This window comes from Pan paniscus, chromosome 21 (assembly GCF_029289425.2).
Source record: "Pan paniscus chromosome 21, NHGRI_mPanPan1-v2.0_pri, whole genome shotgun sequence".
Taxonomy (NCBI): Eukaryota; Metazoa; Chordata; class Mammalia; order Primates; family Hominidae; genus Pan; species Pan paniscus.
In genome coordinates this window covers 6456699-6600877 of record NC_073270.2, presented here as the reverse complement: position 1 = coordinate 6600877, position 144179 = coordinate 6456699, and the positions used below count along the sequence as shown (strand labels likewise).

The 144179-nt window shown below is 42.8% G+C and overlaps 1 protein-coding gene and 2 pseudogenes across 6 annotated transcripts; 1 reads left to right on the top strand and 2 right to left on the bottom strand.

Annotated features, from left to right (window-relative positions):
• The first annotated feature begins 59367 nt into the window (after positions 1 to 59367).
• Positions 59368 to 126083, top strand: GPCPD1 (glycerophosphocholine phosphodiesterase 1). 6 transcript variants are annotated; one of them, XM_034947611.3, is made up of 21 exons: positions 59421 to 59638; positions 65152 to 65210; positions 66032 to 66108; positions 71665 to 71761; positions 77081 to 77165; positions 84240 to 84315; positions 86198 to 86239; positions 90043 to 90166; positions 91563 to 91794; positions 94183 to 94345; positions 94616 to 94748; positions 96192 to 96246; positions 99979 to 100071; positions 102954 to 103031; positions 103742 to 103781; positions 105437 to 105498; positions 108975 to 109040; positions 110431 to 110567; positions 111693 to 111828; positions 112406 to 112566; positions 122673 to 126083. In XM_034947611.3, the coding sequence occupies exons 3-21, from the start codon at positions 66060 to 66062 to the stop codon at positions 122860 to 122862; spliced, it is 2019 nt and encodes a 672-aa protein (XP_034803502.2). In that variant the 5' UTR covers positions 59421 to 59638; positions 65152 to 65210; positions 66032 to 66059; the 3' UTR covers positions 122863 to 126083. The 6 variants fall into 6 exon arrangements, with proteins under 6 accessions (XP_034803501.2, XP_034803502.2, XP_034803504.1 ...); XM_055104843.2 differs by lacking the exon at positions 59421 to 59638 and adding an exon at positions 59783 to 60833 and having other exon boundaries at positions 65130 to 65210; XM_063600999.1 differs by lacking the exon at positions 59421 to 59638 and adding an exon at positions 62483 to 64941.
• Positions 120205 to 122335, bottom strand: LOC103786579 (eukaryotic translation initiation factor 4E-like; annotated as a pseudogene).
• Positions 126084 to 128507: 2424 nt separating the features above from the next.
• On the bottom strand, positions 128508 to 138612 carry LOC129394864 (small ribosomal subunit protein uS13-like; annotated as a pseudogene).
• Positions 138613 to 144179: the final 5567 nt, after the last annotated feature.

Sequence of the window (144179 nt, the reverse complement as noted above, 5' to 3'; positions counted from 1 at the left end):
AGCACTTTGAGAGGCCAAGGCAGGCAGATCACCTGAGGTCAGGAGTTTGAGACCAGCCTGGCCCACATGGCGAAACCCCGTCTCTAAAATACGAAAATTAGCCAGGCATGGTGGTATATGCTTATAATTCCAGCTACTCAGGAGGCTGAGTGGGGAGAATCTCTTGGACCCAGGAGGTGGAGGTTGCAGTGAGCTGAGATCGCACCACTGCACTCCAGCCTGGGTCATAGAGCAAGACTCCGTCTCAAAACACCACCACCACCACCACCACCATCTGGGCTGGAGAAATGTAAAGGGGACATATCCAAGCAGTTGGTGGAATCTCTCTCTTCTGTTTCATGGTGAGGCAGGGATTCCCAGAAGAGCATGAGCCCTGTTTGTCTGGATGCCTCTGCTCCCATCAGGGCCCTCTACAGACAGACAGCTCTGGTCACCCTTGTGTTGTAAACAGATCGCCAAGGCCCCTGGTCTCCAGCCCTCCCTCCCTCCTTCACAGGCCCCACCTCAGCATTTGAACTTCATCTGGAACTTTTGCCTGAGCCCCAGATTCTCATGGCTCTCATTTGCTGTCTTGCTGCAGACACTGAAGGAGCTGAGCACAAACTTCCCTTTATTTTCGTTTTCTTTTTTTTTTTTTGAGATGGAGTCTCGCTCGGTTGCCCAGGCTGGAGTGCAGTGGCGCGATCTCGGCTCACTGCAAGCTCCACCTTCTGGGTTCATGCCATTCTCCTGCCTCAGCCTCCCAAGCAGCTGGGACTACAGGCGCCTGCCACCACGCCCGGCTAATTTTTTTGTATTTTTAGTAGAGACGGGGTTTCACTGTGTTAGCCAGGATGGTCTCGATCTCCTGACCTCGTGATCCACCCGCCTCGGCCTCCCAAAGTGCTGGGATTACAGGCATGAGCCACCGTGCCCAGCAACTTTCCATTATTTTCAAAGGGGACATCATACTGAGTTTCTGAGGTTGTTAGAAAAATAGATGATTTGTGCCACTAAAGTTAAAGATGGGGGCATTTTTTTTAGTGGACAAAAAAGTAATAAATTTTAGGAGCATTGTTTCACTCTCAAACATCATTATAATCATGCAGAAGGAAAGAAAATTAATCACTTACGGTTCCATTACCACCTGTTTTCACATTTTTAATGACAGTCAGCAAAAGTGGTAGGTTTAAAAGAACAATTATCAATTTCTTCTCACCTCGATTTTCTGCTAGTGAATTTCACTGTTGCGTCTTGAGTGCTTCTGTTGCAACACATGTGTGTTCATTTCTGCCTATACATGTGGCCTCTCTCTAGCTATTAAGCCACCCACAGTTTAATTCATGTGTATCATCCGTTCATTAGGGAGTGCAAGGCAGAGGGGTTTTGAAAACTATTTTCATTCAATCTAGTGCGTGTGGAAAAAAAGAAAATTCTATTTTCTCTAATTGCATTTTCTACCATGCTCTTTGAATCCCCCTTCCCATCCCTCAGTGATATCTACAATAGATGCTACTGGAGCCTTAACAATACAGCTCTCAAATTCACACCAACTTCTTCTTGTTTTTTTGTTTTTTGAGACCGAGTCTCACTCTGTCACTCAGGCTAGAGTGCAGTGGTGTGATCTTGGCTAACTGCAACCCCTGCACTCCAGCCTGGGTGACAGGGCGAGACTCTGTCTCAAAAAAAAAGTTAGACTCTTCCTCTCCGAGAGCTGGAAATCTATGTTCCAGGATTCTCCCTGTTCCCCACCTCGCCCAGGTGCCCTTTCCAGCCTAGTTCTCCACTATTGGCATTCATGAGGAGAAGAGGCTCTGACCTCCTCCTTGACTGCCCTCCTGGGAGGATTCTCTCAGGCTGGGCTCTGCAGCTGGAGGCCCCCATAGAGGCGGTGGGCTCCGCTGAGATGGTGAGTGCCATTCTTTCGGAATGCCACATGACTTCATGTGGGCCCTTTCTACTCCTGAGGTCATCCCTCAGGCAAAGGCAGTCAGGTCTCCCCTCAGCCTCTACCAGCCTCTGTACTCTAGCCTTTCTCCGGGGGAAGCTTCTCTTTGCTGGACACCACCTGGGCAGCCCTAGGTATCCACCCGCCACTCCACTTTATGCTCCTTCATAAGGAGGCGTGGGACCCTTGATGCACTCTTCCTGCCCTCAGGCAAAGGGAAAGCCCTCATCCTTTCCTTGTGGGGCATGCTTATCCACAACAGGCTGCTTCATCAGGCCTCCCCTTTTCACAGTTTTTTATTCAAGAAGTACTGCCAGCCTCTGGCTTTATGAGCACTTCCAAAGTCCAGGGATATGTGTCAACTCTCCCAAAATCCCTGAATGTGTGAATATTCAAAACTGAGTCCCTGATAGCCTCCCCAAACCTGCTCCTCCTGCAGTCATCCTACCACAGCTAGTGGCAATCTCATCCTTCCAGATGCTCAAAACCCATGGAGTGATCCTCAGCTGGTCTCTCTTCCCCATGCCCTATTTCCAATGTGAGAGCAAATCCATCAGCACCACCTTCAAGATACATCCAGAATCCAACCTCTTGTCATCGCCTTCACAGCTATCATCTCTCACCTGAATTATTGTAATATCCTCCCAACACATCTCTCTGCTTCCAGTCTGCTCGCTGTATCAGTTATCCAATGCCATATTATCCTTACTGAATATCCTTATTGGATATTATGGAGTACATTTCATAAGAAACAGCCACAAAACCTCAGTGGCCTGCAATACTAATGCCTCTGGGGTTAACTGGGGACCAGCTAATGGCTCACGCCCATGTCTGGGGATCAGCTGGTTGAGTTGACTGAGGCTATTCAGCTCTGCTCTGTGTGTTTCTCATCCTCCAGCGGGCTCGCCTGGGCAGGTTCTCGGGACGATGGCAGAGGCACAAGTCAGCAAGTGGAAACCTGCAAGGCTCCTTGAAGCCTTGGCTTGGAACTGCTGTGCCATCACTTCTGTCTCATTATATGGGCCAAAGCAAGTCATATGGTCAAGCCCAAAGTCAGAGTAGAAGGTCTTTACCAAGTACATGGCTGAAATAAAATCAAGTGGTAGGAAAGTGCATGTTGCCTTTTGTTGGGTGGAGCTGCAATGTGACAGCAAAGCATGTAGATGAGGGGAGGGATGAAGACTGGGACTTTCAACACAATCAGCTTCCCACATCCCTGCCCTGTCCAGCCTCCCATATAGCACTTCACTGCTTATAACTCTCCCAACTATAAAACTCTTGGAAGAAAATTTAGGGAGAAAGCTTTATAACATTGGATTTGGCAATAATTTCTTAGATATCATGCCAAAAGTACAGGCAACAAAAGTAAAAATAGATAAATTAGGTTACACCAAAATTTGAAATTTCTGTGCCTCAAAAGACACTATCAAAAGACTGAAGAGGTAGCCTACAGAATGGGAGAAAATATTTGAAATTATATATGTAATAAAGGGTTGATATGCAAGCCATATGAAGGATTCCTACGACAACAAAACAAACAACCCAAGTAAACATGGGCAAATAAACATTTCTCCAAAGAAGACATACGAATGGCCAACAAGCACATGAAAAGATGCTCAACATCACTAATCACCAGGGAAATGCAAATTGAAACCACAGTGAGATACCAGCGCTCCTTTCTGGAGGCTCTATGAGGAGAAGCTGTTTCTTTACTCATTCAGGCTATTGGCAGAATTCAGTCCCTTTCGGCTGTAGAACTGAGGTCCCCTTGCTGGCTGTGAGTGAGGGCTGTTCCCTGCTTCTAGAGGCTGTCCCTTGGCTTATGGCCCCCTTCCTCTAATTCAAAGCCAACAATGGTAGGCAAGTCCCTTTCATGCTTTGAACCTCCCCTAGAGTCAGGATTTTGCCATGGTGCCCAGGCTGGTCCTGAACTCTTGGGCTCAAGCAATCTGCCCATCTCAGCCTCCCAAAATTTCTTTTCTACTTTTAAGGGCCCATGTAACTACGTTAGACCTGTCCAGACAGTCCAGGATAATTTCCTAACCCAAAAGTCCATAAATTTAATTGCATTTGCAAAGTCCCCTTTACTATGTAATGTAGCTTGCGCAGGTCTAAAACCAAGGATTAGGGAATTGACATCTTCAGGAGGATTGTTACTCTCCCTACCACTATGACCCCAGGTGAGAGCGTCAGAAGAACTGCCCAGCTGAGTCCAACCCAAAGACTGACCCACAGAGACACCAGCAAATAAGATGAGTGGTTTGCTATTGCAGCAATAATGTACAGGCACATCATGACCACAATAATCTCTGATCACAAACAGCCAAAGGAAAATGCCCTTGGAATATGTACTCAAAATGCAAAGGAGTCACTCAAACCTTGAAAGCTCTCAGAGACAAAGTTCTTGGGGCTCACTCAGAAACCTGATCCAATCTTCTTGCTGTTAAACGTTCCTCAAAATGAGAAATGGGTAATAAATCTTGGAAGGACAATGGATTCTCCAAATTAATTATCAGTAAAATGTAGAGGTTGGACTCAAAAGACCATTAAATGTCTACCTATGCTCCATGCTTTTCTGATTATCTCACACCCAGCAGCATGTTGAAAATTGGTTGTGGTGGCCGGGCGCGGTGGCTCAAGTCTGTAATCCCAGCACTTTGGGAGGCCGAGAAGGGCGGATCACAAGGTCAGGAGATCAAGACCATCCCGGCTAATAGGGTGAAACCCTGTCTCTACTAAAAATACAAAAAAAATTAGCTGGGCGTGGTGGCTGGCGCCTGTAGTCCCAACTACTCGGGAGGCTGAGGCAGGAGAATGGCGTGAACCCGGGAGACGGAGCTTGCAGTGAGCCGAGATCACGCCACTGCACTCCAGCCTGGGTGACAGAGCAAGATTCCGTCTCAAAAAAAAGAAGAAAATTGGCTGTGGTGCCAGATGGGTCTCTTCAGGTCTGCCATTTGTCCTGCAAGAGGGTGGACACATTTCACATTATACAACATTGGTTGAGAAAAAGTCTTCATTGTGAAAAGGTGAGTTCTACAAGACCAGGATAGCAAGACAAAGTCACGCGTGGTCTTCAGCCTCTCATCAAATCAAGGACCAATCTGCCATAGCCAAGACAGCTGCTGGACACACAGTAGGCCCATTCCAGTGAAAGGACAGCACCCAAGCTCCAGTGCCTATTGGCCTGGGATACTTGGCCAGTGGGGAAATGCAACAGCCCAGGGACTAGAAGGTCCCCAACTGCCCCAGCCGTAAGGCTCCTGATATTCCTAGACAACTCCATTTTATAGCTGACTTCCCAGATCCGAACCACTTGGTACCAGTCCATGCAATCCTTCGTTGACAAGGGCACTTTCTCATTCTTGCTTTTTATTGGGGAGGGGGTGGGGGGAATGGAGACTTGCTCTGTTGCCAGGCTGGAATGCAGTGGCATGATCTCGGCTCACTGCAACCTCCGCCTCCCGGGTTCAAGCGATTCTCCTGCCTCAGCCTCCTGAGTAGCTGGGACTATAGGTGCCCACCACCACGCCCAGCTAATTTTTGTATTTTTAGTAGAGATGGGGTTTCACCATGTTGGCCAGGATGGTCTTGATCGTCTTGACCTTGTGATCCGCCCACCTCGGCCTCCCAAAGTGCTGGGATTACAGGCGTGAGCCACTACACCCGGCCCTCATTCTTGCTGTATAAGAAGAAAGACCACAGTAGGGAAGGGAGTTACTCCACTGGAATAGCACTCACACCATAGCCATAGATGTCCTGGTCCTGACATATCTTCTTTGGGATTATGAGAGAAGGTGGGACTGCGTGGGATTATAAGAGGACGTGGTGACAGTCAAGCTCTTTGTGGAAGGGCAGAGCTACACTGCACAAGGATAAGGGGTGGAGTGAGGATGGAGGGTGTTAGCTGCCCTGCACACTGGTAGGAAGGGTTTACAGCTCTGTAGAGATAGAGCCTCCGAATGGGATGGCTGCATGTATGCAAATGGTTTGGGGCCCTAGGTATTACGCAGAGGCCTTGACAAACAGGCTCCACCTAAACTTGAGGGGAGAAGACACTGGAGCTGGGTAGTAAAACTCTACCTCTTCCAGTGGATCAGAAGGCAAGACATCTGGACTGAGTAAGCCCTGGGTGCTGGCATAATCCTAAATAATTGCAGAGGAACCTCTTCACCAGAAAAATGGGGTTGAATTTATCTACCACTAAAGTCAATAGAGGCTGAACCAGATTTAATTTTATTTAGGAATATACAGAAAAGTGACGGGCGGGCATGGCGGCTCACACCTATAATCTCAGCTCTTTGAGAGGCAGAGGCAGGAGGATTGCTTGAGCCCAGCAGTTCAAGACCAGCCTAGGCAACATAGTGAGACCTTGTCTCTACAAAAAAATGAAAAAGTTAGTCCAGTGTGGTGGTGCACACCTGTAATCTCAGCTACTCAGGAGGCTGAGGTGGGAGGATCACTTGACCCTGGGAAATTGAGGCTGTAGTGAGCCGTGATCACATCACACCACCGCACTCCAGCCTGGGTAACAGAGCAAGACCCCATCTCAAAACAAAAAGAAAAGGGCCCGGGCACGGTGGCTCAAGCTTGTAATCCCAGCACTTTGGGAGGCCGAGGCAGGCAAATTACCCGAGGTCAAGAGTTCAAGACCAGCCTGGTCCACATGGTGAAACCACATCTCTACTAAAAATATATTTTAAAAAATCAGCCAGGTGTGGTGGCGGGCACCTGAAATCCCAGCTACCCGGGAGGCTGAGGCAGAAGAATTGCTTGAACCTGGTAGGCGGAGGTTGTAGTTAGCTGAGATCCCACCACTGCACTCCAGCTTGGGTGATAGAGCGAGACTTTGTCTCCAAAAAAAAAAAAAACAAAGAAAAAAGTGACAGTTCTTAAGTTTGATTCTCACAGAAAAAATTCATACAGATTCATATATATGAGCATAAAATCATATTAATAAAGGGCTATTATATATAAGATGTAATATCCAAAAGAAAGGACAAGTAAAGGTTGTTTACGTACTGAAATAGTGAGAGAAATCATTGACAATGACAGGGTCCTTATATCCCCTCAGATCTTACCAGAAAGGCTGATGCTTCTTACTCTGCTTTGTTTTTGGTTTTTCGGGGTTTGTTTTTGAGACAGGATCTTGCTCTGTCACCCAGGCTAGAGTAATCATGATTAGACAGCATAATCATAGCTCACTGCAGCCTCAACTTCCTGGACTCAAGTAATCCTCCCACCTCAGCCTCCCAAAATCCTGGGATTACAGGTGTGAGCCACTATACCCAGCCTGCTTTATTTTTTTATTTTTTATTCTTGAGATGAATTTTGTTCTTTTTGCCCAGGCTGGAGTGCAGCGGCATGATCTCGGCTTACTGCAACCTCTGCCTCCCGGGTTCAAGCAATTCTCCTCCTGCTTCATTTTTATTATATTTTTTATTTTAAAAATTATTAACTTACAAAAGAGAGAGAGAGAGAGAGAGAGACGAGGTCTCATTATGTTGCCCAGGCTGGTCTCAAACTCCTGGCCTCAAGCGATCCTCCTGCCCTGGCCTCCCAAAGTACTGGGATTATAGGTGTGAGCCACCGTGCCCAGTCTAGGCTGCTTTCTTAAAAGCCTCACTTAGTAGATCTTAGAGACTTTGCAAAGAAACATACTTCAGTAGTCTGTCATGTTGGAAATTGAAAGTCAACTTAAGCATCATGTCCAAAATTGCAAAAACCATCATTTGCCAAGCAATTTGTTTTTGTTTTTGTTTTTTTGAGACAGAGCTTCAGTCTTGTTGCTAAGGCTGGAGCGTAGTGGCACAATCTTGGCTCACTACAACCTCCACCTCCCAGGTGCAAGTGATTCTCGTGCCTCAGCCTCTGGAGTAGCTGGGATTACAGGATGCCAAGCAATTTGTTTTGAACAGTTGCCTTGCCTATGAAAGGCAGCCAGTAGAAGGTAACATTGTATTGTAGCAATGTAAACACAGACTATCTTCTTATAAACACATGCCCTAAAGACCATGAGCCGCTCATTCAACCTTGGGAGTCAGCAATTGCATGTGGATGTAATGATTGGAAGTTTTCAGATAGGAAAAAACCACAAGGTGTGTCTTTTCAGGGTGAACTAGGGAGATTAATGGTTACATTAATATCCAACTATTAGACATATTTACTGCTGCAGGAGAACCATCTCCTTACACCATAGCTTGGCCTCATGATAGTGGAGAAAATCACCTGCATATATAAATATGAAATGTGACTGACTATAATGGGGCTATAATGTTGAAGATTTTTAATGATCAGTCAAGGTCAATGGATTACAAGCTTTTGAAGTGTCTAAAGTTTGTCCCAGCCGACGATTATCTGGATAGAGAGGGACTTAGAGGAGTGTCTTAGTCTGCTTTGGCTGTCATAGTAAAATACCACAGACTGGGTGGCTGAAGCAACAGAAATGTATTTTCTCACAGTTCTGGAGGCTGAAAACCTAAGATCAGGATAACAGCAAGGTCAGGGTGTGGTGAGGGCTCTCTTCCTGGCTGGCAGATGGCTGCCTTCTAGCTGTGTGCCCACATGGCCTTTCCTCAGTGCACGCATGTGGAGAGACAGCAATCTCTCTCTTTTCCTCTTTCTGTAAGGCCACCAGTCCTACGCCTCCACCCTTTTGGCCTCACTTAACCTTAGCATGAAACAATAGCAACCTACAGCAAGAGAGGTGTGGAATCTGCAGCTCAGAGCAAGGAGGGCTGGAATATTCAAAGGAGGCTTGATTATGTATTTATTTATTTACTTACTTTAGAGGCAGAATCTCATTCTGTCACCCAGACTGGAGTCCAGTGGCACGATCATAGCTCACTGTAGCCTCAAACTCCTGGGCTCAAGCCATTCTCCCACCTTAGCCTCCTGAGTGGCTGGGACCACACGCACACGTGACCATGCCAGGCTAATTTTTTTTTTTTTTTTTTTTTTAGACAGAGTCTCACTGTGTCCCCCAGGCTGGAGTGCAGTGGCGTGACTTCAGCTCACTGCAACCTCTGCCTCCTGGGTTCAAGCAATTCTCCTGCCTCAGCCTCCCGAGTATCTGGGATTACATGTGCCTGCCACCACGCCCAGCTAATTTTTGTATTTTTAGTAGAGACGGGGTTTCACCATGTTGGCCAGGCTGGTCTCGAACTCCTGACCTTGTGATCCACACTCAGCCTCCCAAAGTGCTGGGATTACAGGCATGAGCCACTGTACACGGCCATTTTTTTTATTTGTATGGATTTAGGAGGCACAAGTGCAGATTTCTTACATGCACATACTGCATTGTGGTAAACCTAAGCTTTTAGTGTACCCATCACCCAAATAGTGAACATTGTACCCACTAGATTTTTTTTTTTTTACATTACAGGTGTGAGCCTCCACGCCTGGCCAGTAATTTTTTTTTTTTTTTTTTTTTTTAAGAGACAGGGCCGGGCACGGTTGCTCACATCTGTAATCCCAGCACTTTGGGAGGCCGAGGCAGGCAGATCCCGAGGTCAGGAGATCGAGACCATCCTGACTAACACGGTAAAACCCCATCTCTACTAAAAAAATTAGCCAGGCGTGGTGGCAGGCGCCTGTAGTCCCAGCTACTTGAGAGGCTGAGGCAGGAGAATGGCTTGAACCCAGGAGGCGGAGCTTGCAGTGAGCCGAGATCGTGCCACTGCACTCCAGCCTGGGTGACAGAGCGAGACTCCATCTCAAAAAAAAAAAAAAAAAAAAGAGACAGAGTCTCGCTCTGTCTCCCAGGCTGAAGTGCAGTGGTGCAATCATAGCTCACTGCAACCTGGAACGCCTGGGCTCAAGTAATTCTCCTGCCTTAGCCTCTCAAGTCGCTAGGAATACAGGCATGTGCCACCACACCCAGCTAATTTTTACTTTTATTTTTGTAGAGATGAGGTCTCATTGTGTTGCCCAGGCTGGTCTGAAAACTCCTGGGCTCAAGTAATCCTCCCACCCTGGCCTCTCAAAGTGCTGGAATTACAGGTGTGAGCCACTGCACTCAGCCTACAATAAGTAATTTTTCAAACCTCATTCCCCTCCCACTCTCCCGCCTTTCAGAGTCTCCAATGTCTACTATTTCATTCTGAATGTCCATGTGTACGCATTGTTTAGTTCCCACTTATAAGTAAGAACAGGCAGTATTTGACTTTCTGTTTATGAGTTATCTCCCTTAGGATAGTAGCCTTCCATTCCATCCATTTTGCTGCAGATAATATGATTTTATTCTTTTTTATGGCTGAGTCGTATTTCATGGTGTGTGTGTGCGTGTATGTATACACTACATTTTCTTTATTCAATCATCCATTGATGGACACTTAGGTTGATTCTGCATCTTTGCTATTGTGAATAAATAGTGCTTCAATAAACATATGAGTGCAAGTATCTTTAGTATATAATGATGTCTTTCCCTTTGGGTATGTATGCAGTAGGGGGATTGCCAGGTCGAATGGTAGTTCTTTGAGAAATCTTCAGAGAAGACTTTTTTTTTTTTGAGATGGAGTCTTGCTCTGTTGCCCAGGCTAGAGTGCAGTGGCACCATCTCGGCTCACTGCAACCTCTGCCTCTGGACTTAAGCAATTCTCATGTGTCAGCCTCCTGAGTTGCTGGATTACAGGCACGCACCACCACGCCGGGCTAATTTTTGTATTTTTAGTAGAGATGGGGTTTCACCATGTTGGCCAGGCTGGTCTTGAACTCCTGGCCTCAAGTGATCCACCCATCTCCACCTCCCCAAGTGCTGGGATTATAGGTGTGAGCCACCACTCCCTGCCCAAGAAAGACTTCCTAAAGTCAGGACTATCTTGGGACAATAAAGCTTAATTGTAATTTTCCTAAAGCAGGAATACAGTCAAGTAAATCCCTTGTTCATTGGCTTCCCATTGCTCTTCAGAGAAATGCCCAGACTTTTTACCACTGTCTCCTGACCGTCCATTCCAGTGCTCTGCCTCATCTATTGCCAGGCTCTAATGCAATCCTACTGAGCTTCTTCCAGTCCCAAGGAGCTGCTTTCACCTTCAGGCATGTGCCTACATTGTTTTCTCTGCCTGGAACACTTATCCAACCAATACCTCACACTTCATCCCTCCACCCTCAGTTTGGGCCTGCTAGCTGATCCTATCCTTGAGGTCTCAATGCAAAGAATGCTTCCTCCAGAAACACATAACCTTATAACCTTCCACCAGGGCTGGTTATGTGTACTTTCTTTTTTTTTTTCTTTTTTTTTTTGAGACAGAGTCTCACTCTGCCACTCATGCTGGAGTGCAGTGGCGCCATCTCAGCTCACTGCAAGCTCCGCCTCCCAGGTTCAAGCGATTCTCCTGCCTCAGCCTCCCAAGTAGCTGGGATAACAGGCATGCGCCACCATGCCGGGCTAATTTTATATTTTTAGTAGAGACGGGGTTTCTCCATGTTGGTCAGGCTGGTCTTAAACTCCCAACCTCAGGTGATCCGCCTGCCTCGGCCTCCCAAAGTGCTGGGATTACAGGTGTGAGCCACCGCACCTGGCCACGTGTACTTTTTATGCTCACTATCCACCATGGTAGTGAGAATAGTATCATAACCTCCCACACACCCATCCCCTGGCTTCATTTGGTGATAGAAATCATCAAATATTCCATCTGTGAGCTGAGATGGTGCCACTGCACTCCAGCGTGGGGTCCACACTCATATCTACAAGTGAATCTCTAACCACAAACTCACTACGGCTGACATTGTTTCCCTCGAAGCGAACTCACCCAAACGCATTGACAGACAGCCCAGATGTACCACTGATATGGTCTGACCTCATTGTAGGGCTCTTCAAGAGCTGGAGAACTGACAGTGTGCTGTTCTTAAAGGGAAAGAAGGGCAAGGATCTATGGCACCTCCAGGGGGAAGCTCTGGGCCCCACCCCAGCGCAGGCTTTGAGGGCATCTCAGGAAGTTTATAACAGGCTGCAAGAAATGTTTGTGCACGTGCAGTCTATGTCCCTGTGAGGCACACTGTACCAAAAGCTGGATCTAAGTTTAGGTCGTTTCTGAGATCTTCCCCCCTTTCAAGATCCTCTAAAAATAGCTTCTCTCTTACTTAGGAAATCTGTCTTGCTGTGGAACATAAATATGCTGATTTGAGTCCAACAGAAAGAAGCGTTACTGCCTGAGAGAAAAACCAGGGCTCTTAGTGAGGGACATGGGTGGGTAAGGAACTATCTGAAATTATTTTCCTTGTCCTTTAGAATGTATGCAGTGGCCCCCACCTCCCCCACCCCCAACCCTGGCAAGGTTCTACACTAAAAATGCAGTGGAGGGGGACTTCACCGCTGAAATTTGGTGAATCTAGGAGGGAGATACGGGCAGCGTTCCAAGGCCTGCTTTGCAACACAGAATGTCAGTGAGAGAAATGCTGAAAAACAGAGAAGAGGAAGGGTTGATATTTCCATGTTGGCAGTTGATCACATTCAGTCTTGTTCAGTGAAGCCGCTTCAGGGCTGTTGCCATGGGAACCAGACGTGATTCAGTAGTTTGTTGAATGCAGCTTCCATGGGCTGAAGTTCTGAAGCTGTATCAGGGTTTCCCCCTCTTGTCAGGTGTTTTGAAGCTGCCAGAGTATTTTCTTCCAATACATGTTTTTGCTTTTTTTTTAATTTTTAATTTTTTTTTCTTTAACAATACAGATGGAGTTTCTCTATGTAGCCTAGGCTGGTCTTGAACTCCTGGGTCCAAACAATCCTCCCGCCTCAGCCTCCTAATTTTTAATGTTTATTTTGTGTAGAGACAGGATCTCACTACGGTGCCCAGGCTGGCCCAAAACTCCTCTGCTCAAGTGATGCTCCCACTTTATATGCCCAAAGTGTTGAGATTACAGGCACGAGTCCCTGTGCTTGACCCCAATACATGTGTTTTTATTTGTATTTTGTAATGTTGTCCTGTTTTAAAATATTTAATTTTACATTTTTGAGACAGGGTCTTGCTTTGTCTCCCAGGCTGGAGTGCAGTAGCATGAACATAGCTCACTGCAGCCTCCACCTCCTGGGCTCAAGTGATCCTCCCGCCTCAGCCTCCCAAGTAACTGGGACCACAGGTGTGTGCCACCACCCCTGGATAATTTTTTTAATAATTTTTTTTTGAGACAGAATCTTGCTTTGTTGCCCAGGCTGGAGTGCAGTGGCACATCTCTGCTCACTGCAACCTCCACCTCCCAGGTTCAAATGATTCTTGTGCCTCAGCCTCCCGAGTAGCTGGGACTACAGGTGTGCACCTGTATTTTTTTTGTATCTTTAGTAGAGATGGGATTTCGCCACATTGGCTGGGCTGGTCTCAAACTCCTGGCCTCAAGTGATCCACCTGCCTTGGCTTCCCAAAGGGCTAGGATTATAGTTGTGAGCTTAAATAATATTTGCAGAGACAAGATCTCACTATGTTGCCTAGGCTGGTCTCAAACTCCTGAGCTCAAGCAGACCTCCTGCCTCAGCCTCCCAAAGTGCTGGGTTTACAGGTGTGACCCACCATGCCAGGCCACAAGTGTTTTTAATTTCACTATCTATGAACACACAAAACAGCTGAAATAAAATGGCTAAATGCATGAGCCTAATATTTGTAGGATTTTAATTATTTTGTCAGGAATGAACTAATTTGGCACATTTCCCAGAAGGAGCCTGTGCTTGTAAATTGCATGTGGGTGCATGCTGAATTCTGCATCCCAATGTAAAAGACGGAGATCACCAAGGTCAGCCCTGATTTGCAGCCTTTGCTCTTTCCTGTCCGTGCTGGTTCAGGAAAACATTCATCATCGTGGTGACTTCCTTGTAACCTTTCCAAGTTCTTCACGTTCCTCATTTGTTCAGACTGGACAGTTCTCTGGTGAGAGTCTGGCCAGACATCTTGTCTCTTTAACCACCCAATGAGGTGTATCACCACCGGTTTCCTCCTTGCCTTCAGCCCTCTTAGTTGCTCACAAGACACACGTGGATAGGCAGCTGATACTTACAAACTCTGATCTGGGATTCTTTCCAGAAAGGCCTACAGCGGTCAGTGTGTAGAAATCAGCATACATTGAACAGGAAGCGATGAGGTGGGGGCTGTAGCAGTGGCCTCTGAAAGGACTGAGTTGAGATCCAGGATTGGCCTCTCAGTGACTTGTTTCCTTTTCCATGACTGCTTCCAGATTCCTGGGATGTGCTGCCCAGATTCCTCCTCGGGCTGGAAGGATTTCTTCTCTCAGCCGCTGGAAGTGTTGTCAGCTGATGGCTGATTGCCTCTCCAGGAACTACCCTCCTCTAAAAAAAGGGCCATCCACCCCACTCCAGGCTTTGCTTCCTTCCTGGGCATCCCACAGACCATACCTGGTTTGTGGAGGGGATGGGAGAAAGGCCTGGCCCCCTCACTCCCGCCCACCTTGCTCCAATGCAGGGACGTCTGAAGGGTCACCTGGCTGGCTGCAGCCCTTACTCTGCCTCGCAGCCCAGCTTCTCCCTGTGCCCCCTCTTGCTATCTGGCCTTCCCTTCCACAGGTGCAGGTCTTAAGGACACCCCCTAATAAACCTGCACATGAATGCTCTTCTCAGAATCAGCTCCTGGGATACAAACCTGCAACAACTCTGAACTTCCCAAAGGAAGTTCCTCCCTATTTATGGAGTGCAATTTTGGAGTGATTTATTCCATACTCAGCCTCAGGTTTAAGGCATTAGGAAAAGCCAGCCTCTCCTCCTTCCCTGGGCCACAATTATTTCTGAATCAGGGCAGTGAGACAATGAGAAGCCGGCTGAAGCCTTTCAAAAGAGTAGCTTTCCGGTAGGGCGCGGTGGCTCACGCCTGTAATCCCAGCACTTTGGGAGGTCATGGTGGGCGGATCACGAGCTCAGGAGATCGAGACCATCCTGGCTAACACGGTGAAACCCCGTCACTACTAAAAATACAAAAAAATTAGCCGGGCGTGGTGGCGGGCACCTGTAGTCCCAGCTACTCGGGAGGCTGAGGCAGGAGAATGGCGTGAACCCGGGAGGCAGAGCTTGCAGTGAGCCGAGATCGCGCCACTGCACTCCAGCCTGGGCGACAGTGCAAGACTCTTTCAAAAAACAAACAAACAAAAAAGTAGCTTTCCTAATTTTCCAAAAGATCCACCAGAAGAGAAGTTTCTACATCATTGGATGTGAATGAGGAACGTGCATGGAGCCTTTGATGAGGAAAGACGCTTGCTGAGATCACAGCTGACCTGGGAAGGAGAAGGCGAGAAATAATCACAAGATTTGACCTACTGGCTCACACTACACCTGCCCAGCCGCATCGGAAGACAGCCTTCCCCTGGATTTCCCAATCTGTAAGCCAATATGTTTACTCTTAGGCTAGTTGACTTCAAGTTCCCCATCTGTAAAATGGCATTAATGATACTGCAGCCTACCTTATGGGGATAAACCATCAATGCATTCAGCACATAGAAAGTGCTCCACAAATGTTACTGATTTTTTTTTTTTAAGACAGGGTCTTGCTCTGTTGTCCAGAATGAAGTGCAGAGTGTTGTCCAGGCTGGAGTGCAGTGGCGAGATCATAGCTCACTGCAGCCTCAACCTCCCAGGCTCAAGTGATCCTCCTGCCTCAGCCTCCTGAATGAGTAGCTAGGACTATAGGTGTGTGCCACTAAGCCTGGCTAATTATTTGTAGAAATGAGGTTTCACTATTTTGCCCAGGCTGGTCTTGAACTCCTGGGCTCAAACAAACCTCTGGCCTCAGCCTCCCAAAGTGTTGGGATTACAGGCATGAGCCACTGCACCTGGCCTGTTCCTGATTCTTATGGTTTTCAAAACCCATGGCTAATTTACATGATGAAAGACAGTGTGTTTTCTTTAAGCATGGGTTCCTTGAAAGTACAAAGGTCTTTTTCTTTGACAATTGATACTTTCCTTCAGCCTGTACTTTGAAGTTTGATCCAGAGCTGAGATTTTCAAACAGTTTTAAAGCAATGACCTGTTATTATTTATTACTATTGTTATTATTATTTTGAGACGGGTCTTGCTCTGTCACCCAGGCTGGAGTGCGGTGATGCAATTATGTCTCACTGCAGCCCCAGACTCCTGGCCTCAAGTAATTCTCCCACCTCGCCTCCTGAGTAGCTGGGACTCCTGGCACGTGCCCCCATGCCCATGCCTGGCTAATTTTTAAAATTCTTGTAGAGACAGCATCTTGCTATGTTGCCCAGTCTGATCTCAAACTCCTAGCCTCAAGCAATCCTCCTGCCTCGGCCTCCCGAAGTGAGCAGTGCCATTTTAAAAAATTGAAATCCTGGCCGGGCACAGTGGCTCATGCCTGTAATCCCAGTCCTTTGGGAGGCCGAGGTGGGTGGATCACAAGGTCAAGATATCAAGACCATCCTGGCCAACATGCTGAAACCCCATCTCTACTAAAAATACAAAAATTAGCCAGGCATGGTGGTGTGCACCTGTAGTCCCAGCTACTCGGGAGGCTGAGGCAGGAGAATCACGTGAACCCAGAAGGCAGAGGTTGCCGTGAGCCAAGATCGCACCACTGCACTCCAGCCGGGCAATAGAGTGAGATTCTGTCTCAAAAAAAAAAAAAAATTTGAAATCCTGTGTAGAAACCATAGCTATGATATACATAGTAATAATTTTTAAAAACGTATAAAGCACTTACCAGGTACCATGCTTAGCATTTTACTTACAGATTCTGTGTGTACACTTGCGTTATATATGAGTCACTGAAACCTCCCAACAACCCCATGAGGTAAGCACTATTATTATCTCTATTGTAGTTCTTAGGGAGCCTCTCCCTCTGCACTCACAAGAGTGCAGAGGATCTCATGTGGAATTTGATGACTATGACTCTCTATTTACTCTGAATAATGGATACTTTGAATCAGCTTTGGGTCACAAGACTTTTGTTAAAAAGCAGGAAATAGAATATATGTAGGACAAATAGCCCAAAGTAATAACTACACACACACACACACACACACACACACACACACACACACACACACACAATATTCATTTCAGAGCTTTAGCTGGGTCTTTGTGTAGCTGACAGCAGTTGTTGAGAGGTGCAGCAGCTCAGTCACAGACCTCTTTCATATTCCAAACAGGCTTGAGAAGACACAACTGGAAAGGGGAAAGGGGAAGGCAAATTAAGAAAAGGAATTAATATTGCCTTATACAGAAATGTGAAGGCCAGGCACAGTGGCTCATGCCTGTAATCCCAGCACTTTGGGAGGCTGAGGCGGGTGGATCACGAGGTCAGGAGATCGAGACCATCCTGGCTAACACGGTGAAACCCCATCTCTACTAAAAAATACAAAAAAAATTAGCCGGGCATGGTGGCGGGCACCTGTAGTCCCAGCTACTTGGGAGGCTGAGGCAGGAGAATGGCGTGAACCCAGGAGGCAGAGCTTGCAGTGAGCCAAGATCACGCCACTGCACTCCAGCCTCATGACAGAGCGAGACTCCGTCTCAAAAAAAAAAAAAAGAAATGTGAAATTGAATATTCATAGGGGAACAGAAACTGTGCAAATTATAGGGGGTGTTTGGAAAACATTTTACTTCCTCCATTTGCCCTTAGACCTCACTGAGAATTTATGTTTGTCTTTATGTGTGTGTGTTTGTGTGTATATGATCCTTCGGTTCCCTGGTGGGCAACTAAGAAATTAAGAGTCGTGCCTGAGCACAGTGGCTCACACCTGTAATCCCAGCACTTTGGGAGGCTGAGGCAAGTGGATCACCTGAGGTCAGGAGTTCGAGACCAGCCTGGCCAACATGGCGAAGCCCTGTCTCTACCAAAAATATAAAAAATTAGCCAGGCATGGTGGCACACGCCTGTAATCCCAGTTACTAGGGGAGGCTGAGGCAGGAGAATTGCTTGAACTGGGGAGGCAGAGGTTGCAGTGAGCCGAGATTGTGCCACTGCACTCCAGCCTGGGCAACAAAGCTAGACTCTGTCTCAAAAAAAGAAATTAAGAGTTGTATCTGCAACTACACTGGTAGGAAGATTTGGAGTTAGGGCATCCACGTCCACACTGGACTCTTTGATGAGATTAGGAATGCCAAGACTTCGAGAACTGTCCTGACCCCCTTGCCCCAAGGCATTACTCCAGACCTAGTAAATCAGTTTCAGGACCATGTCCTCTGCTCAGGGAGGGACATAGACAAGGACCCAAAACTAAGTCCTGTGGGCAGGGGCTGGGGTTTTGAATGGGCTATAGAGCTATGCATGGCAGTCAAAGAGGATGTTCGACAGGAAGTAGGAAGTGAGTTGGTGGGGGAAGATTTAGAAACTGAAGTGTGCCAACAAGAAAACCCAGTGAAGATTTGAACTTTTCAGATTTTCCTTTTTTTTTTTTTTTTTTTTTTTTGAGACAAAGTCTCCATCTGTCACTCAAGCTGGAGTGCAGTGGTACCATCTCGGCTCACTGCAACCTCCACTCCCAGGGTCAAGCAATTCTCCAGGCTCAGCCTCCTGAGTAGCTGGAATTACAGGCATGCACCACGATGCCCAGCTAAGTTTTGTATTTTTAGTAGAGATGGGGTTTCACCATGTTGGCCAGGCTGGTCTCAAACTCCTGACCTCAAGTGATCCGCCCACCTTGGCCTCTCAAAGTGTTGGGATTATAGGTGTGAGCCAACATGCCCAGCCAGATTTTCCCCTTAACAAGAGGAAACTTCTTACATAGCCTAATTTTTATATACTTTACTCATATATTTCATACGTAGTTTGAGATTACCGCAACCATTTAATGAAATCTGATACACTCACATACCTTGTGAATCATGGAGATTTGGGGGGATGGGACATGGGAGACAGGCTGAAAAATGGTGTGGCAGTCCAAGGCAAAGAAGTGAGAGACAGGCCTCTCAGGCCTAGGGAACTGGTGGGATCCAGGATGTGGATGTCAAACAATCCTTCAGTGCCCTACATATAATTCAAAGTGCTGTGCTTCAGGAATCCAGAAAACTGACTATTGAGTTATAAGCATAATTGGGCCAGACACAGTGGCTCTCGCCTGTAATCCCAGCACTTTGGGAGGCTGAGACAGGGGGATCACCCGAGGTCAGGGGTTCGAGACCAAACTGGCCAACATGGTGAAACCCCGTCTCTACTAAAAATACAAAAGTTAGCTGGGCATGGTGGCGCATGCCTGTAGTCCCAGGTTCTTGGGAGGCTGAGGCAGGAGAATTGCTTGAACCTGGGAGGTAGAGGTTACAGTGAACTGGGATTGTGCCACTACACTGCAGCCTGGGTGACAAAGTGAGTCTCTGTCTCAAAAAAAAAAAAAAATTGGAAAGTTTATTTTGCAAAGGTTAAGGACCTACCAGTAACACAGCCTCAGGAGGTCCTAATGACATATGCCCAAGGTGGTCAGGGTACAGCTTGGCTTTATATATTTTAGGGAGACATGAGACAACAATCAATACATTTAAGATGTACATTTGTTCGGTCTGGAAAGGTAGAACCACTCAAAGCAGGGGCTTCCAGGTCTTAGGTAGATAAGATGCAAACGGTTGCATTATTTTGAGTCCCTGATCAGCCTTTCGCTGATTTACATATGAGAGCAGGGTAGAGGAATAGTCACTTATGCCTTAGCCTGGCTCAGTGAATCTGCATTTTTCCATAAACAGTAGGGCAATTAGATACACATTTGTCTCAGGTGAGCAGAGGGATGACTTTGATTTCTGGCCTTTGTCCCACACCTGTGAAGATAGCTTTCGATTTACATTGCCAGGGTGAAATCCAACAGAACTATTTTAGAGTAAAGATCTTGAGGCTCACAGGGAATTTCTTTGTGGGCAAACTGCAAGGGAGGTATGTAGCTTTTTTTTTTTTTTTTTTTTAATCTTTGTAGCTATCTTATTTAGGAATAAAATGGGAGGCAGGTTTGCCTGACGCAGTTCCCAGGTTGACTTTTCCCTTTGGCTTAGTTACTTTGGCGTCACGAGATTTAGTTTCCTTTCGCATACCCAGGTCCATAACATCCAAGTGCATTTTTTGGTAGGGGTTGCTGCATGGCAGGATGTCAAGGTGGCAAGAGAGAAGCGTGGTGTGGGACGAGAAAGAAGGGGCTCCAGCTCAAGACGCCAGCAGCCAGTAGTGTCACTTCAGCCTCTTGGTGCCTCAGATTTATCTTCTTTACCATGAAAGGGTTGCAGATTTCACCATTAGAGATTCATTTTTGTATCCTAATGTCTTTCCTCCGGCTAAAATACACATACCAGCCAGGTGTGGTGACTCATGCCTGTAATCCCAACATTTTGGGAGGCCGAGGTAGGTGGATCACTTGAGGTCAGGAGTTTGAGACCAGCCTGGCCAACATGGTGAAACCCCATCTCTACTAAATATACAAAAATTAGCTGGGCATGGTGGTAGGCGCCTGTAATCCCAGCTACTCGGGAGGCTGAGGCAGGAGAATCGCTTGAACCTGGGAGGCAGAGGTTACAGTGAACCGAGATTGTGCCACTGCGCTCCCTCCTGGGCAACAGAGTGAGACTCCGTCTCAAAAATAATAATAACAATAATAATAATATTAATATTAAAGCAAAGCCAGGTGTGATGACTCAGGCCTGTAATCCCAGCACTTTGGGAGGCCGAGACGGGGTTCAAAACCAGCCTGGCCGACATGGTGAAACCCCATCTCCACTAAACATACAAAAATGAGCCGGGCATGGTGGTGTGCACCTGTAATCCCAGCTACTTGGAGGCTGAAGCACAAGAATCACTTGAACCCAGGAGGCAGAGGTTGCAGTGAGCTGAGATTGCACCACTGAACTCCAGCCTGGGTGACAGAGGGAGACTCCATCTCAATAATAATAATAATAATCATAAGGCAAAAAGAAAGGTCTAATCATTAGGTATTTATGCTAAAGTGAACTTATTCAAGAACAGGCTTGGATGGAGGAGAAAAGATAATTGGAAGGGATGTGGTGTAGACCTCTAAGGTGGAGGATGAGCACAGAAAGGGGAGGTGGCACAGACCAACGTAAATGTTTGGTGAGAACTAATCACCTGAGTGGAGGAAAAATAAAGAGATTTGACAGTGTCACCTTTTCAAGAGAATAAGGAAGTAGAATCTATATACATGTCACAGCAGTAAGAGTTGAAATTTACTAAATGTTTTTCTATTGATAAACAGTTGCTACAAAAGCACCCTTGGGTTTCTTCCTGGGTTGTGGTGTGAGTCAAATATACTTCAGAGTGGAAAAACTAATTTCTTTATTCCTTTTTTCCTTTTCTCTCTTTCTTTTTATTTCTTTTTCTTTTCTTTTCTTTTCTTTTTTTTTTTTTGAGACAGGGTCTCGCTCTGTTACCCAGGCTAGAGTGCAGTGGCGTGTTCTCAGTTCACTGCAACCTCAACCTCCCAGGCTCAAGCAATCCTCCCACCTCTGCCTCCTAAGTAGCCACCATGCCAGGCTAATTTTATCTCATTTTTTTCTTGCAGAGACAAGGTCTCACTATGTTGCGCAGGCTGGTCTCCAACCCCTGGACTTAAGCAATCTTCCTGCCTTAGTCTCCCAAAGTGTCAGGATTACAGACGTGAGCCTCCATGCCTGGCCTAATTTCTTTCTTTCAGTTTTTCTCCCTAAAATATATAGTTGTTGTTCCTTTTCTTTTCTTTTCTTTTTGAGATGGAGTCTTGCTCTGTCGCCCAGGCTGGAGTGCAGTGGCGTGATCTCAGCTCACTGCAACCTCCGCCTCCCAGGTTCAAGCGATTCTCCTGCCTCAGCCTCCCGAGTAGCTGGGATTACAGGCGCACGCCACCATGTCAGGCTAATTTTTGTATTTTTAGTAGAGATGGGGTTTCACCATGTTGGTCAGGCTGGTCTTGAACTCCTGACCTCGTGATCCACCTGCCTCGGCCTCCCAAAGTGCTAGGATTACAGGCCCACGCGTGAGCCACCACGGCCTCATTTTCTAATATAGGCATTCATTAAGAATGTAGGAGCCGGGTGCGGTGGCTCATGCCTGTAATCCCAGCACACTGGGACTCCGAGAAGGGTGGATCACCTGAGGCCAGAAGTTCAAGACCAGCCTGGTCAACATGGTGAAACCCCGTCTCTACTAAATATACAAAAATTAGCTGGGCGTGGTGGCGGGCACCTGTAATCCCAGCTACTCAGGAAGCTGAGGCAGGAGACTCGCTTGAACCCGGGAGGCAGAGGTTGCAATGAGCCAAGATCACACCATTGTGCTCCAGCCTGAGCAACAACAGTGAAACTTTGTCGCAAAAAAAAAAAAAAAAAAAGAACATAGGAAAGTTCTACTCTGTTTTATCAAAACTCCAAAACAAAAAAATTGGTCAATGATTTTTTAAAACAAAATTTTCAGGCCAGGTACAGTGGCCCAGGCCTGTTCAAGACCAGCCTGAGAAACATGGTGAAATCCTGTCTCTGCAAAAAATAAAAAAAATAGCTAGACATGGTGGTGCAGGTCTATAATCCCAGCTACTTGGGAGGCTGAGGCAGGAGAATCACTTGAACCCAGGCTGTCAAGGCTTCAGTGAACCTGGATGGCACCACTGCATTCCAGCCTGGGCAACAGAGCGAGACCCTGTCTCGAAAACAACAACAACAAAAAAGTTGAATTAGAAGTCATAGGTTTTCGGCTGGGTACAGTGGCTCATGCCTGTAATCCCAGCATTTTGGGAGGCTGAGGTGGGTGGATCACAAGGTCAGGAGTTCCAGACCAGCCTGGCCAATATGGTAAAACCCTGTCTCTACTAAAAATACAAAAATTAGCTGGGCATGGTGGTGCGTGCCTGTAGTCCCAGCTGCTTGGGAGGCTGAGGTAGGAAAATTGCTCGAACCCGGGAGGTGGAGGTTACAGTGAGCTGAGATAGCACCACTGCACTCCAGCTTGGGTGACAGAACAAGACTGCATCTCAAAGAAAATAATAATAACAATAATAATAATAGTAATAATAGAAGTCATAGGTTTTTGTTGGTTTGTTTTTGTTTTTAGACAAGAACTTACTTTGTTGCCCAGGTTGGAGTGCAGAGGTGCCATCTCAGCTCGCTGCAACTTCTGCCTCCTGGGTTCAAGCAATTCTCGTGCCTCAGCCTCCCGAGTACCTGGAATTACAGGCGCATGCCACCACACCCGGCTACTTTTTATATTTTTGGTTGAGATGGGCTTTCACCATGTTGGCCAGGCTGGCCTCAAACTCCTGGCCTCAAGTCATCTGCCCACCTTGGCCTCCCAAAGTGCTAGGATTACAGACATGAGCCACTGCATCCAGCCTAGATTTTTTTCTTTTTTAAGTGAGAATGTTGCAGGAGGTGACCCCTCAGGTCTCTTCCAGCTCTGAGATGTTTTGTTTTGTTTTGTGTCTTGCTTTACTTTCTGAAAGTGACAGTGTTTGAAGGAGGCCCATGCCTGTGGGACCGAATTAAACAGAGCTCAGAGCTGGCCAATCTGTCTGACTCATTGAGAACAGAAGCACACACCCTGTTAGCATTTGTTGAGCAATGAAGACAGAGTTGCGTCTTGTGTCTCTTGTCTCATAGCATTTCTTAAGTTCTTTCAGAATTTCACCAGACACTGAATTTGAGATAGAGCTGACGTCGTTTTTTTTCTTTTTTTTTTTTTTGAGATGGAGTTTCGCTCTTGTTGCCCAGGCTGGAGTGCAGTGGCGCCATGTCGGCACACTGCAACCTCCTCATCCCGGCCGGGTTCAAGCAATTCTCCTGCCTCAGCTTCCCAAGTAGCTGGGATTACAGGCACCCGCCACCACACCCAGCTAATTTTTTGTATTTTTAGTAGAGACGGGGTTTCACCATGTTGGCCAGGATGGTCTCAAACTCTTGACCTCAGGTGATCCACCCGCCTTGGTCTCCCAAAGTGCTGGGATTACAGCATGAGCCACTGCACCTGGCCAGAGCTGGTGTAATTTTCTACATAGAAGTTAAACTGGGTAACTCAGTTCAGAGCCCAGTACGAACAACCCCTTTAGAAGCAGCCAATCTGGAGGCAATATAGGTCATAAAAAAAAGAAAAATAGAAGCAGCCAAGAAAATGGCCTTAGCAGCTACAGCATGCTTGGACAGTTTAGGGAAATCTCTTCGCCCAGTCATATGATTCTTATGGTTAAAACAACGACAGCAACAAAAATATTTCTCTTGATATTCTTTTAAAAGTTTTCATTGAGTCCTGAATAGAGACTGTATTAAAGTGGCATGAGAAAATGCAAAAGCATTTCAGCTCTACCTCAAGCTTTCTTCCTTATAGAAACAAATATAAACAAACAACTAACCACATTTCCTCCTCAACGTTTCCTCAGGGACAGATGAGCCTGGGAATTTTGCCCTTTATGGTATCTAGTGACTCACTTTTCTTTTTTTTTGAGATGGAGTCTCGCTCTGTTGCCCAGGCTGGAGTGCAGTGGCGTGATCTCTGCTCACTACAAGCTCCACCTCCCGGGTTCACGCCATTCTCCTGCCTCAGCCTCCCGAGTGGCTGGGACTACAGGTGCCCACCACCATGCCCAGCTAATTTTTGTATTTTTAGTAGAGATGGGGTTTCACCATCTTGGCCAGGCTGGTCTTGAACTCCTGACCTTGTGATCCACCCACCTCAGCCTCTGGACATGCTGGGATTACAGGTGTGTGCCGTCGCACCCAGCTGCACTTAATTTTTAATTTAACTTTATTATTTTTTTGAGACAGGGTCTCAGTCTGTCACCCAGTCTGGAGTGCAGTTGCATAATCACGGTTCGCTCGACTTCCTGGGCTTAGGTGATCCCCCCACCTCTGCGTCTTGAGTAGCTGGGACTACAGGTGCATGCCACCACACCTGGCTAATTTTTCTATTTTTGTAGAGATGGGGTTTCATCATGTTGCCCAGGCTGGTCTCAAACTTCTGGGCTCAAGCAATCTGCCCACCTTGCCTTCCCAAAGTGCTGGATTACAAGTGTCAGGCACTGTGCCCGGCCTCCAACATTTATAAAAGTCATAAATCACCTTTGTTGAGTTATAGATCTAGAAATTTTAGCTCACAAAGGAGCCTATATTCTTTGTGGTATCAAGTGACTCACTTTATTTTTCTTTTATTTATTTTTTATTTTTTGAGATGGAGTTTCACTCTTGTTGCCCAGGCTGGGGCTGGAGTGCAGTGGCGCCATGTCGGCTCACTGCAACCTCCTCATCCCGGGCTCAAGCGATTCTCCTGCCTCAGCCTCCCAGCTACTCGGGAGGCTAAGCAGGAGAATCGCTTGAACCCAAGAAGTGGAGGTTGCAGTGAGCTGAGATCATGCCATTGCACTCCAGCCTGGGCAACAAGAGCGAAACTCCGTTTCAAAAAAAAAAATTAGCTGGGCATAGTGGCAAGTGCCTGTAATCCCAGCTACTAGGGAGGCTGAGTCAGGAGACTTGCTTGAACCTGGGAGGCAGAGGTTGCAGTGAGCCGAGATTGTGCCACTGAACTCCAGCCTGTGCGACAGAGCGAGACTTCGTCTCAAAAAATAAAATAAAATAAAATAAAAATGCTGGAAAGCAGGAGCTTCAGTAAGTTTAATTCTCCGAAAACTTGCTGGTGATTTGTATGCCACACTTAGTGATTTATTAACAAAACAGAAGAGAAGCTGTTCAAGTTGTTAGAAGAGAATTCAAATTCCTGAGTAGGTTTTACCCAAATAAGTGACAACTTCAATCACATAATTATTGGGAGATCTGTTGTCAGCTCCGTGCATATGATCTAAGTTTTGACCTTAGAAACAAAAGGGAGAAGTTGTACTTTACAGGGTATGTTTTCTACATGTGGATAGTGTCAATGAAAAAAAATTTGAAAGTGCTGGAGCCCATTCTGGAGTTTCATGCATGCACTCATATAGCATTTGAGTTGAGTTCAAACCCTTTTTCACTCTACCAAGGTCCATCTCATGGGACTTTGGTCTTAGAGGAGGAATAAAAAGAGAACAACAATGAGCTCTAATATAAAACACAGGAAATGAGACTCGTGAGAAAGTTATTCTCGTCTTTACGTGTTCGGTTGAATGCCGCTGTGTCATGTAGGGCCAAGATTGCAGCAAAACAGGATCTGGGTCATTACACACTTTCCACTGAAGGGGGTCTCAAGAGTATCCTCATTTTGGGTTTGAGATGCCAATTCACCTTATCAGTATTTACTTTTTAAAAACTAGTTGGGTTTTTTTGAGATAGAGTCTCACTCTGTCACACAGGCTGGAGTGCAGTGGCACAATCTTGGCTCACTGCAGCCTCAACTTCCCAGGCTCAAGTGATCCTCCCACCTCAGCCTCCCAAGTAGCTGGGACTATAGGTGTGTACCCCCATGCCCAGTTAGCCTTTCAATTTTTAGATATGGGTGGAATTGGGTATGACTGGTCATATCCAGCAGGATGCCCAGTTAGGAGAGAAGCAGTTTGTTGTTTATGTGGTGTTTGATTTGTCTAAAATCTAACGAGTTCCTAAAAAGTCTTTCTGTTTCCTCATTTGTGGAAAAATTGGGTTGGCATTATGACTGTGGGAATAACTGTGAGGATTGAGGGGAAGAAGGAGCTAAAAAGAGAATAAGGGAAACAAAGAAGCGTACTTCAGATAGGATGGTCAGAAAGTCTGCTTTAGTGGACAATAATTAAGCTAAGGCCCAGAGGAAGAGACAAAGCTAGCATGGGAAGAGTAGGGGAAGAGCTTCTAGGATGAAGGAACAGTATAGCAAAGACCTCTAGGCTGGACAGGACTGGCATTGTGTGCCAAAGACAGAGTGGCATGAAGTGAGCTTGAGCTTGGGAGGATGGGTAGAAGCCAGGTCCTGTAGCAGTTTAGAGAACACTACAGGTTTATTTTTATTTATTTATTTATTTTGAGATGGAGTCTTGCTCTGTCATCCAGGCTGGAGTGCAGTGGCGCGATCTCAACTCACCCCAACCTCTGCCTCCTGGGTTCAAGCGATTCTCCTGCCTCAGCCTCCCAAGTAGCTGGGATTACAGGTGCCTGCCACTACGCCGGGCTAATTTTTGTATTTTTAGTAGAGACAGGTTTCGCCATGTTGGCCAGGCTGGTCTCCAACTCCTGACCTCAGGTGATTGGCCTGCCTTGGCCTCCCAGAGTGCTGGGATTACAGGTGTAAGCCACTGTGCCAGGCCTAAGTTTATATTTAGTTCTAAGTGTAGTGGGAATCCAATGAAGGATGTTGCATAGACTGTGAGTGATCTGATTTTTATTTTTTAAGATAGACCTATTTTCTGGGTAGAGAATGGGTTGGATAGGGCAAGGAGATGGGGTGGTAATGGAGGTGGACAAGTTTGAAATGGCTTTGGATACAGAATGAACAAGACTTGTGATGAATTGGATGTAGAGAGTGAGGAGAAAAAATGAATCCAGATATAATGGAATTTCCTACTAGTGTGGTTAAATAGGAGGTGGTGCTACCTACAAGACAAGTAAGGCCTACTGTGGGAGAACAAGTTTGGGAAGGGAGGAACCAAGGCGATACATTGTGCTGTCTATGAATTTCCTGGTTGGAATATTAAGAAGGCAGGTGAATGATAACAGTCTGAAGTTCCAGGAAGAGATCAGGGCTGGAGATATAAATGTTGATAATGCTGGTATCAAGATGGCATTAAAGCCATGGGATTGGATAAAATCATTCAGAAAGAGAACAGAAGAGCTCCAGTAGTGCAGTTGCTTAATGTGCAGTACTTATATGACAGAAAGCACAGAAAGAGCAGAGATGTGGCTGGGTGTGGCGGCTCACGCCTGTAATCCCAGTATTTTGGGAGACCAAGGCGAGTGGATCACCTGAAGTCAGGATTCCGAGACCAGCCTAGCCAATGTGGTGAAACCCCATCTCTACTAAAATACCAAAACTAGCGGGGAGTGGCGGCACACGCCTGTAATCCCAGCTACTTGGGAGGCAGGATAGTGCAGAGGTTGCGTGAGCCGAGACCCTGCCATTGCACTCCAGCCTGACTCCACCTCAAAAAAAAAAGGAAAGAAAAAGAGAAGAGACGCAATGATTAAGATTCTCAGCTTTATTATTATTATTCTCTTTTTATTAAAAAGTAGAGATGGGAGCCATGCGCGGTGGTTCACACCTGTAATCCCAGCACTTTGGGAGGCTAAGGCAGACAGATCACTTGAGGTCAGGGGTTGGAGACCAGGCTAGTCAACATGGCGAAACTTCATCTTTATTAAAATGCAAAAATTAGCCAGCCACGGTGGCAGGCATCTGTAATCCCAGCTGCTCAGGAGGCTGAGGCAGGAGAATCTCTTGAACCCGGGAGGCGGAGGTTGCAGTGAGCTGAGATCATGCCACTGCACTCTAGCCTGGGTGACAGAGTGAAACTCCCTCTCAAAAAAATGAATAAATAAATAAAAGTTGAGATGGGGGTCTCACTATACTACTGTCCAGTCTGGTCTTGAACTCCTGGCTTCAAGTGATTTTCCCACCTCAACCTCCCAAAGTTCTGAGATTACATGCATGAGCCACTGTGCCTGACCAGGATCCTTAACATTTAGAGGTTGGATAATGGAGGAAGACCTTAAATAGATGGCCAGGGAGATGACAAACAAGGAGAAAGTGGAATCCCTGAAACCAGAAGGAAAGTATTTTCAGAAACAGTGAGTGGTCAATTGAGTCAATGTTGCTTAGAGATCAGAAAACACAAAACAGAAAAATGTCCAGTGCATTAGGCAACATGGAGTCCTTGTTGGCCATAATGAAAGCAGGTTCAGTGAAGTGGTGGTGGGGGCAAAAGCCAAGCCAGAGGGAAGTAGATGGCAGGCAGAGGGCATTCTTCCAAGAAATTTGGCCCAGATGAAAGTAGTTTAAAAAACCCTTTGCTTCTTCTCTGTGTGTTGTGAAAGAACAAAGCTCTAAGGTTATTGTCTTATTGCAGTCTGGTTTTCCCTTCCTGTTTTGATTGCAAAGTTCACTTTGCTTCAATTTTCAATTAACAGTAACTGGAAAATCATCTCCTTTCATCACAGCGTGAAACCTGCACAGCATTGTCCTGTAAAGCAACTACTAATTACATTGGCACAAGTAAACTTCCTGAAAGACTGTGTCCTTGTTGAATAAAGATATCATTCAAGCGACCCTGATTTCTTCTTAGAAGCTAAAAATATCTTTCCATCTTCTTAAAACCAATTAATTATTCAGGAGAAATATTCTCCTTCTAGTTTGGCCAAGAGATTGAAAATGACCTTTTAAGGGCAAGGGCAGCTTGTCTCCTTCTGTTAGTGCAAAAATAACATTGAAAGAGGAAAAATGGGTCGGTCATTCTCACTTCTGTTTTCCCTCCTCTTATCTTCTGCAACACGTGTCAAGGACAACCAGGTCTCAAGAACCTCATCTCCATTCCCAGCTCTGGGACTCAAATTAGTGCTTGAGTTTTCCTTAAAATGATCCTGGCTCCAATATTACATACCTCCTTTGTTTCCTCTTTTTTTTTTAGATGGAGTCTCGCTCAGTTGCCCAGGCTGGAGCACAGTCAGCACACTGCAACATCCACCTCCCAGGTTCAAGCGATTCTTCTGCCTCAGCCTCCTGAGTAGCTAGGATTACAGGTGCACACTACCACTCCTGGCTAATTTTTATATTTTTAGTAGAGACTGGGTTTCACCATGTTGGCCAGGCTGGTCTTGAATTCTTGAGCTCAGGTGATCTGCCTGCCTTGGCCTCCCAAAGTGCTGGGATTACAGCGTGAGCCACTGCACCCAGCCTCCTCACCTTTTTAAAATTAATTTTTAAAATTTTCTGTAGAGATGGGTTGTTACCATGTTGCCCAGGCTGGTCTCAAACTCCTAGACTGAAGTGATTCTTTTGCCTCAGCCTCCCAGAGTGCTGGGATTACAGGCATGAGCCACCACGCTTAGCCTGTCTCTTCTTTTCTCCCCTCAATATTAGCTTTCCCTTGGCCCAGTCTCCCACCACCTCCTAGTGTTCATACCCTTTCTCATTGAATAGGACTGACCTATGTGACCAATGGGATATTACAGAAATGACAGAGGATGGCTTCTGAGGCTAGCTCACACAAAAACATTGCAGCCTGATCCTTGTTCTCTCTTGGATTGCTTACTCTGAGGAAGGCTGCCATCATATCATGAGAACAGTAAAGCAGTCCCTCATAGGGAGGCTCTGAAGGTTCCGACTAATAACCAGCACTATGTGAGCAAGCCCTCTTGGAAGTAAATCTGCCAGCCCCAGGCAAGCCTTCAGATAACTACAACCCCAGCTGACATCTTGTCTGCAGCCTCCCAAGAAACCCCAAGCCAGAACCACTCAGCTAAACTGCTTCTAGTCTTCTGACCCACAGAAACTGCAATATAAAATGTTTATTGTTTCAAGCCACTAAGTTTGGGGTGAATTGTTATATGGCAATAGATAAATAATACATCGCTGGGATTAAATGACTGGGAACAGCTTCATGACCTCCGGGAAGGAAAGGTTCACTTATATTAAAGAGGATGTTTTAAATTCAGGTATGTAATTGAGGAATTTTAGAAAACAGAAAACATGGGGTGAAGGATCCAAGGCAGGGGGTAAGGAGAGGAGACAGTTTTTCTGTGCATATGCATGTTTTGAGATGCAGGAAAGAGCAGAAGGGGCCGGGTGCAGTGGCTTACGCCTGTAATCCCAGCACTTTGGGAGGCTGAGGAGGGTGGATCACCTGACATCAGAAGTTCAAGACCAGCCTGGCCAACATGGCAAAACCCTGTCTCTACTAAAAATACAAAAATCAGCAGGGTTTGGTGGTGGGCACCTGTAGTCCCAGCTACTCAGGAGGCCGAGGCAGGAAAATTGCTTGAACCAGGAGGTGGAAGTTGCAGTGAGCCAAATTGCACCACTGCACTCCAGCCTGGGCAACAGAGTGAGACTCTGTCTGAAGAAAAAAAAAAAAAAGGCCGGCCATGGTGGCTCACGCCTATAATCCCAGCACTTTGGGAGGTTGAGGCAGACAGATCACTTGAGGTCAGGGGTTCAAGACCAGCCTGGCCAACATGGTGAAACCCCGTCTCTACTAAAAATACAAAAATTAGCCAGGCTTGGTTGGTGGGCACCTGTAACCCTAGCTACTTGGGAGGCTGAGGCAGGAGAATCACTTGAACCCAGCAGGCAGAGGTTGCAGTAAGTCGAAATCACACTACTGCACTCCAGCCTGGATGACAGATCAAGACTAAGTCTCAAAAAAAGCAAAAGGAGCTAACATATAGTTGAGTAGGTCCTGAGAACTTGCCTTCAGATCAAACACTGACCAGCCTGTATTTGTCAGGGCTTCTTACCTCCCTACACTTAAAAAATCTTTTATTGATTACATTATCATGGTAGATTAAAAATAACCCCCTAGGGAAGCCAGTTACCATGTGAGATGTCTGATTCTCTTTAACCCACCATGCTGTAAGGAAGCCCAATTTAGCCATGTGGAAAAGTACATGATGAGAAATCGGATGGTTGCTGTGTCTGTGTAGAAAGAAGTAGACATAGGAGACTCCCATTTTGTTCTGTACTAAGAAAAATTCTTCTGCCTTGGGATGCCGTTGATCTATGACCTTACCCCCAACCCGGTGCTCTCTGAAACATGTGCTGTGTCCACTCAGGGTTAAATGGATTAAGGGCGGTACAAGATGTGCTTTGTTAAACAGATGCTTGAAGGCAGCATGCTCCTTAAGAGTCATAACCACTCCCTAATCTCAAGTACCCAGGGACACAAACACTGCAGAAGGCCCCCGGGTCCTCTGCCTAGGAAAACCAGAGACCTTTCTTCACTTGTTTATCTGCTGACCTTCCCTCCACTATTGTACTATGACCCTGCCAAATCCCCCTCTGCGAGAAACACCCAAGAATGATCAATTAAAAAAAAAAAAAAAAAAAAAAAAGATGCCATCTTTGGACGGACATGGTGGCTCACACCTGTAAACCCAGCACTTTGGGAGGCCAAGGCAGGATTGAGTGAGGCCAGGAGTTCAAGGCCAGCCTGCAACATAGTGAGAACCGCCCCCCCCCCCAACACACACATCTCTATGAAAAATTTAAAAATTAGCTGGCCGTGGTAGCACATGACTATAGTCCCAACTACTCAGGAGGCTGAGGTGGGAGGAACATTTGAGCCCAGGAGTTTGATGCTACAATGAGCTATGATTGAGCCACTGCACTCCAGCCTTGGTGACAGTGAGACCCTGTCTCAATAATAATAGTAATAGAGGAAGAAGAAGGAGGAGGAGGAGGAGGAGGAAGAGGAGGAGCCATTCTGGAAATCTGGTTCAGCTCTTAGGCCCACTCCAGCCCCAGCTGCCATCTTACTCCAACTGCATAGAAATCCTGAACAAGAACCTTCCTGCTGAGCCCAGTCAGCCTATAGAACTGAAAAAGATAATAAAATGGTGGTTTTAAGCTGCTAAGTTTTGGAGTGATTTGTTCTGTAGCAAAAATAATCAGAACAATGAAAGAAGGAATTAATCAGGGAAACACTAGGAATCCTTGTTTTGTAACGGAACCATTTGTCTGGCTATATGACCTCCTCCAGCTCAGCTTCTCAGGTTCAGGAGGAGAGGTAATAAACAGTAGTGCTTATGCAAGATTTTCATTTTACCGTGGCACATGAAGTGACATCAAACACCCTATGCGTGATAAATGGGCATTTAATAAAATTGGGGCCAAGCGTGGTGGCTCAAGCCTGTAATCCCACTTTGGGAGGCTGAGGTGGGAGGATTGTTTGAAGCCAGGAGTTTGAGACCAGCCTGGGCAACATAGTAAAACACCATCTCTGCAAAAAAATTTTAAAAGTTGGCCAGGCACAGTGGCTCAAGCCTGTAATCACAGCACTTTGGGAGGCCAAGGCAAGCAGATCACTTGAGGTCAGGAGTTCAAGACTAGCCTGGCCAACATGGCGAAACTCTGTCTTCACTAAAATATAAAAATTAGCCAGGCATGGTGATGCACACCTGTAGTCCTAGATACTTAGAAGGCTGAAGCAAGAAAATTGCTTGAACCCAGAAGATGGAAGTTGCAGTGAACACAATTTAAAAAGTTGCCAGACATGTTGGCCAGGCACGGTGGCTCATGCCTGTAATCCCAGCAATTTGGAAGGCCGAGGCAGGCGGATCATGAGGTCAGGAGATCGAGACCATCCTGGCCAACAAGATGAAACCCCGTCTCTACTAAAAATACAAAAATTAGCTGGGCGTGGTGACGGGCACCTGTAATCCTAGCTACATGGGAGGCTGAGGCAGAAGAATGGCTTGAACCTGGGAGGCAGAGGTTGCAGTGAGCCAAGATCGTGCCACTGCACTCCAGCCTGGTGACAGAGCAAGACTCTGTCTCAAAAAAAAAAAAAAAAAAAAGTTACCGGACATGGCAGAGAGACAGAGAGAGATCCTATCTCAAAAAAAAAAAAAAAGAAAGAAAGAAAGAAAAGAAAAAATTCTAATTATCTGGCCTACCTTGTTTGACTGTAGGCCATAAGACCCCTATTCCAGAGAGGGTCTTGCCCCACACCCAGAAGCCCAGAAGGAAGTAGTGCTACTCAGAGAGGCCAGGAATCTAGACAGACAGGCCTTGCTGGGCTCCTCACTCAGTCTATTAACATTAGATCTTGCCCTTTTTTTCCAGTTACCTGGCTGTCCATACTTTGTTGAACCCAAGCATAAAAATCGACATTTTTTCCTGTATCTTTGAGTTTTCATTCTGAAGGCTCCCGTGTATACATGTCAAATAAATTTGTATGCCTTTCTCCAATTAATCTGCCTGTTAGTGGTTTTCAAACCTCCAGGGGGCCAAGGGCCTTGGCCCCTGCAGGAACACCCCCATCTTTTTTGTTTGTTTGTTTGAGACAGAGTCTTGCTCTGTCACTCAGGCTGGAGCACAATGGCACTATCACAGCTCAGTGCAGTCTCGATCTCCCAGGCTCCAGCAATTCTCCTGCCTCAACCTCCCATGTAGCTGGGACCACAGGCATGTGCCATCAGGCCTGGCTAATTTTTTGATTTTTGATTGTTGTTGTTGACATAGGGTTTCATTTTGTTGCCCAGCTGGTCTTGAATTCCTGATTTCAAGCAATCCTCTCAACTCAGCCTCCCAAAGTAAAGCCCCACATTATCTTTATTGTTAACATTTTTCTTAGAATGCTGGAGGTTTTTGTTTGTTTGTTTGTTTTTTGTTTTTTTCCTGAGACGAGTCTTGCTCTGTGGCCCAGGCTGGAATGTAGTGCTGCTATCTCGACTCACTGCAACCTCCGCCTCCTGGGTTCAGCCATTCTTGTGCCTCCGCCTCCGGAATAGCTGAGACTACAGGTGCTCGCCACTGTGCCCAGCCTAGAGTGCTGGAAGCTTTTAAAACCCATGGAGGCCGGGTACAGTGGGCCTTAGGACCCTCCCCAGGGACAGTCCTGCCCTATACACTCGAGTGTTACTGGTAAAGGGTCCGGATCCAGACCCCAAGAGGCGGTTGATCTCGGGCAAGAAAGAATTTGAAGCAAGTCTACAGAATAAAGTGAAAGCAGGAACGAAAGAATGGCTACTCCATAGGCAGAGCAGCCCCAAGGTCTGCTGGTCTGCTGGTTGCCTTTTCTGAGATGGAGTTTTGCTCTTGTTGCCCAGGCTAGAATGCAATGGCATGATCTCGGCTTACCGCAACCTCCGCCTCACGGTTTCAAGCAATTCTCCTGCCTCAACCTCCCGAGTAGCTGGGATTACAGGCATGTGCCACCACACCCAGCTAATTCTGTATTTTTAGTAGAGACGGGTTTCTCCAAATTGATCAGGCTGGTCTCGAACTCCCGACATCAGGTGATCCACTCGCCTCGGCCTCCCAAAGTGCTGGGATTATAGGCATGAGCCACCACGTCTGGCTAGTTGCCCTTTTTTTTTTTTTTTTTTTTTTTAGAGACAGAGTCTGGCTCTGTTTGTTGCCCAGGCTGGAGTGCAGTGCTGCGATCTCGGCTCACTGCAAGCTCCACCTCTGCTGACCTCGTGATCCACCCGCCTCGGCCTCCCAAAGTGCTGGGATCACAGGCATGAGCCACCGCGCCCAGCCCTGGTTGCCCATTTTTATGGTTATTTCTTGAATATATGCTAAACAAAAGCATATATGCTAAACATGTATATGAATATATGCTAAACAAAAGCATGAATGTGGTTCTTCATTCCTCCCCTTCTTAGGCCATATAGGGTTACTTCCTGATGTTGCCATGGCATTTGTAAACTGTCATGGCACTGATGGGAGTGTAGCAGTGAGGATGACCAGAGGTCACTCTCATTGCCATCTTGGTTTTGGTGAGTTTAAGCTGGCTTCTTTACGACAAGCTGTTTTATCAGAAAGGTCTTTATGACCTGTATCTTGTGCTGATCTCCCATCTCATCCTGTGACTTAGAATGCCTAACCATCTGGAAATGCAGCCCAGTAGGTGTCAGCCTTTTTTACCCAGCTCATATTCAAGATGGAGTTGCTCTGGTTCAAATGCCTCTGACAGAAGGAATGCTGAGGCCATGAAGCTTTCATAGAAACACAGAGGATTGGTTTGGAGAGCTTCTGGATGGCTGAACGTGTGGAGATTTCTAGAGGGTGATGCACCCAGGGAGGGCATGGAAGCTCCGCACCCCTTTCTTCATATCTGTGCATCCCTTCATCTGTATCCTTTATAATAATAAACTGGTAAACATCACTGTTTCCCTGGGTCCTGTGAGCCTCTCTAGCAAATTAAAGGAACCCAAATTGGGGGTCGTGGAGACTTCAACTTGTCGTTGGTAGGTCCGAAATTCCAGTGGCACAGAGTTGCAACTGATGTCTTCTGCAAGGGAGGCAGTGTTGGGGACTGAGCCCTCAACCCATGGGATCTGATGCTATCTCCAAGTAGATAATGTCAGAATGAAATTGTAGGGCCCCCACCTGGTGTCGGCTGCTTGGTGTATGGGGAAAAACTCCCACATATTTGGCCACAGAAGCCTTCTTCTGTGTTGACGATCGTTGTGGTGGTGTGAGAACAGTGGAAAAGCACAGTTTGGGAGAGTTTTTCCTGAAACACACCCTTACAGAGGAGTAGCCATTTCCAAGCAACAAAAAAATTGCTGTGAGCTCCATAGTCAATGCAAGGGAAGCCTTTAGGAACACTCAGCCTGGTAAAAAACATATATGACAGGAGATATCTGGGGGAAAAGAAGCAGAGGTGGGATCCAGGAGAGATCTCCTGCTCAGCAAAGTTTGCGGGTGTTCTGCAGGCAGAACACTGGTTTCAGCCTGCTTTAGATCATTTTTGATCCAAGAAAGTAAATTTTTAAAAATTCTAGGTCTAGACATAGGATTGCCAGTTTTAATTTTGCCACAGGGAACACTGTAAAACAAAACACACTCCTGTCACTTCCGGGATTTTTTGTTTTTGTTTTTGAGACGCAGTTTCACTCTTGTTGCCCAGGCTAGAGTGCAATGGCAAGATCTCGGTTTACTGCAACCCCCGCCTCCCGGGTTCAAGCGATTCTCCTACCTCAGCCTCCCGAGTAGCTGGGATTACATGCATGGACCACCACGCCTGGCTAATTTTTGTATTATTGGTAGAGATGGAGTTTCTCCATGTTGGTCAGGCTGGTCTCCGACTCCTGACCTCAGGCGATCCGCCCGCCTCAGCCTCCCAAAGTGCTAAGATTACCCGTGTGAGCCAGCGCACCCTGCCGTCACTTCCATTTTAATGGATATTTTGATCCATAAAAAGTAGAAACTGTCTGGGCACAGTGGCTCACACCTGTAATCCCTGCATTTTGGGAGGCCAAGTTGGGAGGATTGCTTGAGTCTAGGAGTTTGAGACCAGCCTGGGCAACATGGTGAAACCCCGTCTCTACTAAAAATACAACAACAACAAAACCTAACTGGGTGTAGTAGCTTTCACTTGTGGTCCCAACTACTCAGGAGGCTGAAGTGGGAGGATCACACCATTGCACTCCAACCTGGGCAACGAGAGTGAGACCTGTCTAAAAAAAAAAAAGTAGAAACAAAAGACATTTATGGAAGGATACCTTTTTATGGGATAAATTTTGCATTTTTTTTTTTTTTGAGACAGAATCTTGCTCTGTCACCCAGGCTGGAGGGCAGTGGCGCGATCTCGGCTCACTGCAACCTCCGCCTTCAGGGTTTAAGGAATTCTCTGCTTCGGCCTCCCGAATAGCTGGGATTACAGGTGTGTGCCACCACGCCCAGCTAGTTTTTTGTATTTTTAGTAGAGATGAAGTTTCACCATCTTGGCCAGGCTGGTCTTGAACTCCTGACCTCGTGATCCATCCACCTCATCCTCCCAAAGTGCTGGGATTACAGGTGTGAGCCACCGCACCCGGCCAAATTTTGCTTTAGGAAGAACCTATCACGTTTCCTTTGTATTTATCAGTTTTCTTCTGGCTGGTGAGCTTGTTTTCAGAAATCATGACCCGTTCCACACTGACTTTGGGAAAATTACTCTTCTGCTCAGGGTTTTAAAGATTTTAGAGTATAGAAAGAGAAAGCCAGGCTGGGCTCACGCCTGTAATCCCAGCACATTGGGAGGCAGAGGTGGGAGGATTGCTTGAGCTCAGGAGTTCCAGACCAGCCTGAGTAACGTGGCAAAACTCCATCTCTGACAAAAGCCTGTAGTCTCTGCTACTTGGGGGGCTGAGACCAGAAGATTGCTTGAGCCCAGAAGATCAAGGCTGCAGTGAGCCATGATCACACCACTGCACTCCAGCCTGGGTGATAAAACAAGACCCTCTGTCAAAAAAAAAAAAAAAAAAAAAAAAAGAGAGAGAAGAAAAAGTTACTCAGGTGAATAAAAATAAAGAATGGAATGGTGAGTTGACACAAGGGATGTTGTGGAGACCACAGTCTTCAACTTTCTGGGATGTTCTCTCTCTGCTTCCCTCTATACATCTGTTCTGCCCCTCTGTCCCTTGATCCTCTTGAACTTGGCCTGATTAGTTACAACCTCCTGCGCCAAATATCTAGCATTTTCTGAGAACAACCTTCTCAGTGTCTATTATGGGTTGACTCATGTTCCTCAAAAACACATGTTCAAGTCCCAACCCCCATATCTGTGAATGCAACCTTATTGGGAAAGAGGGTCTTTGCAGATGTAATCGAATTAAGATTAAGTCATTAGGCCAGGTGTGGTGGCTCATGCCTGTAATCCCAGCACTTTGGGAGGCTGAGGCAGGTAGATCACTTGAGGTCAGGCATTCGAGACCAGTCTGGCCTAAATGGTGAAACTCTGTCTCTACTGAAAATACAAAAATTAGGCCAGGCACGGTGGCTCACACCTGTAATCCCAGCACTTTGGGGGGCCAAGGCAGGCAGATCACCTGAGGTGGGGAGTTCGAGACCAGCCTGACCAATATGGAGAAATCCCGTCTCTACTGAAAATACAAAACTAGCCGGGCATGGTGGTGCACGCCTGTAATCCCAGCTACTCGGGAGGCTAAGGCAGGAGAATTGCTTGAACCTGGGAGGCAGAGGTTGTGGTCAGCTGAGATTGCGCCATTGCACTCCAGCCTGGTCAACAAGAGCAAAGCTCTGTCCCCCCCACCCCCCCAAAAAATACAAAAATTAGCTGGGCATGGTGGCAGGCACCTGTAATCCCAGCTACTCAGGAGGCTGAGGTGGGAGACTTGCTTGAACCCAGGAGGCAGAGGTTGCAGCAAGCTGAGATGGTGCCACTGCACTCCAGCATGGGTGTCAGAGCAAGACTCTGTCTCAAAAATAAATGAATAAATAAAAAAGATAAAGTCATTAGGGTGAGCCCTAATTGGTCTCCTTTTCTAAGAAAAGGAGAAGAAACACAGAGACAGACACACAGGGAAGACAACAGGAAGCGAGATACACAGGAGAACACTGTGCAACAACACAGGCAGAGATTCAAGTGCTGCGTCTACAAGCCAATAAGTGCCAAGCATTGCTGGGAGCACCAGGATCTCAGAGAAAGGCATGGAATAGATTCTCCCCTACAGCCTTCAGAGAGATCATGGTTCCGCTGTCACCTTGATTTTGGACCTCTGACCTTCAGAACTGTGATAGTACAAATTTATTTCACTCTAAATCAGTGGGTTGGCCGGGTGCAGTGGCTAGCTGGGACTACAGGTGTACTCCACCATACCCAGCTAATTTTTTGTGTTTTATAGAGATGGGGTTTCACCATGTTGTTGAAATGTAGAGATGGGGTTTCACCATCTTGTTCATGCTGGTCTAGAACTCCTGACCTCAAGGAATCTGCCCACCTCAGCCTCCCAAAGTGCTGGAATTATAGGTGTACGCCACCACACCTGGGCCAAATTATGTTTAAAAACTGATCCCCAGATGCTCGGAGAGACTCATTTGAATAATACAACTGTGGCCAGCTCTGTGTGAATTACTCTTTCTCTGTTGCAATTCTCTTGTCTTGATAAATTGGCTCTGTCTAGGCAGCTGGCAAGGTGAACCTGTTGGGTGGTTATATCCTGGGCTCCAGTGATCCTCCCACCTCAGCCTCCCGAGTAGCTGGGATTACAGGCATGCACCAGCATACCTGGTTAATTTTTTTGTTTTTAAATTGTTGGTAGAGACAGGGTTTCACCATGTTCCACAGGCTGGTCTCACACTCCTGGGCTCCAATGATCTGCCCTCCTTGGCTACCCAAAGTGCTGGGATTACAGGCATAAGCCACCTCACCTGGCCTTAATAAAATATCATAATTTCTCTATGCCAAGCATTTGTACAAGATATGGTCCCTTAGGAGAAGAAACACTGTCTGGTTAGTAAAATAGTTACTCCAAGATGCAAGTATGCCAAACAAATTGGGCTATCATGGCTGAGAGTGGTGGCTTACACCTGTAATCTCAGCACTTTGGGAGGCCAAGGCTAGCGGATCACTTGAGGTCAGGAGTTTGAGACCAGCCTGTCCAACATGGTGAATCCCCATGTCTACTAAAATTAGCCAGGCGTGGCAATCGCCTGTAATCCCAGCTACATGGGAGGCTGAGGCAGGAGAATTGCTTGAACCCAGGGGGCAAAGGTTGCAGTGAGCTCAGATCACGCCACTGCACTCCAGCCTGGGTGACAGAGCGAGACTCTGCCTCAAAAAAAAACCAAATTGGGCTATTCATAAATATCATTAATCGGGGCCTTTTATGGAAGCAACAGGCAGCACAGAGATCCAAAAAAAAAAGAAAAACAAGCTCACATCAACACTCAAAGATGTTATGTATAGTGTATTGTGTTTCCCTAATCAGATTGAAACAGCTGAAATGGGAAAAATCTTTGGGAGACTTTTTTTTTTTTTTTTTTTTTTTTGCCATTCTTGGAATTCCTTCATGTTACAGTTGGGAAGATAGCCCTCATGACATGCAGAGCCCAGTTCTGAAGCATTCTACCTAAATAAATAAATGAAGCCTGAATTAGAGCCAGATTAGTAAGTTCATCAATCATCTTTCAATTTAGGAATTGTACATGCAGGTAAATATCGAACAACTGGCTCTCCAAGGAGGATAACCCTGACGAATGGTGTTTTCTGCTGGCTTCTGATTCCCATGATGGCCAATTTCAAGTCCCCAGGCTGAGGACAGTGAACTTGAAGTTGAGAGGAGATACGTGTCCCAAGCATTTGAGCTATCTTCCGAACTGTATTGCTAAGGAGTCTGTTTTAATAGTAGTACTCAACATCTGCAGAGGACATAAAGGAAGAGTATTGTTTTCCGTAGACCAGGTATCTCACATAAGAACTCCTTCACAGTTGGCATTCTTTTTTAATCCTTACATTTAATGAGGGAGATACTATCTCAGTTTTATAGGCCATAAAACTAAGGGCCTAAGAGAATTAGTGGTTTGTATAAAGCCGCACAGCCAAGCTGAACTAGGTACGTTATTTAACCTTTATGGCTTTTGTTTCCTTTGCTGTAAAATGTACTAACAATAGTATTTCAAAGATGGGCCAGGCGTGGTGGCTCACGCCTGTAATCCCAGCACTTTGGGAGGCCGAGGCGGGTGGATCACTTGAGGTCAGGAGTTTGAGACCAGCCTGGCCAACATGGTGAAACCCCGTCTCTACTAAAGATACAAAAATTAGCCAGGTGTGGTGGCTGGGGCCTGTAATCCCACCTACTCGGGAGGCTGAGGCAGGAGAATCACTTGAACCCTGGAGGCAGAGGTTGCAGTGAGCTGAGATTGTGACACTGCACTCCAGCCTGGGCGATAGAACAAGACTCCATCTCAAAAAAAAACAACAACAACAACAACAAAAACAAAACAAAACCAAAAAAACCCAAAGATGGTTGGGAGCAGTTAGTAAGATAATGCATGTAAAATTCTTAGCACATTGCCTAGTATGCAGTTTTTCTCTACTTGAAATGGCAACAAGTGTTCATGATAGAAAATTAGAAAATACCAATGTACCAAAAGAAGAAAATTTAAAATGCCATTAACTGCCAACAGTCTTGATGGAGAATTCAGTTCTGGCTTAATATGACTTATGAAAGGCAGTCCCAACATATGAAATGCTTTTTTCGATGATGAAGCATTTGAGCAATTGTTTTGTTTTGTTTTTTAATTTTTTTTTCTTTCTTTTTTAGAGTCAGGGTCTTGCTCTGTCACCCAGGCTGGAGTGCAGTGGCATTATCACAGCTCACTGCAGCCTCAGACTCCTCAGCTCATGCCATCCTTTTGCCTAAGCCTCCTGAGTAGCTGGGACTATAAGCATGTACCATCACGCCTGGCTTTGCTTTTTTTTTTTTTTTTTTGAGACGGAGGGAGCCTTGCTCTGTCACCCAGGCTGGAGTGCAGTGGCATGATCTTGGCTCCCTGAAACCTCCCCCTTCTGGGTTCAAGTGATTCTCCTGCCTCAGCCTCCCCAGTAGGTGGGACTACAGGCATGCACCACCATACCCAGCTACTTTTGTAATTTTAGTAGTGACGGGATTTTGCCATGTTGGCCAGGCTGGTCTTGAACTCCTGACCTCAGGTGATCCACCCACCTTGGCCTCCCAAAGTGCTGAGATTATAGGCCAATTTTTTTTTTTTTTTTGGGGGGGGGACACATGGAGTCTCTCTATTTTGTCCAGGCTAGTCTTGAACTCCCGGCCTCAGGCAATCCTTCCACCTCAGGCTCCCAGAGTGTTGGAATTACAGGTGTGAGCCACCACACCCGGCCTTGAGCAATTGTTGAATGCAATTCTGTTTGGATTATAATAAAAGTTTAGAGGCAGGGCAGGGTAGCTCAGGCCTGTAATCCCAGCACTTTGGGAGGCCAAGCCGGGCAGATCACTTCAGGTCAGGAGTTCGAGACCAGCCTGACCAACATGGCGAAACCACATCTCTACTAGAAAAAATACAAAAATTAGGCAGGAGTTGTGGTGCATATGTGTAGTCCCAGCTACTTTGGTGGCCAAGGCACGAGAATTGCTTGAACCCGGGCAGAGGAGGCTGCAGTGAGCCAGATGGCACCACTGTACTCTAGCCTGGGCGACAGAGCAAGACTGACTCAAAAAAAGAAAAAAGAAAAAGAAAAGAAAAGCAAGCAAGTAAGCAAGATTGGGTTGTATACTGATGCATGCAAATTATTTTAAAAAATAAATTAGAGCAGGAATAATAATGTCATTGCCACTCATGGATGTTATGATATTTTGTCTGGGGTGGGAGTACCAAGAAAGGAGATGCAGCCAAGGCCCCAGGGCATTTAATAACAGTTGGATGAGACACCCATGGGTACACAGTGGTGTCTGTAAATGATATTTCTCATGAGTGTTGTAAGACAGACAGGAAGACAGAACTGAGTTGAACACATTCACAGCTAGACAGGGGAGCAAATGTGTTTCTTTCCAGCCTACTGTGCTGGTGGGTTCTCCTTGGAGCCTTGTGTTGAAAATGACTGTGGGGCCTCTTCTGCGGAGGTGCAACAGGGCTTCGTGTTCATCACATCTGCCTCCTCCTCTTCCTCATATTGCATTGAGGCCAAAAGGAAGAGAATTACTTGAAGCAAGCAAAGGGAAGCCTTCTGAAACTATAGATTCATAATATAGTTTATGATATGACTTTGGTATATAGAACACAGAGAACATGCACCAATAGTATTTAAAAAGAGAGATGAAAAGAGACATCATAAAAAAAAACAGAGATGAAAAGAAAACTGCATACTATATAAAGAGATGTGGGCATCTTGGTTTGGCTGAACCTGGTGAAACAGGAAATTTTCCTTGATCCCATCATGGGCCTCATGACAGGGATGCCTCGCTAACTCAGCTCACAGCTCTCAACCCCTCACAGGAGGGGGAGGATGCAGGTGAGCAGGTGCAGGTGCCAGAGTGAGTGCTTTTGGGTGACAACAGGAGCAAAATTCCATGTGGGCCCCTGGCAGTGTCTAGCGGGGAGTACCCACGACCCCCAAGGCCCCAGAGGGTGTGTGTTATAGTGCTCTTTTAGCTTTGCCATCTATGTTAAACAGCTCAGTGGGCCCTCTCTTTTTTTGTGAGGTGGTTGCTCTCTGCCAGCGAGGGCAGAAGGTCAGTGTGACAGCCTTTAGCGTCCGCACCCGTGGCAACCGAGCTCTTGATTAGCATTCAGGAAAAATCAGGTCACACAAATGAACTGAAGAGTGGTGAATACAGAGGATTTTATTGCTGATGAAAGTGGCTCTCAGCAGGAAGGGGAGCCAGAAGGGGGATGGAGTGGGAAGGTGATCTTCCCCTGGAGTCCAGCTGGGGACGGAAGCAAGGTTGTCAAGCCATCCCTCTGAAGTCAAGCTGCTTCTCTCTGACATCAAACTGCAGTCTCTGATGTCCAGCTGCTTCTCTTCTCCCCTTCTCTGCCCTCTGCCAGTCAGGTCAGGGGTTTCCATGGGTACAGGATGAGTGGCAGAGTGGGTCATGGGTGGTTTTGGAAAAGACAACTTTCAAGTGGGAAAACAGGAATGCATGTTCTCATTCTGGGCCAAGGTTCCAGGCTTGAGGGTAGGGCTTTACCAGGGACCCTGCCCTTTTCTGCCTACAATTTCTCTGACTCCTGTCCCTATCACTGGCATACTACAGATCAGCATTATTTTGAAGACAAAAAGAGATTTCTGGGTAACACAGGAATCTTAGAGCTCTGAGTTCCTTAAAATTTTCAAAAGATGTTTTGATCTTCTAGGGAAAGAATTTTGGCTGTTTGCCTTATACTATGGGTCCTCACCTTGGTTATAATTCTATAATTTGAATCTTGAATTGGTGATTTGAAAATGGCTTCTCTGGAGTTTGATCTGGGACCTAAGGACATAATCACTGATTTTAATGATGTTTTGATACTTTATTAGACAGTGATACCATTTTCTTTTATTTTCCTTTTTTTTTTCTTTTTTTTGAGACAGGGTCATACTGTCTCAAAGTGTCTTGGAGTATGGTGACGTGATCGTGGCTCACTATGGCCTTGACTTTTCAGGTCCAAGCAATCCTCCCACCTCAGCCTCCCAAGAAGCTGAGACCACAGGCACAGGCCACTACACTTGGCTAAATTTTTTAGTTTTTGTAGAGACAGGGTCTCACCATATTGCCCAGGCTGATCTTGAACTCCTGGGTTTAAGTGATCATCCCACCTTGGCCTCCCAAAGTGCTGGGATTGCAGGCATGAGCCACTGCACCCAACCTGAGGCCGTTTTTCTTTTCTTTTTTTTTTTTGAGATGAAGTCTCACTCTTGTCCCCCAGGCTGGAGTGCAATGGCACAATCTCGGCTCACTGCAACCTTGGCCTCTCAGGTTCAAGTGATTCTCCTGCCTCAGCCTCCTGAGTAGCTGGGATTACAGGTGCCTGCCACCACGCCCGGCTACTTTTTGTATTTTTAGTAGAGATGGGGTTTCACCATGTTGGCCAGGCTGGTCTCGAACTGCTGACCTCAGGTGACCCACCCGCCTTGGCCTCCTAAAGAGTTGGGATTACAAGCGTGAGCCACCGCGCCCCGCCACCTGAGGCCATTTTTCTATAGAACCCTTCTGTGGTCAATTCCCTGCCTGGAACTTCTCTCCCCAAACCCAGAAAAATGTTGAAGCCACCACTGCAAAATTATAACTGAGCTGACCTAACGAACTCCATCTTGCTTCTAACCTCCAAGCTGTCCTTGTTCATTCTTGGGCATAGGCTGAACTAACTTTGGGAGAAACTTAGTTTATAGTTTAAAACAAAGACAATAACAGTCCTTTCCCAAAAAAACCCTCCTTCTTGCCTGGGGACTAGACTGCCTTTGTAGGATTAACAAATTAGCCACAAGATTAGAAATCATGGTTTAGCAGTCATGCAGCTGGAGGCTACAAGATGCTGACCCACCCTAAACTGCTCCTAAGATTAGTGCTTGAGATATTTTGCAAACTCTGCCCTTGATGGATCAGCTGGCAACACCCAGAAAGATAAACTGGTTCATCTGACCTTGTGGCCCCACTCAGGAACTGACTCAGTGCAAGAAGACAGCTTCAACTCCCCATAATTTCATCTCTGACATGGCCCATCCACATTCCCGGCTTACCAGCTTCCTCCCACCCACTAAGTTGTCCTTAAAAACTCTGATCCCCTGGCCAGGTGTAGTGGCTCACACCTGTAATCCCAGCACTTTGGGAAGCCGAGGTGGGCAAATCATCTGAGGTCAGGAGTTCAAGACCAGCCTGGCCAACATGGTAAAATCCCGTCTCTACTAAAAATACAAAAATTAGCCAGGTGTGGTGATGTGTGCCTGTAATCCCCGCTAGTTGGGAGGCTGAGGCAGGAGAACTGCTTCAACCTGGGAGGCGGAGGTTGCATTGAGCCAAGATTGAGCATTGAGCCACTGGATTCCAGCCTGGGCAACAGAGCAAGACTCTCTCACAAAAAAAAGAAAAACCTCTGATCCCCAAATGCTGGGGAAGACTGATTTGAGTAATAATAAAACTCCAGTCTCCTGTACCAGCTCTGTGTTAATTACTGTCTCTATTGCAATTCCCCTGTCTTGAGAAATCAGCTTTATCTAGATAGCAGGCAAGGTGAACCCACTGGGTGGTTACAAATTCTCTAAAATCAACTAATACTATTGATTGATTGATTGATTGAGATGGAGTCTCACTCCGCCGCCCAGGCTAGAGTGCAATGGCGTGATCTTGGCTCACTGCAACTTTAACCTCCCAGGTTCAAGCGATTCTCCTGTCTCAGCCTCTTGAGTAGCTGGGATTACAGGCACTCACCACCACGCCCGGCTAGTTTTTGTATTTTTAGTAAAGATGGGGTTTCGCCATCTCTACTAAAAGATGAGTATGTTTTACTCATGCCATGAGGTAAAACATACAACTCAATCATATTGGCCAGGCTGGTCTCGAACTCCCGACCTCAAGTGATCCACCTGCCTCGGCCTCCCAAAGTGCTGGGATTACAGGTGTAAGCCACCAGCGCTCAGCCTCAACTAATATTAGAATTTATTAATCCCTATTAATTTTTTTTTTCAGAGATGGTATCTCACTATGTTGCCCAGGCTGATCTCAAACTCTTGGCCTCAAGGGATCTTCCCACCTCAGCCTTGCAAACTGCTGGGATTACAGATATGAGCCACCATGCCCACGCAAATGCTATTTTCCATACCTGGCTGAGTAATAAAGTAACTTAGGAGATAGTTTTCATTTCTGATGGGCATTGGTTGACTGCACACATTATAATTTAGTTTTTTTTTTTTTTTTTTTTTTTTGAGACAGAGTCTCGCTCTGTCACCCAGGCTGGAGTGCAGCGGTGCAGTCTCTGCTGACTTCAACCTCTGCCTCCTTGGTTCAAGCGATTCTTCTGCCTCAGCCTCCCAAGTGGCTGGGATTACAGGTGTGTGCCACCGTGCCTGGCTAATTTTTGTATTTTTAGTGGGAACCGGGTTTCATCATGTTGCCCAGGCTGATCTTGAACTCCTGACCTCAAGTGATCTGCCCACCTCAGCCTCCCAAAGTCCTGGGATTACAGACATGAACCACTGTACCCGGCCCTAATTCAGTTTTCCAATCATGAGTTATAGGTATAATGTTTGTATTAAATAAGTAAAGACCATTTATTCTGATTTTAAAAAGTACCAGCTAGGGTAATCCCACACCTGTAATCCCAGCACTTTGGGAGGCCAAGGTAGGTGCATTCATTGAGCTCGGGAGTTCAAGATCAGCCTGGGTAATATAGCGAAACCCCATCTCTACAAAAAAATACAAAAATTAGCCAGGCATGGTGGCATGCCCCTGGAGTCCCTGCTACTGGGTGACAGAGCAATACCCCGTTTCAAAAAAAAAAAAATCTTAGAATGCTAATCATTACTTTCATATTCCCTTGGTATTTTTTTATTTTCTTTTTTATTTATTTTTATTTTATTTACTCATTTTTTTTTTTGAGACAGAGTCTCCCTCCTGCCACACAGGCTGGAGTGCAGTGGAGCTATTTTGGTTCAATGCAACCTTACCCTCCTGGGCTCAAGTGTTCCTTCCACCTCAGCTTCCTGAGTAGCTGGGACTACAGGTGCACCCCACCACACCCTGCTAATTTTTGTATTTTTAGTAGAGATGGGGTTTCGCGATGTTGCCCAGGCTGGTCTCAAGCTCCTGGGCTCAAGTGATTGGCCTTCCTCAGCCTTCCAAAGTGCTGGGATTATAGGCATTAGCCACCCCACCTAGTCTGTCTTCCTTTTTCTTTAGGAAAATATTTTTATTATTTCACTTTTGATCTCTTAGCCTGTTTATATGTAGTCATATTAATTGATTGTATGATAGCATTGGTTAATTCCAAGTGGTTTGGATGATTTCCACCTTCTCTCCATGCACCTTGGGTTTGGATTTAATTTGCTCTTTTAGCAGGAAAATATAGCAAGGGACATAGCCAGGATGCCCAACTATTTTCATGAAAGAGGATAAAGTTCCCTTTACCCAACAGGATTGAGATAATCAGGAGTTTGTTCTTTACCCTGAAATCCAAAGCCTGGAATCCTGGGCCAGGCTGGAAATATGAAATGCATGATTAGGAGAGTGAGTGAGCAACAGGGCATGGTGGGGGCCTGTGCTGGGTTGGGGTATGCATTCCAAAGTCAATACATTTTTTTTTTTTTTTTTTTTGTGACGGAGTCTCGCTCTGTCACCCAGGCTGGAGTGCAGTGGCGCAATCTTGGCTCACTGCAAGCTCTGCCTCCCAGGTTCACGCCATTCTCCTGCCTCAGCCTCCCGAGTAGCTGGGACATCAGGTGCCCGCCACCACGCCTGGCTAATTTTTTGTATTTTTAGTAGAGACGGGGTTTCACTGTTAGCCAGGATGGTCTCGATCTCCTGACCTCGTGATCTGCCCACCTCGGCCTCCCAAAGTGCTGGGATTACAGGCGTGAGCCACCACTCCTGGCCCAAAGTCAATACATTTTTTAAAAAAACCTCTCCAGTGGCTAAGCCCAGCATTGTTATATGATTAATAAATAAAATATTGACATCGAGGGTTGACAAACCTAGTACTTTTTCCTGAAGTTTTCAGTGCTGTCTGTGAGTATATTTGCACTGTTATGTGCCAGCAACTGTGCACGTAACAACTGGTATGATCAATAAGACATAGTCCTCGCCAGGGCCAGGTGCAGTAACTCATGCCTGTAATCCCAGCACTTTGGGAGGCCGAGGCAGGCAGATCACTTGAGGTCGGGAGTTCGAGACCGGCCTGGCCAACATGGAGAAACCTCGTCTCTACTAAAAATACAAAATTAGCCAGGTGTGGTGGTGCATGCCTGTAATCCCAGCTACTCGGGAGGCTGAGGCAGGAGAATTGCTTGAACCTGGAGGTGGAGTTTGTGGTGAGCTGAGATTGTGCCACTGCACTCCAGCATGGGCAACAAGAGCGAAACTCTATCTCAAAAAATAAATGAATAAATAAATAAAATAAAATAAAATAAAAAAGACCTCCTTGCCTTGAAAGCCTGCTTATAGGAAAGCAAAATAGAGATATAACAGATAAAGGCAAGGAAGTGTTAGTCGTCACTCTCGTTTTCATGTTATAAGTAAATAACAAAGGTAGGGTATGAGCCAGCAAGTCAGGAGTAGAACAGAGAGCAAAAGCATGGCCTCTAATCTTCCCCCATCTAAATCATGCACATAATTAATTGGGTGTCATTGCCAAGAACCCCTGTCTTCCTGACTCCAGTCCTAGCTCACTTTGGCTGGCTTCCAGCCTGGAGTTGGCAGCTGGGTTTTTGAGCCTGGTGTGTGGTAACCGCGCTGTTAGAGCTCTTTTGTTCACAGTAAGGATATACCCTGCAAACAGCAGCTCATTCTGTGGACAGTCATCAATATTTTCACTAAAATGATAAAATGATAGCCAGTGAATTGCTGAAACCTTTAAGCAGTAGAAAGAATTCCCTTGGGGAATCCATTTTAATGCCGAATGCACAAGACTGAGAGGCATTTGGAAAGATACAAAAAATTAATCATAATAACATTATTTTTCATCATCATAGTAAATGGACCAGGGAGGAAACAAAATGGCTCAGTTCAATGTTTTCTGAAGTAACTTTGGCTTCTTAGTTTTATAAGGTTTTTTTTTTTTTTTTTTTTTTTTTTTTTTGAGATGGAGTTTCACTCTGTCACCCAGGCTGGAGTGCAGTGGCACAATATTGGCTCACCACAACCTCCGCCTCCCGAGTTCAAGCGATTCTCCTGCCTCAGCCTCCCAAGTAGCTGGGACTACAGGTGCCCGCCACCACGCCCGGCTAATTTTTTGTATTTTTAGTAGAGACGGGGTTTCGCTATGTTGGCCAGGCTGGTCTCGAACTCTTGAGCTCAGGCAATCCACCCGCCTCGGCCTCCCAAAGTGCTGAGATTACAGGTGTGAGTCACCTTGCCTGGCAGTTTTATAAGGTTTTGATTTCTAAAGAGTCTATATTACACATGCCTTAAAGAGCTGCAATTGGGAGGCTGAGGGAGAAGAATGGCATGAACCCGGGAGGCAGAGCTTGCATTGAGCCGAGATCGCACCACTGCACTCCAGCCTGGGCGACAGAGCGAGACTCTGTCTCAAAAAACAAAAAACAAAAAACAACAACAACAAAAGGCTGCAATTATGTTACATTGTGTTAAAGGTGGTAATTTTTCTTTAAAGCTTCATTGGGCCAGGGGCGGTGGCTCATGCCTGTAATCCCAGCACTTTGGGGGGCCAAGGCAGGTGGATCACCTGAGGTCACAGGTTCAAAATCAGCCCGGCCAACATGGCGAAATCCCATCTCTACTGAAAATACAAAATTAGCTGGGCATGGTGGTGCATGCCTGTAATCCCAGCTACTTCAGGGGCTAAGGCAGGAGAATCGCTTGGACCTAGGAGGCAGAGGTTGCAGTGAGCCGAGATCACACCACTTCACTCCAGCCTGGGTGACAGAGTAAGACACCATCTCAAAAAACGGGGGGGAGAAAAAAGCATTAATATGTTTCTTAATGAAAAAGAAAAGCCGGCCAAGAGTGGTGGCTCACGCCTGTAACCCCAGCAGTTTGGGAGGCAGAGGTAGGCGGATCACCTAAGGTCAGGAGTTCGAGGCCAGCCTGACCAACATGGTGAAACCCCACCTCTACTAAAAATACAAAATTTGCCAGGCATGGTGGCGCATGCCTGTAATCCCAGCTACTTGGGAGGCTGAGGCACGAGAATCACTTGAACCTGGGAGGCGAATGTTGCAGTGAGCCAAGATTGCACCATTGCACTCCAGCCTGGGCGACAGAGTGAGGCTTCTTCTCAAAAAGAAAAAAAGGGAAAAAAGAAAAGCCAGGCATGGTGGCTCATGCCTGTAATTCCAACACTTTGGGAGGAAGAGGCGGGCAGATCACCTCAGGTCAGGAGTTCAAGGCCAGCCTGGCCAACACAGTGAAACGCTGTCTGTACTAAAAATACAAAAATTAGCCAGGCATGGTGGCAGATGCCTGTAATCCAAGCTACTCGGGAGGCTGAGGCAGGAGAATCACTTAAACCCAGGAGGTGGAGGTTGCAGTGAGCTGAGATCGCGCCACTGCACTCACTCCAGCCTGGGCGACAGAGTGAGACTCCATCTCAAAAAACAAGCAAGAAAAAGAAATAAAAAAGAAAAAGATTTTTTCTTTTCTTTTCTTTTTTCTTTGAGGCAGGGTCTGGCCCCCTCACCCACCCTGAAAAAGAAAAAGATTTGAAAAATTAAAAAATGGTAACAGCCTTTCCCAAAACTAAACTGCCTTTGTAAAACTAATGAAAGGCCACAGGTTAGGAGGATGGAAGGGGTTAAAATTTGACTAAGATGCAGATGTATTACAAATCTTTATTCTGGAAATCACAAGATTTGCAACTTCTCCAATTACTCCTGTAATTAACATCACTGTTGTAGAACCTAAGACTAGACTTTTGAGATGGCTTTTGAATTTTTTTTTTCTTTCCTTTGGAGACAAGGTCTCCCCTCTGTTGCCTGGGCTGTAGTGCAGTGGTGTGATCAGAGCTCACTGTAGCCGCAACCTCTCAGGCTCAAGCAATCCTGCCACCTCAGCCTCCCAGGTAGCTTAAACCACTGGGACATGCCATCAGGTCTGGCTGATTTTTGTATTTTTATAGGGACAGAGTTTTGCCACATTGCCCAGGCTGGCCTCAAACTTCTGGGCACAAGCAATCCACCTGCTAGGGCCTCCCAAAGTGCTAGGATTACAGGTGTGAGCCACCATGCCTGGCCCTTATTTATTTATTTATTTATTTATTTATTATTTATTTTTGAGACAGAGTCTTGCTCTATCACTCAGGCTGGAGTGCAGCAGTGAAATCTTGGCTCACTGCAACCTCTGCCTCCCAGGTTCATGCAATTTTCCTACCTCAGCCTTCCAAGTAACTAGGATTACAGGCGTAAGCCACCACGGCTGGCTAATTTTTTATTTTTATTTTTTAGAGATGGGGTCTTGCTATGTTGCCCAACTGGTCTCACATTCCTGGTCTCCAGCAATCCTCCCCCGTCAGCCTCCCAAAGCATTAGGATTACAGGCATGAGCTACCACACCAGGCCGTCCTATAGTGTTAAATTCCCATTTCATAAAGGAAGAAATGGGTCAAGGAAGACCTTTTGACCTTACCATGTGAACCTTTCTTGCTCCAGACATTTGGATCTTATGATGGATTCAAGAAGTTGGAAAGCAATATACCCAAAAAACTGCAGCCAATTTAAAATTGGTTTAAAGGCTCATATTTGAGGCACTTAAATTGCTTCAGAAATCAGCAATTCCTTGGTCTTCTCCATATAGAATTAATCTTTATCTTTGTTTTGTTTCTTTTCTTTTCTTTTTTTTTTTTTTTTTTGAGACACAGTTTCGCTCTTGTTGCCCAGGCTGGAATGCAATGGCGCCATCTCGGCTCACTGCAACCTCCACCTCCTGGATTCAAGCAATTCTCCTGCCTCAGCCTCCCGAGTAGCTGGGATTACAGGCATGTGCCACCACGCCCTGCTAATTTTGTATTTTTAGTAGAGGCAGGGTTTCTCCATGTTGGCCAGGCTGGTCTCGAACTGCTGACCTCAGGTGATCTGCCTGCCTCGGCCTCCCAAAGTGCTGGGATTACAGGTGTGAGCCACCGCGCCCAGCCTTTAGGATTGATCTTTATCTAAAAGAACAATCAATAGCAAACACTAACAATTTTATCACCTACATGAAGCCTAGGTAGTGCACACTATAATTTGGGAAACTGCCACATGGAGTCAAGCCAAGGGAGTAAAAGGCATGGAAAGTTCCTTTGAGTAGCAGGGCCACCAATGAGGTGCATAAAACACATAAAATTGATAGTGTTTGAGTCTGGTAAAAGATTCTCACAGTAGATCAGTTGTGGAATATCTGAGGAGAATAGTCAAAATATTTTCATGAATTGGCCAAGAGATAAGTATATGTGATTACTCTTTTATCCAACTCATAATGAATATTTCTGGGAGAAGAATCAGTGCAAAACAAAGCTGATAATAGCTGAAACTGCCAAGGTAAGCTGTGCTATTACCCAAACATTGCCGGAAGAATCAATACTTTGTAACAAAATATAGACTTGCAAAATTGGACTCATGAAATAATGTGGCCACAGAAGGAAACTCACAATGGTAGAAGCTATAGTTGGTGGTTGGTTTAAAAAAATCACTGTATTGGCTGGGGGCGATGGCTCACGCCTGTAATCCCAGCACTTTGGGAGGCCGAGGCAGGTGGATCACAAGGTCAGGAGTTTGAGACCAGCCTCCCAACATGGTGAAACGCTGTCTCTACTAAAAATACAACAATTAGCTGGGTGTGGTGGCGGGCACCTGTAATCCCAGCTACTTGGGAGGCTGAGGCAGGAGAATTGTTTGAACCTGGAAGGTGGAGATTGCGGTGAGCTGAGATCTTGTCATTGCACTCCAGCCTAGGTGACAGGGCGAGACTCCGTCTCAAAAAAAAAAAAAAAAAAAAAGATTCTCATAGTAGAGCAATTGTGGAATATCTGAGAATAATCCAAATATTTTCATGAATTGGCCAAGAGATAAATATAAGTGATTATTCTTTTTTTTTTTCTTTTTTTTTTTTGAGACAGAGTTTCACTCTTGTTGCCCAGGCTGGAGTGCAATGGCACGATCTTGGCTCACTGCAACCTCTGCCTCCCAGGTTCAAGTGATTCTCCTGCCTCAGCCTCCCTAGTAGCTGGGATTATAGGCATGTGCCACCATGCCCGGCTAATTTTGTATTTTTAGTAGAGACGGTGTTTCTCCATGTTGGTCAGGCTGGTCTCGAACTCCCGACCTCAGGTGATCCACCTGCCTCAGCCTCCCAAAGTGCTGGGATTACAGGCGTGAGCCACTGCGCCCGGCCTATAAGTGATTATTCTTTTATCCAACTCATAATTAATATTTCTGGGAGAAGAATCAGTGCAAAACAAAGCTGATAATAGCAAAACTGCCAAGGTAAGCTGTGCTATTACCTAAACATTGTTGGAAGAATCAATACTTTGTAACAAAATATAGACTTGCAAAATTGGAGTCATGAAATAATGGTCACAAAAGCCAACTCATAATGGTAGAAGCTATAGTTGGTGGTTGGTTTAAAAAAATCCCTGTATTGGCTGGGCACGGTGGCTCATGCCTGTAATCCCAGCACTTTGGGAGGTGGATGTGGGAGGATCGCTTGAGCTCAGGAGTTTGAGACCAGCCTGGGCAACATGGAGAAGCTCCCCTCCACCAAAAATGGTGGCATGCACCTGTGGTCTCAGCTACTTGGGAGGCTGAGGTGGGAGGATTGCTTGAGCCTGGGAGGTGGAGGCTGCAGTGAGCTGAGATTGCATCACTTGCACTTCAGCCTGGGTGACAGAGTGAGATCTCGTCTCAAAAAAAAAAAAAAAAAAATCACTCTACGATCCTGGGCAACATAGTGAGACTACATCTCTACACACACACACACACACACACACACACACACACACACACACACACCCCAGATTAGCCAGGCATGGTGATGTCCACCCATAGTCTCAGCAACCGAACAAGCTCTTGTCTTGGCCAGGCCCAGTGGCTCACTCCTGTAATCCCAACACTTTGGGAGGCTGAAGCAGCAGATCACCTGAGGTCAGGAGCTTGAGACCAGCTGGGCCAACATGACAAAACCCCGTTTCTACTAAAAATACAAAAATTAGCTGGGCATAATAGTGCACACCTGTAATCCTAGCTACTTGGGACGCTGAGGAAGGAGAATCACTTGAACCCAGGAGACGAAGGCTGCGGTGACCCAAGATCACACCATTGCACTTTAGCATGGGGGACAGAGCAAGTCTCTGTGTCAAAATACATACATACATACATACATACACCAGTAGCAGCAAAATTTTCACCAAAGATTAATGTTCACAATGTCACAGGCTGGGTGCAGTGGGTCATGCCTGTGATCCCAACACTTTAGGAGGCCGAGGCTGGAGGATAACTTAAGGTCAGGCGTTCAAGACCAGCCTGGCCAACATGGCGAAACCCTGTCTCTAATAAAAATACAAAAATTAGCTGGGCGTAATAGCACACACCCGTAATCCCAGCTATTTGGGTGGCTGAGGCAGGAGAATCGCTTGAACCCAGGAGGTGGAGGCTGCAGTGGGCCAAGATTACACCACTGCACTCCAGCCTGGGTCACAGAGTGAGTCTCTGTGTCCAAGAAAAAGCCACTTGTCACTTGTAAAGGGTAGGATTCAAGCCCATGTCTGGCTTCTATGTCTAGAGTTTTTTGCATCAATACTGCTAATTTTTTTTTTTTTTATTAAAGAGACACAGCCTCCCTTTGTCACCCAGGCTGGAGTGCAGAGGTGCAATCATGGTTCATTGCAGCCTGGACCTCCCAGACTCAAGAGATCCACCCCTCTAAGCCTCTGGAGTAGCTAGTGCTGCTGGCTGGTGCCACCATATTCTGCCATATATCTGACATGGATATATATATATATATATATATATATATTTTTTTTTTTTTTTTTTTTTTTAGCTAGAATCACTTTTTTGTTGCCCAGGCTGGACTGCTACCATTTTTCTTTCTTTCTTTTTTTTAAATCAGGCAGCCTCCTGAGCCAGAGTAGGCTCAGACTCCCTACTAATGTTTTTCAAAAAATGATTGCATAAGGTGAGATCCTGTCGTCCTGATTTCAGACAAATGAGGTAACGTATTTCATTATTTAATCAAGTACAATAATGAATGTTAAATATTTTATACAATTCAAAACATATGGAGCTCTTCTGGAAGTAATCAGTTAAGACCTAAATTGATCTCATTAACCATATGTTTGAAAAGTTATGGCTGGGAGCCATGGCTCATGCCTGTAACCCCAACACTTTGGGAGGCTGAGGTGGGAGGGTCTCTTGAGCCTAAGAGTTCAAGTTCAGCCTGGGCAACATGACGAGACCCCATCTATACAAAAAATAAGAAACAATTAGTCAGGCATAATGGCATGGTGGCACACACCTGTGATCCTAGCTACCAGGGAGGTGGAGGTGGGAGGAGCCTTTGAGCTCAGGAGGTCAGGGTTGCAGTGAGCTGTGATCATGCACTCCAGCCTCGGCCACAGAGCAAGACCCCGCCTCAAAAAAAAAAAAAAAAAAGAAAAGAAAAAAGAAAAGTTAACATTTCACAGAGTGTTGGGAGAAAGGAATGTGGGAATGCATTACCTATATTCTAATTCTCTATATTCTACTTCAGTATCCCAATCAGAACAGTGTGATTATGGAGTAATCTAAAATACATTGCATTATCAAAGAGTTTCTAAGCAAGGCTGTGTAAAATGGCATCTGTAGGAATTCCTTCTTCTCTTGGATGACTATAAGTTTCTCTGCTAGTCTTCTTATTTATTCATTTTGAGATGGAGTCTGGCTTTGTCACCCAGGCTGGACTGCAGTGGCACGATCTCGGCTCACTGCAACCTCTGTCTTCTGGGTTCAAGCGATTCTCCAGACTCAGCCTCCTGAGTAGCTAGGACTACAGGCGTGTGCCACCATGCCCGGTTAATGTTTTGTATTTTTAGTAGAGACAGGATTTCACCATGCTAGCCAGGATGGTCTCAATCTCCTGACCTCGTGATCTGCCCTCCTTGACCTCCCAAAGTGTTGGGATTACAGGAGTGAGCCACCGCGCCCAGCCTCTCTGCCGGTCTTCTAATGCTACTGGCTTGTTCCATATCTTTTAGAGCAAGCTCGTCCAACCCATGGCCCGGGGGCTACATGTGGCCCAGGACGGCTTTGAATGCAGCCCAACACAAATTCGTAAACTTTCTTAAAACTTTATAAAATTTTTTTGCGATTTTTAAAAAGGTCATCAGCTATCTTTAGTGTTAGTGGATTTTACGTGTGGCCCAAGACAATTCTTCTTCTTCCAATGTGACCCAGGGGAGCCAAAAGAACCCCTATTCTAGACATTTCTCAGTCTCTGGCCATTGATGGCATCCTTTGAATATGTATAATTCTTCTGTCATTTCAAAAGGATTTAGGGAAGGAGCATGGATTAGGTCTACTAACTGGAACTATAAACACTAGGCAAATAGCTTGACTAAATGGTGGTTATAGAAAAATAAAGATCTGGCTGGGTGTGGTGGCTCACGCCTGTAGTCCCAGCACTTTGGGAAGCCGAGGTGGGTGGATCATCTGAGGTCAGGAGTTCGAGACCAGCCTGGCCAACATGCTGAAACCCCCATCTCTACTAAAAATAAAAAATTAGCCAGGCATGGTGGCAGGCGCCTGTAATCCCAGCTACTCAGGAGGCTGAGGCAGGAGAGTCGCTTGAACCTGGGAGGTGGAGGTTGCGGTGAGCCGAGATAACGCCATTGCAATCCAGCCTGGGCAACAAGAGCTAAACTCTGCCTCAAAAACAGCAACAAAAACTCCATTTCAAAAAAAAAAGAAAAAGAAAGATGTATAAACATTTTAAGGAAGCAAACTCTTATGAAAAAATTCGTCACTGAAGTATGACTAACAGAGGAAATTCACTCCAAACTACGTAGCAAATGTAAGACAGCAGAGTTTAATGGGTAATGGCACATAACCAGAAGGAATTTTAATTCTTTAAGAAATCTGGGATTAAAATGAGTACTATCAAAAAACTATTGCATCCTGAGCCTAGCATAAAGCAGGCACTTAATTATTTAACTGAATGGGTGACATTGTCAGAAATTTTCTGGGATTGAATCCAAGCTAAATATCAAATGTGGTAGAGGACAATCCGATTTATAAAACCAGAAATTCTGCCTAAAGCTAGAGCGCATCTAATCCAAACACATTGTTAGTAGGCCCATTTTGAACCAGTGTGCAACTCGAGCTATTTCTCTATGTCTTGTTGTAAGAGAACTTCGACATCTCCCGAAAGGTGGTTCTTTTTAGTCGGTTTTTTGTTTTGTTTTGTTGTTGTTTTTGCGAGAGTCTAGCTGTCACCCAAGTAGGAGAGCAGTGGTGCAGTCTTGGCTCACAGCAACCTCCACCTCCCAGGCTTAAGTTATTCTAGTTCCTCCGCCTCCCGAGTAGCTGGAATTACAGGCGCTCGACCACACCCGGCTAATTTTTGTATTTTTAGTAGAAACGGGGTTTCGCCATGATGCCCAGACTGGTCTCAAACTCCTGACCTCAGATGATCTGCCCGCCTCGGGGTCCCAAAGTACTGGGATTACTGGCATGAGCCACCGCACCAAGCCTCTTTTTACTTTTCAATATCTCACTTGATTTAAGTAAAAGCTGCTGATATAATTTTATATTGGACACTAACCAGAGGGTAACTTTGATACTGGTAAGGTAACAGTGTAAGTTAGATGAGTTGCAAAGTTTTTGTTTTGTTTTGTTTTGTTTTTTGAGACAGAGTCTCTCTCTGTTGCCATGCTGGAGTGCAGTGGTGCGATCTCAGCTCACTGTAACCTCCACCTCCCAGGTTCAAGCAATTCTCTTGCCTCAGCCTCCCAAGTAGCTGGGACTACAGGCGTGCGCCACCATGCCTGGCTAATTGTTATATTTTTAGTAGAGACGGGGTTTCACCATGTTGGCCAGGATGGTCTTCATCTCTTGACCTCGTGATCCGCCCGCCTCGGCCTCCCAAAGTGTTGGGATTACAGGCGTGAGCCACCACGCCCCGCAAGTTGCAAAGTTTCGTAAGAGAACTTCAGGTGGCAAATGCTGATTAACTTTCTGGAGACCACCAAAGGAGAGGAAAAAAAAAATTTTTTGTTTGATACGGTTCATTTTTTAGAAAATAAACTACAACTCTGGCAGGGAGAGTCAGCTTTCAAAAAAGTTCCTTCAAACTTTAATTTGCATACTTGTTAACGTGGGGATGTTGCTAGAGGCAGATTTGATAGGGTAGGTCTGGGATGGTCCTGGGAGTGTGCAATTCTGAGTTCTGGCAGGTGCTACTGGCTTGTCGACCATACTTTGCGTAGCAAGGGTATAAACTCTCATCCAGCTTAGGTGACTTAATAGTTTTCAACTAATGATTTGATCCAAGTGTGATTGCTGTTTTGCAACGAAAGAAAGTTTCTAGAAAACATCAGTACTGGTAATTTCCCCCGTTTTCAAATGGGGAAAAAAAATACAACTCTGAATTGTAGCTCCAGGATCCATAGTCGGTTTTTTTTTTTTTTTTTTTTTTTTGAGACGGAGTTTTGCTCTCGTCCAGGTTGGAGTGCAATGGTGCGATCTCGGCTCACTGCAACCTCCGCCTCCCGGGTTCAAGCGATTCTCCTTGTCTCAGCCTCCCGAATAGCTGGGATTACAGGCATGCGCCACCACACCCGGCTAATTTTGTATTTTTAGTAGACAGGGTTTCACCATGTTGGCCAGGCTGGTCTCGAACTCTGATCTTAGGTGATCCGCCCGCCTCGGCCTCCCAAAGTGCTGGGATTACAGGCGTGAGCCACCGCGCCCGGCTCACGTGGGTTATTTCTAAGGCGGCTTTGGTGGACCACAGTACACGCCTATGACCCCAGGGCAGCTCTCCAAGGTGCGGGCGCCGGGGTCGGCTGAGAAGGGCAGCGGGGACACGGGGGATGCCCGGCCGCCCTCGGCCGCGGACGTCAGCCCTTTCCAGGAACGCGCGGGCCCGCTCCCCCCGCACGCGGCTGCCGATTGGCTGGGACGGCGCCGGGCGTGACGTCAGGGCCCGCCCCACCGCCCTCCGGCCCCGCCCCGCGGGGTGGCCTGGCAGTTTGGTCTGGAGCAGCTGAAACCGGTTTGAGCGTGGCTGCTTCCTGCCGCTCGACGCCGCGGCAGGCCGCCTGGGGGAGCGCTGGCGAGGCACGGACGGCGGGTGCCCGGTACCTCTGCCCGCGGTCCTCGCTCTCGGGCGGGGCGGCGGCGACGCGGACCTGCGGACTAGCGAACCCGGAGGTGAGGCAGCGAGCCGGGTGCGGGGGCCGGGCGGCCACTCACGTGGCGGGCTGAGCTGTCAGGGCGGCCCGGGACGCGGCGGGGCTGGGGGCGTCGGGGCCGAGGCGCGGGCGGGGTCCTCGGGCCGGGCCGGCCACTGCCCGCAGGGGAACGGCGGCCGGGCGTTCGCTGCGCTAAATCGGTGGCTGGGACGCGCTCTTCGACTTTTATTGTTCACTGCCGCGCTTCTGCTGGGCTGCCTGGGGCTTAGTTCCCTTCTAAAAAATACGTGGAGCATTTGAGGAGTAGCAGGGTGCGTGGAGCATAGGACCACCGCAAATATGCAGAGTACTGAGTCGGGGAACAAAGACACCAAAAATGCAGATGAGGTCCTCCGGGGACATCCCCTGCCCCACGGCGGCCCCCGGCTCACCGCCGCTCTCTGTCCCTAAGTTACTCATCGTGTTTTGACAACTGCTTATTTTCTGAAATTGCCCGGACACGTAGTCCAGGGCATGCTTGTATAATTCAGTTATTCCAAGAAACTAAAGTGCCTTTCCTAGGAAAAGGTTCCAGGAATAGTCATGAGTGCCCTCGATACAATTTTTTAGGTCTGCTGCCCCTTCTCTCCAAAGCTCTACTTTTCCCAAAGCTCTTCAGACTGCCTTGCTGAGGTAGGAGAGAGAGCCTCAGTCACTTAGGTGTCCTCATCAGCCCTCTCCCCAGACTCCACTGGCTGGCTGGAAAAGAAATCGGGCATGAATTGTAGAGGATTCTTCCACCTTAAGGCAGCTGTTAGTCTGATGTAGACCTGCACAGAGGAACTGATGGAACTGAGCAGGATGTTTGGACCCGATGTTTTTTCTTCATACTCTTCTGTCGCCTCCTCCCATTTCTGCACAGTTCTCACCCACTACTCTACCCCGTCATGCTTCCCCTTGCTGCGTTGCTGACGAGTTGTGACTTAACTAAGAAATAAATACAAGGTATCAGTCTTTTTTTTTTTCCAAAATTCCTAATGTCGTGGATACAAATAACACCAACCAAACAAGCAAAACTGCACATGGTGCAATCCAGTCCTGATTTAAGAACTAGGAAGAACCAAGAGCTAGAGAAAACCAGTATTCTAGACAAAATTTAAATCTGCAAAATAACGAAGTGGGAAAGCTGGACTCTTGAGAAATAATGACCACAAAAGAAAACTCATCGTAGCAAAGTGAGTAAAATTTGATACGTACACGTTGATGAATCGAATCTTTACGTATGAGTTAAAACAGGAAAAAAGGTATGAAACATACACAAGAGAATAATATCACGGTAAAATGAATGGAAAACATTTGGGAAAATGTTACTGCATTGTTTAGAAAGTTGATCAAGGAATTAACTTGGCGTAAAGAAACTTATTCCAGAATTTTTAAATAAAGATCCATTAATGTCTTAACATATTTGATTAAGATATTGGCTTCAAGTATATGGGAATCAGAATGACAGTCACAACTTGTCAGAAATGTAGCAAGGGTCGTAATGATCCTTCACCAAGGTGAGCAAAAATTAACTCAGGGAAAGTTAGGCATTTTATATATTACTTTATTTAGCTAGTTAGGAGGATCAAAGCTGCCAAGGCCTGGGAAAGGGCAAGAAGAATTGGAAACAGCTTTTTTCCTTGAAAAAATTCGAAGGAAAACTGACATGTTCCTTGTAGCCAAAAAAACACTTTAGCTAAAAATATCTGACTTCAATTTAGCTCTAAAGTGAATGTCCCTTTACCTTGGTTTACTTCATATCCCTTTTGTTTCCCAGCCTGGTAAATCAGTAGTGTCACGTGTCGGGAAAGTTTATTTGAGGAAAAGAATAGAGTAAAATTTATTTTGGCAGGTAGTGTGAACTCTGAAATTTTTTAAAATGTGGATTAATTACCATGTTGTATTTTGCTGATTGCTTGAGTCTTTTAAAAAGGGTTATTTAAATACTACCCAGAATCTCAGATGAGAATGCCATTTAGTGTTTCTCTTCAAAAAGTACAGAATAGATGTTAACGTTTTCAAAAACCAAAAAGCAAAAGCCTGTTTCAGGAAGTGTAGTCTGTATGTGAGGTAATAGGCGAGTTGGTTAAATTATCTGGTCAGCTCGTGTGCATACAATGACTAACATTTTTCATCTTACTCTTGTTTTTATGTATATCCAGAACTGACCTTCCCTTTCCAAGTTGTGATTTTTTTTTTCTTCCTTGTTTAGAAGAAGGTGTATGGGTGGGTGCATACATTTTTTGTTTCACAACACAGTCGTTTTTTTACTTGGTCACTGCTGTTTTGGTGGTAACTGGATGCCAAAATTGTATACTTCAACACTGCACCAGCCTTTTGGCCTCTGTCCATAATCAAGTGAATTGCATTTGGAACAGCTCCTGAGGCTTTTATTTGGTATGGTATCAAATTTGGGGAGAGGGGGCGCTCAGGGTGGAAATCAAACCAGATTGCTTGACTTTGGTAAACCAAGTGGAAGATGATGCTTTGTTGACTTTTGGAGAGGTTTTCTGGGAGGTGTTTTTGTGCTTGTGTATATAGCTTTGTATAGTACATTTACTGCAGCTGTTTACCGCTAAGTTACTGTAGTCACTCTTCCAAACATCTTTGAGAATAAAAGACTCAATTTCTATAATCAGTTCATTTCCCTTTTATTATATTTACTTAAGTTTTCCATTTGCTTTAATGCAGTAGAAATCTAGAGATAATTTTGTACTAGCTGTTGATTTTAGTACATAGGAATAATATCTGATTTCCCTTAAGTTGATTAAAATAGTTATTTAAAGTTAGTCAACAAATAGCAAAATACAAACTATTTAATCATGTATATGAGGTTGTCTTTAGTTGAGAACCGCAGCAGTAAACACCAAATGAAAGGGCACCTTATTTGGTTAAGGTTAAGACTGAAGTGGTCATTCAGCCCTTTTGATGGGTGATAGAGTATTTGCTCTCTTAAAATTAATTCAGTAACTTAAATGTCAGGCTTTTTTTTTTTTTTTTTCATTTGAGACAGAGTCTCACTCCGTCACACAGGCAGGAGTGCGGTGGCACAATCTCAGCTCACTGCAACCTCCACCTTCTGGGTTCAAGTGATTCTCATGCCTCCCAAAGTGCTCGGATTATAGGCGTGAGCCACCACACCTGGCCGCCATGTTTACTCTTAGATGCAGAAAGTAGAAGAAGAAATTATTTATTTTAGAAATTATTTTGATGAAGGGAAGCCTTTTTTTTTTCTTTTTCTTTTTTGAGATGGAGTCTCCCTCTGTTGCCCAGGCTGGAGTGCAGTGGCATGATCTTGGCTCACCACAACCTCCGCCTCCTGGGTTCAAGTGATTCTCCTGCCTCAGCTTCCCGAGTAGCTGGGACTACAGGCACGTGCCATCATGCCCAGCTAATTTTTGTAGTTTTAGTAGAGATGTTGGCCAGGCTGGTCTTGAATTCCTGACCTCATGATCTGCCCTCCTGAGCCTCCCAAAGTGCTGGGATTACAGGCATGAGCCACCATGCCCGGCCTTTTTTCTTTCTTTCTTTTCTTTTGAGATAGAGTCTCGCTGTGTTGCCCAGGTTGGAGTGCAGTGGCACTCTCTTTGCTCACTGCAACCTCTGCCTCCCAGGTTCAAGTGATTCTCCCGCCTCAACCTCCTGGGTAGCTGGGATTACCGGTGCCCACCACCATGCCCAGCCAATTTTTGTATTTTTAGTAGAGACAAAGTTTCACCATGTTGGCCAGACTGGTCTTGAACTCCTGACCTCAGGTGATCCACCCGCCTCGGCTTCCTAAAGTGCTGGGATTACAGGCATGAGCCACCGTGCCTGGCCAAAGGGAAGGTTTGCACTAGTGTAGTATTGGGTATTCTAACCAAAATGGTAGAGTTGCCAAATAGGGAATTTCATATCCGAATGTGACATGACTGCACATTGGTGGTCTTGCACTCTGTGAGATGAATATTTGACAGTGTACATTTATAAATATATATATGTGTATGTATTAAGTGTTACATTTTATAATTAATGTAAATGTGATGATACATAGTTTATAGCTAACATGGAGCCTGGACTCTTGACCCTCATCTCAACCTGAGCCCTGTTGATGTTTGGAGCTGGACAATTAATTATTTGTGGAGGGCTGTTCTGCGTATTGTATGGTGTTCAGCAGGGCCTTTACCCCTAGATGCTAGGAGTGCCACTCCCAGTTGTGACAACCAAAAATGCCTCCTGACATTACCAAATAATCCCCTGGAGGGCAGAATTGCCTTTGGTGAGAACTGCTGGTATAGATCTATCTACCTTGACTGGGAAGTGTGGTTAATTGTGTGTAGCAGTGTTCATTAAATGATTCAGGGGGAGGGGAAGGGAGCAAAGCAGAACTAGAAAAATGACTATGTAAGGTAGCTATGAAAGGTACTTTAGAATTGTTTCATAAGGTAATATATAAATGCAAATGAAATTTAAGCTGGTAGAGTAATGTACATGATGCAGAATAAAGATGTGATTGGAATTCTTGTAACGTTGGTGGGGGGGGGCAAAGGTTTTTTTGAGGGGTGTTGGAGAAGTTATGATGTAGAATATGGTGTGTCTTTGGATGGAGTATGTTCTTTCTCCATTTAAATTATGTAAGTATCTCGAAGTATATTATATGTACATGTGTGTATTAAGCTTTTTTTATATTCCTTTAGGTACTTAAGTTAGTGGATGGGAAACAGATTCCTTTGACAGGGAAGAAATGAAAAAATTAGCTAGACAAAATGTGGATAAGTGGAAAAGAACTTCAAAAGCTTGGAGTTTAAACTTCTTTCTTATTCTTTTTTTAATCTCCTTAAATTCCTTTTACTGTGGAGTTCAGATTTCTATAAATAATCAAAGTGATTCCAAGCCAGGGATGTGAGGAAGAATCCTAATTGACAAAATGGATATAAGGTCAATTAGATAGAATCATCAGGATTTGATAATAGGTTGTAGGTAGAGTTGAGACTGTAAGTTTGAGCCTGTAGGACCTGAGTAATGATGGTCCTAGGGTTAATAAAGAGAAAATCTGAAAAGTTATTTGTGTAGAAAGTTTTTTCTTTTTTTTTGGAGGGGGAGGCAGGTGGGGGGGCTCACCTCAACCTCCACCTCCCAGGTTCAAGCAATTCTCCTGCCTCAGCCTCCTGAGTAGCTGAGATTACAGACACGTGCCACCACGCCCGGCTAATTTTGTATTTTTAGTAGAGACGGGGTTTCTCCATGTTTGTCAGGCTGGTCTTGAACTCCTGACCTCAAGTGATCTGCCCTCCTCGGCCTCCCAAAGTGCTGGGATTACAGGTATGAGCCACTTGCCTGGACTCCTTCTTTTCTTTTTCTTTTAATGATAAGTTACATTGTGTCTTAGAAGCAGATTCTCAAACTTGTTCCACAACATAACAAGTAGTTTGTTTTAGTGGGTGATACTTTGGTTGTTTCCTTTGTGTTAAAGTAGAAATTCATTAAGTGAAGCTTTTTTCTCTCTATAGTTATTTTTCTTCTCTACCACAGTATTACCCTGGTCAGGAAAGATACGTTGAATTCAGAACAGCTGCTTATCAGAAGAGAAAGTATGTAGCAAAAGAATCTTGACGACTTAAAAAATAACAAGTTTGGATACTTTGTTTTACAGTGTGTATTTCGGGCATGTATTCTTTCTTGTTTTGTTTTCTTTTTGAACATATATTCTGAAAGAATAGCTTTGTAGCACTAGGCTTCAAACTTGCTAGATACTTCCCAAGTAATTGAGTCACTGTTTATATAAGGACTCTGAAATTAATCTTTTTTTTTGCTCATAATTGAGATTCATTTTCATTTTTTGCTTTTTTTAAAAAAAACTTTATTGAGACTTTGTGTTTTTTTTTTTTTGAGACAGGGTCTTGCTCGGTGGCTCAGGCTAGAGTACAGTGGCACAGTCACAGCTCACTACAGCCTCAACATCCTGTGCTAAAGTGATCCTCCCAGCTCAGTCTCAATCTGTAGCTGAAACTACAGGCATGCTCCCCATGCCTGGCATATGTGTGTGTGTGTGTGTGTGTGTGTGTGTGTGTGTGTGTGTGTGTGTAGACATGAGGCCTCACTATATTGCCCAGATTGGTCTCAAACTCCTGGGCTCAAGTCATCCTCCTGCCTCAGCCTCCTTAAGTGTTTGTATTACAGGCATGAGGCACTGTGACTGGTTTACTTTTTTGCTTTTTCACTTGTTTCTTTTCCCCCCCTGCACTAAAGTTACTTTAAAACAAAAACAAAAACAATCCCACCATAAAACTGCAAAGACATTAAATATTGCTTTTAAAAATATAAATAGCTCTTGGTTGAAGTTGTTTCTTGATGATGGCTAGCTAAGGCATATATTTTTATACTATAAGTTACTTTTCTTTTTTTTTCCTAGCACGACATCATAAAATAAATCCATCAGAATGACACCTTCTCAGGTTGCCTTTGAAATAAGAGGAACTCTTTTACCAGGTATTGTAAAAGTTTTACTTTAAAACAATTAAAATTAAATTAGCATGTTTCTTATCTGGATTACCTTAAATATGGAGTTGCTATTAGAGTGGGCCTGATTTTTTAGATGAAAATATCTATAGGTCTTGCCTGACAGCAGAAATGTGCTTGGAGCATAGTAAACACACCAAAAACCTCCTCAAACTCTGTCTTGTTCTCATGTTTTCCCAAGAAAGCTATGAATTTATACCTAATTTTGCACAGGGCAGAGATGGTTGGGCTGTGGTTTCTAGGCAGTATGAAAATGAAGGAAACTTTGCTAGTGCAAGAAGTTGGTAGGCCGGGCGCAGTGGCTTATGCCTGTAATCCCAGCACTTTGGGAGGCTGAGGCGGGTAGATCACTTGAGGTCAGGAGTTCAAGACCAGCCTGGCCAACATGGTGAAACCCCATCTCTACTAAAAATACAAAAATTAGCCGGATATGGTGGCATGTGCCTGTAATCCCAGCTACTTGGGAGGCTGAGGCAGGAGAATTGCTTGAACCCAGGAGGCAGAGGTTGCAGTGACCTGAGATCGTGCCATTGCACTCCACCCTGGGTGACAGAGCCAGACTCCGTCTCAAAAAAAAAAAAAAAAAGAAAGAAAGAATAAGTTGGTGAAACAATTGGCTGGGATAACCTTGTTCCTATGTGTGAATATGTTTTTGGCCTCATTGTATTTTTTGCTGTCCCTTAAAGTGCTGTGAGATAATTTTAGTGTAAGATAGCATGTCAAAGCCGTATCACGCCTGGGCTCTCATAAAACTGAGGTACCTCTCGGTTTTATGTACTCTGGCTATACTGGCCTTTCAGTTCCTTAAATGTGCTGCATTCCTTCCTCCTTTCTTCCTCTTTTAGGACGTTCTCAAATGCTGTTTCCTCTGCCCAGATCTTTGCCCACTCTCATACTCCCCCTGTTCCTTCTCTTCTCTCCCCTGTCCCCACTGCCAGCCTCCAGATTCCACTAGGTTCTGGCCCTATTTTATAGCACCTCTTGGAGATTTTATAGAATTATTTGAGTGACAGATTGTAAACTCTGTTGAAAACATTACTTTTTTTTTGAGATGGAGTGTTGCTCTGTCGCCCAGGCTAGAGTGCAGTGACGTGATCCCGGCTCACTGCAACCTCCGCCTCCCGGGTTTAAGCAATTCTCCTGCCTCAGCCTCCCAAGTAGCTGGGATTACAGGTGTCCGTCACCGTGCCTGGCTAATTTTTGTATTTTTAGTAGAGACAGGGTTTCACTATCTTGTCCAGTCTGGTCTCAAACTTCTGACCTCGTGATCCACCTGCCTCTCGGCCTCCCAAAGTGCTGGATTACAGGTAGGAGCCACCGTGCCCAGCCCCCTCTTTTTTTTTTTTTTTTTAATTGAGATGGAGTCTCACTCTGTTGCCTAGGCTGGAGTGCAATGATGCGATCTCGGCTCACTGCAACCTCTGCTCCTCGAATTCAAGCGATTCTTCTGTTTTGGGCTCCTGAGTAGCTGGGATTACAGACGCCTGACACCACACCTGGCTAATTTTTGTATTTTTTGTAGAGATGGGGTTTTGCCATGTTGGCCAGGCCAGTCTCAAACTCCTGACCTAAGGTCATCTGCCTACCTTGGCCCCGCAAAGTGCTGAGATTACAGGTGTGAGATTACAGACCGTGCCTGGTCAAAATATGACCTTGTCTTGTTTATGCTGAATTCCTGCACCTAGCAGAGAGCCTGGATCAGAGCAGGGGCATAGTATATCTGTATTCAAAGAATGAGTGAATGACTCACACTACATCTAGCTTCTTTATTCTAGCATTCATCACAGCAATTGGCAGAGTATGTGTGAGTCTAAGTTCAAATTCTTAGCCAAGATGATCTGGTATAGTTCTACCCCTGGGCAGAATTGAGCAGATTGAAGATTGCTAGTCAGCTGATGGGTTGGCTCCCTTGAGCCAAGTGCTCACCTCTGGTTTAGTGTGTGGCCGCTTCCGTGGAGAGAAGATGGAATTTTCTCTTTCTGGGGAGTTGTAGGCAGGCAGTTGAAGCTAGAAGGAGCTGGCCATGTCGGGCAAATGGACTGACCGCAGAACTGGCCACAGAAGTGTCAGCTTGATTGGGGTCAGGGGGATGCTTACTGTCAGGGATTCGAGGGAAGGAGATAATGGTGGATGTGGATATAGATGACTCTACGTGCCAAAGAGGAGGCTGAGGGACAGCAAGGGGATACTGGGGGAGACCCCACCTCAATTCCCCCATCACCTTGATTTCCTCACTGCACAGGAGGAAGGACCCTCTGCTAAATGTGGCGAGAATGGTAGTGCAGAGAGGACTGACCTTGGGGGAAACAAGTACAACCAGGAGAGGATACAAATAGAGTATGTGGAGGTGCTGTTTGCAGATTTCTTTAGTAAGCATTCAAGTCTTCATAATCTTTTATAAATGAGAGCCAATTAAAGAAAGGTCTGTTTGTTTTCGTGAAAAATTTCCTCATTTTCAGCAGCCATATTCCCCTGGAATCAGCAGAAAGAGAAAGTAACGTTGCAGGGGGAATTGGTAAAATGCAGGAGCACCTATAAGAGGAAAGTGAACCACTGAGTCCCCATTTTACCTTTTCCAATTGGAGTTTGTTCTTTTCATAGCAAAAAGTAGCTTGCTGTTTTATGTGGGGGATGAGAAATAACGAGTCCACGAAGAAGTTTTTTTTTTTTTGTTAAGAGACAGGGTTGGCTGAGCATGGTGGCTCATGCCTGTAATCCCAGCACTTTGGGAGGCCGAGGTGGGTGGATCATCTGAGGTCAGGAGTTTGAGACCAACCGGACCAACAAGGTGAAACTCCGTCTCTACTAAAAATACAAAAATTAGCCGGGCACGATGGCGCGTGCCTGTAGTCCCAGCTACTCGGGAGGCTGAGACAGGAGAATTGCTTGAACCCTGGAGGTAGAAGTTGCAGTGAGCTGAGATTGCGCCACTGTACTCCAGCCTGGGCGATGGAGCAAGACTCCATCTCAAAAAAAAAAAAAAAGATTAACAGGGTCTCCCTCTATTGCCCAGGTTGAAGTGCAGTGGTGCAGTCATAGCTCCTCAAACTCCTGGACTCTGGTGATCCTCCTGACTCAACCTCATGAGGAACTGGGACTATAGGTGCACAACACAGTGCCTGGCTAATTTTAAAATTATTCTTACTTAAAAATTTTTTTTGTACAGACAGGGTCTCACTATATTGCCCAGGCTGGAGCGCAGTGATGCAATCTTGGCTCACTGCAACCTCTACCTCCCCCAGGTTCAAGTGATTCTCATTCCTCAGCCTCCCGAGTAGCTGGAATTACAGGTGTGTGCTGCCATGCCCAGCTAACTTTGTGTTTTTATCTATTTTATTTAAAAAAATATTTTTTCGAGACAGAGTCTTGCCCTGTCACCCAAGCTGAAGTGCAGTGGCATGATCTTGGCTCACTGCACCCTCCACCTGCCAGGTTCAAGCGATTCTCCTGCTTCATCCTCCTGAGTAGTTGCGATTACAGGTGCTTGCCACCATACCCGGCTAATTTTTTTTTTTTTTTTAAGAGTCTCGCTCTGTCGCCCAGGCTGGAGTGCACTGGTGTGATCTTGGCTCACTGCAGCCTCAGCCTCCTGGGTTCAATTGATTCTCCTGCCTCAGCCTCCTGAGTAACTGGGATTACAGGCGCCTGCTACCACACCCAGCTAATTTTTGTATTTTTAGTAGAGATGGGGTTTCACTATGTTGGCCAGGCTGGTCTTGAACTCCTGACCTAGTGATCTGCCCGCCTTGGCCTCCCAAAGTGCTGGGATTATAGGCATGAGCCACCGCACCCGGCTTGCACCCAGCTAATTTTTTATTTTCAGTAGAGATGAGGTTTCACCATGTTGTCCAGGCTGGTCTTGAACTCCTGACCTCAAGTGATCCACCCACCTCAGTCCCCCAGAGTGGTGGGATTACAGGCATGAGCCAATCTCACCTGGCCTTTTTGTATTTTTAGTAGAGACAGGGTTTTGCTAGTTGGCCAAGCTGTTCTCAAACTCCTGGCCTCAAGTGATCTCCCTGCCTTGGCCTCCCAAAGTGCTGGGATTACAGGCATGGGCCACTGCGCCCGGCCCACATGTATTTAGAGCCCTGAAATCTGAATGACTGTCACACTTGGAATTTTAGTTAATTTTTAGATAGTCCAAGCTAATAAAATGCTCATGCAGGTGGCTAAAGCTGAGTACAATTCTAGTCTTACTAGAGCAGTGCCTCAAGCTTGGAATCCCAGCTGTTCTCAGAATGTGGAGGAGTCTGTCTTGAGCCAAATTGGCAGTTGGACTCAGTTCATTATCTTTTTCTTTATGAATTTTAATTGTATTCAGAATGTGTTGATATTTAAGTCAGAGACTTCTACGTACTTTTATCCAAGTGTGTTCTGCTAAATATATAAAATTTAGCAAGAAGAGGTGGTAGCTTTATGTTGGCTTTTAAAGTCTATTGATAAGTGTTCAAAAGAAATGATACATTACCTTAGTTAAGAAGTACTAGATTTTGGCTGGGCGCGGCGGCTCATGCCTGTAATCCCAGCACTTTGGGAGGCCAAGGCGGGCAGATCACCTGAGGTCAGGAGTTCAAGACCAACCTAGCCAATATGGTTACCCCATCTTTATTAAAAATACAAAAATTAGCCGGTTGTGATGGTGCGCACTTGTAATCCCAGCTACTAGGGAGGCTGAGGCAGGAGAATTGCTTGAACCTGGGAGGTGGAGGTTGCAGTGAGCCCAGATCATGACACTGCACTCCAGCCCAGGCAACAGAGAAAAACTCCATGTCCAAAAACCAAGAAGTACTAGATTTTCCAACTATATAAGTCTTTGTTTTGATGGGTTTTTAATTACATTTCTGCTCTCTCATTGATAGTTTTGTTTCTGTTGTTTTTGAGATGGAGTCTTGCTCTGTTGCCCAGGCTGGAGTATAGTGGTGTGATTTCGGCTCACTGCAACCTCTGCCTCCTGGGTTCAAGTGAATTCTCCTGCCTCAGCCTCCTGAGTAGCTGGGATTACAGGCATCTGCCCCCACACGCCCACCTCAGCTTCCCAGAGTGCTGGGATTACAGGTGTGAGCCACCACACCTGGCCTTAATAATGTTCTTGATGTGAAACTTATTAGTAGCTACTGTTTGACTTTCTAGAAAATATTGATTAATAACCCTTTAGAGTACTGATAGGCATTTAGTGTTTGTCTGTTAAAATTGGAAGCTGTCTTGAAAGCAGAGACTGTGGTTTTATCCCTTTTGTACTCTTGGGTTCTTGTTACTGGCTCAATGAGTAGTTGAACAGATGAGGAAAACTTCATCCGTATGCCTTCCCCCTTTTCTCTGGCTTTGGTTCTAGAAAGGTGAGTCGAGTTAATTGGCAGGTGTTAGTGAGTGGTAGGTACCTGGGCCCAAACCTATATCTAGTGAGGCTCTTTCATCTCTGCTAAAGGGGGCAGCATATCTGGTTGAACTAATGCAAACTTCCCTGCTTATCCCACTGTGACTGATTGTTCTGTTTCTCTGTGACTGATTGTTCTGTTTCTTTAGGAGAAGTTTTTGCAGTATGTGGAAGCTGTGATGCTTTGGGAAACTGGAATCCTCAAAATGCTGTGGCTCTTCTTCCAGAGAATGACACAGGTGAAAGGTGAGTATGGAAATGTGAGGTTACAGAATAACTGTGACATTAACCTTATGATGTTAGGGGCTTTTAAGATATCTTGGTATTTTTTCTTTTAGTTATAATTTTTATCAACATTATCACGTTGCATAGTTTTATGAGTGAAATAATTTTACAAAATTTGTGTGGGAAAAACAGGTTCCTCTCTTACTGTTTATCCCCGCCTCTCAACCACTTTCATTTCTTTTTTTTTTTAGATGTATTTTTTATTTTTACAACTCAGGATAATTGAATATACTTTTAATTCTTGACTGGTTCTTTAGGTACTTACCACCATAATTAGTTAGACAGGGTCTCACTCTGTTACCCAGGCTGGAGTACAGTGGTGTGATCCTAGCTCAATGCAGCCTTGAACTCCTGGGCTGAAGCGATCCTTGTGCCTCAGCCTCCTGAGTAGCTGTGACTATAGGCACCCATGACCATGCCTTGTTAATTGTGGTTGTTTTTTTGTTTTTTGTTTTTGGTGTGGAGATGGCATTACTTTTTTGTTTGTTTGTTTTTTGGGGTTTTTTTTGGCACAAAGGTGGTGTCTGGTTATGTTGCCCAGGCTGATCTCAAATTCCTGGACTTGAGATCCTCCCACCTTGCTTTCTTATTTAAAGAAACATTTTAAGGCATTAACATTTGTCTGGTCAGTATATATTATTTTCTTCTTTTTAATTTTTTCTGATTTCTTTTTTTAATGGTAAGTACATATTCTTGATAAGAGATCTAATTTTTGTATTTGCCTATAAAAGTATTTCCTTGAAGTATGTGGTGTTAAAAGGAGCAGAGAGTGGAACACATACTTAGATAGCTTAGCTAATATGAAGAAATGTATTCACTAGTGGCATTGAATCCATCAGTAAACTTAGTATGGGCACAGTGGATGGAGAAAGGTGAATCTGGGTGTCAGCCACTCTTCTGCAGTTAAGTGTGAGCTTGGGCGGCTGGTGTCTGTAGGCCTCAGTTACCTCATCTGCATGATAAAGGGGTTAGCATAGATGAGTGGATGTCAGCAGAGGTGGCACTTACCCCACTGTGGATAGTTGGAAGTGTTATAGGTTTTCCTAAATAGCATACAAGTATATCCAGTGCCCGATTAGGTGATTGCTAAGGCTCTATTTTCCTGTAGAGCAGCATGTCTTAAAATGTGGCCTGTGCACCAGTACCAGTCCAAAAGACTTTAAAAAAAATCAATCCATGATGTGAGAAATACAAAAACTGAGAGCAAGCATTTAGAAATGTGTATAGCAGTTTGACTCCATGCATATCACTGTGGACACATCTCATTGAACTGGGTATGTAGATCAGAATATTGGTCACCAGACAGGTTGAGTAAAGCAAACAAAAAATGCTGGTCATTCACAGCAAATAGTTTGAGGAGCACTGGTGGTAAAGCAACGGAAAATAACAAAGGAAAGTAAAAAAATAACAGTAATGTAAGCTAGGAGAAAGAAAATTAAAAAACAACAGAACTCCCTTTTTTCTAGTTTGTCACTAGTATGACATATTTTCTCAGCCAATTCTCAGCTCTCCTTATAAGAGTTCTGTTGGTAAATAGTATTACTTTAATAGTATATATTCTTTACTAGTCTTTCACAGACTAGTATTTCCTTCAAGTGGCTATTTTTTCTTCGATTTTCAGATCAGCCACTCTGGTCTGAAGTGAAACCTCGTATCTTTCTGAACTTGTCTCTAAAACACACCCCTGCCTGTCCTAAGTCAGTTTCAGCCAACTTGGTCAAAAAGATGTGAACAGGATAAGACACTTAACAATTTTAAGAACAATTTTAAGAGGACCAGCTGTTCATATGTTGTGCATGTGCAGTGAAATAGAACTGATTCACAGGTAGCAGATAAACAGTGTTTCACAGGGAGAAGGGAGTAGATACACAGGAATCCATGTGCCTTTAGACAATATTCATGAGTTTTAGAATTGTGTTTCTTTGGAATTTTAATGTGCTCTGCATCTAAGTCTGCTGTGCCCCTGTCTTTCAGGGAGCGTCTTAAGCTTTCTCTTACCAGCTCTCCCTACCCACAGGCTCATGGCAGCTAGAGCTCTCCTGGAATTTTTTTCTGCTTAGAGATAACTTGAAGGTCATGGTATTGTTTCCTAATACTGCTGAAGATGTGGGTCACTTGTGGTTTCATTTGCCCTCCTTGTAGATTTTATGGTATTTTGGGAAAGGATATAAGGGCAATTCAGAATTAGGCAGCTGCACTAAACCACCATATGACTACCCGTCTTTCCTGGTTTTGATTTAATTTCATCAGATTATTTTGTCTTTAGTTCACCAAATAGTTCTGATTCTTTTTTTAAAATTTTTTAGACAGGGTCTCATTCTGTCACACAGGCTGGAGTGCAATGACACGATTTCAGTTCACTCTAACCTCAAACTCCTGGGCTCCGGTGATCTTCCTGCCTCAGCCTCTCGAGTAGCTAGGTGTACACCATCATGCCCAGCTCATTAAAATTTTTTTATAGAGATTAGGTTTCACTGTGTTGAGACCTAGGCTGTTTGTGAACTCCTGGGCTCAAGCTGCCCTCCCGCCTCAGCCTCCCAGCGTGCTGGGTATAAGCTACTATGCCTGGGTTCTGGTTCATTCTTAAATTTGCCACATTTGCTTAGACAAGTGGAGTAAAAAGACTCACTGCTTTGCCTTCATCTCTTGTTTTCATTTAGTGGTTCTTTACCAGGGATCGCATTAGAATCACTTGGGAGGACTTGAAAAAAAATACACATACCTAGATCCTGCTCCTGGAGATTGAGAAATAATGGCTGAGGGAGAGGCGGCAGCACGTTTTTCAAAGCTTATTAGTAATTCTACTCTGCACTAGTGGGGCTAGTTTCACATGCTCCAGCTGGCTGTTTTGTAGATGAGGTAGTACTGGGAATTTGTCCCCCCACCTTTTTTTCTTTTTGGGGTAGCAGAAATGGCAACTTTCTATTCTTAATTGGAAGAGTCCACCTGGAAACCTCTGTTGAAAAGGATTCTGAGGCTTATTGGGGAAAATTAGGGAACATGTGTCAAGCATTTGCTATTCTTTTTTTGTTTTTGTTTTTGTTTTTGTTTTGAGATGGAGTCTCACTCTGTCACCCAGGCTGGAGTACAGTGGCGCGATCTGGGCTCGCTGCAACCTCAGCCTCCCGGGTTCAAGTGATTCGCCTGCCTCAGCCTCCTGAGTAGCTGGGATTACAGGCATGTGCCATCTTGCCTGGCTAATTTTTATATTTTTTGTAGAAATGTGGTTTCATAATGTTGGTCAGGCTGGTCTTGAACTCCTGACCTCGTGATCCGCCCACCTCAGCCTCCCAAAGAGTTGGGATTACAGGCGTGAGCCACCACGCCTGGCAGCATTTGCTATTCTTGCTTTAAAGCAGTGATTTTTATTTATTTATTATTTACTTATTTTTTATTATTATACTTTAAGTTCTAGGGTACATGTGCAGAAGGTGCAGGTTTGTTGCATATATATACATGTTCCATGTTGGTTTGTTTAAAGCAGTGATTTTTAAAAATGTACATACCTTAATTAAAAAATACTTTATTGCTAAAAAAATGATACAATCATTTGAGCCTTTAGTGAATTGCAGTCTTTTTGCTGGTGGAGAGTTTTGTCTCAATGTTGATGGCTGCTAACTGATCAGAGTCGTGGTTGCTGAAGGTTGAAGGACAGTGTCAATTTCTTAAAATAAGACAGTGAAGTTTACTACATTGATTAACTGTTCCTTTCATGAAAGATTTTTCTGTAGCATGCAATCACCATAACAGATATAATAACAAAAAAGTTTGAAACATTATGAGATTTGCCAAACTGTGACATAGACACGAAGTAAGCACATGTTGTTGGGAAAATGGCACTGATAGACTTGCTCGACTCAAGTTTGCCACAGACCTTCAATTTGTAAAAAACACAGTATCTGTGAAGTATAATAAAGTGCAATACAATGAGCTATATCTGTATTTATTTTAGGAGCTAAGCTTGTATCAGAGTAAGGACAATGCCCTAAAACCTGTCTTAGCAGAGCCAGGTAGGGCTAAACTACTCATGCTGAATTAACATTTGGTTAATGGTCTATGACAGGGGTTCTCAAAGTGTTTATAAAAGTTACCTGGAGGTGGCCGGGCCTGGTGGCTCATGCCTGTAATCCCAGCACTTTGGGAGGCTGAGGCGGGTGGATCATGAGGTCAGGAGATCGAAACCATCCTGGCTAATGCGGTGAAACCCATCTCTACTAAAAATAAAAAAACAAAGTTAGCCAGGCGTGGTGGTGGGTGCCTGTGGTCCCAGCTACTGGGGACGCTGAGGTGGGAGAATAGCATGAACCCGGGAGGCGGAGCTTGCAGTGAGCCGAGATCGCACCACTGCACTTCAGTCTGGGTGACAGAGCAAGACTCTGTCTCAAAAAAAAAAAAAGTTACCTGAAGGCTTGTTAAAATACAGGTTACTGGGCCCCCACCCCCAGAGTTCCTAATTCAATAAGTCTGAGTAGGGCCTGAGGATTTGCATTTCTAAGAAGCTCCCAGCTACTAATGATGGTCTGGGACCATGCTGTGGATAGCACTAGTTTATTATTTGAAGCTAAAACTCAGTTACAGTAATGAATTGTAGTGAATTCTTGACCTTAAGGCAGCTGTTGAGTCAAATCTTTAGTTTCTGTTAGAATAACATAGTTCAGAGAAAGACATTGGCCTGAAACAAGATACAGGTTCTGACTGCTTGTCTGAGGAATAGCCAGAGCCTGGGTAGGACAGCTTAGAATAACGGATAGTCAAGAACAGGAGTGTAACTCATGTTTATCTCTCATTTGTGACACGAAAGCTGCCACCCAAAGTCTCTTATCAGCCATGTAACATCCCTCACTAAGTGGGAAGTCACAGAAGAGTCTGACTCTGGCTTCCACTTTTGTACAACTTGAATTTTCTGTTTGGAAACTTATCCTGGCTCTTTATATGGCTGGTTCCTTCTCATCATTTAGACCTCAGCTCAGACAGCGCTTCCTCATTAAAACCTTCCTTCCTTTTAAAAGCCTCCTCCAGAACTTGGTTGTGTCTATCTTCTTTGGTTATTTTTCTGTCTACCCACACAGCAAAGGAAGCTCTTTGAAGATGAGGCTCTTTCTGCAATATATACCCCTGTGTTCCCATTGCCTGCTACAGAGTAGGCCTGTAAAATCTTGTGTAGGAATAAATAAGTGATATTGGTCATACGTTTTATTTGAGGGCTTTTGTGAATTAAGAAGTCTTTATGCACTGTAGTTTGATATTGATGCTGCTGCTTTTAATTTTCTTTCTTCACAGCATGTTATGGAAAGCAACCATTGTACTCAGTAGAGGAGTATCAGTTCAGTATCGCTACTTCAAAGGGTACTTTTTAGAACCAAAGGTATGTTTTCTTTATCTAGTTTCCAATTTCTTTAGCACTTCCTTCAAAAGCAACTCACTTAAGTTTGAACACGCTCAAAGTAAAATGCATTTGCTTTGGTCAAATAAGGAATAGAACTCTTGATTAATAAAATTTACCAAAACCAAGGAAGTAGCCACTTCAGAGGCAGATGATGTCTGCCATGGAATTTTAAAAAGACATAGTAAGTATGTTCTGCAATATTCTTATGAAATTGGTTTTAATGTGTTCTCTGTAAGTGTGCATTTTCGGTAACTTTTGTAAACTAGTTAGGAACCACTTGCAGAGGTTTTACTTTTGGTTTTGTTTTTTAATCCTTATGTGATGTAAACACATTTAGAGAAGTATATAGCCGTTTTAAGTGAGTAATTAAAAAATTATTTCACAGCAGCCATCTCTTAGTGGCTGTGTTAACTCTGATCAAAATTTAATTGATTCCTTTTAGATTTTTTCAAAGATGTTATTGATAAGACCCCTATCTTTTCTGGAGGCCTTTGGCATATCTATTCTAAATTTGCCTGTTCACAATTCGTTATTTTGGGATTGTTTTCATATTCAGAAAAGAAAAAAAGTTAATCATTTTCCTTTTATTCTAAAGATACTTATTTGCTGAAAGGATTCTTTTCCTTCAGACTTTTACATTTGACACCCTTGGGCTGCATATGAACAAGGGTTTAGGCAGGGGTCTAGGAAACAAATCATGGATTAGCTCTTGTTAAAAAATGTATTTCCTTTGGGAGTCATTAAGTGTTTTTGTTACATGTGAAAAATGCAAGCAGCCACTCTTACCTCGTGCTCTTAGCCACCATTATACAAAGAAAAGAGACAAAATGACAAAAAATGACAAACCCACTTTAGCTGTCTTTTGCACCTATTACGTTTCTTGTTCCAAGAATATTTTGTGAATACCCAGTAATTGAACTTAAATTACATTGTGGTTGATCATTGTGTTGGCTTTTCTTGACAATAGTTTCACTTTAACTTAAGAAAAGGGCATCTCATTTATTTGGCATGGGGTTATGCATCATGGTAAAGTTCTTTAGTATAACTTAAGCAACCGTGTGTAGATACATAGGTCATAGATATGGAAAGTTTACCTGAGGATCCTGGTATATGAAATTTAGCTTTGTAATATGTGAAACCAACCAAATTTTACTTAGGGGAGTTTGGATGAGAAAGATGATAATGAGTTCTTTGGGCATAGTTTTCTAAAGTAAGACTATTGTCAACACAGGTCAAATTAAGCCAACCTAAGTATTTATCCTCTTCATTGAAAATGTTACCAAAAGCAGCAGATCAGTCCAAAATACCTTTTGAAGAAATTGGCAAGAAGTCTGCTTAACAGTAAAAACAAGTTTTTCTCCTTGTAATACTTGCAAAAGTTCACAGTATGTGTTGGTGAGTGTGTTTCTTTAAGTAGGTGCTCTGTATCGTGTACACATGTACCGTGTGATGCAGGGGCTGCCATGGTAAGTATGTTTTTCATGGAATCGAGTACATAGCTACATAAAATCCCATGCATATGGCTACAGTTTTTTTCTCCACATGCCAGCTTAATGTGACACTTTTAAAAAGTTGGTGGCGCTTTTTAAATAAAACATTTTTAATAGAAGTATTATGAAACTTTGTCTAGTTGTACATTGTCAAATAATAGAAGTAATGTGCAAGGCATCTTAAATTGTGAAATGATGTAAATTATTGGAATACATAATGTTACGAATATAAAGAATGATAGGAAAACAAATAATGAAAGCATTAAAAAGCTGAAATGGGAGAAAGGTTAATTTTACTGTGTTGAAAGTTTTAGGAGGTAATCTACCCAGGCAGTTTTGGAACCAAAGCTAAAAGTTTTGCGATTATGGACAAGCCAGTTGACCTTTAGGCTTTAGCCTCCTCATCTGTAAAACAAAAGGTTTGAACTACAGATTTTTAGATCCTTTCATTGCAAAATTTTATTGAGTAAATGAAATTTTACCATTCATTTTTCTCCCATGCACTGCTTTTTCTGGCATATTCCTTTTAGTTTAGAAGAGTCCTGAAATCGTTTTTCTCAGTTTCTCACAATGACGTGTTCTCTTTGTGAATTAGGATAAGGTGTTAATGTGTTACATTTTAAAATAATTTCACAGATGACAAAACAAAATATTATCTTATTTGAACATAGCACACAAAAGTAGTGAGTATTCCTGGAATGAAAACATTGGTATGAATCTGCAGGTAGTCCACTGATGTCACATCTTCACCAAAGATACTTTCTGAATTAACATGTAATTTCAACTTTTTTTTTTTTTCTGTATCCACCCCTCTTTGCTTGTGGGTAGAATTAGGGATGTTTCCTCATAGTCAAATGTTAGCCAGTTTTTCATTGTATCCTTTGAAATTTTTCCTTCATTTTTGTAGAAATACATCTTTATTTTTCAGCACATATCTATGTTTCTAACTTTCATAGCTGCTAACATTCACTCATAATTAGATTCATTACAAACTATCTTATTTTGACCTCGATCTCCCTTGAGTTTTGTTTAAGTCCTTTAACAAGACAATCAGTCACCTGCGATAGATAATTATTTTCAGAATAGTCTAGTTTGTCATTTTGTACAATAGTTTATTCGTATCTAAAATTCTTCTGAATAGTAAATACTGTCAGGTGTTAACTTGAGATTTGAATACTCTCAGAGAGTCCGTTGGCCTAGCTTCCTTTGCTTTACTCATGCCTAGGTGACTGTTTCTTTTACTGGTTGTACTAAAAATGGAGATTTTTTTTTTTTTTTTTTTTTTTTTTTGAGACAGAGTCTTGTTCTGTCGCCCAGGCTGGAGTGCAGTGGCGCGATCTCGGCTCACTGCAACCTCCGCCTCCTGGGTTCAAGTGATTCTTCTGCCTCAGCCTCCAAGTAGCTGAGATTACAGGCATGCAACCACCATGCCTGGCTAATTTTTGTATTGTTTTAGTAGAGACAGGGTTTTGCCATCTTAGCCAGGCTGGTCTCAAACTCCTGACCTCAGGTGATCCACCCGCCTCAGCCTCCCAGAGTGCTGGGATTACAAGCAGGAGCCACCGCACGTGGCCTTGATTCCTCAGACCCCCTTTTACATTGTTTGTTTTCAAAATTGTGGAAGGAAAACAATCAGTAAAAGTTTTAAAAATTTGTGATATATGCAAGCAGTGATATTACATGGCTAGCTAATAATTTTGCTTGGTGATTTGTTAAAAAACAAACTTCCAATCTACATATTGGATAGTCTTATTTAAATTTCAGTGCTTGGTATGACTGAGTGATGTCAGTAACTGTTTAAGAAAACAATCATTAAGACTTATTCTTGTGGGAAGAAATTTTTAAAAATATTTTTGTTAATATACATGTTTGGAAACATTTCTACAGTCGTGTGACATTATGTATGCTAAATTGTGAAATAGCTCTACCAGTACTGTTAATGGAATATTGTCTTAGATTGACATCATTACTTTTTTCTCCAAAGATCTATCTCCCATGTTACTCCAAAAAGCTTAAAATTTTGGCAGACTTTTCCAGAATGTTTTCTTTCAGAACTGTTTCCTTTTCTTAGATCTTAAAGAATAAGTTATTACAGATAATATATTAGAAAGTATTGCATGTACAATGAGACCAGGATTAAAAAATAAATGAAAGGATTGCATGTTTTGGGGTTATCACTGAGATTTTGAATTTCCCAATGCTCAGTTGTTAGTTTTTATTTATTTTTTTGAGATGGAGTTTCGCTGTTTTTGCCCAGGCTGGAGTGTAATGGCTCATTGCAACCTCCGCCTCCCGGGTTCAAGTGAGTCTCCTGCCTCAGACTTCCGAGTAGCTGGGATTACAGGCATGCACCACTATGCCCGGCTAATTTTTGTATTTTTAGTAGAGATGAGGTTTCTCTATGTTGGTCAGGCTGTTCTCTAACTCCCGACCTCAGGTGATCCACCCGCTTTGACCTCCCAAAGTGCTGGGATTACAGGCGTGAGCCACCACGCCTGGCCTGTTAATTTTTTTTAAAGAAGTAAAGCTGAAAATTTAAGATTGCCTTCTAAAGTTTAATAAAGTAGGCTTAACAATTTTGGAAATTCAGTGTATTTTAAAACTAGGTTCTTTTTTTTCTATACTATAACAGTTTACCAACCAATGTACATTTGTAGTCTGAATGATGATAGACATAGTTCTGTCCTCAGTTTACCTGGCCCTTTGGACTGTTCCTCAGATATGCTATTCTATTCAAGTCTAGGTGGTTTTATGCAGTGGGGTAGTGGGCAGATGAGACTGGAGTTGTTAAAATTGCTACTGAAATATGTTCCCTATCAAATTTAATCCAAAGGACTATTCTTACCTGATTAAGTAAAGATACTGCTATCAACAGTCTATAAAGTTCCCCTGACATCTGAATTAAAACAAAACAAACAGTCTGCTATGCCGTTATCTCTTTTTGACATTTAATATTATATTCATAGCGCCCTTTTCTTTTTCTTTTTTTTCTTTTTCGAGACATAGTCTCGCTCTATCGCCCAGGCTGGAGTGCAGTGGCGCAATCTCAGCTCACTGCAGCCTCCGCCTCCCAGATTCATGGGATTCCCCTGCCTTGGCCTCCCAAGTACCTAGGATTACAGGCATGCGCCACCATGACTGGCTAATTTTTGTATTTTTGGTAGAGATGGGGTTTCACCATGTTGGCCAGGTTGGTCTCGAACTCCTGACCTCAAGTGATCTGCCTACCTTGGCCTCCCAAAGTGCTGGGATTACAGGCATGAGCCACTGTGCCCAGGCTGTTTCTATTTTCATGTATGTATTTGCGACTTTTTTTTGAGAAGGAGTCTCACTCTCTCGCCCACGCTGAAGTGCAGTGGTGTGATCTTGGCTCACTGCAACCTCTGCCTCCCACGATCAAGCAATTCTCATGCCTCAGCCTCACATGTAGCTGGGACTACAGTTGTGTGCCACCACACCTAGCCAATTTTTGTATTTTTAGTAGAGATGGGGTTTCACCATGTTGGCCAGGCTTGTCTCGAACTGCTGACCTCAAGTGATCCACCTGCCTTGGCCTCCCAAAGCGCTGGGATTATAGGCGTGAGCCACCATGCCTGTCCTATATTTGCAACTTTTGAGGTTTAGAAAGTTTGATATTTAAAAAACACATTTAAAAAATATTTCAGGAAAAATGTTATAGTAAACATCATCTAGAATTAATTTGATTTTCTTTTTAGTATAATGGATACGAAAGTCACCATATTTTTAAAAGAGCAATTTCACATTACATTTTTAAAAAATCTACCCAGTCTACCAATTAAGGTGAACTATTATAGCAGGGAAGTGTTTAGCTAGAGAAAAAGAGAATTTTATTTAGTATCCCAGGAGTAATGATTTGAGGAAATATATCATGCTATTTTAGTTTTTAAACTTCAGAAGTTTGAGGATTTCAGAAAAGAATTTAGCCTGGTTATTTTAAGTGACAGGATTATTTATTGCATTTAATAATTAATAATGTGCGTAATTTGTTACATATTTGTTATTTGGCTTATCGTCAAATTTAATCAATATTAAAATCCTATAGAAAGTGTAGGAGAATATTTTAATCCATTATTAATGCCTTCTAAAGATAATAGAGAAGCTTTTATGTCTAGGCTTTTTAAGAGTATGTATAGGCTGGGCACAGTGGCTCACACCTGTAATCCCAGCACATTGGGAGGCTGAGGTGGGTGGATCACGAGGTTAGGAGTTCGAGACTAGCCTGGCCAACATGGTGAAGCCCCATCTCTACTAAAAATACAAAAATTAGCTGGTTGTGGTGGCACATGCCTTTAATCCCAGCTACTCAGGAGGCCGAGGCAGGAGAATCACTTGAACCCAGGAGGCAAGGGTGCAGTGAGCTGAGATTGTGCCATTGCACTCTAGCCTGGGTGACAGAGTGAGCCTCTGTCAAAAAAAAAAAAAAAAAAAAAAGAGTATGTGTAATATAATGCCTAGAAAAGGGCTCAAAGATTATATGTGAAAATCTTGATAGTGATTATCCCTAAATGGTATGATATGGGTGAGTTTTGTATTTTCTTTTTGCTTCTCTGTATTTAATTACATTTATGTAACAAATAAAATACCTTGTAAGATTATAGTCTGAAAATGTGCTTCCAAAATGTGTATTTAAGGGTTTTATTTCAGCATATAATTATAACTAGTGAGTTTCTTTTTAAAAATTAAAGGAAAATTAGAACACTTAAATTTTAGTCTTTTAGGTATACTCAGGGAATCTTTCATGGTTACTCACTACCGCATATGTTATCAACACATAGCTTTATGTTCTTTTTTAGTAGGGGAGCTTGATAATGGAAAACAGTATGAGGAATTGTCACACTGTATGAGATTTTAAACTAAGGCATAAGAATGAAACCGGATGTTAGTTCCTCTTTTATCACACTTGCTCTTCAAGTTTACCTGGCCACATGTCCCTTCTGGAATTTCCCGTGTTCTTTAGAAACACTGGTTCCTATGATATGAGAAATCTTCCTCTTTTTCACTTAGTATTCTTAAATAAATGTAATAAATAACTTTATTATGGTTCTTTAGTTCCTTGAGTAGCTTGCGATAATTGCTCTTGAGTACTTGTTCCTACTATTTTTACTATTGTAGGCTTGTTTAGGCTTTTTCTAAATGCATAGAGCAGGAGGTACATACTTTATCTAGCAATACCTCATTGATGGCTGACATACCAAAGAAAGTATATATGATATTTATCTTAAGAATTAATATCAGTTAAAAATGAAAATTTCTTTGAAACAATTGAGTATTGTAGGCAGATTTAGGAATGGGTTTGAGACAGTTCTGTGTGCCAGTTCATCTCATTTTTCTTTGTTTACTGCCTCACTCTAATTTTCTTCCAGCATTTCATCTTGTTTTGTGATCTGGTACATTCCAGGCTTTTGGCATATAATATTGATAATAAGATGAATCTTTTGGTCTCATATTTAGTATAAGATTTAGGCCACAAACATCTAATGGAGTCATGGGTAGAAAATAAGATATAAGAAATTATTGCAGACGTTTAACTTTTAAATTGCAGACTATCGGTGGTCCATGTCAAGTGATAGTTCACAAGTGGGAGACTCATCTACAACCACGATCAATAACCCCTTTAGGTATGGGCATTAACTGCATCTGTTTGAGGCATATGCATAAAGTTACTAATATGCTGCACAATGGCTTAGTGGGATTTAATAAATTTTTATTCTAAAGTTAAGGTCAATGCATTGTCAGTGCTACAAATTTCACTGAGCATTTCATGGATCTTTCAAAACTGAACAGTTTTTAATTGCCTTTTAAAATAAACTTTATTAGAAATATTTACCTAGATATTTTTGTTTTCTTGGGTTAGATTAGTTTATTATGAAATATTTACTTTCATTTGGAATGGTTAGGAAGTTTATAAGATACCATTCTTCTTGACTGAGCATCCATAGCTCTATTTGTTTACTTGCTCAGGCTTAACGAACATTTGAAGAAAAAATTAATCCAAAACAAAGATTCTTAAATTTTTAACTTTGAATATTAATAGAGTAAGTTATTCTGTTTTTTCTTTTCGTCTTAATTTTTTTTAAAGAAATTGGTAAATACTTGAATAAACTTGTATGAATGAATTCAAATTTCTTAAATTCCCTATTGGCTATGCTAGAATTGCTACTTGGAAAGTTGTTTTCTTTTTTTTTTTTTTTGTCTTTTTTTTTTTTTTTCTGTAAGTTGTTTTCTTTTAAACACATTCACTTTTCTTATGCTTAAATATGGCATTTCTCTTCATACAAGTATTTTTGAATTTCTTAGTCCATATTGAAAATCCAATTTGAAGTTCACTTCACATACATTAAATTACCCACATGTATTCATCTATAAATTGACTCAGTGCTGAGAAATGTATCTTTTAGTTTCTAGGTAAAGTTAAAATTGAAAGATAACTGGATGCCAGTTTTCTGGTTTAAATTAGAAAGCAGTGGGAGTTTCTGCTTTATCCTGGAGTAAGGACACATCTCATTTAAACAGTTATCTCATTCCATCCTCTTTATTGGATTTTCTTTTTGTATGTTTTAATACATTTTTGATAGTGTATTTAGGATTTTTATGAGAGTATACTTAAAATTATAATATTCCCATACTGAGGTTGGAACTTACTAGGTATTGAATGTTTTAAAAAATTGTATTTTAAAGCATCTTGCAGTTAAATATATTTTATTATGAGAAGTGGGATGATTTTGTTTCTGTCTTTTAGAAAGGAATGTATACTTTTGAGAAATATAACTTTTGAACTTAAAAGCTGAAACTTACCAGAGAATCTTTATTAGGAACTGTCACATCCATTTTGCAAGTATTTCAGACTAACGTTTAAAGTAAACTGGGAAGGGAAGTAGGCAAGGAAGATAAATTGTATTTTACTCAAAGGGTGGGGTTTTACAGCTTTTCTCATTGAGTTGAAATTTCTGTTAGGAGAAGGGGTTGTGCTAGCGTTTATTCTTTTGGTAGTTCCTCACAGCTCTGTACATACAGGTAAGTTCACGCTGTTTGTAAAGCTTTTAACTGGCAATAGTCAATAGTTGGGATATGAGGAGAATTACATTTGAGACAAGTTCAGAATATGTACTACATAAGAATAAGCATTTTAATTGTGCCAAGACCTTTGGTTTGAAAATCAAGAAGGAGTTACCGTTGTCCAGCAACCTGTGAGTCTTGTACATTGGTTAGTGTAGAAGTTAATCCCAGTGCCTCTAGAGCACCTTTCTGAAGAGTTTTCTTTTTCTTCTTTTTAACATAATGGACAATCAACGAAGTATGTAAGAACCATTACTGTTTGCTAGCCTCCTTTAAAGGGAATTCTTTATTGAGGGCTACAATAAATATGCTTATTCACCTTGGGCTGCTTTTAAGCTGTAGATTTAATATTATAAACGATCTTTAAGGTGGGTAATTTCTCAGTTGTTCATTGGGTATGCATCAAGAGTTTTAACTAAATTTTCTATTTTCCTTAAATTCTAGAAAGCGAAATTATTATTGACGATGGACAATTTGGAATCCACAGTAAGTGAGACTGACTTACTTAAATGTTTACTGAAATGATTGAGATCGTTACTTTACATTTCACTGGAGTTATATAGCACAGGAAAATAGAACATACAGTCATGTGCTGCATAACGATATTTTGGTCAAAGACAGGCCACACATGCAGCAGCGGTCTCATATGATTATAATGAAGCTGAAAAATTCCCTGTGCTTACACAAACAACAATGAAATCGTCTAATGATGTATTTCTCAGAACTTATCTTCATTGTTAAGCAATGCATGACTGTAGTATGATTTTGAAAATAGAGACTGGATCCAAAAAACAAATCCCTACTGTTAAATAATTAGTTTCTAATATAATTGTTGCACTTTAAAATGTTATCCTTTTGGTTTTTATTTGACTAGCAATTTCAGGTATATGATGTTATATAATTAAAAGTGTGTAGTATACTGAACTGCTAATGTAGCCTTTTACCTCTTTTATGTTTGAAATTACATTAATGTTTCTAAATATCTAAAGTGTGAAATGTTACACTTAGGCTAAGTTTGTGTATTTTGTGTGTTTGTATATCTGCATATACAGTAAAATTCAGACTAACCAAAGTGTTCTAGTAATTCTGGCTGAATGTTTAAAAGTTAGTTTGAGATAGAGTAGAAAATGCTTTAACTTCTGAATATGTTGAAAATGTTATTTGTGTACTTTCTGTTTTAGTAAATACTATATCCTGAGAATTCTAATTTTCTTCAGTAACTGGAATTCTTACCCCCATCCGCCCAGGCTGGAGTGCAGTGGTGCAGTCTCGGCTCACTGCAACCTCCGACCCTGAGGTTCAAGTGATACTCCTGCCTCAGGCTCCTGAGTAGCTGGGATTATAGGCGCCTGCCACCATGCCCAGCTAATTTTTGTATTTTTTTTTTAGTATAGATGAGGTTTTGCCATGTTGGCCAGACTGGTGTCAAACTCCTGACCTCAAGTGATCCACCCACCTCAGCCTCCCAAAGTGCTAGGATTACAGGCGTGAGCCACCGCCCAGCTGGGTGACTGGAATTCTTTTTTTTTTTTTTTTTTTTTGAGATGGAGTTTTTGCACCTGTTGCCCAGGCTGGAGTGCAATGGCACAATCTTGGCTCACCGCACTCTCTGCCTCCCAGGTTCAAGCGATTCTCCTGCCTCAGCCTCCTGAGTAGCTTGGATTACAGGCATGCCCAGCTAATTTTGTATTTTTAGTAGAGACAGGGTTTCTCCATGTTGGTCAGGCTGGTCTTGAACTCCCGACTTCAGGTGATCCTCCCGCCTCAGCCTCCCAAAGTGCTGGGATTACAGGCGTGCGCCACCGCACCTGGCTGGAATTCTTACAGTGTATCAGGGCTATTATACTAAACTGCATTCTTTTTTTTTTTTTTTTTTTTTTTTTTTGAGATGGAGTCTTGCTCTGTCACCCAGGCTGGAATGCAGTGGCGCAATCTCCGCTTGCTGCAGCCTCCACCTGCTGGGTTCAAGCAATTCTCCTGCCTCAGCCTGCTGAGTAGCTGGGACTATAGGTGAGTGTCATCACGCCTGGCTAATTTTTGTATTTTTAGTAGAGATGGGGTTTTGCTATGTGGGTCAGGCTGGTCTCAAACTCCTGACCTCAAGTGATCTGCCTGCCTTGGCCTCCCAAAGTGTTGGGATTACAGGCGTAAGCCACCATGCCCAGCCTGCATCCTCATTTTGGATGCTGTACTGTAGGAGTCAAAAGGTGGAAAGAGGGTGGGCGGAATTGTGTTTGTACTGACTCTGAATCAGAGATAAATTGCTGATAACCAGTTTGCTTTCCTGCTAAGCACAGGAAAGAACAGGCCTGAATGTTTTGGTTGTGGTTTTTATTAGGTATATATGTTTATGTATGGTAGAAATGAACATGCTCTGGCAGTATTTAGATAGGAATTTGACATCTTTTCCTTGATTTTGTTTGGGATTGTTTATATTACATCAGAAAACAGTGTACAGTACTTGAATAGCTTTAGTGTTAAGTGTTTTGGAGTCTTTAGTACTTCATAAGTAATATTTACACTACATGTTTTGGAGTGCTTTATGGAGTAGTAGTTTTTGCTTGAGCTGTAATGCATGGTCTCACTTGTCTTTTCTGCAAAAAAAAAAAAAAAAAAAGGTTAAAGTCCCACAATTATTAAGCATTCTTAAGTTAGGAGAGAATTTCTAAGGAGAGAAGTTTCTTGGTATTTATTTATTTTAACTCTGTTGATGAAAAAGCTTAGATCCAAAACAGTTGACAGCTTCTCTGGTATTTATGAACATTTTATTACCTATGTTAAGTAGGTGAGTAGCTTCAAGTTAATGCCAACAGTGTTGTCACGATCATGCAGTTTATTTATGGCAGAATATATAAATTTGAGACTATGGATTTGACTCGCTGTTCTGTTCTTACCTTCTGATATCTCACACGCCCAGCACTAGTGGCATAACTGGTTGCAGCTGAATATCTAAAGTGACGCTTTGGAAGTGTAACAGTGATCCCTAGTAGAACAATTGCTAGGTTAGATGCTATCTTGTACCATGTGCTCTTTCTGAAATAGATTTTTATTATTTTAGTCATGGATTCAATACGAATATTTTAATTTATTTGTGTTGTGACAGCATAGCTAATTATTAATATTCATTTAATTTTTCCCCCTACTTCATATAAAAGTTATATTTTAATGAAGAATTTAAGACTACCTGTATATTTGCTTTGGGGAGAAGAGTACCAGTGTTATGTAACCTCAATGTATTATTACAGTGTGAATGTGGGCAGGGCGAGGTGGCTCATGCCTGTAATACCAGCACTTTGGGAGGCCTGAGGAAGGCAGATCACTTGACGTCAGGAGTTTAGGAGTTTGAGACCAGCTTGGCCAGCATGGTGACACCCTGTCTCTACTAAAAATACAAGTCAGCTGGGCATGGTGGGCGCCTATAATCCCAGCTACTTGGGAGGCTGAGGCATGAGAATCTCTTGAACCTGGGAAGTGGAGTCTGCAGTGAGTTGAGATCGTGCCACTGCACTCTAGCCTGGGCAACAGAGCAAGACTCTATCTCAAAAAAAAAAAAAAATGGAATTGATTCCTTTTAGATTTTTTTCAAAGATGATATTGATAGAACCAGGATCTTTTCTGAAGGCCTTTGGAATATGTATTCTAAATCTGCCTGTTCACAATGATTCATTATTTTGGGATTATTTTCTTTTTCTTTTTTGTGAGATGGAGTCTTGCTCTGCCGCCCAGGCTGGAGTGCAGTGGTGTGATCTCGGCTCACTGCAAGCTCTGCCTCTTGGGTTCACGCCATTCTCCTGCCTCAGCCTCCCAAGCAGCTGGGACTACAGGCGCCTGCCACCACGCCTGGCTATTTTTTTTGTATTTTTAGTAGAGACGGGGTTTCACCGTGTTAGCCAGGATGGTCTCAATCTCCTGACTTCGTAATCCGCCTGCCTCGGCCTCCCAAAGTGCTGGGATTACAGGCGTGAGCCACCATGCCTGGCCTATTTTCATATTTAGAAAGGAAAAAAGTTAATTCTTTTTTTATTGTTATTCTAAAAATACTTACTTGCTGAAAGGATTCTTTTCCTTCAGATTTTTACCTTTGGCACCCTTCGGTTGCATATGAACAATGGTTTAGGCAGGGGTTTAGGAAACAAATCATGGATTAGATCTCATTAAAAAATGTATTTCCTTTGGAGGTTAAAAAAAAAAGTGAATGTGAACTAGAATTATCAACGCCTATAGGTACTTATTGTGTTGTTTAAAAAAACATGTATAATAATTACTGTTCTTCATATTTATTCTGTCAGATGGTGTTGAAACTCTGGATTCTGGATGGCTGACATGTCAGACTGAAATAAGATTACGTTTGCATTATTCTGAAAAACCTCCTGTGTCAATAACCAAGAAAAAATTAAAAAAATCTAGATTTAGGTATGACCATGTTTATGTGTTACTTAGGCCATTTGTTTTCACTAATGCTGTAGATTTCAGATTCAATTGGTTTTAGCCTTTAAGTGTACAGTTTGGGATAATGTTACATATTCTAGTAACTACAGGGCTTTGTAATAGTGAACTACTTATCCCCGCTCAGATTGCTACTGTTGCAGTTAGTCTTAATTTCTACATGTAGAACCAGAAAACATTTATTTATATAGATAAGTGGTTTTCTAAGCTTATGTATTTTTATAGTTTCTATTTAAATTTTCATAGTGTAGCAATAGTTTGTTGTAAAATTGATATAATGTGTCAGGCGTGTTGGCTCACGCCTGTAATCCCAGCACTTTGGGAGGCCAATGGGCGCGGTGGCTCACAACTGTAATCCCAGCACTTTGGGAGGCCGAAGTGGACAGATCACACGAGGTCAGGAGTTCAAGACCAGACTGGCCAACATGGTGAAACCACGTCTCTACTAAAAATACAAAAATTAGCTGGGCATGCTGTTGGGCGCCTGTAATCCCAGCTGCTTGGGAGGCTGAGGCAGGAGAATCGCTTGAACCCGGGAGGCAGAAGTTGCAGTGAGCCGAGATCGCACCACTGCATTCCAGGCAGAGCGAGACTCTGTCTCAAAAAAAGAAAAAATTGATATAATGGAAATGATTGTCTGCTACATAAGAATGCCATAAAGAGAAAATATTTTTTGGAAATATTCTTCAGTGTTCTAAATTTTATTTTGTCTTGAAAATGAAAAATTTTCCACACAGGAGAAAATTTTTGAATATTATATGTGTTTAATAATATATATATTTTTTCTTTTGAGAGAGGATCTGGCCGTGTCACCCAGGTTGGAGTACAGTGGTGCAATCTCGGCTCACTGCAACCTCCACCTCTCAGGCTCAAGTGATCCTCCCACCTCAGCCTCCCGAGTAGCTGGGACTACAGGCATGTGACACATGCCTGGATAATTTTTATATTTTTTGCAGATGGGGTTTCACCATGTTGCCTAGGCTGGTCTCAGACTTCTGAGCTCCAGCAATCCTCCCGCGTCAGCTTCCCAAAGTTCTGGGATTACAGGTGTGAGCCACTGGCCCAGCCCTAGATTTATTTATTTTTTTTTAATGAAAGAATCAACAACCTTAGTAGGCATAATGGTCATTTATCCCATTTTAATACTTTGCAAAAATATGTGTAGATAATAACATCAGTATTTTATAAAACACACCTAATTCCTTTACCTGTAGTATGTGTAATCTTTGCATAATACATTATTTTTGTTATTCGAAGATTTAGCATATTTGGGGGCACTTTAAAATGTAGAATTTAGGCAACATTTGTATGAGTTTTTCTTTTCTGCCACTTCTTGCATCTCATTATTTTTTGTATTACGTAGGGTGAAGCTGACACTAGAAGGCCTGGAGGAAGATGACGATGATAGGGTATCTCCCACTGTACTCCACAAAATGTCCAATAGCTTGGAGATATCCTTAATAAGCGACAATGAGTTCAAGTGCAGGCATTCACAGCCGGAGTGTGGTTATGGCTTGCAGCCTGATCGTTGGACAGAGTACAGCATACAGACGATGGAACCAGACAACCTGGAACTAATCTTTGATTTTTTTGAAGTGAGTAGTTACTGCAGTGAGGGGATTGAGAAAGAATGCAGGGACAAGCTTATTTTAACGTTGGTTTTGATTTTTATTTTAATCTAATTTGTGTAAAGCTGACTTTTTAGAGGTATGCTCTTCTGTACAGTTAAGCTTAAAAAATTTAGAGTTGTCATCTTCAAGTACTATTAAGAATATAATTAAGAGAACAGCAGTATTGATGTTTCCAATCAAGACCAGATGTCTTTGATGCCTGTATGCTAAATAATCTAAATGTAAATGAATTGTATCCAAAGGAAACATCAGTGGTAAATAGAGACCAGGGCAGGCTTTGTACCTCTTGGCGGGCATCCCGATGTAACAAGCGTGATTGAGTTCTCACTATGATGGAAGCCTGTCATTTATTGAGGTACTTTATTAGGATTTGTTGATGGGACTGACTTGCAACTTGATATTGTAAATATGTAATGAAATTATAAAGCTTGTGCCAGGTTATTGACAATCTGTGCTGCTAACTTTCTGGAGCTACATGTGATACTTACACTAGTGCTTGTAGACCACTGGCTGTTCATATTTCCCCAACACATAATACTTGGTACATCCCCTAAGGTCCTTACTGCTGTGGGCCTGGCTCGGTAGTGGTATGTAGTGGTTTCCTTACCCTCTAGCTCCACCTCCACACCCATTTATACTAGATTAGAGTTGAAATCTTGGAGGGTAGGGAATATGTCTTGACCACCAGTAGCCCCCAGCCAGTTTCTTGAGAACAACAGAATTCAGAATGGATTTAAAAAAATCTAATCTTAAGCAGTAAGATCTGTGGGACTGTATTATAAAAGTATGAAATTTTGATGACTTCTTTCTTTCTTTTTCTTTCCTTTTTTCTTTTCCTTTTTTTTTTTTTCTGGAGAGAGGGTCTTGCTCTGTTGCGCAGTCTGGAGTATAGTGACATGATCATGGCTCACTGCAGCCTCAGTCTCCTGGGTGCAAGTGATCCTCATGCCTCAGCCTCTCAAGTAGCTGGGACTACAGGTGTGTACCACCACACCCAGCTAATTTAAAAAAAACTTTTTTGGCCGGGCGCGGTGGCTCATGCTTGTAATCCCAGCACTTTGGGGGGCCAAGGCAGGCGGATCACGAGGTCAAGAGTAAGAATACAAAAATTAGCCAGGCGTGTTGGCACGTGACTGTAATCCCAGCTACTCGAGAGGCTGAGGCAGGAGAATTGCTTGAACCTGGGAGGCGGAGGTTGCAGTGAGCCAAGATCACACCACTGCACTCCAGCCTGAGTGACAGAGCAAGACTCCATCTCAGAAAAACAAAAAAACAAAAAAACAACTTTTTTTTTGTTGTTGAGATGGGGTCTTTGTTGCCCAGGCTGGTCTTGAACTCCTGGGCTCAAGCAATCCTCCTGCCTCGGCCCCTCAAAGTGCTGGGATTGCAGGTGTGAGCCTCTGCTCCTGGCCTGAACATTTTCTTGTTGCTTCCTTTTAATAAACCTACCTTTTAATAAATTATATCTTGAATGTCCTACCTTCCCTTTACTTTGTTTAGCATTTTTTGTAATAGCGTTTTGTTCATAGACTAGGCTGATAAAATATCCAGTGTAATCTCAAAGTGAGTATAGTATTTGGTTTCCTAGAGAGTTCCTATCCCATGTGACACTTGTGTAGAAACATTTTTAGAGAATATGTTAAAAATTCACTACAAATATATCTTAGTCTTACAACAACATAAAAGTGATTAGAAATTTTCGAGCAGTGCTTTAAACTGAATGAGACTCTGTCTCAAAACAATATATATATTTTAAAATGTACAGAGAAAATGTATTTAATCATAGAGAAGCCATCAAGTCACTTGAATATAAATTTGATTATATCTCTTATCAGTTCTACCCCAGAGATTCTCAGTTGACTTTAAGTGAGGTTTTTGATCTTTAAATTGAAAATATTGAATTTTTTTTTTTTTTTTTTTTTTTGAGATGGAGTGTTGCTCTGTTGTCCAGGCTGGAGTGCAGTGGTACGATCTCAGCTTACCACAGCCTCCACCTCCCGGATTCAAGTGTTTCTCCTGCATTAGCCTCCCGAGTAGCTGGGACTACTGCCATGCGCCACCATCCCCGGCTAATTTTTTGTATTTTTAGTAGAAACGGGGTTTCACTATGTTAGCCAGACTAGTCTCAAACTCCTGACCTCGTGATCTGCCTGCGTCGGCATCCCAAAGTGCTGGGATTACAGACGTGAGCCACTGACCCCGGCCGAAAATACTGAAGTTTTTATGAAAAAAAAATATATATACACATTTCATATATAGAAGATATATATGTGTGTGTGTGTGTGTATATATATGTATGTATGTAATGTAGTAGTTTAAAAATTAAGATTATTTTAAATCTCATTTTTTCAGGAAGATCTCAGTGAGCACGTAGTTCAGGGTGATGCCCTTCCTGGACATGTGGGTACAGCTTGTCTCTTATCATCCACCATTGCTGAGAGTGGAAAGAGTGCTGGAATTCTTACTCTTCCCATCATGAGCAGAAATTCCCGGAAAACAATAGGCAAAGTGAGAGGTAAGGTTGAAGACACTGCCAAATAACCCAAGGTTAAGTTAGAATTTTAATTAGTTTCAAATTAAGTATTTGATAATGATAAAGATGAAATTAATAATTTGCTTTAGTATCAATTTAAGGAGCATGTCTGTTACATTTTGAATCTTGTTTTTTTTTCTGTTTGACAGAAACTGATAAAGCTGACTTGAGTGGTATTTAAATATAATGCAGCTCATAATGGCCCTTTTAATCATTTTTATTTTTGTTCCTCCCTCTTTTTTCCTATGAAAGTTGACTATATAATTATTAAGCCATTACCAGGATACAGTTGTGACATGAAATCTTCATTTTCCAAGTATTGGAAGCCAAGAATACCATTGGATGTTGGCCATCGAGGTGCAGGAAACTCTACAACAACTGCCCAGTAAGTTGAATATTTGAGTAGGATTAGCAGTTGGTGTAGCTTATGTTTGGTAGAGTTACACTGGTTTTCTCAGCAAAGGTCAAATGATGTTTTTATTATTTACCAAGGGAATTTAGTGTAATTTGGTAATTGGGGTTAGAGACCAACCTTAAGATTCTGGTCAGTTTTTTAATATATCTACTGAATTGATAAGGAGGAAGACATTAAAAGTAGAAAGGCAGGAAGGAAAGCTTGATGCAGAAAGCTTTGGGAGCATCAGTGTGTGTGTCTGTGTCATGGTCCTTACTTTTGACGTGTTGCCCTCTCTGAGTCTGAGTTTCCGCATCTATAAAATGGAAAGATTTGGACAACATTATCCCATGTCTAGAAAAGTGTGACTAAACTCAAGGAATATTAGTTAACTTGGACCTCAACCGAAAGATGCTCTGTCTTTTCAACAGACATTAGATTGTAGCCTGGAATAGTTGTCTTCCCCTTCTACTTTTGTAAGTTTATTTAATTACCAGTGCGATAGCTCATGCCACAGATTTTCTACTGTAAATTTTAATCCCTCCCCATTTTATTTTAAAGTGATGCGTGGAGAACATTAGGATTTTTTAATTTTAAGGTCTATAAAAAAATAACTATTTAAGGAAGAAGCACCCTCACCTGCCCCCACCTTTTTTATTTGTTTGTTTTTGAGACAGAGTCTCTGTCGTTCAGGCTGGAGTGCAGTGGCACATTCTTGGCTCACTGCAGCCTCAATTTCCGGAGCTCAAGCCATTCTCCCACCTCAGTCTCCGCAGTGTCTGGAACCACAGGCACGTGGTACCATGCCCAGCTATTTTTTTGGTATTTTTCTGTAGAGACCAGGTCTCACCTTGTTGCCCAGGCCAGTCTTGAACTCCTGAACTCAAGTGATCTGCCTGCCTCAGCCTCCCAAAGTGCTGGGGTTACAGGCGTGAGCCACCGCAACTTCTCAGGCCCCATCTTAAACAATACATTTTCCCCCTTTCTGTTCTTATTATTAATAGAGTTTCCATACTTCTATCCTGTGTGTGTGTCAGTTGTTTCTCATTCCCCCACAGTCTGCCAGTATTAAGTCCTTTGGAGGCTGTATTGCAAGGAGCAGGTTTCTATGTCTCTATTTCTTCTGCCATTGAAAAGGATTGTTTTTATTGAACACTTTGCATGTCTCCAAGAAAAAAGTCCATAGTACAAGGCAAGTGTATGTTGTGTTGGCTATGTCAGTATTCAGCTTGTAAATATCTATCATTGTTAGAGCTTGCATTTAAGGAATAAATTCCTAGTGACAGCCATAGTCATATTTTGGGGATGTCAAAATTGGCCTCAAAATACGGAATAAGTACCATTTCCCATTGTTGAAAGTACACTTTGCTTCTTTACTACATTTGTTTCTTTATCTTCTCTATAGTCTATGATAACTGTATTTCTTCTTTTCAGGCTGGCTAAAGTTCAAGAAAATACTATTGCTTCTTTAAGAAATGCTGCTAGTCATGTAAGTAACCTTTAAACAACTTTAGACTGCTGAGGTAGAGAAATATGGATCAGGGAGTCTCCTCCAGTTTTTATTAATAGTTAGGGGAATATCTCTTGGCATTTATATTCAGATCCATGGTGAAGATCGGGATGAAGACAATAGAACCATAAGCATCTTTTCTTTTTTTTGAGACAGGGTCTTGTTCTGTCACCTGGGCCTGGAATGCAATGGTGCGAACATGGCTCACTGCAGCCTCAACCTCCTGGGCTCAGGCATTCCTCCCACCTCAGCCTCCGTAGTAGTGGGACTAGAGGCATGTGCCACCATGCCTGGCTAATTTTTAAATTTTTTTTTTCTTTTGTAGATTCAGGGTCTCACTGTGTTGCTCAGGCTTGTTTCAAACTCCTGGGCTCAAGCGATCCTCCCGCCTCAGCCTTCCTAAGTACTGGGATTACAGACATCAGCCACTGTGCCCAGCCAGCATCCTTTTTTGAGATAATAAATTTTGAGTAATTGAGACAAAAGAAAGTTCCCACTAAGCATTGGTTTTCACTACCTGAATAATGTGCTTATTCAGATACTCACTTTGGAAAAAATGCCTTTAGAAAGATTTGATGGGACAGGCGTGGTGGCTCACGCCTGTAATCCCAGCACTTTGGGAGGCCGAGATGGGCAGATCACCTGAGGTTAGGAGTTCAAGACCAGCCTGGCCAACATGGTGAAACCCAGCCTGTACTAAAAATACAAAAAATTAACCTGGCGTGGTGGCCCGCGCCTGTTATCCCAGCTACTTGGGAGACTGAGGCAATTCAAGAATTGCTTGAATCTGGGAGGTGGAGGTTGCTGTGAGCTGAGATCATGCCACCGTTTTCCAGCCTGGATGACAGAGTGAGACTCAGTCTCAAAAAAGAAAAAAAAGAAGGGAAGATTTGATGGTGATTTTATGTAACACTTGAAAGAAGTGTATCAGCTGAGTGTGGTGGCTCATACCTATAGTCCCACCTACTTGGGAGTCTGAGGCTGGAGCTTTGCTGGAGCCCAGGAGTTTGAGGCTACAATGAGCTATGATCCATCCAGTGCACTCCAGCCTGGGTGACAGAATTGGACTCTATCTCTTTTAAAAAATAAATAAATAAAAAAGTATCAGTTTCCTCCCTTGCATACCAACTTGTCTTCCTTAACTCCTTTTTTTTTTTAATCCAGTTAGAGTCTGTTTTTTAGCTGTTAGTATTTTCAGCAACTGCAACTTGGACATTTTTAATCAATAACCTGAGATTTTTCTCCCCTATTCCTCTGTACTTGTCTGGACCGCCTCACATTCCAAAGTGAAACTAGGGGAAAAATGGAGGAACGTCTCATTTTTTAATTTCCACTTTTTCCACAGTGTACTCCATATGCCCTCTACTTTGCCTTGTAAAAAATAATTCGGGAAGTAAATTGGTTAGTCAGTGTTTAGCTTTATTACTTACATGAACTAACATCTATTCTAAGGTGTACTTTTAAAATATTTTAACCTCTTGGAAATTGGAATGGGTTTACAACTTAGCTTTGAGTCATAATTTGACAGCTTATTTCCCCCTCTTAGTGGTATATAAAATAATGCATTTTAAAATTCATGACATCTTGAATTGATTATAATTTTAATGTTTAAAATGTTAGTAGATTGTTTTATCTTTCTGTTGAAAATATGATATTTATTAGTATTATTAGGCTGTAGTTTATAATTAATTTGGAACCAGTTTTACTGTCATAGCTAGTCTAAACATCATTTCATTAGCTATAAACGTGATGGCTTGGTCACCCAGGCTGGAGTGCAGTGGCAGGATCATAGCTCACTATAGCCTCAACCTCCTGGGCTCAAGTGATCCTCCTGCTTTGGCCTCTCAAGTAGCTGGGACCACAGGCATGTGTCATCATACCTGGCTAATTGTTGTATTTTTTGTAGAGACAGGATCTCACTATGTTGCTCAGGCTGGTTTCGAACTTGTGGGCTCAAGCGATCCCCTCACTTGGCCTCCCTAAGTGCTAAGATTACAGGCATGAGCCATCATGCCGGTGTGATGACTCTGTTAAATTTTTTTTTTTTTTTTGGATGGAGTTTTGTTCTGTCACTCAGGCTGGAGTGCAGTGGCATGATCTTGGCTCACTGCAACCTCCACCTCCTAGGTTCAAGCGATTCTCCTGTTTCAGCCTCCCGAGTAGCTGAGATTACAGGTGTTTGCCACCATGCCCAGCTAATTTTTGTAATTTTAGTAGAGATGGGGTTTCGCCATGTTGGCCAGGCTGGTCTTGAACTTCTTACCTCAGGTGATCTGACTGCCTCAGCCTCCCAAAGTGCTGGCATTATAGGCGTGAGCCACTGCACCCTGCCAATAATTTTTAGATATGTGCTTTTTGAGAGAGGATTTCATTAAGCCTTTTTCTTCCATATTCTAATGAAATCCTTTATAACTCACAAGGATCACATTTTCAGATGTGTTATTTTAATTATTATTGGCTTATTTTAATGTGAAATACATATCTATGAAGATGTTTCGGTCTGTTATTGGCTTATTATTTAAACCTCACAATGAATTTTGGGATTAAGTTTTGTCTTCTACTAAAATTATTTTCTATAAGGATTATGGTTGTCTAAAACCAAAAAAATTAGAAAGCTACAACTTAAAATGTTTAATAGTTAGAACTACTTGGGAATGGTAGGGTTTGTCCTCTCTGGTAGAAAGGGTTTTGGTATTGTCTTGTTTAAAATAAGAGGTGCTAAGTTTCCCGCTTCAGAAGTCTCCAAGGAAGCAGGCTTCCTTGCCAGACTCTTGAACTCCTTTGACTCTAGTCTGTGATCCCTGTGTATTCCCAAGTTGAGTTCTACCCCTTGACAACTTAGAGCTAGTGTAAGGGGTAGAAATGCACCCATCTTTTCAGTAAAGTAGTGTTACAGAATTTTCAAACCTTGCTTCCTTCTATCGCAGCTGGCCTTCTTTCAGAAAAGGTACATATTTGTATGTCAGTTTATGACATACAGACTTTAACTGAATTAATTCATGGGGGTGAGTGGATCTGCCTTTTTCTGTCTTTCTTTCTTTCTTTTTTTCTTTAATTTCAGTCCTGCTCCTTCTCTGTGGATCTGCTTTTTAGAAATTTGGCTTTAACTATAATTCATGTCTTCCTCATTTGTTTGGCTTTCATTAGGAAACCGGACATGAGCATCATCTTTTTCCTGTTTCTGTTGTCTCTGTCTGTTCATCAGCAGTTATGGCTTCCTCTTTCATTCAGTACTGACATTTTGCTGAGAAAGGCTGTACAGTGGACTGCTCAGGTGCCCTAAGGAGCCGAGCTAAGGCACTTTGCAGCTTATTCCTTCCCTCACTGAATCTTTCATGTTAGCTGTGCAGCTAAGGTTTGCAGGGGCAGTGGGCAGCAATGTGTGGGATCCCTGAGCTCAGGGCTTTTGTTGGGTTCCTTTTCTGCCAATAGCAGTTGCAGAAGTAACAGCCCCGAAGGCTGTCTCACTGCCACTGCGGTGCCTCTGAGTGTTTTGAAGTGAATCTGTGTCCGTTTTTTTTTTTGCCAGGAAAAAGTAGCTGTGCTTTTGCAAAAGAGAAAAGCCATTGTTTTAAGAGAATACATTACTTTTTAGAAAAAGTTTGTACAGGTCCGTAATTTTATAGTGAACAAAAATTTCTTATGTTCTTGCAGTTTGAGAGGTACTGTGTACCAGGCAATGTTTTTCAAATACTTGCTTCCTTCTGTCAGGGTGCAGCCTTTGTAGAATTTGACGTACACCTTTCAAAGGACTTTGTGCCCGTGGTATATCATGATCTTACCTGTTGTTTGACTATGAAAAAGGTATGTTGAAATTTCTTCATTTCAAACTCTTAATGTTAAGTAAAAGGTTTAAAAACTAGGAAGTTTTTTTTATATTTTTAATTACTTATTAAATAGAATTGGTTAATTCATTTTCTTGGTGAATTACTGCCAGTCCTTCCCTCTCATGCTCTTGCAACATTGAGACAGTGATGAGATGGGAATACTGCCTTCCTAGAGTAGGGTCTCTATTGCTGAAAATACTTTATTTTGTTACAAAAAAGGGACATTCCAGGTGGTTTCTGTAGTGGTCTGTCTGTGCTACTATATTGAGGCAGGAGAGGAAGATATCATAGTGTTTGTTTTCTAGGATTCCAGCTGTTTCTGCTTCAAGCTTCTTCAATTAATAAGGCTAGTGAGCCACAGTGAAAAATTCAAAAAGAGGTTTGGAGTTAGATGGTGGAGGGCCTCAGTGAAGAGGTTTAGACTCAAGAACTAGGGGGGTAGGAAATACTTTTTAGCTGAAAAGGGAAATGTTCAAGACTAATGTTTTGGTAGCTGATGAAATAGGAATTTCAGAGGACAGAGACTGCAGGCAGGGTGAGCAGCAATGTGGGCTACAGGAAAGGTAAGCCTGAATTGGAGTGGGGGACCAGAAGAATGGAGAAGAGGGCATAATGGGGGGTGAGGGGGATCCAGAATGAGATTTAAAAACTTATATAGCTTTAAAAAAACTGTAATTGTTTTTGTACAAACATAATCATGATAATGATATAGTCCCTAAACGTCAGTATACTATGTAACCAAGTGATTTCTCGGGGACTTAGACTCTAAAACTGTGTTGGGTATTAATTTCCAACTGAGTTGATTTAAAGTTAGTCTAGTTGGCTAACATCACTGTACCAGATACTGTCTGTTGTATTAAAGAGTGTGACAAGGACCCTGGCACCACCTGCTGGTGAATTTTAATCAGAGTTCCTAGGGGTTGGATTATTATGATGTATATATTATGTATAGGAAAGGACCCTTTTGTTTCTGCGAAATAGTATTAGGAGAAAGAAGGAAGAAAGGAAGGAAGGGGAGGGGAGGGGAGGAAGGGAGGAAAGGAAGGAGGTGCATCTATTCAGATTACATGAGTAGAGTGACCAAACACATGGAACAGGTTGTTTTAGTCATGGAAGAACATTAATGAAAAGATAAATGAGAAAGAGTGAAGTGATAAATGATCTTATTAGCCAAGATTGAGATTAATTGATCTAGCTGCAATTTATTTATTTATTTATTTGAGACCGAGTCTCGCTCTGTCGCCTAGGCTGGAGTGCAGTGATGTGATCTTGGCTCAACCTCCACCTCCTGGGTTCAAGCGATTCTCCTGCCTCAGCCTCCTGAGTAGCTAGGACTGCAGACTCCTAAGTAGCTGGACCAAGCCCAACTAATTTTTGTATTTTTTAGTAGAGACGGGGCTTCACCATGTTGGCCAGGCTGGTCTCAAACTCTTGACCTCAGGTGATCCGCCCATCTCAGCCTCCCAAAGTGCTGGGATTACAGATGTGAGCCACTGCACCCGGCCAAGCTACAGTTTACTTCTGAAAATCAATGAGAGTTCAAATATTACTAATGCCCCATTTTCACCAGGCTATATCTTGATCTGAAGTTGAACCTGAATGAGTTAATTGAGAAATGAAAGCAATGAACTTTTATACTGAATTTTGATTTTTAAGCTGGTGTTTTTCTTATAAGAACAATTCATCTTCATTAGAAAAAATATAAGTATTTCAGAAGATTATGAAATGAGAAATAAATCTTTCCTGTTTTTCCTTGTTCTCACTGTCTTACTTTTAATAGTTTCTTGTGTATTCCAGAAAAACTTTATGCATGTACAGGTTCATACCAATGTACATGAATGAATATATATGTGATGGATTTTAGTATATTTGTTGGACAGATGATTTATTGGTGATACCTTAATTCATTTCCTGTAGAAGTGCCTTCAACAGAGTGACATTGATCATTTGATAGACATTAAAACCTAATACAACAGATTTGCTTGTGGGGGAAACACGATAGCTCAGAGTGCTTAAGTATTATGGTTTATAGCTAATCAGACAATTTTTTCATGACATTTGGTGTGTCTGCTGTTTTTAATCAAATGTTTAAAAGTCTTCGAAAAGATTAGAAACTTACAGAAATAAATTTTATATAGTACTTTCATATTGATTTCTAGTCACGTAGTATGGATAAGTATCAAAGAAAATGGGCCGGGCGCGGTGGCTCACGCCTGTAATCCCAGCACTTTGGGAGGCCGAGGCGGGCGGATCACGAGGTCAGGAGATCGAGATCATCCTGGCTAACACGGTGAAACCCCGTCTCTACTAAAAATACAAAAAAAAAAATTAGCCGGGCGTGGTAGCGGGCGCCTGTAGTCCCAGCTACTCGGGAGGCTGAGGCAGGAGAATGGCGTGAACCCGGGAGGTGGAGCTTGCAGTGAGCCGAGATCGCGCCACTGCACTCCAGCCTGGGCGACAGAGCGAGACTCCGTCTCAAAAAAAAAAAAAAAAAAAAAAAAAGTATCAAAGAAAATGTATAGACAGCATAACAGGAAGTAGGGGAGATGACTGACTTCTGGTTCTATCCTCAGCTGTCTTCAGCGCTACAGCTTTCTCCCAGCTGCATTTTCCTTCCAGGTATTCTACACTGCAATAAAAATGAAAGCCAGAATATAAGGGCTGGGAGGTGGTGTTAGGTTAGAAGGGCTGTCCTGCATGGGCTCAGTATGGCTACTAACAGTTATTCTCATTGTTGAGTAAATAGAGTTGCTAGGCCTGTCTAGTGTAAGCATTCAGTAATAATTTAGGGCTCACTTTTCTCTTAATTTTCTTTATTCTTTCTTTTTCTTTCTTTCTTTTTTTTTTTTTTTTTTTTAGAAATTTGATGCTGATCCAGTTGAATTATTTGAAATTCCAGTAAAAGAATTAACATTTGACCAACTCCAGTTGTTAAAGGTATTAATAATAACATGAAATGTAAATTATCCCTTAGCTTTAGGACTATTGTACTTGCTTGTATATGGTTATGTTCTCTTTGCACATGGGGATGACTGTTAAATTTAATGTGTAGACTGTGTGCTTTGGTATTCTGTTCTGTTTGGGAGAAGGGTTCTGTATTGATCCAGCTGTCTTCTCCAACCATTTCCATGGACCCCACTGGTTTTTGTATTTATGAAGGAACGAACTAGACCATAAGTTTTTGTAGGCCATAGTGGCTAGTCCTTCTCATTCATAATCTTTAGGTTGCTTCTGTTCTGCAGTAGCCCTTCTTCATATAATGGTCATTATTTTACAATAGGCCTTTTATGCAATAGTTGGTAAATATATGTTAATTTCCAATACCTTTGAATATTTTGTATCATGTAATTTTACATGGTATCTCTTCCTATCCCTATTAGGAACCTAAATAAATGCATGATTCCCTATTAACAGTTATCTAGTGAAGAATTTTTATATTCTTCCCTAATTGAGTATTTGATCATTATCTTACATGTGTATGCACATATAAAATATATACAGTGGCTAGTGCTTATTCTTATTAAACTGATAGTTCTACGTTTTATAGGCTTTTTTATCTTGCTAGTTTTTCAAGATATTTTCTGTTAACCATCTCTTCATAAACTAAGGCTTCCTTTCTGATTTCATTTTGTTTGTGTGCTTTCTAGCTCACTCATGTGACTGCACTGAAATCTAAGGATCGGAAAGGTATGTACCAATATGGAAACACTGTTTTCCTTTTGTAGTTAGCATTAATAGGATTTTTAAACTCGATTTTAGCACATACTTGATACTTGGTCACTTTTATGAGTATAATACTGGGCCTTCTAAAAGTAATTTTATAGCTCGGAAATGAATTTGCATTTGTTTTCTACTAAATATATATCATGTGTATAGTAACCATTGCATTGCTTTTCTTAGCTTGATGATCAAAGTGTTAATACCTATCAATCTTTCCAAACATTCTTAACCATTACAAAGTAGAAAGTAAATCAACTATAGAATCCGGCTACAGGGTCAATTTGAACCAGCTCTTCATTTACCTGTTATGACCGTGGGCAAGCTTTGTCCTGCCTACCACATCCCTTTATAATTTCACTTCACTTTTCTACTCCCATAGAAATTAATGGCTGTGCCATTCATATGAGGCTTATTGTATTCATTTTAAATCCTTTATTTTCATATATGTCCTGTCTTTTCAACTAGAGTGTTAGCCCCTCACGGGTAGGAAAATGTTTTTATATTCCCAGAGACTGATGGTGCTGTACATATAGTAGGTGTACTATAGATATAGGTGTTTATCTGTAATTGTGATAACCATACAGTTTTAATATCTTTATAAAGATTGTGAAGTGCTTAAGACCAAAGATTATCCCCACCCAGAGCATAAACGTAACTATATAGGCTTATAGATATTTTATGAGTCTTAGTAATAAAATGAATTTTACCTTTAGTTTATTCTACTGGAAAATTATACATGATTTTGTCTTTGAATTTGTAATACAGGTTTTGTGTGTGCGTTTTTAAGAAAAACTTGATATTTTAATTTTTTCCACTTTTGGAAAATAATTCTTTTTTTAGTCTATATTGATTAATTGATAATAACAAAAGCACAATAGTTGCTGTATATTCTCTTAATTTGTAATTTCTGAGCTGATTTTAGTATTTCAAATAGTAGTCTTAGCAAAATCACACAACTCTTAATTCTCTGGAGAAATAGCAAAATCACAGCTTATGACTACATTTTAAAGAGTAGTACTTTAGTACAAATTTTATAAGAAAATAATCACTCTTGGGTCTACAGACTGGTGTCTATTAATCGTTGCAAACTGGTTTTCATGATGCTTATTTAGAAAATGGGTTTTTGATGTTTAATACATACAAGAGCCTTTTAAAAATACTGTATATAGGGACTGGACACGGTGGCTCACTCCTGTAATCCCAGCAGTTTTGGAAGCCGAGTTGGGAGAATTGCTTGAGGCCAGGAGTTCAAGATCAGCCTGAGCAACTAGACCTCATTTCTACAAAAAAATTTTAAAAATGAGCTGGATGTGGTAGTGCATGTCTGTGGGCATAGCTACTCGGGAGTCTGAGGCTGGAGGATCAATGCTTGAGCCTGCTTGAGTTTGAGGCTACATTGAGCAATGATCATTTCACTGTGTTCCAGCCTAGATGACAGAGTGAGACCCTACCTCTATTAAAAAAAAAAAGGGATCTCAGAGTTACTTATGCTCTCGCACTTGCTCACACACACACTCTCTTTCTCTTTCCCTGTTTTTTTTTTTTGGCGCTAAGGATTTAAGAAAGCTCTTAGTGATATAGTGGTATTTTATTTACTGAGATTTTGTGTTTTAAAATTTCAGAATCTGTGGTCCAGGAGGAAAATTCCTTTTCAGAAAATCAGCCATTTCCTTCTCTTAAGATGGTAAGTTATTGAGGAAAACCAAGGCAAGGCTATCATTAACTTTGTTATGTATGAATAATTTACTTTTGTTTCTTAAAAGGATCCTAAAAAGGCTGTGTTAAAGACAATGTTAATATGAATTTATCATCATTGGTGCATGGAGAAGATACTTTGTGTGTTTGTGTGTGTGTGTGTGAGTGACAATCCCACTTTGACATCTAGGCTGAGTGCAGTGGTGTGATCAGGGCTCACTGCAGCCTCAACTTCCTTGGCTCAAGTGATCCTCCCACCTCACTCAGTCTCTCAAATAGCTGGAACTGCAGGTGTGCACCACCATGCCTGGCTAATTTTTTTATTTTTTTGTAGAGATGGTCTCACCTTGTTGCCGAGGCTGGTCTCAAGGGAATTCAAACCTCTGGACTTATGCTGTCCCCCAGCCTCAGACTCCCCAAGGGTTGAGAATACAGGCATGAGCCAACACACCCAGCCAATAAGATTCATTCTTGTGTAGTATACTTGTGCTGCTTTTTTTCTTTCCCCAAGAGTAACTTCTACTCAAATAAATAAAAATTCCCATCTCAGTATGGTAATTTGGTAAGAGTAGCAAATCCATATATTTCTGTTTATAAATGGGAAGGAGAGGGCACAGGTATAGGAGTGAGAGAAAGGTGATGGTGGGAGAGGCAGCTTTTGTTTTTTTTTTTTAACAATATTTTAAACTGTTCCTTAGTTTTGAGAGGGAAGCGAGTTTCTTCAACCAAAGAAAATAAGTGCCCCTCTTACTTAAGATGATATTGAAATTTCAGAAATTCACTCTGAAAAAATAGATCTTCACACAAAAACTAGCATGAAGACTTAAAAACTAGATACAATTTAATACGGGAACACCCTTGACAGCATCAGGAAAGCCCACACAGATGCCAAGGAGATGCTGGCTCTGCTTTTGTTCCACCGACTCCAGTTTCTAAATTCTGGTCTTTCTCATTGTCTTTTTCTGCTCGTGTCAGGTATAGTAGATTTCTTAGGCAAAAATAGGTAATTTTAGTTTACTATTATGTGGAAATTCTTATTTGGGGAGTGGAGCTTATTAGCTTGATGGGTTTTATCTAGTATATTAGCTACTTGCTAAAACGTGTATATAAATGTATATATGATTTAGAAAGGAAAGAAGTGACTATAATGAAGGTTTTGTTAAAATATTTAGGTATGTATTTCTTGAGGGGTTCATAAAACAATCTAAATCATTAAAATCTCAGTGGTTAAAGGTAAATTAAGTATTGATTATTCACTCTGCAAAAAGGATGCTAAAAGAGAGCCCCTGCAATGAACATTATCCTAGTGCATTTAAAACATCATTTTTGGCCAGACATGGTGGCTCATTCCTGTAATCCCAGCACTTTGGGAGGCCAGGGCAGGCAGACTTAAGCTCAGGAGGTTGAGGCTGCAGTGAGCTGTGATTGTGCCACTGCACTCCAGCCTGGGCAACAGAGAGAGATCCTGTCTCAAAAAATAAATAAGTAAAATGTAATTTGTATAACTTTTAAGGTACTTATGAAGCCCATCTAAGTAAGATCATTTCTTCTAATTCAATTTTCTAAAATCATTTGTTTTTTAGAAATCTCATGATTCCCAGGAAAAAAATTTTAAATTGTAATACAGGTTTGACAACCTTTTAGTCAAATAAGTTAAAACACACACGCAAACTCATTTACTCACTTTGCCATTATAATTCAATCACAAAGAAATTTTGGCCAGGCGTGGTGGCTTACGTCTGTAATCCCAGCACTTTGGGAGGCCGAGGCAGGTGGATCACGAGGTCAGGGGATCAAGATCATCCTGGCTAACATGTGAAACCCCGTCTCTATTAAAAATACAAAAAATTAGCCAAGTGTGGTGGCGGGCGCCTGTAGTCCCAGCTACTCGGGAGGCTGAGGCAGGAGAATGGCGTGAACTCAGGAGGTGGAGCTTGCAGTGAGCCGAGATCGCGCCACTGCACTCCAGCCTGGATGACAGAGCGAGACTCCGTCTCAAAAAAAAAAAAGAAATTTTAATGCCAAAATAATACCAAATATAATCTCATTATATAGACACTTTTCTGGCAAATTTGCCTTTTAGCAATCTCAACACTAATATATTGTCCTAGTCTTTCTCATTTTGCATTAGTCCAGCAAAAATATGACAGATACGTTAAATAAGTCTTTAAATATAGGAGAAAATTTAAAAAGCCCCACACAAAATTGAATACAAACTGTTTTAGATGCTGTACTTTACATGCAGCTGGTTAAGAGTCGACCCAGAGCTAGATGCCAGGTCACCAGACTCCTGGGCTGTGTTCTTACCACTATATTATTCTGTTTGTATGCATTTATTTGCTATTAAAAATTAAATACCGTATGTGCTATACGTGTTCTTTGATACCTAAAATTTTGAAGTATCTAAAATAATCTGCCTGGCACAGTGGCTCACCTCTGTAATCCCAGCACTTCTGGAGGCCAAGGCAGGTGGATCACCTGAGGTCAGGAGTTTCAGACTGGCCTAGTCAACATGGTGAAACCCATCACTACTAAAATACAAAAAATTAGCCAGGCGTGGTGGCAGGCACCTGTAATCCCAGCTACTCGGGAGGCTGAGGCAGGAGAATTGCTTGAACCCCAGAGGTGGAGGTTGCAGTGAACCGAGATTGTGCCACTGTGCTCCAGCCTGGGTGACAGAGTGAGACTATGCCTCAAAAATAATAATAATATAACATAATCTCTGTCAAATTCATTTTGCCCTGAGCATATTTATGTATATGTCTGGGCTTCATGTTTGTTTAAGACTGAACAAGTCCGTTATTTGGAGGTTACTAACCAAGTTTCATATTTTCAATGTCATTTTCTAGTTAAAACTGCCAAAATAATCTGATGGCAAAGTGTCTAGATAATTTAGTTTAGATACACTGATAGCATTTGTCATTTACATAAATTATAACTTTTTTGATTTATGAGCTGCAGCATAATGTTTTCATTTTGGGGATACATCTTTTCAGGAAGTTATGGTATTTGTTTAGCATCATCACCTTCAAAACAATCTAAAAATCATGGTTTTCCATAGATTTTAGGCAAGTAGATTGACATCCCCAAATGCAATGTAGAATACATGACAAATGTCTTGAATTCATGATGTTGCCTATTGTGTTAGAGTTCACTTTGGATGTTTACTAGTAATGGCGAAAAGGATTTGAGGTTAAGGACCATCTTTGTGTTGGTCAGTTATCACAGACGGTGCCTGAGACTCCTGCTTTTGCTGCTTAATTTCTTTTGACCTTATTTAACATAATCATCTACCAGGTTGTCACTTTGAGTATGACAAAATATGTTTGTGCATTATGCACAAAACATTTTATTGCTACTAATGATAAATTCTTATGATTTTTAGTAATAATTGTATTTTTTTTGTTTTCTTATTCTGCTATCCATCTCATCAAAAACAAAATTTACCAACAAACAAAACTGTAGGTTTTAGAGTCTTTGCCAGAAGATGTAGGGTTTAACATTGAAATAAAATGGATCTGCCAACAAAGGGTAAGTAATTCTCTATGCAGCACATTCTGTACTCTCTATGCCTATCTAAAAAATTCTTTCATTCCTGTCTTTGTATTTTAATGGAATAAGCTAAATTAAAATCTCATTGTGGCTTCCTCCATCAAGCACAATGCTTATTGGACCCTTTAAATAAAACATATCTTGCATTCATGCTAGTATGTGAGTATTTCAAATTAATGATGAATATTGTAGAAATTTCAGTTTACATGTGTCTTGTGTGAACAATATGATGGTTTTGGGGAGATACTTATAAAGTGGACAGTCACATCTCTTGCATTTAGTTTTTACTTTCTTATTCCCATGTAAGGATGTTTTAAATAATTTTCTAAGCAGTTTTCTGTTGTTAACAGTAGCTAGTAATAATTACTCAGGAAAAAAATTTCTGCAGTTGTTTTAAATCACTTACAAATTTAGTCATTTTTTTGTTCAACAAATATTTTTTGAAAATCTGCTGTGGACCAGGCATTTTCCAAGTGCTCGGGACAAGTAGTCCACAAAAGAGAATAAGGCCTTGTCTTCCTGGGACTTATATTTCAGTTGTGGAAAACAATTAGCTAACTATTGAATATATCAGAGAGAATATGTGCAGATTGATGGGATGCATTGCAAGGGGCTTGGGGTAGTAGAGTGTGGGCTGTTGAAAGTAGTTAATTCAGATGTCATGATTGGGCATTGAGCAATACCCTTGAATTTGTTTTGGTCAGAATAATCTGTAATTGCCCTCAAATTATGCTGTTTGTGACAAGCTGGTCCTCATTAATGTAGTGAATTCTCGACTAAGGTTTCCCTAATAATGTGATTTTTAGTTTTCTGAGCTTCTAGAATTATTTCAGTGACTAATACTTAAAACATTTAACATTTGAATGTCAATAGAGCTGGCTTGGTGTCTTGGCTATATTTATTGAGTTACTTTAATTAATTTTTGGTTACTTGATATGCCCAAGACCCAAAGAATGAGACTTTTAAACTGGTAATTAATAATTAGTAGGGACATTTTATTAATTTGTTAGCAGACGATGTGTGTGTCTTATAATTTATGGAAATAAAGTCATAGCAGACTGCAAAATTCTAGAGTTTTAGCTTTTATTTTAACTTTATTAATGCAAAAGTGTATTGATGATATAGTTAATAGTTACTTGCTTTTTGTATGAGAGTCTCTATGTCTGAATTATGACCTGTGTCATCACTAAATAGCTTTGTGAGCTTGGGCAGATCACTTAATCTTTTCAGGTTTCATCATCTATAAGATAATAGTTGGACTAGATACTGTCAGGAGTTTTTTCATCATAGCTTGCCAGAATAAAAACAGAGTTGCTAGCACTGATTTTAGGATGTGCAGTGACTTTTATTTTGCTTTCTCTTTCACTAGGATGGAATGTGGGATGGTAACTTATCAACATATTTTGACATGAATCTGTTTTTGGATATAATTTTAAAAACTGTTTTAGAAAATTCTGGGAAGAGGAGAATAGTGTTTTCTTCATTTGATGCAGATATTTGCACAATGTGAGTAATACTCTGTATTTTTTCCTATACTCTTAGAATGTGTCTAGGACTTAAGGCAGCAGTCTGGAGGTGGGGTAGTTGTCCAGCTTTCCCCCATGGTCTGTCCTCTGAAATCGTGTCAGGTTGTGTGTTTCCTCATGCCCTTTCTTGACTGCTTGCTAGGGTGCCTACTACTCCTGTGAAGTCCACACCTACTAGGTCCTAGAGCCTTACACCCTTTATTTTACAGGCAGGTCATATACTCCTTACCATATTGTAAGCTCCCTAGGGATTTATCACTGCCGATATCTGAGAATATTTTAGCTCTTGTATAGAAAAATTTTAAATTTGTATTTATCTTTTATTAAAAAAAATTGTTTTTGAGACAGGATCTCACTCTGTCACCCAGGCTGCAGTGGTGTGATGATGACACTGCAGCCCTGACCTCTTGGGCACAAGCAGTCCTCCTGCCTTGGCCTCTTGAGTAGCTGGGACTGCACATGCGTGCCATTAAGACTGGCTAATTTTGTATTTTTTTGTAGAGATGAGGTCTCCTCCTGTTTCACAGGCTGGTGTCAAACTCTTAGGCTCAAGTGACCTTCCTGCCTTGGCTTTCCAAAGTGTTTGGATTACAGGCATGAGCCACTGCACTGTACCTGGCCTGAAAAGGCAACACATGTTAATAATGGTGGTTTTAGCTGAGAAATGGGAATATGTTTCTTTGTTTTCTTTCTTTCTTTTTTTTTTAAATCTATTTATTTATTTGAGACAGAGTCTTGTTCTCTTGCCCAGGCTGGAGTGCAGTGGTGTGATCTCGGCTCACTGCAACCTCTGCCTTCAGGTTTCAAGTGATCTGGTGCCCCAGCCTCCTCGATAGCTGGGATTACAGGCCTGTGCATGATACTCGGCTAATTTTTGTATTTTTAGTAGAGATGGGATTTCGCCATGTTGTCCAGGCTGGTCTTGAACTCATGACCGCAAGTGCTCTGCCCACCTTGGCCTCCCAAAGTGTTGGGATTACAGGTGTGAGCCACCGTGCCCGGCCTCGTTTGTTTTCTTTATACTTTCAGTGTTTTCTAAAATTCCAAAAAGGAATATTACAGTTACCCCCCACTGAAAGGTATTTTTTAAATTGTTTCTTTTCAGGGTTCGGCAAAAGCAGAACAAATATCCCATACTATTTTTAACTCAAGGAAAATCTGAGATTTATCCTGAACTCATGGACCTCAGATCTCGGACAACCCCCATTGCAATGAGCTTTGCACAGTTTGAAAATCTACTGGTAAGTTATGTTTGAATTTTTATCTTTTTAATGTTCTGTTTTCTATTTTGGAGTAGTAGTAAAGATTTCATATTACTTTACCCATCGAATGTTAATGTTTTGACTAAACTGTAGCAAACAAGTGGCTCTACTTAAAAGCGAGGATATTAGATCTCAGGATGAAAAACAATTACATTAAGTACAAAATTGGTTATAGGCATACGTTAAATTTTTTAGTTTAACTTTCTGAATAGATTTTATGAATAATTTAAAAATGTTTAGACTGTATGCTTTTAAAAATATTATTCCCATTTTACAGATGAACGTGAACTTGTTTTGATAGAGCATTCCATTAGTACATTTTTTGACTGCACATTCAATATGTATGTTTATACATTATGTATATATTAATCTATTGTGAATATATTTATGTATGAAGTGTCCATTAAAAAGAATAAGATAAAGTAATTGGAAGAAAAAAATCTACCATTTTCTTTTCCCGCCTGCTGTACTTTGGAGAGCACTGATTTAGAGTGTGAGCATTTAGCTTTGCAGTTAATGTTTCTTTTTCATGCACAACTAATTTTTCTTCTTCTAGGGGATAAATGTACATACTGAAGACTTGCTCAGAAACCCATCCTATATTCAAGAGGCAAAAGCTAAGGGACTAGTCATATTCTGCTGGGGTGATGATACCAATGATCCTGAAAACAGAAGGAAATTGAAGGAACTTGGAGTTAATGGTCTAATTTATGATAGGTATTTGTTTTTCATGAAAAATTTTCATGGAATTTAGAAGTATAGATTTCATCTTACGAAATTATAAATAAAATTAAACTTAGTTAAGTTAAAATTCTGCAGTTCAGCCTGAGGTTATCTTGACATTTGCCTGTGGGTGTTTTCAAAGTTTGAAGGATAGCAGAATCACTTGGGAAGCTTGTTAAGGATTCAAATGACTGGGCCCTAACTCAGATATATATACTAAATCACCCTGAGGGTGAGGGTGACTGCCAGCCCTTAGACCTCTTCTCTGTCTATACCGACTTTTTCATTCCTCTTGTCCAATTCTGTGGCTTTTCGTAACTTTCTGTGTTCTCACACTTACGTATGTCCAACTCAGACCCTTCCCTAGACCTCTGTAGACTTTTATTTCCAGGTACTGACACCTGTTCCTCTTACAGTCTTCCTGATTTCAGTATAAGTGACAATTCAGACCATATTCTTAGTCTTCCATGACTGTTCTTTATCTCATACCCCAAATCCAGTCAGATAGAAAATCTTTTTGTTCTGTCTTCAAAATATATCCTGAATCAGACTACTCACCAAGTTAACTGTTGTCACTCAAGTAAAGCAGCTCATCTTTGGTGTGGATTGTTGAGGTAGTCTGCCCCCTGGTGACTGCCTCTACCCTTAACGGTCAGGCTGTTTATTCTTAGTACAGTAGTGAGAGGGAAGCTTTTAAGACCTATCTCTGATCATGTTGCTACTTAAAACTCTCCCACAGTTTTCTGTGTCACCTAAAGGAAAAGCTGAAGCCTGAGGGCCGTATATGAGCCAATCTGCCACCCCACCACCTTCCAACCCTCTTTCCCTCTCTGACCTTCCACAAAATTCCCCCATCTGCTGTTTCCCATTCTTTGGAGAAAGACTTCCGTAACAATTTAAATGTCACCTCAGTGAGGACTTTCTTGAATAACTGATTTCAAATAACAACTTCTATTCACAGTGCACTTCCTGACTTGTCTCCATATCATTTATCATCATCTGACACACCACATATTCTGTGTTATATTTTACTTGTTTTTCTCCCTAGCCCCTTTCCTCCATCCTCCTTGGCACTAATGCACACATGCAAATGAGAATATAGGCTCCATGAGGAGGGCAAGGCTGTTTGCCTGATTTGTTCATTGCTATTGAGGTTAGAACAATGTGGGGCATCCAGTAGGGATTCAAATAATTTATTGAACAAATCTTTTTTTTTCCATCAGCTTCTTTGGCAGCCACTAATCTGAGAGTCAAAAAGGTTTCTTTAGTATAAAGACATTTGGGGTTAGAAGGGATGTCATTTACTCTGCTGAGGGATTAGTAGACTTGCGCATACAGGTGTACCTCAGCGATAGTGAAGGCTGGGATCCAGACCACCACAGCAAAGCAAGTCCTAAATCTTTTGGTTCCGAGTGCATATAAATGTTATGTTTAGGCCGGGCGCAGTGGCTCACGCCTGTAATCCCAGCACCTTGGGAGGCTGAGGCGGGCAGATCATGAGATCAGGAGTTTGAGACCAGCCTGACCAACATGGTGAAACCCTGTCTCTACTAAAAATACAAAAATTAGCCGGGTGTGGTGGTGCGTGCCTGTAATCCTAGCTGCTCGGGGCTGAGACAGGAGAATCACTTGAACCCAGGAGGCAGAGGTTGCAGTGAGCCGAGATCGTGCCACTGCACTCCAGTCTGGGTGACAGAGTGAGACTCTGTCTAAAAAAAAAGTTATGTTTATACTACATTGTAGTTTACCAAGTGTACAGTAGCGTTGTGTCTGAGAAAACACAGTATATATCTTAATTTTAAAATACGTTATTACTAGGAAATGTTAACAATCTACCTTCAGCAAATCATAATCATTTTGCTGCTGGAGGGTCTTGCTTTGATGTTGATGGCTGCTGACTGATTAGGGTGGTGGTTGCTGAAGGTTGAGGTGGCTGTGGCAATTTCTTAAAATAAGACACAAATGAAGTCTGCTGTACCCGTGGACTCTTCCTTTTACACAATATTTCTCTGTCCCACATGATGGTGTTTAAGAGCATTTTTCACCCACAGTAAAACATCTTTTTTATTTGTTTTTGCTTTTTGAGACAGAGTCTCACTCTTAATACCCTGGCTGGAGTGCAGTGGCATGATCTTGGCTCACTGCAACCTCCATCTCCTGGGTTCAAGCGATTCTTCTGCCTCCTGGGTTGCTGGGATTACAGGCGCACGCCTGCCACCATGCCTGGCTAATTTTTGTATTTTTACTAGAGAAGAGGTTTTGCCATGTTGGCCAGGTTCTTGAACTCCCGACCCCAAGTGATCCACCCGCCTTGGCCTCCCAAAGTGCTGTGGGATTACAGGTGTGAGCCACCGCGCCCTGCCAAAACATCTTTATTTTTATTTTATTATTATTTTTTTGAGATTGAGTCTCGCTCTGTCGCCCAGGCTGCAGTGCAATGGCACAATCTCGGCTCACTGCAACCTCCGCCTCCCAGGTTCAAGTGATTCTCCTGCCTCAGCCTCCCGAGTAGCTGGGACTGCAGGCATGCACAACCACATCCAGCTAATTTTTGTATTTTTGGTAGAGACAGGGTTTCACCATATTGGCCTAGGCTGTTCTCGAATTGCTGACCTCAGGTGATCTGCCTGCCTTTACCTCCCAAAGTGCTGGGATTACAGGTGGCCACCACTCCCTGCCCCACAGTAGTACATCTTTAAATTGGAGTCCATCTTCTCAAACCCTGCTGCTGCTTTATTCACTAAGTTTATGTAATATTCTGAATCTCTTGTTGTCATTTAAACAATGTTCAGAGCATCTTTGTTGGGTGGATTTGTCTCAAAAAACAATTTTCTTTCCTCATCCATAAGAAGCAACTCCTCGTCTGTTAAAGTTTTATCATGAGATTGCAGCAATTCAGTCACATCTTTAGGTTCCACTTCTATTTCTAGGTCTCTTTCTATTTCCACCACATCTGCAGTGACTTCTTCCACCGAAGGTTTGAACCCCTCTGGCATCTATGAGGATTGATATCAGCTTCTTCCAAATGCCTGTTAATGTTGATATTTTGCTCTTGTCCCATGAATCAGAAATGTTCTTAATGGTATCTGGAATGATAAAAAGTTTTCAGTTTACCTTGCCAAGATCCTTCAGAGGAATCACTGTCTGTGGCAGCTACAGTCTTTGAAATGTATTTCTAAGGTAATAAGACTTGAAAGTCAAAGTGACTCCTTGATCCATGGGCTGCAGAATGGATTTTGTGTTAACAGGTATGAAAGCAGCAATCTCTGTTAGAGTTCCTGGGTGACCAGGTGCATTGTCAATGATCAGTAATATTTTTTCTTCCTGAGCTGTACGTCTCAACTATGGGCTTAAAATATTCAGTAAACCATGCTGTGTACAGATGTGTTGTCATCCAGACTTTGTTGCATTTCTGGAGCACAGACAAAGTAGATTTAGCGTAATTCTGAAGGGCCCTACAATTTTCAGAGTGTTAAATGAGTATTGGCTTCCACTTAAACTCATCATCAGTTGTATTAGCCCCTAACAAGAGAAGCAGCCTGTTTTTTGAAGCTTTGAAGCCAGGCATTGACATCTCTCAAGCTATGAAAGGTCTAGATGGGCATCTTCCAATAGAAGGCTGTTTTGTCTACATTGAAAATCTGTTGTTCGGCCAGGCGTGATGGCTCACGCCTGTAATCCCAGCACTCTGGGAGGCCGAGGTGGGCGGATCACAAGGTCAGGAGATGGAGACCATCCTGGCTAACACGGTGAAACCCCGTCTCTACTAAAAATACAAAATAATAATAATAATAATAATAATAATAATAATAATAATAATAATTAGCCAGGCGTGGTGGCGGGCGCCTGTAGTCCCAGCTACTCAGGAGGCTGAGGCAGGAGAATGGCCTGAACCCAGGAGGCGGAGCTTGCAGTGAGCAGAGATCACACCACTGCACTGCAGCCTGGGTGACAGAGCGAGACTCTGTCTTAAAAAAAAAAAGAAAAGAAAATCTGTTGTTCAATGTGGCCACTTTAAGTGATCTTAGCAAGACCTTCTGGATACCTTACTGCGGCTTCTCCAGCAGCACTTGATACTTAACTTTGCACTTTTACGTTATGGAGACAGCTTCTTTTTCCTTAAACTTCATGAACCAACCTCTGTTGGGTTCCAACTTTTCTTCTGCAGCTTCTTTACCTCTCTCAGCCTTGATAGAACTGAAGAGAGTTAAGCCCTTTGAATTAGGTTTTGGCTTAAGGAAATGTTTTGGCTGGTTTGATCTTCTATCCAGGCCATTAAAACTTTCTCCTTATCAGCAATAAGGCTGCTTTGCTTTCTTTTCATTGTTGTGTTCACTGTAGTAGCACTTTCAATTTCCTTCAAGGACTTTGCATTCATAACTTGGTTAACAGTTTGGTTCAAGAGGCCCAGCTTTCAGCCTATCTTAGTTTTTAACATGCCTTCCTCACTAATCTTAATCATTTCTAGTTTTTTATTTAAATTGAGAGATTTAAGACTCTTCTTTCACCTGAGCACTTAGGGGCCATTGTAAGGTTAATTGGCCTGATTTCAGTATGGATGTGTCTCTGAGAATAGGGAGGCCAGAGGAGAGGCAGAAAGATAGGGAGGGGAGAGGCTGGTCAGTGGAGCAGTCAGAACACACTGATTTATGGGTATGATTCGTGGCACCTCAAAACAATTACAATAGTGACATCAAAGATCACTAATCACAGATCACCATATCAGATAGAATCATAATGAACTTTGAAATATTGTGGGAATTATCAAAATGTGACGCAGATATGAAGTGAGCACATGCTGTTGGGAAAATGGCACCAACAGACTTGCTGGGTGCAGGGTGGTCACAAAGCTTCAATTTGTAAGAAACACAGTATCTGAAAAGCGCAGGTGGGGCATGGTGGTTCATGCCTGTAATCCCAGCACTTTGGGAGAAGACCCCATCTCATATAAAATAAAATTAAATTATAAGAAATTTAAAAAAAGAAGACGAAGTGCAGTAAAACGAAGATTGCCTGTGCTTGAGAAGTGTTACACAAAGAGTAAGTGATAAAATCTCACTAGGCCTGCTTTAAACAATACATTCCTTAGATTTGGTTCATATTACTATTCTTCCCATAAAGTTATATTACTTTCTGAATAAAGCTTGTTTTCCTTCCAGTATTTTGTCTCAATTAGTTTGGTTTTAAAATTGTAGTCCAAGTAAATCCTACCTACCTGCCTTTTAAACTATTTGGTTAATTTTGCATGAAATAGCATGAATGACGCATAGCGCTCTTCAGCATTTCCAACTAATTTAATTAAAATTTTAAATAATTTGGAACAAGTACTGGCTTTAGCAAATTTTTGAATGTATATGGTTATATGTGTATTTTTGTTACAAGGAATGATTACAAATATTTTCTGACAAGGAAGTATATTATGAGATTATATCATTTATGGTTTTGTAGAGTATACAAATTTCAGGCAGATTCTTCATCTCAAGGGCTTTACTTGGTTGAAATCAAATGTTGACATTTAATGGAGAATAGGAAGATACATGATATAACAGGTGCTCAAGAAAGTTCTCCCTGGCTTGGGAGCTTTAAAGAGGAAGAATTGAGTTGGAATTTGGGGAGTGGTTATGTTTACTTTGACAAGATTTGTGTTCTAGGCAGAGGCAAGAGTGTAAATCAGGGCATGACTGTTGAGGGTTTCAGGGAGGTGGCCAGGCACTGGATTCCTAATAGGGTCTGAGGAGGGGAAAGGTGGGTTGTGTTGAGTTGGTTTTTACCCTCAAAAAAAATTTTTTAATTTTATTCAAAAAAGCATGTGTATATAGTTTTAAAATTCAAATAGTTTGATAAGTCTTAAAATACCAATAATTTCTTGTACCTATTTCTTCCATTGTCTCTGGCCAAGACCGTGTCCCCTCAAATCTTTATTTGGCTCTTCTGGCAGTTACCTCTATTTCTAAATAATCTGCTTATGCTATTTTTTCCATTATCAAATTTAGATATCACATAGAAGGTTTTGAATGATTAGTGACTTGGAGCCTTTGAGGCATTTTGGATTGGAGAGAGGTGTGGTGAGAGTGTGTGAGTGTGTTTTCAATTATCAAACACTCAACTGCTACATATCATTTTCTGGTATTTTGTTTGGAAAATTTGCACTTAGGATGATGAGTAAGAGGCCGTTCTTTTTATTTTTTTGAGACAGAGTCTTTGTCACCCAGGCTGGAGTGCAGTGGCACTGTCTCGGCTCACTGCAACCTGGGTTCAAGTGATTCTCCTGCCTTAGCCTCCAGCTCCTGGGTTCAAGTGATTCTCCTGCCCCAGCTGTAGTTTTGTATAGTTTCAAGCTTTAAATATACTTCATAAAACTTGTAATTATGTTCTTAAAATTAACATATTGTTGCATGTAGCTATACCTTACTCCTTTTCATGGTCTTATTAATATTCCATTGTTGTCTTTACCACAACTTAGACTGCTATTTAGGAACATTTAGGTTGCTGCCAAGTAATTGCTATTTTATAGTGTTGCTGTGAACATTATTGATAGTACAATGACTTTCAAACCTTTTTGCACCCAGCTTATTTTATGCGGCAACCCAGTACACAGATAAGGTATATTTACAAGTATGCACCTGAAACAATTCCAAGCGTCCTTTAGATACTTCCTGTTCATGCGTGTCCTTCTTTGTGTGTGTGCGCGCTTCAATTCTAGTCTTCACTTTCCGAACTGTTTGTGTGACCCGCTAGGTCTCTAGCTCAGCACATCTGCCTGTGGGTCAGGCATCGGAGGTATAGCAGGAGTGGGCTGTCCTGTATTTCCTGGTTCTACACTCACTGTAGCCTGTTACCAGTTCTCAGGAGTAGGCCAAAGCATTGTAATCCTTCAGGTAATGTGGAAACTTAATCAGCACACGGTTAGACCATATTTAAGTAATATGCCAGTTCAGGCTCATGAGGGCACTCTGTTCTTAGGTTAACATAGCTGCTAGAGTGACAGTGTCTCTCTCGGAGTAATAGCCCTCAACACGTCTGCCTCTCCACCGGGCTGCTCCAGTACTGATTGGTTGATTGTGCACAGCTGTCATCCTGTGCCCTGCCATTCTCTGTGTTAGATCTCCTGTTTCCTGTAGCTCATATCTTTTCCTCTCTTGGTTCAATGAGTTTTATGGGACATGTCTTTCAGCATCTTCTTAAGAAAGGTGGACACAGGAGGTAAATGTTTTTGAGGTTTTATATGTCCAGAAATATCATGGCTGTGTATAGAACTCTATGTTAGAAATACTTTAGAATTTTAGAAACATTCTCCATCGTCTTTACCATTCCAGTGTTGTTGCTGAGTGTGAAGCCACCTTGATTATGTTCTCACACATGTAATCTGTGTTTCCTGTTTGGAAGCATTGAGGGTCTTCCTTTTATTACCAGAGTTTGGGAATTCTATAGAGATGTGTTTTCTTGTGGGTCTGGCTTTGCCCACTTTGCTGGACACTTGGTAACCCTTTTAGTCTGTCAATACATGTTCTTAAACACAGGAAAATTTTTTCAAAAATAGTTCTTTTGATTTTTGACCCTTTCAATTTTCTGGATTTTTTTTTTTTCTTTATAGAAGTCTTTTTGTTTGAATCAAATAGCTCTTGGACCAGATTTTTCATTTTTTTCCCTCCTATTTTGTCTTTTTTTTTGCTTCATTTGAAAGGTTTTCTCAATCTTACTTTCTACTCATTCTGTTGAGCTTTTATGTTTTTTGTTTGTTTGCTTTGTTTGTTTTTTTGAGATAGTCTCACTCTATCATCCAGGCTGGGGTTCAGTGCTGCAATCTGGGCTCACTGCAACCTCTGTCTCCTGGGTTCAAGCAAATTCTCATGCCTCAGTCTCCCAAGTATCTGGGCCTACAGGCGCACGCCACCATGCCTGGCTAATTTTTTGTATTTTAGTAGAGACAGGGTTTCGCCATGTTGCCCAGGCTGGTCTTGAACTCCTGAGCTCAGGCAATTTGCCTTTCTTGTCCTCCCAAAGTGCTGGGATTACTGGTGTGAGCCACCCTGCCTGGCCTCTGTTGAGTTTTTCATGTCTGCTATTGTGTCTTTAATTTCCAAGAACTATCTTTTTTTCTCTGAATGTACTTTTTTCCATATATTTAGCATCCTATTCTCATTTAATGAACATGCTATTTCCCTGAAGTCATTAAGGATTTTTTTTTTTTTTTTTTTTTTGAGACAGGTTCTCTCTCACTCTGCTGCCCAGGTTGGAGTGCAGTGGCACAATCTCAGCTCACTGCTCCCTTGACCTCCTGAGTTCCAGTCCTCCCACCTCAGTGAATGAGACTTCTCTTACATCTTAGCAACATTTGGATGGAAATTAAATTTAAATCCAGTCCACTCTAGTAGTTTTTGAAGAGGCTTTGATTCAGCTCCAAAATCTCGATTGCTTGACTTGGTCTCTTATGAGAATACTCAGAAGAATACTCAGAAGGTGTCTTCTTAAACAACAAACCTATTTTTAGTGGTGGAGCTGTTTTTAGTAGCTGTGTCTGCATGGGACTGATAACCAATCACGATGTTTGGAGGAAGTCCTAACCTTTCCTTGTATACCCTCTCTATATGTGTAACAGCTTCTCTGTTTTCACATTCAGTAGTCCATACTGCTATCTTATCACCTTTAGCTCTAACATTAAGAACAGCTGCACATATATCATCACTGAGTCATCAAAAGATTCTCCAGTAAGACACAGTAGAGTCTCTAGCCAAAAGTGATTGAGGTCCCTTCATCTCTGCTGTTTGTTCAATGTAAATTAGCCATCATCCTCCCCGTTTGTTTTTCTTATCTTCCCACATGGGCTCAACACCATCCTTAAAAAGTGAGTAGTCACAGCTAGACATTAAATTACTAGACAACTGGATGTGGTTGTACAGAGCCCAAAAGTCAACAGGATCAAACTTAGAGATCAGCGGCAGGTTTGCTTGTCAAGTTTTGCTTTTATCTTTTTTAAAAAAAACCAGAGTGCCCATCTGTTCTGTAGAGGATGTTTAATATAGTGTTCTGGGTTAGCAACCTCCTGATTAGATTCTGTTTTCTCCTCTTCATAGGGGGATTAGGAGTAGGGGTGGTTTCTGGTTTGACAGTCCGCCGTCTTACATCGATCTGCTCCTGCTTTTAACTCTGCTCTTGTTTCCTACCACTGGCCTGTGAGCCAGCCTTTTCAGTTCTCTCACTGACAAACTTTCAGTTCTTATTTATCCATCTGTTTTCCAGCTTTCAAAATGTTGTAGCTTTGTCTCTTGGGTTTTTCTCATACTTACAGATTTTATTAAAAAGAATCTTTGTTTTATTTTTAATGGAATATAGGGAGAGAACGAAGTTAGATGCTTCTGTTCTGTCTTGATACCTTGACCCAGAGGTCATTTTTCATTCTCTTAGATATGTCTTTAATAATTAATAGAAACTCTTTATTTTAATACAGTCAGATATTTATTAGAGTCACCATATTTTTTATCATGTTGAAAAAATTCTTTCCTACTGTGATGTCATAAAGATTCTCTGATACTGCCTTACATAGTTGCCTGGCTGTCACATTCAGGCACAGGAGGCCATCTTTTCTCTGCTGATGGGTAGTGCCAGTGTCAGGTCACCAGAGGCTCTTTCAGAGTTCTCCACTCTGGATGTGTCTGACGTTACTGAGCAGCTTTAGAGTAGTTCCCACGCTGGTAAGCAGTCTTCTTATCTTGATCTTTAGTGACTTTGAAGTCAGAGCAGTCAGTTTTTTATAGATTTCCATTTGTTAAAAAAAGGCAAGTTGGAGGGCAAATACTTTAAGCTAGATCACAAGTAAACTAGACATTTCATTTTCTGATTCAGCTGCTTTATGTTGAGCTCCATTGCATCGGGGGTACAAAAGGGCCATGCTGCTATTCTGGATTATTGGAAAGACTGGGAAGAAGAGAAATTTTAAAAAAGAGAATGGATACTTTCATCTTTAAAACAAAACAAAAACTCTGATGTGGATGTTCCAGGCATTCTGTAAATGAATTCTTATGAAAAGGTTGAGTCAGGCAGGTCTTAGGTAAACCATAAAATTACAGTATTTTATGTATTTTGTATTTGTTTCATCATAGGATATATGATTGGATGCCCGAACAACCAAATATATTCCAAGTGGAGCAATTGGAACGCCTGAAGCAGGAATTGCCAGAGCTTAAGAGCTGTTTGTGTCCCACTGTTAGCCGCTTTGTTCCCTCATCTTTGTGTGGGGAGTCTGATATCCATGTGGATGCCAACGGCATTGATAACGTGGAGAATGCTTAGTTTTTATCGCACAGAGGTCATTTTGGGGGCATGCACCGCTGTTCTGGGTATTCATTTTTCATCACTGAGCATTGTTGATCTATGCCTTTTGGGCTTCTCAGTTCAATGAAGCAATAATGAAGTATTTAACTCTTTCACTACAGTTCTTGCAAGTATGCTATTTAAATTACTTGGCCAGGTATAATTGCCAGTCAGTCTCTTTATAGTGAGAAAATTTATTGGTTAGTAATATAAATATTTTAAACTAAATATATAAATCTATAATGTTAAACGTATGTTCATTAAAAGCATAGCACTTTGAAATTAACTATATAAATAGCTCATATTTACACTTAGAGCTTTTCATTTGATCAGGTCTGAAATCTTTAGCACTTAAGGAAAATGACTATGCATAATTATACCTGACCATGAAAAAAATAAGTACCTCAAATGCATGCATTTGCACTGGTGATTCCAACTGCACAAATCTTTGTGCCATCTTGTATATAGGTATTTTTTACATGGGTTGACATGCACACAACACCATTTTCATTCAGTATGAACCTTGAGGCTGCTGCCATTTTTCCACTTAACCAAACCGGCCTTGAAGGTGAACCTCGAAACTTGTTTCATAAATCTTTCAAAAGTTGTTTTACATCAATGTTAAAATTTCAAAATGCTGCAGGGTAATTTAATGTATAAAATATTAGTAAGAAAAAGTATGTATTGCATACTTAGTAGAATAGATCACAACATACAAATTCAATTCAGTGCATGCTTTGTGTTAAGCATGAGATTGTACATGTTTACTGTTAGGTCCTTGCATCTGTGGTGCTAGGTGAGTATGAGAAGATGTCAAGGACTGGACGTATTTTGTTGCCTAAAAAAAAAAAAAAGGCTGTTTGTAGGCGTTTTAAATATGCTTATTTTGTGTGTCTCTCACAACCTATTACACACTGTTGCTTTGTGGGTTTTTTATGTGCGTGTGTTATACAGTAGTTAAATTTCCATGCAGAAAAATAAATGTCCTGAATTCTCATATTAGTATTCTTTATTGTATATCATGCATGTAATTTATTTAGAAATGTAGGTCTTACTAAATGTATATGCATGTATTTCAGATTATACTAGGATTTCTTGGATTAGAAGCAGATTGTGTTAACTGTAACTTAAAGAATGAATGTTAAATAAAATGATACAGATTTATTTTCTTCATTACAAAATGAAATTTCAAGAAGGTGTTACTTTTGTAGAATGGTTTTATAATATGACAAGAAATTTTAATATAGTGTCTACCCTAAAGGGATGGCTTATTTGCATCTACCTTTTACTGCATGTTTTTCAGAAGGCAGTTTATTCATATATTGACATATTTTGGTAGTAGCTGAGAACCTAAGACTTGAAATTATACATTGTGTAGTATTTTTTAAGCTAAGCAATGCAATTTTGGTCAGATCTTATTTGTGTGAAGATAGGCTCTGAAATCCTATGGTATTGCATTTGTAACGTTGATATTAATGCAAAATAGTTTAGGAAATGGAGTCTTCTGCAAGGGTTCTGTATACTTTTCCCACATTGTATGAGATTTTCCAACATTTTGGTGTGAATTGGGCACTTTTGGAAAACTCCTGAAAAAGAATTAGTTTCCTTCATCTGCAGACCTTTGTCCAATACGGTTACCATTTCTTTATAGTAACTCGATTAGCCATATATGTTTGTTTCTAGTCCTGCTCCTTTGCTCCTCTTCTATGCCTTCCCAATGCTGGCTCCATTTTGAAGACTCAAGGACAGAGGGGAAGCAGATCATAAAGAGAAAAAGGAGACAGAAGAAAGGATGAAGGAAGGAGGTCATGGGGAGTGTGGCTTCTGAGCAGTTTAGTTGCTGGGGAGAGCAGACAGTCACTGCCTACAATACAGACAGAACCTTCCTGCTCACTTTCTGTCCTATCTCTTCCTGACCTTATGAACCAGTGTCAGTAGATGATTAAAACATGACAAGCAATGGCTCCTTATTTTCACAGGACTAAGTCCGGGCCTTCGTATCACTAGCTGTTGCCTTTTACGCCCTGCTTCAGCCACCCTGTCCCTGTCATTGGCCCTGGACTTCCTCTCTGTGCCCGTGTGTCCTCTGCCTGGGAGCCCTCTCCTCCCATAGTCACTTTCTCTCTGCCAAACTCATTTCTTCTTGTGCCCAAGACCTCTCTCCTGAGCCCTTGTGGAAACTTCAGGAAGGATGAATCCGTCTTTGTGCTCCACGGCTCGTACCTTGATCAGGCTGTGCATCACAGTAATTCCGTTCTAGGTAGGCAGAGTTGATCTTTGTCTCATCTGCCAGGCTGCAGGCTCTTCAAGGGCAGGGACCTTGTCATAGTCATTTTTATTTTCACAGTGCTTGGAACATGGTGGAAAATGAATGTTGGAATTACTGGAGTAATATAATTTGTATCAAATGTCCTTTTGAATTAAGAGATTTAGTTATGTTTACTAAGAATGTAAGCTTTGAATTGGTTTGCATTTTAACAATTAGGATGGTTTATTGATGTGAATTTTGAAATGTAGAGGTATAATGTTAAATTATTTTATACTTTATGGAAATCAAGTGAAATGTTTGAAAAAATGCCGCCATTATCCTCTGGTATTTTCTACTCTCTGGAATTATGTACTGTAAATGATCGGATGTAAATGTGAGGCACACCACTCACCCCTGTGTGGAAAGTGTGGTGGTACTTCCTGCCACCCACCCACCTCTCTGCCGTTGCTCCTTGTGACACTTGTCTGTCGTCTCCCCTCCAAACTCCAAGCTTACAGCTACCTCAGTACTGCTTTGCTTGTCTGAAACACCTCCTTTGCCTTCCTTCAGTGTCCCGCTCAGGTGCAGCCTCCTCCCTAAAGCTCATCTCAGCTTTTGATCTGAATGATGATGGAAACATGCAGACAGCCTCTCAGTCTTACTATTTAATGTTGTAGCTGGGAAAAAACCCAGAGAGGTTAACTGATATACTGGGTTGGGACTAGGATGTGGGTTTCGTGACTCTGAATCCCATGTTCTCAAACTACGCTGCCTTCCGAAGTCTGGCATTTGTTAGCTCATGCTTCCTTGTAGTCCAGCTTCTTATGTGCCTGTTATATTCTCCAGTAAGATTGTAAGCCCCTTAAGGGCAGGGACGTCTTTGCATCTCTAGCACTGCTATAGTGTTCTATCCTTAGTTATGAACTAGATAAATAAATGGTGGTGGCAACAATCCTAGTTTCCTAACTCAGATTGTTTCACGATAAACACAGTTTTGTATGGCATGCTTGGCCATAATGTCTGGAGTATGTGTGTGCTCACATGTGCGTGTGTGTGTTTGCATGTGTTTGTATGTTTACCCATGGAGTTCTCTGTCCTGGTTGCTTGGAGTCATGTATTTGATGGATTATGCTAAAACCAATTTTTTGCTCCATGCAGACTGAGGAGAAATACAGGGATAGTTATTCCATTTAAGTGGAAGAAGAAGGTACAGTTTTTCCCCCAGGCCTGGTTGCCTCTTCCTGGGACAGCACACCTAAATCCCGCAGTTGGTGGACTGGTAGTGAAAAGGGCGCTGCCTTGGATAGGAATTGTGTGGCCTGGGGCAGGTCGCCTCATTAGTCCTGGTGGACACTCACTGCCCTTTCTGCCTAGGCTCGCTCTCTATGCCTCTGACTAAATTCTGCCTCTCACATTATTACTGGCTTGGTACTCTAGGTTGATAATGGAGTCCTATTAATTGAGATTTGGATATAGTTGATTTATTCCTTTGCATTTTAGTTTTGGATCATGTATTTTTGGGTAGAAAGCAAAGTATTTGTATTGGAAATACTGCATGATTTTGGCATTCATGATTGGAAACTCATTCCAATATGACCTCTTAGTGAGCTTGTACAATTTGAGAAGTAGGTCTGAGGTTTTTAAAATGCAAGAGACCATATGATGAAGACTACCATGCAAATGTATGTGGAGATGAGGAGGGGAGATGATAGGCTGGAACAGTTGGAGACTTCATACAGTTCTCAAGCTCTTACAGATAGAGGTGCAGGTCAAGGGAGTTGTGAAACCAGTTTGGGTCGCAGTCTGCATAAAGTCAGAGGCCAGGGTCATACTCGTGGTGTGTTCAGGAGGAATGAAGGAGCCATTTTGACAGTGGAGAATATATTGTGAATGCCAGAGAGAAGCTTAGCATGATATAGGAGATAAAAGTTAATGATTTTTAAGAAGGGAAATGACATGAAAGTCAAGTGTTTAAAAGTAATGAGGAAAGTAATATTAGTATAGGAATAATAAGAGGAATACTATAATTTATCTAGTCCTCTACTAAATTTACTTAAACATGAAAATAGAAATGTGGGTCGGATGGGTGAACTTCTGAAGCTTGCTTGCAAAGCCAAACTACTTAATTTAACAGGAAGAAAGCTATAAAAGCTCAGCAAAAGTTCGGTGGCATCCCACAGTTTTAAATGTATCTCTCTGCAGACCAGACCTCTCAAATAAGTTCTAGATTCATACATCCAACTGTGTCCCCATCTCCACTTTAAGGTCTAATAAGCATCTCACACTTAACATACCTCAACAGAGCTCTTCCTTCCTCCTTCCTTCTACCAAACCTGCTCCCATTCCACCTCCTCCCAAGTTCTGTCTCAGTGTGTGGTACCTGGGAGTCATCCATGCGATTAGTATAGCTTTATGTTATGTGTGTTAGGGTAGTTGCTCAATATTTTTAAATAACTTTTAAAATAACTTTTAAGTATTTTAAATATTTTTAAATAACTTGATACTTTATCAAATGCCAGAAGAGTTCGCCTGAGAGTCTGATCAGTGTTGGACTAATTTGCTATATTAAGAATATAGCAGGGGCCGGGCGCAGTGGCTCATGCCTGTAATCCCAGCACTTTGGGAGGCTGATCACCTGAGGTCAGGAGTTCGAGACCAGCCTGGCCAACATGGTCAAACCCCATCTCTACTAAAAATATAAAATTAGCCAGGCATGGTGGCGGGAGCCTGTAATCCCAGCTACTCGAGAGGCTGAGGCAGGAGAATCACTTGATCCTGGAAGGTGGAGGTTGCAGTGAGCCGAGATCACGTCACTGCACTCCAGCCTGGGTGAAAAAACTAAAATTTGTTTGGAGAGGCAAAGGAACTAGAATAGCTAAAAACAATTTTGAGCAAGAAGCAAGTGGGAGGAATCACTCTACCTGATTTTAAAACTTACGTAACTACAGGAATCAAAACTGGTACTGGCGGAAGGATAGATACATAGATCAGTGGCCTAGAATAGAAAAATCCACACAAGCACAGCCAAATGCTTTTTGACAAACATGCAAAGGCAATTCAATGAAGGATTGAAAGAAGGATGGTCTTTTTAAGAAATGATGCCGGAGCGGCCAGGCGTGGTGGCTCATGCCTGTAATCCCAGCACTTTGGGAGGCCGAGGCTGGTGGATCACTTGAGGTCAGGGGTTCGAGACCAGCCTGGCCAACATGGCAAAATCCCATCTCTACTAAAAATACAAAAATTAATGGTGGCATGCGTCTGTAATCCCAGCTACTTAGGAGGCTAAGGCATGAGAATCGCTTGAACCTGGAAGGCGGAGGTTGCAGTGAGCCAAGATTGTGCCATTGCACTCCAGCCTGGGCAACAGAGTGAGACCCTGTCTCAAAAAAAAAGAAAAAAATGCTGGAGCAATGGGACATCCAATGCCACGAGAGTGAACGTTGGCCTAAATTTTACACCTACTCAAGAAGTAACTCAGAATCATAGATTAAAATATAAAACCCCAAATCTTTTAGCAGATAACAGGCTGGGTGTGGTGGTTCACACTTGTAATCCCAGACCTTTGAGATGACGACTAGTCTGAGCAACACAGCGAGATCTCATTGCTACAAAAATTTAGAATATTAGCCCAGCATGGTAGCATGCACCTGTGGTCCCATCTACTCCAGAGGCTGAGGCAGAAGGATTGCTTGAACCCAGGTGGTTAAGGCTGCAGTGAGCCATGATTGTGCCACTGCATTCCAGCCTGGGTAACAGAGCAAGACCCTGTCTCCAAAAAAAAAAGATAACGTAGGAGAAAATCTTCAGGACCTAGGGCTTGGTAAAGATCTCTCAGACATGACACCAAAAGTACCATTCATAAAATTTAAAAATCAATAAATTGGACTTTGTAAAAATGTAAAACTGTTGCTCCATGAAAGACCTGTTAAAAGGACAAAAAGGGCCAGGCATAGTAGCTCAACGCCTGTAATCCCAGCACTTTGGGAGGCTGAGGTGGGCAGATTGCTTGAGTCCAGGAGTTCAAGACCAGCCTGCACAACGGGGTGAAACCTCATCTCTACAAAAAATACAAAACTTGGCTAGGTGTGATGGCACATGCCTGTAGTCCCGTCTACTCAGGAGGCTGAGGTGGGAGGATCACTTCAGCCCTGGAGGTCGAGGCTACAATGAGCCGAGATTGTGCCCATGCACTCCAGTCTGGGCAACAGAGCAACACCGTCTCAAAAAAAAAGAATAAAAAGACAAGTTTACAAAGTGAGAGATAAATTTGCAAAACAAATCTCTGACAACGAACTCTGAAAATTCAACATTAATAGCCAGGTGCAGTGATGCCTGTAGTTCCAACTACTGCTGAGTGGGAGGATCACTTGAGCCCAGGAGTTCAAGGCTGTAGTGAGCTGTGATTGTGCCACTGCACTTCAGCCTGGGTGACAGAGCAAGACCTTTCATAAAACAACAACCAAGAAAAAAAAAATGAAAATTCAGTTTAAAAATGAGCAAAAGATACGAGGATATGTCATATTAAAGATGATATAAGAATATCAAACACATGATAAGACATTCAACATCATTAAGCCATTAAGGAAATGCAAATTAAAATCATGATGAAGGCCAGGCCTGGTGGCTCACACCCGTAATCTCAGCACTTTGGGAAGCCAAGGTGGATGGATGACTTGAGGTCAGGAGTTTGAGACCAGTCTGGTCAACATCTCTACTAAAATACAAAATTAGCCAGGCGTGGTGGCACATGCCTGTAATCCCAGCTACTTGGGAAGCTGAGACAGAACCTCTTGAACCTGGGAGGCAGATGTTGTAGTGAGCCAAGATCGTGCCACTGCACTCCAGCCTGAGCAATACAGTGAGACTCCATCTCAGGAAAAAACAAAAAAAAAAAAAACAAAAAAACATACCCAATGGGTAAATGGTCTCCAAGTTCCTAGAAACCAACTTTATAAGTGATCTTTAGAAGCACAGTTTCTTGTGTCCACTAGTGTCTCTAGTTGAGATAGAAGTGAGAGTCTGTCTCCACTGACTTTCAGCAAGGTTGTTCCATGAGAAAAGGGGCAAGGTTTGGGGAATGAGTGTGATGAAGATATCCCAGGCTTGGTGTTAGAAGGAAGTGGCCATGTGGATAGCAGACGCAGAGGTGCCTAGGCTCCCAGCATGTTTCTGTAATTGCCTGATGGGCTTGTCCTCCCCATTGCACAGACAAAGTCAACTCACTGAGACCATGGCATTACAGTGAAGAGTTTAATTGATGCAAGACCTACCACCACACGGGAGATGGAGTTATTACTCAAACTGATCCCTGTGAAGGCTTTGAGTTTAGGGGTTTTCAAGTATAGTTTGGTGGGCAGGGGACTAGGGAATGCTACTAATTGGTTGGGGATGCTATCACAGGGGCATGGAAAATGGTTTGCCTCTGAGTGGGGGTCCCAGAGGACTGCTTAGTCATGAGTCATGAGTCTGGGTGGAGTTAGCCAATTGTCAGAAGTGCAGAAGTCTGAAAAGACACCTCAAAAGACCAATCTTAGGTTCTACAATAGTGATGTTATCTACAAGAGAGATTGGGGAAGTTGCAAATCTTGTGACCTCCGGAACAATGGCTGTTTATCCTTTACGCCTCCATCTTAGCAGAATTCAGGCCCTTCTCATTCTCCTAACCTTGCGGCCTTTCATTAGTTTTACAAAGGTGATTTAGTTTTGGGAAGGGCTATGGTAGTCTAAGGTTAAACTATAAACTAAATGTCTCCCAAAGTTAGTCTGGCTTATGCCCAGAAATGACCAAGAACAGCTTGGAGGTTAGAGGAAGAATGAAGTCAGCTATGTTAGATTTCTCTGTCTAATTTTGCAAAGGCAGTTTCATGTGGAGGACTCTGCCAGAGATACGGAATTTGTGCACCATGCCTCAGCCTCTCTTCTTTTAGGAAATATCCCAGAGATGCACATGGCACATAAATTCCCAGCTGGTCCCTTCTGGGAATTTGTAGGTGCGTCTTGGAAGATTCCCCAATGTCCATGTGTTGGACAGTCCTCCCACCTCAGCCCCGCAAGTAGCTGGGACTACGGCGCATGCCACCATGCCTAGCTGGGACTACAGGTGCGTGCCACCCACCTTCCCCTCTGAAAGCATTTCATGGTTGTCACCAAAGTGTGTGGAGTCTGGACCAACAACTCCACTAGCACATTGGTAGAGTCTTAGTGAGATGACTTTGGCTCAAAGAGGAGTCCCCAAAATGTTTATACCTCTTGTAACTAATCATTTTTAAGTTTGGGAAACATTAGGAAATAAGGAAGCCAATGACTATTGATGGCAAAAATGCAGAAGCTATGACTCCTTTGCTGTGACTCTGGCAGTGAATCCTGTACTGGACTAGCTCAAGTATGGGCAGGGAAGTGCTATAGCTTGTATTGTTTAGTTCCCAGTTTCTCTATGGGGCACTATTTGGGGTACAGGAATTGCTCATGATTTTACATAACGCAGAGATACCTACTAGACAGAATTTCACCAAGTCACGGCTAGGCACTGGAGGCTCAGTGGTGAGCACGTGGTTACCCCCTCATGAAGCTCAACAGCCGCAACATGCAATGCATTGGAATCCTGCCTCCACCTGTGTGAATCTCTGTTTGAGCATCAGTCTCTCAATCTCTCTCTCTCTCTCAGACAGGATCTCACTCAGTCACCCAGGCTGGACTGCAGTGGCATGATCACGGTTCACTGCAGCCTTGGTGTCGGGGGCTCAAGCCATCCTCCTGCCTCAGCCTCCTAAGTAGCTGCAACTGCAGGTGCATGCCACCATGCCCAGCTGATTTTAGAAAAATTTTTGTAGCGATGGAGTTTTGCCATGTTACTCAGTCTGGTCTGGAACTCCTGGGCTCAAGCGATCCTCCTGCCTCAGCCTCCCAAAGTGCTGGGATTACAGGCGTGAATCACCATGCGTGGCCAATAAAACCAAGTTTTTTTTTTTTTCAAATGGATTCTTGCTCTTGCTCTTGTTCCCCAGGTTGGAGTGCAATGGCGCGATCTCGGCTCACTGCAACCTCCACCTCTGGGGTTCAAGCAGTTCTCCTGCCTCAGCCTCCCGAGTAGCTGGGATCATAGACGCATGCCACCACGCCCGGCTAATTTTTGTATTTTTTGGTAGAGACAGGGTTTCATCATGTTGGCCAGGCTGATCTTGAACTCCTGACCTTGTGATCCACCTGCCTCAGCCTCCCAAAGTGCTGGGATTACAGGTGTGAGCCACTGTGCCCGGCCTAATAAAACCAACTTCTAATGACCACAGCTCTTTGCCAGCAACGGTGACCCAAATAAGTCCAACGAACAGGGAGGCTGTGGAATGGCACATGAGTCACTCTGGACCAGCAGGAAAATAGATTTTCACAGGTCTAGAGCAGGGCATGAATGAGGTGAGCACTGGACCGCTTATCATGTCGAAAGCAAGGAAGGTATCAAACACTAATAGGATGAAGTCAAAGGAACCCAGAACCGACTCACCTATGATGGGACAAGTTTTAGCACCAAAACAGATGTTTACAATAGACTGAAACATATCATAATGACAAAATTACAAAATGAAACAACAGCAAGACCCCCCGCATTTGTCACCACTAGAATTTTCCAGGGAATAGGTCAGTTCTTTGACAATTGAGAAATAAAGGGACAGAATCGAGCATTTATCCTACCTTTCTATATTAGCTCCCTTGCTTCTTTCCTCCCTCTCTCTCCCTTCCTTCCCTTTTTTCCTTCCTTCCTTCCCCCTTCCCTTCCCTTCTTTCATCTTTCTTCTCTTTCTTTCCTTTCTTTCCTTTCTTCAGGGGCTCATTCTGTTGACCAACCTGGAGTGCAGTGGTGCAATCATGGCTCACTGCAGCCTTGACTTCACAGGCTCAGGTGATCCTCCCACCGCAGCCTCCTGACTAACTGGGATTACAGGCATGCACCACCAGGCCTGGCTACCTTTTGTATTTTTTTGTAGAGATGGGGTTTTGACATATTGCCCAGGCTGATCTCGAACTCCTGGACTCAAAGCGATCCACCCACCTTGACCTCCCAAAGTACTGGGATTACAGGCATGAGCCACTGTGCCCCGCATCAGCTGTATTTCAAAAACACCAAGTCGGTGATAAGGAAAAGTTTTCCTTTATAGAAGAATTCTATAATAGAAGCAAAAGGAATGATAGAATTTAAAAAAAATCATCTTGCAGGCATGAATGAAACAATAAATGTAAATAATGATCATCAGGAGATGCTAGAACCACGATGTGAAAGGTTTACAGGGAACTTTATGATAAAGAGATCAGGCTCACGACACCTGAACCTGCTGAGCATTTGGCCCTAGCATCACCAAACATAGTAATGAGCCATCCAGATGGGTAGCCATAGCAAAAGCACAATATCTCTTATCAATTCTTCTTCCCTAGAAAGCTGAATCCGAACAAGGCTTTAGATCTGACTTTCCAGTGTACAGGGAATACAGGGGACAGAGTACTATAGGATGCAGATGACACCATAGGGAGCAAAAAGCCAAACTCAGAACACGGAATATTCTAGAAGGTAATTGATTCATCCTCTCCAAAAAACCAATGGCATTGAAACAAAAAGAGATGTAAGATTGCTATGGAATAAAAGAGACTTAAGAGATATGATAACCAAATGCAACGTACGGACCTTTCTAATCCTGATTCAAACAAGCCAATTGTAAAAAGATACCCTGAGATAATCAGATAAATAAATATGCATCCTGGCTAACACGGTGAAACCCCATCTCTACTCAAAGTACAAAAAATTAGCCAGGCATGGTGGTATGCACCTGTAGTTCCAGCTACTTGGGAGGCTGAGGCAGGAGAATTGCTTGAACCCAGGAGGCAGAGGTTGCAGTTAGCTAAGATCGCACCATGGCACTCCAGCCTCGGCGACAGAGCGAGACTCCGTCTCAAAAAAGAAAAAAAATACATATATATGGACAGATAGTAGGTGATATTAAAGGGATTGTTGTTAGCTTTATTGGGTGTTAGCTTTATTGGGTATTTGATGGCATGTGTTTTTAAAATATTCTTATCAGTTAGAGAAGCATGCTAAAGTATTTACAAGAGAAATGATATAGTATCTTGGATTTTAAAAAGTATTTGTCTTTTATTTGTTTCCATCCCATTTAATAGAAGTTCAGGTATCTTGGATTTGCTTTAAAACAATCCGGTACAAAAAAGAGAGGATAGATAAAAGGATTCTGGCAACTTGTTGGTAATTGTTATAATTGTAGCTGAGTGATGAGTATCTATTCTGCCTACCTTTGCATGTGTTTAAAATTTTCCCTAACAAAAAGTTAAAAGAGAAAGCAAAAAAAAAAAAAAAAAAAAAGTAGGGGAGCGCCAGGGCACTGGTTCTGAATCTGCTCCTAACCAGTTTTGAGCTTGAGCAAGTTAGTTCAATTCTCTGGGTTTCAATTTCCTTATCAGTAAAATCAGTAATTCAGTGGTGACCATCTAACACCTAACTTCTGTGGTTCTTTATTCTCTTTGACTTGGGAACCATTTTTATTTAATTAAATTAAATTTTTTTTAACATCAAAAAAAAATAATAATAGGGACAGGGTCTCCCTATGTTGCCCAGGCTTGCCTTGAAGTGCTGCCCTCAAGCGATCTTCCCGTCTAGGCCTCCCAATGTGCTGAGCGTGAGACACCATGCTGGCCGGGAGTCATTTTTAAATCCTTCTCTGTGACATCCAGGAGGGAAGGCAACCGTGGTATGGGTTGTATCAGGAGGTGTGGGCTTCCTGAGGGAAGTGGAAAGCAGAACCAGTCCAGGGTTAAACAGTGGTAATGAAGAGTTTATTTGTGTTTTCTTAGCTAACCAAGGAGCTACAAAGGGGAAGAAGGATTCATTTGACGCACTTTCCCCCCACTACCTTTTTATTTTTTCAGTGTATGTTGTTGGGTAATTTCTGTACAGGGTTCTCTATGCTGTGGGTCTAGATGAGAGAATTGCTTACTCACCCGTTGGCCTAACGCAGAGGGAATAGCTTTTCCCAGCTGCGGGGGTGTAACTGTTTCAGCTCAAGAGACTCTTACCCAACATTCTGTTCATCGTAAACAAAATTCTAGGTATGTAGGGAAATGTCTGCAATGAGGCAAGAGCAACTTGTGAGCAGAGGGTAGAGAGCTTTTGATGAGCAGCTGCTATAGGATTTCTGCATTATGAAATGTAGAAACCCCAGTCTGGCTTCTGAATTCTTAACTCTGTCAGCTGGTATTTGTCTAGGGCATACACATTGACTGTAATATTAGGTTGAGCCAAATGTCTATAGAAATATACATCTGCAAAAAAATGCACCCTTAAGAATGAATTAGCTGTTAGTTATGCCTTTGTTATTTAGCAAGCGACAGGGAGATGACTGTGGATTGATCTATAATTCTTTTAATTTCAGAAGTCAAGTTGCATAGCTTTAAATACCATCTATGTGGTATAGACCCTCAGATTTATACCTGCAGCCTCATCTCTCCTGTGAACTGCAGACCCCTATTAGACAACTGCCTACTCAGAATCTAGCAGGTGGTCTAGCAGGTCTCTCAAACTTAACATATCCCAGTATGAACTCATGTACAACCCCTCCTTCTCAAACATTCTACTTGCTGTCTTCCGCATAACAGGTGCTCCATCCTTCCAGTTTCTCAGGTCAAATCTTTAGTCACCTTTGCTTCTTTTTTTTTTTTTTTTTGGAGACAGAGTCTCGCTCTGTCACCTAGTCTGGAGTGCAGTGGCACGATCTTGGCTCACTGCAACCTCCGCCTCCTGGATTCAAGCAATTCTCCTGCCTCAGCCTCCCGAGTAGCTGGGATTACAGGCGAGTGCCACCACGCCTGGCTAATTTGTGTATATTTAGTAAAGACAGGGTTTCGTCATGTTGGCCAGGCTGGCCTCGAACTCCTGACCTCAAGTGATCTGCATGCCTCGACCTCCCAAAGTGCTGGGATTACAGGCATGAGCCACTGCGCCCGGCCCACCCTTGATTCTTTTACTTTAATTCCCAACCTCCGATTCATTAGCAAATCCTGTAGGGTGCTTCCTTCAAAATATTTCTTTTCTCCAGCATGAATTGGAATCTCTGGCCAGAACTGGACCTCCTCCCTGCTTCTGGTCACAACTTGGTCACCACTGAGAAAATCAGGACTTAACTTCTTTATGACTCTGATCTCTGCTTATTCCAGGCACCACGAAAATCCCAGGACTCCCTGGAGATCCCTCAGCCCTGAGACACTTGTCCCATACAATTGTGCTTCTGCCTCTCTGAGCCCTTCTTCCAGCTCTCACCATCCCCTGCAGCTTTTCCTCTGTGCTGCTTGGTGAATTATCAGCTAAATGTCCTCATCCACCTCTCCTCTCTACACATTCCCTTCATCTTCTTTCTCTAGGCTAGCACTGCCCAATAGAAACATAATGCAACCCTAGATGTAGTCTAACTTTTCTTTTTGTTTGTTTGTTTTGTGGCAGTGACACGATCACAGCTCACTGTAGCCCCAACTTCCCAGGCTCAGGTGATTCTCCCACTTCAGCCTCCTGAGTAGCTGGGACTACAGGTACTTGCCACCATGCCCAGCTAATTTTGTATTTTTTTGTAGAAATAAGGTCTCACCATGTTGCCCACGGTACTCTCGAATTCCTGAGCTCAAACAATCCACTCACCTTGGCCTCCCAAAGTGCTGGGATTACAGGTGTGAACCACCTCACCCAGCTAAATTTTCTAGTAGCCCTGTTAAAATAAGTAAAAAGAACCAGGTGAAATTAATTTCAACTATATATTTTACGTAGCCCAATAAATCCAACACAAAAAAACATATTTTATATAACCCAAAAGACTGCAACATGCAAAAAATATAGAAATGTTAAAAGATATTTTACATCTTTTTTCTTCCATACTGTCTTTAATATCTGGTGTGTATTTTATGTGTAGAGCACATGATAGTTTGACTTTTTTTTAATTTTTAAATTTTTATTTTATTTTGTTTAGGTGTATAAACTATTAACAAACAAGGCCTACAAACTTATTTCTTCTTAGATACACCCATGGTATGGCCACAGCGGCCAGTGGTCTTGCTGTGCTGGCCTGGGACATGAAGGCCCCAGAAGTGGCATAGCCCTCTCTGGGCTCAAATCTTCTTCAGTTGCTCCACATTCTCACAGAGGTTGTTATCCAGACCATTGGCCAGGTCCTGGCTATATTTTCCGTCCTTTATATCTTTCTGTCTGTTTGAGAACCAGTCTGGGATCTTGGGCTGGCATGGATTCTGCATAGTGGTGATCACACATCCACCTTATCCTCAGTGAGTTCTCCTGGCCTCTCAGTGAGGTCAATGTCAGCTTTCCTCAACACCACAGGAGCGTATCTTCAACACACGCCCTTGATGGCAATGATGGCAAAAGCTATTTTCCGATGCCCATCAATGTTGGTGTTGAGTACTCACAAAATATGCTGGGACTTCTCAGGGATCACTAGAGACATGGTGGCAGCACAAGTGGTGGTGTGTAGGTCTCTGGTGGAAGGAAGACAGAAGGGAAATGACCCCTTCTTTTTTTTTTTTTTTTAGAGACAGAGTCTGCTCTGTCACCAAGGCAAGAGTGCAGTAGCATGGTCATAGCTCACTGTAGCCTCGATCTACTGGGCTCAAGGGATCCTTCTGCCTCGGCCTCCTGAGTAGCTGGGACTACAGAAGCATGCCACCATGCCCAACTAATTATTTATTTATTTATTATTATTAGTTTTATTTTATTTATTTATTTATTTTTGAGATGGGGTCTCACTATGTAGCCCAGTCTGGAGTGCAGTGGCGCCATCCTGGCTCACCACAACCTCCGCCTCCCGGGTAGCTGGGATTATAGGCACGTGCCACTGTGTCTGGCTAATTTTTGTATTTTTAGTAGAGATGGGGTTTCACCATGTTGGCCAGGCTGGTCTTGAACTCTGATCCGCCTGACTTGGCCTCCCAAAGTGCTGACATTACAAGTGTGAGCCACCGCACCGGGCCTAATTTTTTTTTTTTAAGATATGGGATCTTGCTATGTTGTCCAGGCTGGTCTTGAACTCCTGGCCTCAAGTGATCCTCCTGCCTTGGCTTCCCAAAGTGTTGGGATTACAGGCGTGAGCCACCGCACCTGGCCAGTTTGGCTTTTCAATGGTTAAAGTGAAATGAAGTCCTACCAAACCAATAAAGCTGTGATTAACAGAAAAATATTTTCTACTGCCTCAGTTTTTAGTTAATTTGAATTAAATTCAATTAAAAATTCAGTCCCTGATCACAGGAGCCGCATTTCAAGTGCTTGGTTGCCACATGTGGTTGATGGCTGCCACAATGGACTTTGCAGCTCTGTGTGAAACCACACTTCCCCTACGGCTCTCTCAAAATGGGAATGTTTTCTTCCCTGTGCTTTTTGAATATCTGTGGGCTTGAGGGTGGGGTGGGTGGGGTGAGTGTCTTTTCTGCCAGTCATTGCTGCTTTCCTGGAACATTCTTCCTCCTTCCCATAACAAACTGTTTCTCCCACACCCTGTGGTTACCTTCATCTACCAAAGCCTGGGTACAAACATTCTTCCTTGGAGATTTCACTTTCTGAATCAATCATCGCCACTTTCTCTAACACTTTCCTGTCTTTGGTGATATCAGTAGCTTTGTAAATAATATTTCCAAAATACTGGCCTCTCAGTTTCCTGCCAGTGATCCTGTCATCTCCCCAGCCTTTCATTCCCATGGTCATATCCCAGAGCTGTCCTATCAAGTAGCGACACCCTTTCCATAACGGAAATGACATGCATCCCATTCCCCTCCACTGTTCACTCCCCCTGGCACCCTCCCTGTGCTGAGGCCACCAGTGCATCCATCCCAGCTTCTCTGCCCATGATCCACCTAATCTCATGCTCTCACTGACTGCCCTGCCAGCTGTAATGAGACTGTCAGCTGCTGGAATCTCTTCCTTGTGTGTGCTCAAGGCCCTTGCCCTGTCTTGCTCCATCACATCCCTCTTATTATTTTCATCTCACCTCCAAGTCTGAATCTGCACCCACACAGCTGAACCTGGCTGGGGAAAGCAAGCAGCACCTAAGGTCCCTCATGGTCATGGCCACTAACTGGCCTCAGTTGACCCCAAATCTATGACAGTTCCCTTCAACCTCCCATTCTCCTAGATGCTATTTTACTATCTGTAAAAGGACACAAAAGACCTCCACTTTTGCTAAATTCATTTTCCCCCTAAATATATCACTTAGGAAAGTTAATGATACCCTGTTTTCTTGATTTGTAAAAGGCAGATATTGTTGAATATAACTTTACACAACTTAGGTAAATCACATATCAAAAGTCTGCTTGTCAAAAATTAGAGATGCTGGCTGGGCACGGTGGCTCACACCTGTAACCCTAGCACTTTGGGAGGCCAAGGTGGGTGGATCATTTGAGCCCAGGAGTTTGAGAACAGTCTAGACAACATGGTGAAGCTCAGTCTCATTATGTTAAAAACAATTTTAAAAAATTAGAGATGTTAGGCCTGGCATGGTGGCTCATGCTTGTAAACCCAGTGCTTTGGGAGGCCCAGAGGGTCACCTGAGGCCAGAAGTTCAAGACCAGTCTGGGCAACAAAGCGAGGCTCTGTCTGTACAAAAAAAAAAAAAAAAATTAAAAACTAGGGGGTGTGGTGGTGCTTGCCTATAGTCTTAGGTGATCAGGAGGCTGAGGTGGAAGGATCACTTGAGCCCAGGAGTTTGACGCTCCAGTGATCCGTGACTGTGCCACTGCACTCCAGCCTGGGCGACAGAGTGAGTCCCTGTCTCAAAAAAAAAAAATAAAAATAAATAAATAAATAAATAAAATCACATGCCAAATATGCTCTGATAGGATTTGGAATTTTCCACATTAAAAAGAAAGAAAGAAAAAAAGGCCAGGCGCAGTGGCTCATGCTTGTAATCCCAGCACTTTGGGAGGCCGAGGCCGGTGGATCAGCTGAGGTCTGGAGTTCGAGACCAGCCTGACCATGGAGAAACCCCATCTCCACTAAAAATACAAAATTAGCCAGGTGGGGTGGTGCATAACTGTAATCCCAGCTACTCGGGAGGCTGAGACAGGAGAATCGCTTGAACGCGGGAGATGGAGGTTGTGGCGAGCCGAGATCGCACCATTACACTCCAGCCTGGGCAATAAGAGAGAGACTCTGCCTCAAAAAAAAAAAAAAAAAAGAAGAGAGAGGGAAAGCTCTGCCTGTTCACCCGATCCTAAGCTGAATGTCGCATCTGTGCCTGAGCTGGGTGGGTAAGCATGAACTGCTGAGCCTGGGGTGGTGGAGAAGACCTGGATTCCCTGTGGCTGTCCTGTCTAGATGAGAAAGATGTGCAGCAAAGAGACTGCGGCCGATAATCTTATGAACTTTTTTCTGACAATAAATTGCTAATTACTGTTCTTACTAATTCCAAGCTAAGGGCCATTCTCAATTGGTGTAGGATTGAGCGTAGACATAATCATATAACCGAGACTTCCGCAGTAGAAGCTGAGACGCGCGCGCCACCTAGAGGGAGCCTTGTGTGCCGGGGGACTGTGGGCCGTCAGGGAAGCAGGTTCTCTCTGCCTCTACTCGCTGTGCGTGCCATTGCCAAAGTTCCTGAAGGTCTAAGTCTTTCTTTCCTCATCTGTAAAATGAGGATAATAATCACTATGACAGATGGCTGCAGTAAAGTTTAATGTGACCATGCCTGTAAGGCATTGATAATGTGCCCCAAATCGTCTAAATTTTCAGGAAATAAACAGCAGCAATTATAACACATGCAAGCCATGAACCCAAGTAGGTCATCTGCGCTGAACAAACCCTTTCATCGAGTATCATTGACTTCTGGCTTCAAGTGCGACATACACACTCTGCACCAAAAGGTGAAGAATTCTGGCCACACTCAGTGGCTCACGCCTGTAATCCCGGCCCTTTGGGAGGCCGAGGTGGGAGGATCGCTTGAGCCCAGGAATTCAAGACTAGCCTGGGCAACATAGTGAGACCCTGTCTCTATGAAAAATAAATAAATAAATAAATAAATATTTTTTTTTAAAAAAAGGTGAAGAATGCTGAACTACATAATCTCCTGTTACCCTTTGAATCTCTTCATCTACCTCAGAAATGCTGCGTGTGTTTGCAACACATTATCATAGAAACAGGCATCATAACCGTTTAAGTGTAGGGCTTTCCAGGATGGCAGAGGCATTATTAGAGAGCAGATTAATTGCTGTCATCTCAGTGTGCAGGAGCTTGAAATGCTGTGTGCATGTGCTGCCATCTTGTGGTACCTTGGGGGAACATGTATCTGATTATTCTGGAGTCGCTAGCTGACTGGGTGAGTTCTAACCTTTTTGAGCAGGGTTACATGTTACATGCATACACACGGTACATAGGCACCCATAAAGCCACACCAAAAATGGTGTCCCAGACAGTGGGTTATTTCACCCATCAAATTATTCACAGGTTACTCTAAGTGTAGAAGAGAGGACAAGGCACATCCGTGCCTAAGGAGGAAACACATGCCCCTTTGCAGGCCCAGGGGGCTGTCCTGTGGAGGGAGGCCCTGTTTCCTAAGTGCTTCCGAGGGAAGCAGATCTAGGAAACTGAAGGCCTTAGAGATTCAGCTCAAGATGTACCCAACTCTAGACTGAACTCAGTTCTGCTGGTGTGCCAGCACTGCTCGCTCCCAGCCCCTCAACAAACACCTTAACTCATTCTCTGGAAAGCTACACACATTCCAAGTAAGAGCATGGCAGTGTCAGTCCCCAGGCTGCTCTGGACATTCACGCACTGAAGGGCATTGGGGTTGTGTCCAGTTTGGGACTATTATGCATAAATCAGCTATAAACACTTGTGTACGGGCTTTCGTGTGAACTAAGTTCTCATTTCTGTTGGCTAATTCCAAGAACAGTTAAGTATTAGGTCATATGGTAGTTGCGTGTTTAGCTTTTTTTTTTCTTTCTGAGATGGGTTCTTGCTTTGTTGCCCAGGCTGGAGTGCAGTGACATGATCATAGCTCACAGTTGTCTCTAATTCCTGGGCTCAAGTAATCCTCCTGCCTCAGCCTCCAGAATAGCTGGGAGGCCACCACACCTGGCTTATTTTTTAAAGTTTTTGTAGAGATAGGGGGTCTCCCAATGTTACCCAGGCTGGTCTCAAACTCCTGGGCTTAAACAATACTCCCACCTTGGCCTCCGAAAGTGCTGGGATTACAGGCATGAGCCACTGTGCTCAGCTGCATGTTTAGTTTTGTTGTTGTTGTTGTTGTTTTGAGATGGAGTCTTGCTCTGTCACCCAGGCTGGAGAGCAGTGGCACAATCTTGGCTCAGTTCACTGCAACCACCTCCTCCCAAGTTCAAGCAATTCTTGTGCCTCAGCCTCCCAAGTAGCTGGGACTACAGGCACACACTACCATGCCTGGCAAATTTTTGTATTTTTAGTAGAGACGGGTTTTCACAATTTTGGCCTGGTTGATCTCAAATTCCTGACCTCAGATGATCCGCCTACCTTGGCCTCCCAAAGTGCTGGGATTACAGGCATGAACTACTGTGCCCGGCCTTTTTCTGTGCCTGGCCTTTTTATTTATTTATTATTTTTTGAAATGGAGTCTCACTCTGTCACTCAGGCTGGAGAGCAGTGGCAGGATCTTGGCTCATTGCAACGTCAGCCTCCAGGGTTCAAGTTATTCTTGGGCCTCAGCCTCTCGAGTAGCTGGGATTACAGGCACACCACCACATCTGGCTAATTTTTGTGTTTTTGGTAGAGACAGGGTTTTACCATGTTAGTGAGGCTAGTCTCAAACTCCTGACCTCAAGTTATCCATCCACCTCCCCCTCTCAGAGTTCTGGGATTACAGGCATGAGACACCATGCCCAGAAATGTTTAGCTTTTTAAAGAAACTGTTAAACTGTTTCCAGAGTGGCTGTACCATTGTACATTTCTACCAGCAATGTATGAGTGATACAGTTGCTCCTCATTTTTGTCAGCACTTGGTATTGTCACTCTTTTTATTTTAGCTATGATGATGGCTATATAGCAATATCTCATTGTGGTCTTAATTTGCATTTTCCCAGTAACTCATAATGTTGAACATCTCATGTGTTAATTCCTCATCTGTATATCCTCTTTGGTGAAATGTTTAGTTACATCTTTTGCCCATTTTAATTTGGCTTTGTGGGTTTTTAAAATTACTTTAATAGTTTTAAGTATCCTTTGTATAGTCTAGATATTAGTCATTTGTTAGATATGTAGTTTGCCAATATTTTCTTTTAGTCTGGAGACACATCCACTTAAAAGCTTTTTTTTTTTTTTTTTTTTTTTGAGACGGAGTCTTAGTCTGTTGCCCAGGCTGGAGTGCGATGGAGTGATCTTGGGCTCACTGCAACCTCTGCCTCCTGGGTTCAAGCAATTCTCCTGCCTCAGCCTCCCAAGTTTCTGGAATTACAGGCGCCCGCCACTACACCCGGCTAATTTTTGTATTTTTAGTAGAGACAGGCTTTCACCATAATGGCCAGGCTAGTCCTGAACTCCTGACCTCAGGTGATCCGCCTGCCTCAGCTTCCCAAAGTGCTGGGATTACCAGCGTGAGCCACTGTGCCCAGCCAAAAGCATTTCTTACAAAGGAAAAGTTTTCAGTTCTGGTAAGATTCAATTTATCATTTTTTTTATGGATCAGAGTTTTGGTATAAAGTTTAATAACTCTTGCCTAACTCCACATCCCAAAGATTTTTTTCTTCTCTATTTTTTTCTTAAACATTTTATAGTGTTGTGTTTTACGTTAAAGTTCATGATTCATTTTGAGTTAATTGTATTAGGTGTGAGACTTAAGTCAAGATTCATTCTTTGCCTATGAATGTCCAATGCTGCAGCACCATTTGGTGAAAAACCTCTCCTTTCTCCATTGAATTGCTTTCTCATCTTTGCTAAAAATCAGTTTACTGTGCTTATGTGTGGCTATTTCTGGGTTTTGTATTCTGTTCCTCTGATCTATCTATCCCTTAGCCAATACTGTACAGTCATGACTATAGC

Excerpts from the sequence above, each read along its gene's own strand:
- GPCPD1 (XM_034947610.3), top strand. The coding sequence starts at position 66,060 with ATGACACCTTCTCAGGTTGCCTTTGAAATAAGAGGAACTCTTTTACCA. Across the intron at positions 66,109-71,664 it reads AAGAGGAACTCTTTTACCAG|GAGAAGTTTTTGCAGTATGT; the intron begins GTATTGTAAAAG and ends CTGTTTCTTTAG. Across the intron at positions 109,041-110,430 it reads AATGGATCTGCCAACAAAGG|GATGGAATGTGGGATGGTAA; the intron begins GTAAGTAATTCT and ends CTCTTTCACTAG.